General features: G+C 40.3%; 3 protein-coding genes and 2 long non-coding RNA genes across 10 annotated transcripts in view; 2 read left to right on the forward strand and 3 right to left on the reverse strand.

Annotated features, from left to right (window-relative positions):
* The first annotated feature begins 5,956 nt into the window (after positions 1-5,956).
* LOC146367034 (uncharacterized) lies at positions 5,957-44,143 on the forward strand. Its single transcript, XR_014797684.1, has 3 exons — positions 5,957-6,161; positions 11,762-11,851; positions 43,090-44,143. It is a non-coding gene; the product is annotated as an uncharacterized LOC146367034 (long non-coding RNA).
* A 5,789-nt stretch (positions 44,144-49,932) lies between these two features.
* Positions 49,933-56,541, reverse strand: LOC146367035 (uncharacterized). The gene is made up of 2 exons (XR_014797647.1): positions 56,260-56,541; positions 49,933-50,493 (listed from the first exon to the last, which is right to left on the reverse strand). It is a non-coding gene; the product is annotated as an uncharacterized LOC146367035 (long non-coding RNA).
* Positions 56,542-57,048: 507 nt separating this feature from the next.
* ptf1a (pancreas associated transcription factor 1a) lies at positions 57,049-58,482 on the reverse strand. The gene is made up of 2 exons (XM_084912943.1): positions 57,779-58,482; positions 57,049-57,553 (listed from the first exon to the last, which is right to left on the reverse strand). Exons 1-2 carry the CDS (start codon positions 58,395-58,397, stop codon positions 57,351-57,353), a joined length of 822 nt encoding a protein of 273 aa, XP_084769069.1. The 5' UTR covers positions 58,398-58,482; the 3' UTR covers positions 57,049-57,350.
* A 12,755-nt stretch (positions 58,483-71,237) lies between these two features.
* The window catches only part of LOC146367037 (disks large-associated protein 1-like), a 168,374-nt gene continuing 95,432 nt past the window's right edge, over positions 71,238-144,179 (reverse strand). For all 6 annotated transcript variants that reach the window (XM_084912109.1, XM_084912106.1, XM_084912107.1 and 3 more), the window contains 10 exons: positions 98,002-98,126; positions 95,352-95,477; positions 95,048-95,206; positions 94,637-94,719; positions 93,644-93,689; positions 92,015-92,296; positions 86,356-86,488; positions 84,342-84,433; positions 83,473-83,625; positions 71,238-79,147 (listed from right to left, as the gene is read on the reverse strand). In XM_084912109.1, coding sequence (XP_084768235.1) covers positions 78,923-79,147; positions 83,473-83,625; positions 84,342-84,433; positions 86,356-86,488; positions 92,015-92,296; positions 93,644-93,689; positions 94,637-94,719; positions 95,048-95,206; positions 95,352-95,477; positions 98,002-98,126 — 1,424 coding nt within the window. In that variant the 3' untranslated portion in view covers positions 71,238-78,922. The remainder of the gene's footprint in view (positions 79,148-83,472; positions 83,626-84,341; positions 84,434-86,355; positions 86,489-92,014; positions 92,297-93,643; positions 93,690-94,636; positions 94,720-95,047; positions 95,207-95,351; positions 95,478-98,001; positions 98,127-144,179) is intronic.
* Positions 106,639-108,505, forward strand: LOC146367038 (E3 SUMO-protein ligase ZBED1-like). The gene is made up of 3 exons (XM_084912113.1): positions 106,639-106,990; positions 107,395-108,023; positions 108,113-108,505. Exons 1-3 carry the CDS (start codon positions 106,639-106,641, stop codon positions 108,503-108,505), a joined length of 1,374 nt encoding a protein of 457 aa, XP_084768239.1.

Below are 144,179 nucleotides of genomic sequence, written 5' to 3' on the forward strand. Positions count from 1 at the left end.
CAGGCCCCTCTTCTGTGGAACCAGCTTCCAGTTTGGATTCAGCAGACAGACACACTCTTCGCTTTTTAGGCTTAAAACTTTTCCTTTCCATATAGCATATAGTTAGGGGTGGATCAGGTGACCCTGAATCCTCCTGTAGTTGCAATAGGTGTAGGCTGCTGGACGATTCCCATGATGCACTGAGTATTTCTTCTTCACTCACCTGTGTTTATAGACCTCTCTGCATTTAATCATTAGTTATTATCAATCTCTGGCTCTCTTCCACAATGTGTCTTTTGTGCTGTCTTCCTCTCCTCACCCATCTGCCATCTGCCGCAACCAACCGCCCCTCCCCGAGTCTGGTGGGGTTTCTTCCTGTTAAAGGGGAGTTTTTCCTTCCCACTGTTGCCAAAGCACTTGCTCATAGGGGGTCATGTGATTGTTGGGTTTTTCTCTGTATGTATTATTGTAGGGTCTACCTTACAATATAAAGCACCTTGAGGTGACTGTTGTTGTGATGTGGCGCTGTATAAATAAAATTGAATTGAATTGAATCTAGCGAAATTTATTTTAAAGCTGACATTAAATTTTCTGATACATTTTTCTTCCTCTGGCTCACCTACACCACAGTTGTGCATAGTTTAAAATCAAATGAGCAAAATTGTCCTTTATTCCACAGAAAATGATGGACAATTTTGCTCAAATTTAATACAGCAAAAGTATAAACTCAGTAAAAATAATCCTTGATAGTTGATGTGAAATTGTGTGTGTTTGTCTTATTACCAATTTATTTTGATGGTCTCATGTCTTGCGTGTTTGGCATTGAGTTTAATTTGCACATCTTGATAATCCCGATTTGTCCCATTGTGTGTTCCCCGGTGTCCCAGTCTCATCTCCACCTTCCCCTGTCTAGACCCCCGTTCTCCTCTATGTAAGTTAACCTTACCTTAGAAGACGGGGTGTGTGACAGATGAGACTAGCACAACTGCTGAATCAGACACACAGAGGTCACACAGTCCAGAAGGATCTCTAATAATCCGTCACAGCTTCATCGTCATCATCATCATCATTTTTATTTATTTATTTATTTTTTTAAATCCTGTCCTATCTGTCAGCTTTTGTGATCAGAATTATGGTCTGAAATCGCCAAAACCTGTAAGAAAAGCAAACATACAAAAATGCACAGACACATAAATCAACAATCTTCTTGTGGAGTGTGTGAGCGTGAGAAAGAGAAAGAGAGGGAATGTTGGGTGTGAATGTCTTTCTCTTTGAAAATGAAGGTGGAAGTCGAAATAACCCCCCAGGAGCCAAAAGCAGACAGAAATGGATCCAGGAGAACCGGGCCAAATGAGCAGGCTGCAGAGGAAGTTTCAGGTAAGTGAGGAGAGCTTTGCTGGAGTAATGTGAGACATAGCAAAATCTCATTAACAGTTAACATTGCGCACCACTGAAAACATTTCAGCCACTATTTTTATCTGCCAGTTTACTCCATGACAGCTTTTACGGTTACAACAATAGGAATTATACTTACATTCCAACCAACTTCAGTCTGGAGGACCAGAGCGGTGAAGTTCTGGCAACTCCCTCCAGCAGCAAAGGAACGCCATCCCCGAAGTAAACCCGCCCTGGACATGCACGGGAGCCAGCTTATATATAAAAGACATCTTAACCATATATGAAAATATTTCTCTTTAACATATCTCAGGCTTCAAATCTGTAGGTGTTGCCACCATCTGCTTGGTCCCAACCAAGCACCTTGAGGCAACTGTTGTTGTGATTGGGCGCTGTATTAATAAAATTGAATCTGCTTGGCCTTTTCCTTTGTTTTGTTCATTTTCTTTTCCTTCTCTACCATGTGGTAGTTTAGACATTTTTATTCTTTTTTTAAATTTCTTCTTTCTCTTGAGCTTCCTTTTTCCTGTTTCGATGCACATGATGCTGGAGGTGATCATCCACAAGTTGTCCAATCCCACAACTCTTTCTAGGGTTTCCTGCAAGTCCTGAAACATCTGGCCTCCCGCCCGTATCAACCTTCCAAAGCTTAGCTGCCCTCTTTAGATACTCTGGAATCAACTCAGCTGGTTGAAGCTCTACACACAAACACCTCCTTCTGTTTTTCTCTTCCCACCTTACATTTCCCACTGACAGACATATCTGTCTATCTGCCATACCCTGTTAGGTTTTTTTCTCCATGTTTTTGTTGTTGTTATTACTGTTTCCCAACGTTTTGGAGGCACAGCACACTCCACCAAACAAAAATGTCACAAAAAGGACATTGATAATTTCCTCCCGCACACCAGGTATAGAGGAATTGGCTCAGTTTGATCCCAGTATGCCTTTTTTGCTTTCTTCTGACCACTACTCATGCTAGGGTCTTCATCTGGGTTGGATTTTCTCCAGGGCAGGGCCAGACTGACTACTTACTTATCTATTGCTATTACGCACTGCGTCATCTCACAGCATGACTATTATGTAATTGCTTCTTTGTCTTCTTCTCTTTTGCTGGCAGTTGGCAACCCATTTAATTAGAGCAAGTAGTCGTCCCCTAGTGGAGGAGAATGTAATTGTTCTCCCTGGTGGAACCAGATAATCTTCCACGGTTGGGAAACACTGTTTTAGGTCACTCAGAGTGGCTCTTGGGTGGTTGCACTGCCTTATTCTCCTTTCACATCTTTTCTGTTCTCCTTCTGCACTCAGCGTTATGTGTGCTCTGCCTTCAGTGCTGCATTTTACCACATAAACATACATCCATCCCAAACACACATACACACACCAATATACAGCCATACAAGACACACACACAAAACTTTAGTGAACATTCAACACTTCACCAGTCAGTTTAAACATGAACATACTGAGGTTTGTCACATGGAATATATGTGTGGATGGTTCCAGGGAATAGAATCTTAAAATTACTAATCGATTTAATAACTTACAGGCAGATGTTGCTTTTCTGCAGTACACTCAAATGTCCAAAACATCTGTACACACAAGTGTCACGTTCTCAGCTGGTTACAACTCAAAACAAAGAGGCGTAGCCATATTAATTAACAGAAAAAGAGTCACACCAACAATTAGAACAAGAAGTAAAGTACAAGAGTTAAAAAAAATGAATGGGCACTGTATTTAGATAACAATGACCATGTGTTCTATAGGAAACAGGAAAGGCAAAATAAAATCTTACTCTTCACGTAAGAAAAAAAAGGAAAAAATGGTTTAGAAAATCTATTGGAAATAGAACAAAAAATGTAATCAAACTGCTTGTCATAAGACAACAAAAATAAAAATCACTCCATTTATAACACATCCTGATAAGACAGGTTTTAGATACTCAGCTAATAACATAGACTAATAAATATAATAGACTTTTGCTCTATCAACAAATTAGAAACCACAGTTGTCTCTTTAGATGCGAGCATTTGACCAAGTAAACTGAAAGTCTTCATAAGCAGTTCAACATTAATTTGTATTTGGTTCATTTATCAGACTGGATCAACACTAAACCAGCATGTGGTTTAGTGTTGTCTTGCAGTTTCATGTAGGAACTGCATTTTGTGTTTACTCATGTTATCTTTTTGTATTATTTAAATTTGTTTGATGATCTGAAACCTTTAAGTCAAACATACAAAAAAAAAATGAAATCAGGAAGATGTGAACACTTTTTCACAAACTGTAAAGTCTCAGTTTTCTCAGACAGCACCTTCTTCCTGTATTTCCTTTTGTTGCTCCTGCCTCAGACACAATTGGCTAATGAGCGGACTAAACAGTCTCACATGCTTTGTAGTGAAGCATTTTGGTTTGCTGGGAGTTTACTTGGATTTTTCTCTGTGTGAAAACAAACTGAACCATGGGAAAAATTTGGAAAAATCAATCGGAGAAGGACTCTGTAGAATAATAAATGGTATTGAAAGTAGTTGTACTTAATGTTATGTCTGTGAGATGGATATGAGCAATTTTTTCTGTAATGGTTAAAATTTTTTTTGTGAAGAAATTCAGGAAGTATTTACTAGTTAAATTTAAAGTAATGCTTCACTCAACAGTGCTATGAGCTGCTGTAAGTCTGGCTACAGTGCTGAAGAATCAGTGATAATAATAAAATGTTCTAGCTTTAAGAGGGCTTTTAAGAGAACAACAAATTATTTTTCCAGGCTAAATGATGATCTTCGAAATGAGCAAGATGCCATTTCCTCTCCAGCTTATGCATCGTCTACTTTAAGTCTGCATTTGAGGATTACACAGAATTTCTTTAGAGGAGCTACAGTCTCCAGAGTCATACACAGTGAAGATTATTAACAAGATAATTGATCTCAATAATCGAGTCGCGTTCAGGTAGCTGCTCTGCACTATGATGGCATATGGCATTGAAAAAGACAACAGTGGATGAACTATATTCTTAAATTTAGTTACAGCACTTTCAGAAAGACACGTACTGTAATGAAATCTATTCCCCACTGTTGTGTAATCCATTATTGTGATTTTAAATGGTGTTAGGAAATGAGAGGGGATTTCAGGGAATATTGTCAAACGTTCAGTTTCTATGCTATGTGTCAAAACAAGATCTCCAGCGATATTAAAGTGGTGGGTGGGTTTTTCACATTTTGATAGAAGCCAGTTGAGTCTGATAATAGATTAACATTGAAGCTGCCATTTTCATTATCTACATGGATGTCACAATTATCCAGAATAATTATTTTATCTGAGGTGGGCATTAAATCAGATAAAAAGTCTGAGAAATTTAGACAGAAAGAGTAAGGCCCAGATGGATGATAGATAAGAACAAACAAACTGTTTGAGTTTTCAGTTGACGAGGTTCAGAATTATTATCAAACAATTGTGTTTGCTTTTTAAATCATAATGTCAACATAAACTTCTCAAAAACCAGTTGATCTTCAAAAGATACCTCACCACTGGTTCAAAAATATAAACCAAAAGATAAATATACATACATACCACTCACTTTTTGTGGGCTCCTTGGTCATATGACCAAGGAGTGCTGCTCCACTCTTACCAGCAGAGGGAGCTCATCGATTGGCTATAATAGACTCACAGAATGAAGAACTGCTGTTACTAGGTAAACATTTGTAAAAGGATACAAAGTTCATGCTAGAGTGAGCTTTTTCAATATACTACTGTGCAGTATGCAGGGTTTTTTTTTATGAAAAAACGAACTCTTTAAATATAGAAGCTGTACAGTAATCAGTGGGCCAGGTAACAGAAAAAGAAACCTCCATCAAAAACAAAACAAAACAAAGAAAGTTGTTAGCTTTATTTTCATTACATATTTAGTTTTTGGTCGTTTTGCAATTTAAACAGTATTTGTTTTTGAGCGCTGGTTGGAGAATAAATATTAACAATATATAATGTATATCCTCATTATGAAACAAGGTACATTAAAGGTAAATTTGAATTTTGATTTTAAGTTTGAGACAACACAAATACATACTTTATTAATTAACATCTTCTTTGCATGTAATAGTTTATTACATATAGCAGTATAGGTCCAGCATTTTATGTTCACTCTAACTTTTAACTTGCCCTTCTTAGATCATAAAAACGTCATATTAGGAAGTTTTGTCGTTAGTAACATTTTAACTGTGTAATGGAAGTGTGTACAAATGTTTCTCTCTGTCTGTCTCCCTCTCACACACAGACACCTCCTCCCCTCCCAGACACACAGACACAGACACACACACACACACACACACACACACACACACAGAGACCTCCTCCCCTCCCGCAGCTCAGAGTTGTCTGTTGATATGTGTCATTGATCCTCCATTCATTCCTAGACCAGCCCAGCTGTCACTCACTTCCACGTCAGTGCATCTCCAACGGCTGCGCAGTGTCACAGCAAGTGATGATTTAAGCTCAGTTATGCACTTTGCACACTCACTGATACAAATGATCCAGGATAAAAACTACTGACCCTGAATCTGCTCCTGTTGGGACACTTGGTTGCAGAAAAGGAGGTAGACAGGACAACAAGGGTGAAAGAAGGTACGGGTGTGAGTGGAGGAAGGAGCAATGAAGTGGTGGTGAGGGTCGGGGCCAAAGGGGGAAAAAGATAGCAGTGTGGATTTGCAGGATTAAAAAGCGAGATAGAAAAAGAAACAAACACGGGGTGAGGTGGTTAATGATAAAGAAGGAAAGAACCAGAGGAAGAAGGGAGAAAGAAGAAGGTAAGAAATCAATGTAGAAAAGCTAACAGAATGTGTGAGAATCATCATCAGTCAGACGGTGCAGCTCTGTTCTCAGACACACAGATTTAGGTTCTGATTAATTAAAAAATGAAAAAAAAAATAGGAGCATATTGTTTAGCCCCCAGGGCAGACTCATACAGTAGAGAAGCTACGCCAGAGGACGCGGGGGTGGGGTCACATCTCCAGCCACCAACAGAGACATCCAATAGAGAGTCGAGGGGCTGGGATTATGTAGCTCAATCAGACTCTGGCAGATTATGTCTCAGCAAAACAGACTCCACTGTGGAGGGAGATTAATAACTATTTCCAAATAGTTTTGTTGGGTGAAAACAATCAGCTTTGTGATGAGGTACAGGCATTAAATGGCACACAGATGTAAAAGCGACGGTACTGGAAGATAAATCTGCCCTGTAAATCCCCTTAGATCCATTGGTTTCAATATGTTTTGGAGGTTAGATTGTAATTGGCTTGACTTTACTAATCCAAAAAATATTATCAGAAAGCTTTCAGCACCCAATTAGAATGGCTGAAAATATGTCTGTGGGGTATAATTAGAAGTCCTAACACTATCATGAGCCCTAATCCAAGCTGAACTGGCCAAATGATGAGATTATTCCTAATGCATAGATAAAAAAAAAACATTGTATGGCATTAATAAAATAATTGCTGAATTAATAACAATACTGTATTGTTGCCACTTTGACAGTATCAGCTGTGAAGTTCATTATATGAAGAAAAGAAAAGTGATTTAACAGATTTTTTTTAAATTTTGAAATGAATGAGCTATCAAGAAAATAATCCAAAAATAGCCGGGGAATTACCATTAACTAATTAATGACTAATAAAGCATGTAACTGTGAGAAAAATATGAATTTAAAATTTTGTATTAGGAAAATGTTTTTTGACTTAAAAAGCTTGTAAAAATCAAAATTAACATAAAAAAATACAATGTTCATTTAAAAGATAAAACTTGATGCACTGAGTAAAAAAGACACAAAAATGACAGGACAAAAATAGACTGTAATTTTATGTGGATTTGTTATGAAAGTGTTCCCTACTAAAATGGTGAAAAATGGTGTATATATATAAATAAATAAATATTATTTTTTGTATAGGTATATAACATTATACTTATTATATAACAAGTATTAGTAAACTGTTAAAAGGTACAATGACAGATGGTGTTTCATATGTTTATTACATTTCTTTTAAAATTATTGACCAAAGTTGGTAAAATTACAAAAATGTAAAAATAAATTTAAAAAAATGCACATTATATACTACATATCCACAAGTTATTTAATAACTCTGAAAAACAAATGTTAAATATCTCTATAATTATAGTATTTTCAATCAAATACAATCCTTATCATTCAAAATCGTTTAAATATAAATACTTTGTAAATGAAGCTTGTAACACTAAAAATATCAAAGTCCTTATTATTTTATTAGGTTTTATAATATGAAAAGATCAATAAGAAGTGAAAGAGTCAAATCAGGAACCATTCTTCAACCTCTAAAATTTTGCATGTTTCCTTTTTAAAAAAACAAAAAACAAAGTTTAACTCTGAAATCAACAAAGATGTGGAAAGGAAACAGACTTTACACAGAAAAGCCATTGTGGATTATGGGACACTTCCACGGGTTGGGGTTAGAGTTTTAGATCTTTTGGAAAAGACTTATCAACAAGTCAGCAAGAAGCTAAAAATGTGGGGAGAAATAGTTTGACTCAGGTAAAGAGAACACATAGATATCATGACCAAACCCATTTGAGCCTAAATAGTAACACATGAAAGCCAGGCCTGTTTGCTGTATTAATCACCAGGTGATGTCGCACAATAAGAGATGTGGTGTCGATAAGTTGCGGTCTTCATACTTCAGCATCTAGCCAGTGATAAAGAAGAAGAGCGAACATGAAGGGAGTAACATTTTGTGGCAGGTAATTTTAAATTCAGTGTTTTTATCAGCAGTGTTCCCTCTAAACTGCGCGCGTGCAGAAAATTTGCGTTGCACGCAAAAAAAAAAAAAACTCACCTGAATTGAAATTAAAATTAATACTTTAACAATTCTGTTTTGCAGTGTTAGTCAGTAAGTGACTGGCTGCTATGGGATTAGAACGATGCCACCACATCCCGTAGTCCAGCCAATGATGCGATTCACATTCGCATATACGCAGCTAATCAACGTGGTTGACAGGCTATGACAGCGTCCTTATGTGCCGACACCGGTGTTTTAGTGAGCAAAGAGGCTGATGTGGAGTGAATGTGGCCACAAGCCGAAACGCGTTGGTCAATTATCAAAGTTGTTCATCTTCCCACAAGTGTTGCTGGAGTTCCTGCTTTGTGAATTCTTTCATCCTCTCCATGCACCTTGGAAGCAGGTCAAGTTGTGCCAGAAATTTTTTTTTGCTGTGATGTGGAGTGAAGCCATGTTAATGACAACGTGTACAACCATTGGAGATGTGAGCAGGACAGACGGAACAATTGATGGAAAAAGTGTGGACTTTATACCAGTTTTTAAATTGTGTTGATCGGCCACGTAAAACCAGAGTTATGATAAAAATATCTGCACTGTTTGGTTTTCTTCCTGAATACTGTCGTTGTTTATATTTACTGCGGGAGAAACGGTAAAAACGGCGTTTTATAAGGAAAACGCGCGAAAGCCTGTGAACAAAAACCAAAAAAACCCCGGCCTTTCCTATTGGTCGAAAAATGTACAATGTCGACCATTAAGAAAATGATATGGCAACATGGTATTTATTGTTTAGGAAGGGGGGAAGTTTTAGGAGTGACGATGGTGTTTTGAGATGTGAGAGATTTGTGACGTTTAGCGCAAATCTTGTGTAGTTAGTGTGTAGTGTAGTCAATAGTCAGTGTTGGGGAGTAGAATACAAAATATGAGTAACTGTATTCCGTTACAGTTACTCACAGCGGTACTTTCCTGTTTCATATTATGGCGGGTCAGGACTGTTTGGGGTTTGTTTGACAGCTATGCTCTGTTGCTCCAGGCAGCAGCGTTACGGTTGCCATGGTTACAGGGTGACGCTCTCTCTCTGCCACTTTTTGTTGTTGTTGTTGTGCTAAGCTAACAGGCAGAATGCTACCGGTATAGCTCTAAAGAATGTAGCATCATAGGCAGTGTAGTCCGTGCTGCTGGGAGAATGGACCGCCATACACGTTATGTGTCTGTGAGCGAGGGAGGGAGAAAAAGGAGAGTGGAAAAGTAGGAGTTGTTATCGAGAGCGGGAGCTGGAAGCATGTAAATATAATAATAACCACTGCCAGAGATGGGCAGTAACGCGTTACTTGTAACGCGTTACTGTAATCTGATTACTTTTTTCAAGTAACGAGTAAAGTAAGGGATTACTATTGCAAAAACGGTAATTAGATTACCGTTACTTTCCCGTAGGAACGCTGCGTTACTGCGTTACTAAAACCGTGATTTTATTGCAAGAATGTCTCATGACAGTGACGTAAGCGAGTGCGACGTTGGTGACAACAGCTGTGTGCAGATCAACAATGGATCATATATCGAGTGCGGAGAGAGTATGAGCGTGCAGCGTTTAAAGCGAGGAAGTACTGACCTTACTTTGAGTTTGATTCCATAAAAAGTGACAAAAACATTAACGTCCGTTGTGCGTGGGAAGAAAACTTCTTTTTACAGCGAAAAAAAAAAACCCTAAACAAGCACCGAGTAGCTACGACGTAATGGGAAATTCACAGAGAAGCTGCCGTATCCTTCCACTGACCGCTGCGACACACCTGCACCAGAGCACACCTCCGCCTGCCCCACTCCTGCTTTACAGGTGAAAATAGAGCAACAGGACCACTGAGTCTTTGATTTTATTTATTTTCTGCTGTGTTTTACTTGCATCTATTTGAAAGAGTGAGTGTAAACACAAAAAAAAGTATTTTATTTTACGTGCTGGAATGTGCAGAAAATAGGTTTAAATGTTAAACTAATTTCTTCCAGTCAGAGAATGTTGCATATAATTAAATTTTTGCTTGATGCATAAAGTTAAAAGATTAAAACTAATAAAACAAGTTTTAAAAAGAGACTTTTCCATTTGATTACATTTTGTATGATGGATTATGCAGAAAAAGTAGAATTGGGCTGAAAGATCTATCGCTTTAATACCTATTCAGGTTGTAAATCGTGTTTTTAAAAGTAACTAAGTAACTAAGTAACTAAGTAATTAATTACTTTTGAAAATAAGTAATCAGTAAAGTAACGGGATTACTTTTTTGGGGAAGTAATCAGTAATTAGTTACTGATTACTTTTTTCAAGTAACTTGACCAACACTGACCACTGCAGCCAAGAAGAGAGCCTGACGAGCCCAGTTGTAAGTAAGCTATTAAGACTCGACTGTACACTGTGTTCGTGTTTTCCTCCGAAACAATAAGTTCCGTTGGAGCAGTCTTTCAACGCCTCTCTCTGTCTCTCGCAAGCAAAGTTGACCCACACAACAAAGTAAAGCTATTTTTCGGCTACGAGCCGACACGGAACCCACCGTATTAGCCAGAGGTCCCTTTACTACAGTTCGGAGCCGCGGACCTTCAGTAACAGTAATAAATCACACAGCAATAGTACATCCATGTAGTTGTAAAAAGCATGATAATGTATTAAGCAATCCAAAGTATTCAGAATACGTTACTCTCATTGAGTAACGTAACGGAATACGTTACAGAATACATTTTGGGGCATGTATTCTGTAATCTGTAATCTGCAGTGGAATACATTTTAAAAGTAACCTTCCCAACACTGTCAATAGTTTTGTTGTGTGTGTCAGAACAATGAGGCGACTGCTGAATGTTACAGGTGTTACAGCAGTGATACATCTGCTGCTGTCAGGCCTGCAGGTATCAGGCTGTTGTTCTCCTTTATCTCATAGTGGACAGAAATTATTTTTTGGAGTGGCACAAATAATTTGTGTGGCATCAGATTTGCAGAACAGCTGATTGTTCTGTAAATAGTTTGAAATGTTTATTTAAAAAACGCCTTGGCTGCATTTTTAGGTAAACAGCTGCAAAAAACTTTGTGATTTGCATAACTCGTTTACTTTTTTTGAAGAAGTAACTATATAATTAATTGCCCAACATTGGTCAGTATATCCTATATTTTGCAGACAGAGTTACAGACTCTCTCCCAGACCACAGACTCATAATACAAGTCAGAGCTTTATTTAAAAAAAAAAGAAGAAGAAAGTTGTGTTTTCAAAATTGGAGTTCAAGTTATTTTTACTTCCAATAGTGTTAACATACCACAGGTCATGATTTGAGGTCAAGATTCTTTTTAATTTTCATTGTAAGTGGGCTAAAGCAGTTAATTAAAAGTAGTCTAACATAAATGTAAATGCTGTAATTTGATTATTTTAATAAACCATGTAACTTGGATGGATTCGACGCTGGCGTGACCACAGTGCACACGTCTGCTGGGAGTTTGTGTGTTCGCTCAGACACATGAAAAATTAGAGGGAACACTGTTTATCAGCTCAGCAAACATCAGCAAACACACAAACTGTGTGCAGTTTGTTGCACAGTGTGTTGCTAGCTAAAGGTCAAGCTGCTGTATTTTACAGGGAGAGAAAAATGCAAGATAACTTCACTCAGAGATGGAGAAAGATAAGAAAGACAGGCCAGGAGAGGAAGAACAGAGTTTATATTTAAAGGTAAGGACTGTTCAGTGACAATTGATAAAAGCTTACATGTAAGCCCTTTTAAATCAAATTTTGGCTTTGAACATGTGACACTATGTTTTTTTCATATTGTGAAACATTCAGCAAAACAAACAGAGGCAGACTATGTTATTCTAGGTTGCATAAAAATACAGCAAGTTAGTGCAGGATAAACAGGTTAGCTTGCTGCACTGTGATGGATTTAAAGTAAAGAACAGTGTGTGGTGCACAGTGGCTGTGGCTTCATGGTTACATCAAGATGAGATAAGTTTGAAATGAAACTGATGAAACTTAGATTCATTCACTGAATTCCACCTTCATACCAACTTTATTCAGTCTAGTACAAAGACAGCATGAAAAATCTGCTGTCAGTGTAGAGGATGGAAATCAGCCAGGACAATTCATAAATCATCTGCTTATATCTTATTGAATTCAGTTGTGTAAACCCACAAAGAGCAGTAAACCTCAGTAGCACAGGTCAGCTGATCACAGACTGAATTAAGAAGATCTACTAGGCCACTCAATAGTAATTATCTTTAGTTGTTATTCTTTTTCCCTCGCTGAGCCACTACAACTGATTTTAGGGTTCCTCCACCTGCTGAGTCCCACTTAAACCCCTGACTTTACTCATTTTTGTGTTTAAAATGTAGGCAACAGAAAATAGAGCTATTTTTCCTTCTTTTTTCTCCGGTCATGTTCTAGTTAACTGGTTCAAGCTGAGTATAATTAGAATTAAATATTAGACTACAATAAAGTTTGTATTCCTATCTACTAATATTATTTTGTTATTACTTGAATATAGCACAATGTTCACTTCGTCTTACACAAAAATATCTGGTAGAAACATTCTTTAAGGACTTATTTTACTTTCTCACTTTGAGTACATTTTAGAGCAGGTACTTTTTATGTTTTACTTGAGTAAAGAAGTTGATTCAGTACTTTAAGGATCCACGTGAAAATTTGGTTAAAGTTAATGTAGTTGTAATTATAGAGTTTAGGTTATTCCCTCAGTGTTCCACTTGTGGGGCCCTTTAGTGTGGAAAAGTTCTTGCCTGTTGCAAATGATTGTTTCTCACTTACTGTTTTATTTTGGTAGTCTTTTGTTTCTTGTTTTATTGCATTTAGTGTTGCTTATGTTGTCTCATTGTCTTGAATAGTTTCAGCTGTCTCTGTTCCTCAGTTATGTCTATTCCTCCTTGTCTTTTTTTTTTTTTAGCTCATTTGTTAACCTCTAGTTGTGCACTAGAAAGATTTATAGACAGTCATTTCTGCTCTTACCAAAGCATAGACTGGGGAGGTGGCCAAGACAGAGATAGAGAGAACATGCAGACTACACACAGAAAAGTCCCAAATGACAAGGAAGTTCAACCCAGGACTTTTATAGTGTTAACTTATATAGAATTGTCCCCCCAAAGGAGCTTAGATAAGGTGGTGTCATGCCCCAGCTAAGGGTTAAGTTTCTTTTTAGTCAGTTGGAAGATGAGAAACGCGTGACCCAAAAATACAGACAAGGTGAAGGATGCTTTCAACACAACTTGGGCTTCAATGACAGCAGAGCCACAAGCTGGTGGCCCCCATGCCTCCTACAAAGGTGTATTGAATCTGTGAACAAGCTTTTCAGCATCTCTTAATCTCAGGCTTGTACATTTATCTTCAATTTGAGATCTTCATTTTGTATATGTATACCTAAATTTGTTCAAATTTAAAAAAATTATATACAACAAAAGAAAGACATTCTATACCGAAAGTCACAAAAATGGTGAATACACCACTGAAGTGTTAGTTGAAAATGCCAGTCAACACTTTTCCCACTTTACTGTTTGTTTTCTGCCAAAATACTGACATGTAGAAACGTAACTTTTATGTTCATGTTTTGGTGTGGTTACAGAAATATTATGGTCTGTTTTAAAGGGACTGTGGAAATTACTTACTCTATTTCTTTAATCGTCTGTCATCCGTATGTATATGTGTATATTTATTTTGTATTTTTGGTGTGTATGAATTGTAAATTGTTATCCAGTCTATACTGATTTGAACTAATATTTGTTTCAGTCAGGACTCTAGAAAAAAGTCGGAATCTCAAGAGCCCAATGTTCCTACTATATAAAAGTAAATTGAGGTTCGAATTTAAAACAAATGGAAAGTGGTTACACAGATTTAAGGAACACCATTTTAATGAAACAACAGCACTTCTAACATAGAAATCTACATATAGCCGTTGCTCTCAATTAACTCAAAAACCAGACAGAATAATATAACAAATGAGAAAATTCAGAAAACAAGTAATATGAACTTGTAGTTAACAAGGTTTGATAAAAATGTACTTACATTGACCTTTTCTATGTGGAAAACTTAAAAAATTAAATGATTAGTCTGGGCCCAGCTTAAAAAAATGTAATAATCATAATAATAGATTTGGGAATTAGATTTTTTGCTGTCCAGAAAAATTGGCATAAAAGTAAGTCTATCTTACTTTTATGCTTTTTTTCCAAAGGTCCATTGGATTGGATTACTCTGATTCAGATACAGACTTTTCAAGATTACCAAATCTGAGACAACAAAAGGCCAAATATTACAATATTAGCTATGTAAGGAATAACCTGTAGAAATGCATGGGGTCAGTTTAAGTTTTCATTTGAAAATATACATTCCTTTTTGTCATTTCCTTTTAAACTGTCATCAAAAAACTAGTTTTTGATTACTGACAGTTGTGTATATGTTTTGAATCATTATGTGACCCACCATGCTGCTGAGAGTGTTTATGAGTGTGTCTTGTCAGCAGGCTGGTGTGGCTGTGAGTTGTGGAATAGAGGTTCAGACTTGGAGCATGAGTGACACCCTGAATGTGCATTCCACTTGATTTGCTCAGAGATTCAATTCACTGATGGTTGTCCTTTCATCCTGTTAGCTTCAGATTCCAATAACTGGCTCTGTAAATGCATGGGCCCCATATCAGGGCTGGCCCCTGCTGGGAGGGCATATGGGTTGCTTTGTTGGCAGGAAGGGAGTGTGTGTGCAGGGTCCACCAATCACTGCCCTCGCCTGGGGAGTTAAACAAATTGATTGGCAGGCTAATGGCAGCCAGTTCCAGACACTGTGGTCCTCATTCATTCCTCATTCATTCAACACAGAGCTCAGAAAATGCTGCAGAGAACAGGGTGAAAGGCTAGGCTTGAGGCGGACTCAGAGAAATCATAATGGGGCATTAGTTTAGTCTTCAAACATACACACCAATAGTTGTTACAAAACACAGCACAGCCTCAAATCTCCAAACGTATTCGCAGTCTATACTGGATGTTGGAAAGTAGGAGTCGGCTGGGTTTCTGGAACCTGGAAGTATATTCTGGAAGTATAGTTTTGTATTTTCCTATTCTTTACTAGAGGAATTCACTGAGTCCCGTTTAATTTACCTGGCATATTCTTCCTCATAAATGAAAACCTTTACATTTAATATCAATTGCATTTATTACTGTGGGGCGTTTACTAATGCTTATTGCTAATCAGTGGTGTATAAACACATGAAGAAAAGACATCATGGGAAACCCCCAGCAGCCTTGACCTATTGCACCATAAGTAAATGAAGCATCTCTAACTATATGCTTGGTCAAAGACATTAAGCCAACAGTTGTTGTGATTTGGCGCTAAATGAATAAAACTGAATTGAACTGAAATAGGAAAGTTTGAAGTCTAATCTTAAAAGATGGTGTCTGTCTCCCATTCTACCTAACTTCACTGAAAGTGGTGACATCAATCCCAGAGCTCCGGTTCAGTGATATCTACATCACTCTGTATCGTGTCGGGAATCCCTCCCCTTACACTGCTGCCAGGATAAAAGCTTAAATATATAGATCTATATATCTATAGATCTATATATATAGATGCGCACAGATTACCACAGTGGTCCCAGTGTTAACTGGAGCATTTGGTGCAGTGACCCCCAAGCTACATCAGTGGTCCTAGTATATCCAGCAGTTGTTATCTGCTGAAACCAAGGTTAATGGCTCTGTGCCCACATGGATTAAGCAGGCTGGCAATTAGCCAGGGCCACTGAGCCAGCAAGATGCTAATACATAAGGCAACTACTATAACTGGCTAACCAAGCATAGCGGACAACACAACCACATAGACCCATATGCACCGAAGTCCAGATGCTAAGCACTAATTCCCGAGTGATTGTTTGATATCTTTTGTTGAGGCTGTTTATGATGCCCTGTCTTGTCTCTGACTGTGTGCAGTTACCATTTACACACATAGCTTCGTGAAGTGTGACTTCTGACACTGGCTGAACTGAATTTTGCTCCCCTGCCTGTATTTCCTTTTCTTTGAGTTTCACTGTGTCATTTTGCCAACCTGAATGAAAGAAAGTGTTATGAAGGCCTGTGTTGAGTCTGCTTTAATGAAAAGCTCCTGGACTCATTCCAGTAGGGGAAGAAAAGCTCTTTTTCAGTTTTCAAGAAAAGTGGAAACGTCTTCTACTCAAATACAATGTCTTTCAGATTGAATATAAGCAAGCCAAACATAAGCACATTTTCATCACTCCAGAGATTATTGGACAAATGTGACTGTAGCAAATTTAATAGGAAGAGGAACCAAATGCAGGACAGCAGTAGGAAGAATAAAAGTCCAAAATCCAAATCTTTGATCGGAATGACAGGCAGATTATACATGGAAATGAAACAGTGTAGCAAACAATCTACATGAGGATCAAGCAAAGGCAGTGCCACATATAAAAGTCCAGTGGTCATACACAAGGATATAAATATGAACAGCAAAAGAATAACAAGCAAGAGGAGTGTAATAGGTTAATGGCCTCTAGATCATGAGTCTAAAGTGGAAATAAAGAGAAATTCATAACCCTGTGTGTGTGTGTGCACATGCGTGTGTATTCTCAACTGCCAATACTGGCCTTCTACTAAGCACAGACCTGAGTGACAGCAGGCACCAGTATGAGGCACATTATCCACCTCATCAAACAGGCCCTCTGAATTATACTCATTCTAATGTACTGCCCTGAGCTTTTTATTATTCATATTAGGTGGAGCTGAAGGCAAAAAGTTGTTCTTTTCTTTCTCCCACAATGGAGCTCATATTTGCTACACAGCTGGAGAGTCATGCCTTTTGTGGGCTATATTAAAAGAATAGATGGGGTGCATTTGTGTATAGGTCTTTGTGTGTGCTTGAAGCAAATGCCAGTGTGCCACTTACAGCATCAGCGGTAAAATTTTTAACTTTTTGGAAGGACCAGAAGCATTTGCTGCAAAAAAAAAGTTCCAACATGCCCTTGGAGCTTAACAAAAGTGAAGGAGATGAACAAGTAAGTTGAAATTACTACTTACACAAAAGTAAAGTTAGACCCCTCAGAAAATAACAGCCCACACAGACTTTGCCAGCCGTATGTGTGAACAACAGCAAGAACATTAAATTAAAATTCAAAGCATTGTAATGGTTCCGGTCATTTAAGTGACTCTCAAAGCGCACGGTCAATGATCCCGGACAGGCTGGTCTGAGTTTTTAAGAAAGAGGAAACAGATTCACATGGATGTGCAGCCAAAAATATTCTACTGCGGCTGTGTGATGCTATCACATCAATATGGACCAAGGTCTCTGAGGAATGTTTCCAAAACTTTATTGAATCTGTTTCATGAAGAATTAAGGCAACAGGGGTCCAACCGAATGTGTGTGAGTGTTAAGACCTTCATAACAATAGTCCACATAAGAATCACTGTAAAGCCTGGACTTGAGTCGCTGTACTCATGTTGAATACAGGCTCAAATATATTCATACAAACCCACTAATATTTGGTAAAATCCCCCTTAGCAAGCTGCACCGCAACAGATGCTTTTGGAAGCCATCAACAAGCTTCTAGTAAATAGACTTTTTCTTAGATAGCACTTTCAGAATGCCTCATTCACCAAGAGAGTCGTATACACTGATGGTGGTACATTATTAAGGAGATGATTGACCTCTTTGGGAGTAGAGTTTAGGTTCCTGCTCTGTACTGTGTTGGCACATAGTATTGAAGAGATAAACAGTGAATGAATTATATCCTTAAATTTAGTTACAGCACTTTAGAACGATATCTGCTCTAATTAAATCCATCATTTTACATTTACATTTTTAATTCCTTCTTAGATCTTCACTGAGTTCCTTGTACTTTCTCATGTTGCTGAGTATTGGACAATTCAGTGATGCGCTCTCCTTTTTACGCTGGAAAAGAGAACCTGTCAGCTGCAGTGAGTCATGATCATTAACAAGTACTTAATAGGCCTCGACTTTGTCAAGTTTAAAACACTGTAGATGTCTTTGAGCTTGACTCACAGACATACATGTATACTCAAGTACATCTATGTTTTGATTGGCCCCATATTTATACATTTGACCCAGTGTAGATTACAGCAACTCCAAAATACATTTAAACTTGTGGATCCAATCCTTGTTCTTAAAAAGGATGAAAGATGTTTGTGAGTTTTCCAACCTGGAAAAAGAATCATGACATTATTGTCTATGATCAAAATTACATGTGCAAATTTCTGACCACAATTGTATATTCAATTCAATTCAACTTTATTTGTATAGCTTGAAATCAGAGCAGTTGCCTCAATGTGCTTTACATTGTAAGGTAGACCCTACAATAATACAAAGAAAGCAATCACATTCATAATAACAAATAATTAAATACAGAGAGGTGTAGAAGAAACACAGTGCATCATGAACCCCAGGAGCTTAGAATTAGGGTTGGATCAGGTTCAGCCCTAACTATATACTTAATCAAAAAGGAAAGTTTAAAGTCTAATTTTAAAATTAGTGTCTGTCTCCCAAATCCAAACTGGGAGCTGGTTCCAAGAACAGGGGCCTGAAAACTGAAGGCTCTGCTTCCCACGCTTCTTTTAAATACTCTAGGAACAACAAGTAGGCCTGCAGTCTGAGAGCAAAGAGCTCTATTGGGGTCATACAGTAGTATAAAGTCATTAAGATAAGATGGAGCCTGATTATTTAAGACCTTGTACGTGAGGATCAGGATTTTGATTTCAATTCAGGATTTAACAGGAAGCCAGTGAAGGGAAGCCAATATAGGAGAAATCTGCTCTCTCCTTCTAGTCCCTGTCAGGACTCTTGCTGCAGCATTTTGGATTAACTGAAGGCTTTTCAGCGAGTTTTTAGGACTTCCTGATAATAATGAAAGAAGTAATAATGAACTAGTTTCACTCTGAGACAGGATGTTTCTAATTTTAGAGATGTTGCACACATGGAAGAAAGCAGTCTTACATATTTGTTTAATATGTGCGTTGAAGGACATGTCCTGGTCAAAAATGACTCCAAGGTTCCTCACAGTGTTACTGGAGGCCAAGGTAATACCATCCAGAGTAAGAATCTGCTTAGATACCATATTTCTAAGATTTTCAGGGCCGAGTACAATAACCTCAGTTTGATCTTTATGTCTTTAAGACATTCCTGCAGTTTAACTAAAAACATGCATAATGTAAACAGAATTGGTCCTAGCACTGAGCCGTGTCAAATCCTAATTGAGAGAGCAGATCAAACCAGACTGTCTCTATACCATACAGCTGCCTGTAAATGCAGGACACAGTTCAGTTGCATTTCTATACCAAATCACAATAACAGTCACCTCAAGGTGGTTTATATTGTAAGGTAAAGATCCTACAATCACATGACCTATGAGCAAGGACATGATAGGATAGCAGGAAGACAAAATTCATTTTGAACAGCAGGCAGAACCAGGCTGAGGGAGGGACGGCCATCGGGGACAATGACAGCAATGTCACTGCTGAGACAAATGGAAGATTTCTAATAAGTTTCAAAACAGTAATATAGTAACATTTTAGCATAACGTTTCCAACGGTTGCAGTTCCAAGAAAATGACAATATGGATGAATATATGTGCACGTCACCTGTAATTTTCAAGTATTACATTTTCCATTATTAAATATCAGAAATGAATGATGATATAGGAGGGAAATAGTATACTACTTTATATTATGCAGTCATGGTATAATTTGAGTTACTCTGAACAATGGCAGTTAAAAGTCTATATTTCAATCACAACTTGACTTCTTTATTAAATGAACTCTCTAAATACTTATGTGCAGAGAGCAGAACATTATAGGAAGGACTACACCTTTATTAATCACAATTAAAAAAAGATTAAAAGTCCCAGGACTGTGTACTTTCTGCAGTGACAGATCAGAACATGAAATGGGTGCAAATGTCAGAGTGCTGGTTTTTTCAAGGGATTCCAATGCTATTTAATTATTTAACTGTTTTTTCTCAAGCTTCATGTAGTGACTGCCTGCTTGTATTTGTATGTTCATGTACAAATACATATTGAGGGAAGTAAAGTGCTTGGGGTAGACTTCAAACACCCAGCAGTATTTGGCAACACTTGTATATTTGAACACTGTCAGACAGCGAGTGGGAGCTCTCTGAGAGAAGACAAACAGTATACAGGTGGATTCACAGCTTTCAAGGGCTTCTTTATCTAGCACAAATGTTTGCTACCATTCACCATGCTTATGTAACTTGGATAGCCACCTCACTGTCGGTGATTGATGTGTTGTTCACTTCAGCGACAGGGATTAATTTAATTTCAGTTCAATTAAACTGTATTTATATAGTGCCATATCACCGCAACAGTGTGCTTTATATTGTGAGGTAAAGACCGCACAACAATACAATAATACATTATCCCCTTTAATGTTTTTTTTCCCAGACTGACCAAGGACGTGTTAGGATAAGACTGATGACAGTGTATGAATTCATGTCATTATTCATCCAAATGTTGGGGGATTTGTTAGCAAGTGTGATCAAGTTAAAACTGATGTTTCCACGTTTGTAAAATTATTTCTCAGAGTGAAGGGAATACAGCCCTGTTGCATGTTGTTAAGACACAATATATGGGAATCATAAGATGACTTAACAAGAAAAAGAGACACGCTGTAGGGACCATGGGGTCTGTAGGTTTTGCCTGATCAAGGAAAAGGAACCAAACCTAACGTGAAATTATAGAAAAGTAACAGAGAGAGAAGACAATGACACATATGGCTTTTTTGGCCTAACTTAAACAGTTTGGAGCATCAAGTTCCCCATGGGATCTAACCAAATCTATAGTTTAGCAGTAAGTTCTGGTGCATGACACTCTCGCTAAGGATGTACAGGCAAGATTATTATTATTATTATTATTATTATTATTATTATTATTATTATTATTATTATTATTATTATTTATTTATTTATTTATTTATTTTGGGGGGGGGGGGTTAATTTTGAAAAAAAAGTCACTTCTTTTTTATTGCTCATTGTTGCTGTGGGTAATGCAGCTAAAGTGTAATTACCTTCTAGAATAAAAACGTGGAATGTGCCAACATTGCTTTTCAGTCATTCAACCTTGAATAGCATTGAAGATATTTTGGCTGTAGTGCTTTAATCAAAAAATTAAATTTTCCGGAAATGTTTTCCAGTGATCTGATGGTGTTCTCTCTCAACTAGCAGCAGTGATTTGGGAAGTTAGCAGGTTCACTGTGAAATGCTGTGGTCAGTGTGTTAATTTCATGTAAAGCTTGCTAGCAGATTTGACTGGGCAAAACTTTGTTAGCATTTCATTATAGTTGTCATCAAAGGCATTAAATTCCCAGCCTCAGTGCGGACTCTGTTAGCCTAACTTAGAAGTGCTGGATGCAAATACACATTTGAACTTTGAACTGAGTGGTCTAAAAGTCAGAACCTGAAGAGCCGTCAGAAGTATGAACAGACTTCACAGTTCGAAAGTGGAACATCAAAAAACTAAGTCCCCCTCCCTCTCTCAGATTAACAGGAACAGACTAACATGATTGACAGGATGATATATAGTCTCCACACTGTGATAACCCTTATGGAAAAGATAGCTATAAATCTTATAAAGTTTTCTGTCTTAAAACTTGTATGAAAAGCATACAAGAGTGAAAAATTATATAAATGAAACTTGTATGTTTTGGATACTTCCTAAAACAATATATGGAAGTAATGAGAAAGTGGCCACTTTCATGAGTAAATCATATAAGCCTGATATGATTCACTATATGAAGTAGGCCACATCTGATGCAAGTCTATTATAAGTTTTTTCTATTTCTTTTCCATATGGGAAACTGCAGTCACAGCAGTGTACAATCGCTGTGGTAACTAGTGTCAGTTTAGCATACAATTACTGCAGTTTTAAGAGGTTACAATTTTGAATCATTAACATTTTATTGATATTGCAGGTTGTCCTCAGTTTTTGCTCCACTGTACCTTGGCTGACAAATAATGGGAAACAAAGACTTCAAGAGCATATGGCAACATTTTACAGTGGCCATACTTTAGATTGGATGGGGTAAACTTTCACCAATGTCTCATTCACTTATATTTGTACAACCTTTCACCAAAGACAATAGATGCCAATAGATCTGAGGTGGTGTGTTACTGTAAACCAACAGGTGAGTTATGGAGACATACTAAATGGCTTTATTGGATGTTATCAGCTTTTCCTAAGGCAATACAAATCCAGTTAATCATTAACACACTTGCAAACTAGGAATGGTTGAAACACATGGTGAGCGGTAGTTTTATGAGTCCCCAGCAAGCCAACATGAAATAATGATAATGAGTTAAAAGTAAGATGACATTCTGCCAGAACTGACATGCAGATTTATCTGTTGATTTTTATTTCATTTTCATTTTCTTTTAAGAATAAGAATGATGTTATAAGAATTATGACAAATTAGGTACATGTATATTTATTTACAACTATGTATGTATGTCTGCACAGATGCATGCCAGGTGTTAGGTCTGCCTTGTTTTGTTTTCCAGGTGGCGTCCTTCATAGAGCACTCTTTGGTATGTGGTTCTGATCCACTCTGAGGACGTGCACCAAGTCAATTGCCAATTGCTTTGACTAAATTCTCTGCAACTGCCATATTTGCATATTTATAACTAAATATGTGCTGCAGTCTAGAGTTTAAAGTTCAGACAACTAAATGGTAAAGGTCAGATTACATTTACATTAGATGAGAGAGTGACTTGTTGGGGACATGTTGAGTATGGTTAAACCCAGGAATGAGTTTCTGGCAAAAACACTGTGGCTTCATAGTAAGTGCAGATTTTTTAAGTTTGTGTTTTTGACAGTATTAATATCTTTATTGGTTTGTGTAAACCACAAGTTGTGTTTCTGTGTCTCCTTACTTTTCTGCCCTGCCAGTTAATTCATCCTGGACATTTTATTCTGATTTCTAAGGCCTCTGATTCTGTTACATGAAGAATATTGTCCGAAGTTTAATTAATTACAACTTGAAAATCGTCTTCTTTGAGGTATTAAGGTGTTAAATATGAACTAAATTTAAGGAACACTAGTAATTAGGTTTTAAATTGTTTCACATATTCCTGATCCATGTATAATTTTACCCATCCTGTGCACCAGAATTTGCCACTTAAAACTGGAGATAAATAACACAGGTCTGCAAAAAAGCTGCGTGGGATATTTTTGGTAAACGTTATGGTTTTTAGTGTGCTGAATCCAAAAATGATCTCCATTTCCCTCCATCACGTATAGTTTTTTTTTGTTTTTTGCAAAACACGAAGAGTTTTACATTAAAACAGTGATGAAAAAAAACAATATTTTATTACAACTATGCAAATTTTTTTCTGAAATTCCTTACCTTTCGCTGTGAACAAAATAAACCTGCTGGGACACGATCATCTGAGCTCCTTGCACCGCCAAACCCACCATACCCTCCCTCTACTACTGGCCCCCCTCAATTCCTCGCATTTTCTATTTTTATTTCTCTTGAGTCTCACTCTTAGAAATATTAAATTAATTTAAGAAATCATGATTGGATGTGTTTTTTGACTCAAGTTTAGAATACCAGGAAACCAAAAAAAGGGAAAAAATCCTATGCAGTTTTTTGGCTGCAGACCTGTGTTATCTGAACTTCAGGTGCGGGACCACGCCTCCAAACACGCCTCCTCCGGTGCTCATCTATATATGACCCTCCCAATTCTACAAGCTGTTCGTTCTCGTTTTTGTGCTCCACCCTCCCTGCCCTTTTTCAGTTCTTTCACTCCGTCACTTCTCATTAGTACATGGGGATCTGCCAGGCCCAGGAGCCGCCACCAGCCCCCTCCGAGGCCTTCCCCAAACCGCAGCTCAATTCACGTTTAAGCCATTCGCCTTTATCTACTAAAAACCGCTGGGCTTGAGAAAACCCAGTAATTACAGCTCATCTAGATGAGGATAAACAGAAGAGGATGGATGGATGGATAATGCAATTCAAAAAAAGTTTTTGTTTTTTTTAAATAATTCAGTTGCATCAATCACTTCACTTTTTTCCCATTTCTGTTGAGCAACAGTTGTTAATTGTTATGTTGGCATTAGTCATAGACATTTGGTAACTGAAATATCTTCAACACCATCTCAGTAAGTTCTGTAATTGCTCTCAAACCCCCCAATTGCAAAGCTGCAAAAGAATAAAAGAAACCCCCAAACAACTTATTGATTGATGTTTACTGATAACCAATAATTGTAAAAGTCTAAAATAGACCGATTTACAGACTGGTGAGGAGTAAGGCAACATGTGGCCATGTGTACATGTAAGGTGACTTGGGGAATTGATTTTAAAACATTACCACAGGCTGCGGCTTCCAAGTACCTTTGGGGTCATTTTTATCACTTACCTTGTAGGACACATGTACATTTATTTTATTTCTGCAGAGAAACAAGAAAAAGGCATGTTTTCCTATAGTCAATGTTGCTAATAGGCCCTCATAGAGGATAATATGATTGTTGGGATTTTCCTTGGATTTTCTATTATCACTTCTCCAGTATGAGAATTTGCATAATTATTTATTTATATGATAAATATAAATATTCCTGTAAGCTTTATGATCCTATTTTGATTGATGTGAAATAATCTGGTACCAGTGTGCTGATTTAATCTTTAATAAAGCAAAACTTTTCATGGTTTCTGCAGTACTCAAATTGCCTCCTGTTAAGTGTAAACAGGCATTAATTAGTTCCTATGAGATTTTCCCTATGAGAAATGTTCATCTAACTGTTGTTAATTCTATGAGTGACCGTGTTTGCTGAACTGCTGATTTATAGCACCTCCTCAGAGGCACCTTTAAGAAAACCTGAACAAAAGCAACCTATTTCAGGAATCTTTCAGGAATAAAGTAGCTTGATTGTGAAACATAAGTGAATATATAAGTGCGAGAACACTTTATAGTCTAAACCTCAGTTAATCTAAGTTGAATTTGGTAGTTGGTATTGAACCAGCACAATACTAAAGCTGGGTCCACATTGGAAGTGACACATGATTTGAGGCCTGATGCTGAGTAGCTTGTGGACATGCCAGGCTTTGGTTGCCGAGATACCTTCTAACATACAGTTAGGTCAATAAATATTTGAACAGAGATAACTTTTTTTCTCATTTTGGTTCTGTACATCATTTTAAATGAAACAGCTCACGTGCTTAAAAGTGCAGACTTCTGCTTTAATTCAGTGGGTTTAACACAAAGCTTGCATTAAATTGTCAGGAACTAAAGCATTTATCTCTTCTTTTCAAGGGCTCAAAAGTAATTGGACGAATTAAATAACTAAAAATAAAATTTCTAATACTGTGATGAAAACCCTTTGCTGACAATGACAGCCTGAAGTCATGAACTCATGGATTCCCCAGATTCCTCCTGACTCTCCCAGGCCTTTACTGCGGCAGCTTTCAGTTGCTGTTTGTTTGTGGCCTTTCTATCTTCAACACGTGAAATGCTCAGTTGGGTTAAGATCAGGTGACTGACTTGGTCATTCAAGAATATTCCACTTCTTTGCTTTAATAAACTCCTGGGTTGCTTTGGCTGTATGTTTTGGGTCATTGTCCATCTGTATTATGAAACTTCTCCCAATCAGTTTGACTGCATGTAGCTTGATTTGAGCAGACAGTTTGTTTCTGAACACGTCAGAATTCATGGGGCTGCTTCTGTTCTGTGTCACATCATCAGTAAACAGTGTCTCAGTGCCACTGGCAGCCATGCACATCCAAGCCATTACATTGCCTCCACTGTGTTTTACAGATGATGTGGTCTGTTTTGGATCATGAGCTGTTCCACACCTTCTCATACTTTTTTCTTGCCAGCCTTCTGGTAGAGGTTGATCTTGGTTTCATCTGTCCAAAGAATGTTTTTCCAGAACTGAGCTGGCTTTTATTGATGTGTGTGTGGGTTTGTTTGTTTTTTGATTTTTTTTTAGCAAAGTCCAATCTAGCTTTTCTATTCTTGAACCTTATGAGTGGCTCGTATCTTGCAGTTAACACTCTTTCTTGCAGTCTTCTCTTTACGGTAAAATGGTAAATGGACTGGTTCTTATATAGCGCTTTTCTACTCTGAGACTTTACACAAGCACTTGTTTCTATGCTTTCTATCTAACATTCAAACAAACTGTAGATTTTGCAACTCCTAACATCTTAACAATTTCTCGGATGTTTGTTTCTGTTTTTGCAGCTTGTTTCACCTGCACAGAGAGCTCCTTTGACTGCATGTTGTCTGGTCACAGCAAAATCCTCCAAATGCAAGCACCACATTTCAAATCCACTCCAGACCTTTTATCTGCTTTATCTCTTATGTGATAACAGAGGAACTGCCCACACCTGCCCATGAAACAGCCTTTGAGTCAACTGTCCAATTACTTTTGGTCCCTTTAAAAAGAGGGTGGCAAATGTTAAGGAGCTCAAACTCCCAAACTCTTCATCCAATTTAAATGTGGATACCCTCAAATAAAAGCTGAGAGTCTACACATTATGTCCACGTCCATTCTAGAACTATAATTGGAATATGTTTCAGCAAACAGGTTAAGAAACTAAACTTGTGTCAGTGTCCTAATATATAGATCTAACTGTATTAACGGGTCATATGTCAGTCGCTTCAATCACTTGCCTGGAAATTGATAACAGCTTATCTTGGGTCCTCCCCTCTTCATGTAACCAGCAATAATGTCACTTGTATTCTCTTGAAGTCACTAAATATGATCTCTAGTCACCATGAATCACTTCCAGTGGGTAAATGGACTGGTTCTTATATAACTCTGTCTGAGCACTCAAAGCGCTTTATACAACTAATTCATTCACCCAATCACTTCTTCTAAGCATCCATTCACACTCCGATGGATGCATCGGAGAGCAACATGGGATTAGTATCTTGCCCAAGGGTATTTGGCATGCAGACTGGAGCAGCCTGCGATCTAACCACCAACCTTCTGGTTAGTGGCTGACCTGCTCTGCCACCTGAGCTACAGCCACCATTAACAGGTAATTTACCAACCATGCAGGTTCCTGCTTAGCAGGATCAGCTGGCATCTCTAAAGCAAGAAAAAAATTGTTACTCAGGATTATAAAGGAATCCTGTTATTTCCACATTATTTTTTTGGACAATTAGAATTTTTCCTCAGCATGGAATTGTGAAAACACAATGACCTTTCTGTGTATGTATTCAAATTCTTAGATGAGTTGGATTACTGTAGCATGCCTAATATGACATGCGCTCTGCACCTACCTATAGGTATAGCTACTGATCATTTGTTAGATGTAATGTGTTAATGTGGTGTTCCCAAAGTAGAGCTGACAATAGCAGGTACACAGAGTGCTAGAGTTACCAGTATTAGGTCATTTATTAGGAATGAAATGCAATTTGTTAAAACTAATAATCATAAAGAAGAGCAACAAAAAATACATTGCTGAGATAACGATACAACAACAGGAAGAAAGGTTATAGAAATGTAACAGGTATAGAGTAGCTTGTAAAATAAAATGATCAAAGAAAGCCACTTCCTGTTTTTCTAGAGAATTTTAAGTCACTTGTTTGCCACCATAAAAAAGACCCCCCCCCTCCCCCCCCCCCCCCCCCCAGTATATTAGGTACACAGAACAAAAGAGGGTAGTGTTAAACACGTAGGCTACAAAATAAAAGCCTTGGCTTAACCCTTGACCTAATGAAAATTATTTTAATTAATTATTAATTATGAAAATGAAAACATCACACATTGCAAAGTTCTACCTTTCACTAGGTGCAGGAACCTGAGCAGGTGCAGTCTGTTCTGGTCTAATCTCAGAGCTGTATTTCCACAGAGTATTCTGTTTCACTTTTGTGTCCACTCTTAATGATGGGCCTCTCAGACCCTTTGCATGAACAGATACATCTTCAGGCTAGCCACTAAAACTTTTACAAGAATGAACCCTAACCTTGTTCAGTAATTGCTGCCCTGCCTTCTTTTCCTTGAGTTCAAATAGAAACCTCCTTTTTGAATCTCAAGTAGCTCTTTCCTAATGCACAGTCTTAAAGATCTCTGTAATGACCTTCTGAAGAACAATACAGGCTTGGGTGCTAAGAAGTGGTCAATCTGTGCAAGCCTCAAAACACAGCTTTGTGAGAACTGCACACAGCTGGATGTGAATACTGTTTTCTGGCCAATGCTAAAACAAGATCGGGTACAAGATTGGCATTATGTGTTGCATCTAGTGATGAAGGCAGATCATTTTAATGTGGATGTTAAAACAAAATAATTCAGAAATAAAATACAAGATTACAATGACTTATGTGAGCTTCAAGTAAAATATGATAAGCTGAGCTTTAAATGTACTGTTTTAATTGTACAATACTGAGAGACCATGAAACAGAAACAGTAACAAGTAAAAGCTTACGCATCTTTAAGAATGTTCATTTTAACAATGTAACTGCTTGTCATGTGCGTTTCAAAGGACAAACATTTCTGGTGTGGACCTGTCACAGGACTGCTGGAGTATCCTTGCTGTCAGTGGGTGAGAGGTAGGGGAAGACCCTGGATAGGCTGTCAGTGTGGTCACAACAAATAAAGTGACGCTTTATTTAGAAATATATGTCGTGTTAAAACACACACACAGTTAGCTGATCCAATTTTACTCTTACTTTGGTGCAAGAAAATGACTGAAAACCAAACACTAGGACCTCTTGTTGGTCTCTGAACAGTTATCAGCTGTGCTCACTTCATATTTTGCTACTTGCACATGCTAAGATGATATGGTGGAGGAAGCATATTTCCCCTGGTGTATAATTTAGGTACAATGATCAACAGACAAAGTAGATGGGTTGGGATGATTTTGTGTCGGAAGTTTTATGTCCCACACAAAAGGCCTATAATACTTCACTTCACTCAGAAACAAACAAAATTTGGCTCACAAGTGTTATGAGACCCCTCTTATTTTCTTTTCCCACTTTGTAAACCTATCCTAAACACATTTTGGTGATATTAACAATGGAAAAATTCTGCATTCATAAATAATTCTGAGAGTTTTTGCCCACTGTGTAGTTATTTTATGGTATGACATTTATGATAATATGGATGTTGAGAAGAATTATATTTAGGAGTTATGTTAGAATAGTATGCTGAATATATTCAGCTTAGCCTAGCCAAGTCTTAAAGTTCTCCCCTCACCCCCAATGGGTCAAAACAGATGGCCCCGCCCCTCCCTGAGCCTGGTTCTGCTGGAGGTTTCTTCCTGTTAAAAGAGAGTTTTTCCTTCCCACTGTTGCCAAAGTGCTGCTTGTGGGGGGTTTGCACTGTGTGCAAACAAGCATGTTGCCTACATTATTTCATCTGCAAAGACCAGCTGTCTCCTTGTAATTTTGATATGAACAGGGACAGAAATATGTCGATTTTATATAGTTTCTATTAGGAGTATTTCACCTGGACTTTCTTTTATCACTAAAGGGTGCCAAGTTCAGGATAAAGCAGAGAAATATGTTGAGTCAAGTATTATCGTGTTACCACTGGGGCCCATGACAGGAACGTCTATCAGTCCTTAAATGCTGGATCAACAACACCTTGCAGCTTCTGACCACAGCATGTCTGCTATCAGAAGGAGAGGAAACAGACAGGGATTACACACATGCAGCTCCTGCCATGATTGATTTTAGTTAATATGCAACTGCAGGCTCAGCACAGAGTTAACAATAAAGTGCATTCATCAGTGTTTCCAAAGTAACATTCATTTAAAATATCAGCAATGTAGATGTATGCCTGAATATCTTAGAGCCTCAGCACAACGTTTAAGCACCTGTGGTGGTGCATACACAGTTTTGTACACACATTATTCACTGTTACAATCAGTGCTGATATGCATAAAAAGTGTTTTTATAATTCAAAGGAAGCAACACAGAAGCTGCCATGTAAGAAGAAATGAGGAAATGTACATGACATGAGAAGGTATTTCACCTTTTGTTTGTTGAGATCGTTAACAGAAACATTAACAGGCAGGAACGGAGGCTGCAGCCTGATTGCTCATCAGTTTGTGACCTGTTGAAGTTCGGGGTCTGGCTGCTGGGCATGGGGTCAGCATTACTCAGCTTTCACTCTGGCTTCTTGGCTAGCTTAGCATTAGCATGCTGTCCGTTCAATGAGCCGCAGCGGCATTAGTCGCGTAATGCAGCTGTTATGTAAAAAGTAGCATTCACGCCAGTGTCCTCTCAGTCCAGAAGTGCTTGTCTCTTAGGAGACAAGAGATAGTTTGTAGTGTGTTTTTACCTTTTGCCAACCCTTAACAGATTTCGACTACCAGTATTTAACTTTGTTCTTCATGTATCCTGCCGTTGGATCCTCATTTTCAGTGTCTATGACATTAGGTAGGTATAATAACAGGTGTACAAACGCATACATGCTTAAATGCATGATAGTGTAATCATGTCTGTGTAGGTTCTCAGTCATCCGGGTCATGTTAGTCTAAAGAGCTTAGAAAGAAAAGTCACGAGTTATTATCAGCAGATGTTTTGGGTGAACCTTCAACTTCCATTTCAGAACCCTTCAGCAAATATAATTTCTGATCATAATAGACATTTGTAATATCTGCAAAAACTTGTAGTGTTTTCAAGAGGAAACATGTGAAGCCAACTGTGAACTTGACCTTGTGACTGAAACGTTTGTTTTTTTTCTCTACCCTAGAGACCATGTATATCCCCAGATGCCCTTTGCATTACCAGTTTCTTGTCTACTGCAGTCTGTCAACATGCTGCTCTCACACATATAACAAGACTACAGTTTCATTTTCTACAGAACACATTTGAAATGTTTGTGTGCATTATTATTTTTAAATAAATGGTGCTTTTAAAGGTGCTCTGATCTACAGTGTGGGCCATTTATATGGATACACCGTAATAACATGGGAATGGTTGGTGATATTAAAGTCCTGTTTGTGGCACATTAGTATATGTGAGGGGGCAAACTCCTCAAGATGGGTGGTGACCATGGTGGCCATTTAGAAGTCGGCCATCTTGGATACAACTTTTGTTTTTTTCAATAGGAAGAGGGCCATGTGACACATCAAACTTATTGGTAATGTCACAAGAAAAACAATGGTGTGCTTGGTTTCAACGTAACTTGAAACATAGTTGATGAATAACAGCTCCACTTTGACTTATTTTTTAACTCTTGTGGACAGTATGATCAAATTGTGAGTTTTTATAGTCCCACTCTGAATGAATTAAAGTGTCCACGGCAGGCTCCGAAACGAAAATGTTTAGACCTAATATCAGATTCTTCTCTAGGCCTTGACTCACTTGTAAAATCTTTGTCTCGTTCCTGTTTCTTTCATTTGAGGAACTTTTCTAAACTGACATATGGTCAACTTAGCTGAACTGGAAAAATGTTCCTATGCGTGTGTGTCATCACATTTAGATTATTGCAATGCTCTGTCAACCAGCTTGGACGAATCATCACTTTCTTGCCTCCAAGCTATACAAAATGCAGCAGCCAGACTACTAACATGGTCTAGCTAACGAGCTCACATTACTCCTATTTTATATTCTTTACATTGGCTCCCAATAGAATTTAGAATCTGTTTAAAAATTCTTGTTTTAACAAATGCCCAGGCCCCATATTATTTATCCCAGCTTCTTACAAAATACACTGCTGCTCATTGTCTCTGCTCACAGACTATTGTTGCAGTTTGAGACTACAACAACTGGTCAAGATCACTAGGATTTGAAGTAATCTGAGACTTTTAATAGATGTACTTATGGTATCAATTTCAAAGTCCTAGGTGACTTTCTTCTTGCCCGGTGATCAATCACTGGGCAAGGTCAGAATGATCACCTTGTCGTTCTTCACTCAAAATGCGCTCAATGCCAAGTTCACATTTATCATTTTACAGGCAGTATTATATGAAATTGTGATAGATTGTGAACCCACTAAGCAATGTCACTGATGTTTCTCACAAGAGTAATATGGAGCAGTAAATCTTTGATATTGGAGGTCCATGGGTAATTGTCACTTCCTTATAACAAACTTCATGCTTGAAATAATCAGATATAATTGAATCAGTTTTATTCATTTATTTATTTTTTAAATAAAATCTGAAGTAAGAATAACTGAAAATCAATTGAAATGAATGTACAAATTTAAATGTAAGATTTGAGAAGTCCAGTAACCTTTATAATTTAACTAAATATTTATGTTGAAACAACAAGTTATATTTTATAGTGCGCAGGTAAGCCCATAGTCTGAGAGCGGCGTGCTCATTAGAGTAACATTATGAGATCTTTAAGACAAGATGGGGCCTGAATATTCAAGACCTTGCATGTAAGGAGAAGGATTTTAAGTTGTTGAACACAAACACCTTCATGGTATTGTTGCATACTCTCACTAGTCAAGTTTCTCTGATTTTGGAGCACATCTGGTTTGTGTCAGGGGAAATGCCTTTAAAACAGTTTGACACAATTGTAACATCTAGATCAGGATCTGTTCTTTTAAATTATTACTTACATGAATTTTAACAGTCCATGGATCAGTGTGGATATACTACAGTAATTCTCTTTCTTTCTCTTTCTTTTATTAATGGCGATGCCTGAGTCACTGCTTTCCTCTTGAATTTCACTACAGTGCTGTAGATGCCTCACTATAGAGTCAGCAGCTAGTGTATAGTGGAGGCTCTGCCGCTGTAGCAGTTGGTGTGCCATTAGCATTTCTCTCCATGAACAGCCTCCACTTGAAGATCTTGTCCTAGTTCCATGACTAATCTACAGCTATTCATAGCACAGATGCTGTGTAGGCAAAGACATCCAGGATATTGTAGGAGACTGGTCAGTTACCATTGAAAGGTTGTTGAATCCTAAGTCGCATCAGTTGAAGTGTAAAGAAAGTGCTTAGGCACAGAAAAAAAGAACACTTGTATGAATGTGTGAGTGATTGTGTAAATAAGATTAGTAAAAAAAAATGCTGTGAGTGCTCAGATGAGTGCGAATGTCAGTGTGTTCTCAGTTTTTGTTTCATGCTTGAACGTCCTGTCCCCCACACCCACACCACCACTTTTGTCCAAGGGAGGGCAGGCAGTCCAATTTTTCTGCTTATGTTTGCTGCACACTTCTTCATTACAGAAAATAAATAACTTGCCTGTACAAGATCAGAAATGCCCCCTTATGGTGTTTCATGGGCTAAGCAGTGGGTTTGTAACTGAATGGGCAGATGATACTGTTCTATTGTCATTGACAAACACCTACACATGCACTGCCTCTTTAAGCACATCGGGGACAGAGAAGGTCTGTCACTTCATCTTTCCTTTACTTCAACTTCTCCTTTTTGGCCTCTCAAACTGAGACATTCACTCTGATAAGCTTCTCTCAGCCACACCAAATACTTAGCAACAGAAAAACGCCCACTAACACTCCTGACCGTGGCTAATGTGACACTCAAAGCTGCTATTCATTCACTCACTAAGAAACACATACACACACCCACGATCACACTTCCGTGGATGCACAAGTATATACAAATGGAGTCACACACAGTTAAGACCCCAGTGGCAGCCAAAGCCTTTTAAACACATGCTTTCAGTATAATTGAAAAGGGAAGAGGAAGATTATGGGAATCCATCCCATACCCTAACTCTTTACTGGGACATTACTCATTGATGAGTGGATGTTTGATCAGTCGATAGCATGTTGAGACAGCTCTGTGTATTCACTCCAATTCTATGAATAATAACCTTACTCTCACATAAAGCTTTCATGCAAGTCCCGAAAGCATGATGTGACTATGTATGCATTGATACGTCATGTTCATTGGGTCATTACTGCCAACTTCCCTTTATATCATTTTGGGTTTTTTTTAACATTGTTCTTGAAGTAACTCTTTTTTTCTTTTCATATTTTTGCTGTGTAAAAACCACAGGAAAAAAATCTTGTTACAGTCTTTGTACGGTGGCCATCCATAATATTCTCATTCTGCTAACAGTGCTACAGTTCATAAATGGTAAATGGACTGGTTCTTTTCTACTATAATCCCAGGGGGCCTGTCATCAAGTATTAACTAGGCCCAGCCCTGCTTAGTGTCTGAGATCAGACGAGATCATGCTCAGGGTGGTATCAAAACAAATCTAGAACTATAGTTATTCAAAGATTAGTAACACTGCATTATAGAAAGATAATTAAGAGCAGACAAAAATTGTACTGTGCAGTAAAAGCAGTTTGTTCTAGTATATAAAGCAAATAAAAGTACAACAAGCTCTGAGGAGCTCTGGTCCTGAGTCAGCATTCATTACCCCATCTAATAATGCACATAATTTAATAAACCCGAATCAACGTGCAGACATAAGTGTAGCCATTAGTTTTTGACTCTCTCACTGAACTAACACAGCCAGTCCCTCGACATGTTTGTGCTCTCTGTTCATATTGCCTTCATATTAAATAATTTTGGCTTTTTAAAGAACTTATTTTAACATTGCACTCAACAACAAACAATCCTCCCTAACAGAAAAGTACCTTGAAGGGCCAAATTACATTACATTTCTTCACGTCCGTATACGGACCTGAAGTAGGGGAAGAAATTGTTTGTATATATTTATCTGTTTCACAGTGAAATCACTGGATTATCTAGAATACTCCTCCTTTGTCCTTGAGTATTTGTCTTTTAACAGTCAAAAACTATTGATTTGTCATACAATCACATTCACTCTACCACAAGCGACTTCTCAGAGCACAGCTGTCTGTCAGCTACACACCTGTGAAGCACATATAAACACATAAACCATTACCAAAGGTGCCTATCTGCTAGATCCAGCTGCAAGAAGTTTCTCAGAGACTCCGTTCTCCACGATACCAGACTCATGAATCACAAGCAAACTGTAATATAATGGGTGCCTTCACTCTTCAGTATGCAAAATAATAATAACCCTCTGTGCCTGTGTGACAGTGCACCAGCTACGCTGGTGGATAGCTTCAGTCCTAATGGTCATTACAGCTCCATCGATGTGACTGCTGGCATATTGAAAGCTGAGTAAATCGGCTGTTCCGGGGTTGACCTCTGCTGCCCTGACCTTCATCTGCTCTTCTGACCACAAGCTTTAAATCAGCCACCACAACCCATTCACAATACTGGCTGAAGGTTCAGAAGAATAGGCAGCAAGCCCATTGGTAATACAGGCCCATGGGGCATCAGAAAGGACAGCACTAGCCAGGTCAACCTAGGCTCTTTGTAGAAGCTGTAGCTAAAAGCACAGCAAGCATTAAAACACAAATGCTGCTATTCTATGGGTGGAGGCTAAGAAAGGCAGAAAACACAATAGATTTAAAGAACATACAGGGTAACGCCTCCTTAATCAGGAAGTAGACTGAACATGTTGTGAATGACGTCTTTACATGGTCAGATGTGATGTATTCACTTAAGTTAAATACTCAGGGATCATTAGGCTTTATTCAAAATCATGTTTGCACTGTTTGACTTTTGAATGACTAAATACTTAAAGGTTATGATAAATAAATTTACACTTCAATGGAAGGCATGCCATTTGGAGGGTTTTTCCCCACAAAGGTTTTGAAAATTCTCTTATGAGGTACAGGCCAATATCAGTGTTGACAGAATCAGACATGGACAAAGCTGCGTCCTGCCTATTTGTCAATCCGCTGCACATTTCTACAAATTGACTTGTTGGATGTTTCCACTCCAGTGGGTTGTCTGAAAAAGTTTATATCTGCAGTGTGCTACAAGCTACATACATGCTGAAAGTGACATGGGATTGGACCTTCCTGTTGCCAGGATTAGGATCAACATCACCACATTTATTCTCTACAGTGAGGCTCACTGTATATTTCCATGTTGCTTCAGATTCTCTTCAAACAAACAAACAAACAAATCAGTCATTATAATCAGTGCAGTAGCTGCAGCAAAGTAAGCCAAAATAGTAGTGTTGGTATTCACTAAAACAAATAATTCATTAAAAATCTCATCCTTTAGTTTGTAATTGCCTTAAAAAGTAAAGCTTTTGTTTTTAGGCTGTTTATACAAAGCGGTCCCCTGGTCTCAGTCACTTATGGCTGCTTTTAGCGGTGCGTGCATCAAATGCTTCCATCTTGTTAGAAACTGCTGCCATCAGCTCAATAAGATCATTTGGAAGAATTTTAACACGATTTATTCGAGATAGAGAAATTTATTTATTTGGCAATTAGACCTCGATGCCCCATTGTGGCAGAACAGAATGGCATTATTGATAGGATTTAGGTTTGGCCCCTCCAGAAGTCTAGACAGTGGTGTGGGTGAAGATGAAGACCGAGGCTTAGATTGAGCTTGGACTCAGGTGTCTGTCTGTGGGAGTCTGAAAGGGAGAATGATAAAGAGCACAGATTTAAACAAGAGGGGTGTGTGGGGGGGTGATTGGACTAGACAGTATTGAGATTGACAGCGTGGACACCCAGACCCCCGGTGGTCGTATCCTAATGTAGCCGCCTCATATTGGATAAAGAATGGACTATGTGGAATGAAGCTGTCACATGCCACACTGAAGGATAGTGTTGGGTAAGCTTAATCATGACCAATAATTAATAAACGGGCAAACGGGTCGGTGGATGATGCAGTGAACATGGGACTGCATTGCATCCTGCAACACCTCGACCACCCGGGAACTTATACCAGGGTCCTGTTTGTGGACTTCAGCTTTTAACACCATCGTGCCTTAACTCCTCCAAACTCTCCCAGCTCAGCGTGTCACCAGCTACCTGTCAGTGGATCACCAGCTTCCTGACAGACAGGAAGCAGCAAGTGAGGCAGGGGGAGATCACCTCTGAAACTCGGTCCCTCAGTATTGGTGCCCCTCAAGGATGTGTCCTCTCACCACTATTGTTCTCCCTCTACACTAACGACTGCGCCTCCAAGAACTCGCCTGTTAAACTCCTGAAGTTTGCAGATGACACCACCGCCATTGGCCTCATTCAGGATGGTGATGAGTCTGCATACCGGCAGGAAGTTGAGCGGCTGGTACTCTGGTGCAGTCAGCACAATCTGGAGCTGAACATGCTTAAGACTGTAGAGATGACAGTGGACTTCAGGAGACATGCCTCAACACTGCTCCCCCTCCCCATATCAGACAGCCTGGTATTAACTGTGGAGATCTTCAAGTTCCTGGGTACCACCATCTCCCAGGACCTGAAGTGGGAGACCAACATCTCCTCCATCCTCAAAAAGACCCAGCAGAGGATGCACTTACTGAGACAACTGTGGAAGTACAGTCTTCCACAGGAGCTGCTGATCCAGTTCTAACCTGCAGTCATTGAGTCTGTCCTGTGCTCCTCCATCACAGTCTGGTGTGGCGCAGCCACCAAACAGGACAAGTGCAGACTGCGGCGGACTGTACGGGCAGCAGAAAAGATCATCAGCGCTCCCCTGCCCTCCATCCAGGACCTGTACCTCTCAAGAACCAGGGAGGTTCAGGGCAGGGAAAACCATCACAGACCCCTCACACCCTGGACACAGACTTTTTGACCTGCTGCCTGGCAGACAGTATAGAAGGCTGCAGACCAGGACCACCCGACATAGGAACAGTTTCTTTCCCCTCTCCAGCTCCCTCGTAAACGGTTGAACTATCACACTGCTTCACACTGCTAGACTGCAACTGCACCTTATGTACATTCTGTAGTATTTATTCACTTATGTCATCATGTATTTTATGTGTATAAGATTTAGATTATTTCAGTTGGTTTATATACCTATGTGTATAAACCAACATGTGTGCATGTGTACGTGTGTATATATATATATATATATATACACACACACACACACACACACACATATATATATATATATATATAGGGAGAGAGAGAGAGAGATAGACACGTGTGTGTGTGTGTGCATTGTGTTTGTTTACATATTGTTGTGATTTACGTTGCTGTGCTTGAGAGTCACCATCTACCCGAACCAAATTCCTTGTATGTGTTTGCGCATATACATGGCCAATAAACGCGATTCTGATTCTGATTCTGATTCTGATTCTGATTCTGATTCTGATTCTGATAGACACTCAATTCTCCAGCAGTGGCTGTACTGTACCACACGCATGTCCACACTTCTATGTAAACAGGTTTCTTCCACTTTCTTTTCACTGCAGGACATTTTGATATAAACAGATTAAGGTTTGCCAGGTGCAGGTTCCATTAAGCCCTACTCATCTCATCCAGCTTTTCACTCAGCCAATGAATATTCATACTACCGGCACCACACTGATTCACTTAAGCTTTCATTTGTCTTCTTGGCCACACAGAAAAATGCATTCACACTGACTGCATGCAGCCACACAAAACATGTATGCATTTCTTCTGCCCTGAGCTGGATTTCTCTGCAGTCATTCAGAAAGAGAAACACTGGAATCATGTTCTCTTTTTGTGGACACTTTCTACTCTGGTCCCAGTGTAAGGTTCTCCAACCACAACATTAAACAGTTCCTTATTTCCTGTATACTGGTGTGAAATATTCCAAAGTTGTTGTATTTTATTTTTAAAGGAATGTCCATACAGTTACTATGAGCTCAGACTTTAGACTGCTCTGGCCACAGACAGTTTTTAACACTAAGCATAGCACATTGGATGAGTCATTGCTGCTATGTTTGTTGTGCCATATTTGATATAGTTGCTGTTATTTTCTGAGTTGGAGGTTTGATTAGACTGTTGTAAAAAGGCCTCCTGGAGGTCATTCTGTTGCTCTGGCAGTGCTGATCCTGTTCCTCCTTTGCAAAATGGGGACTTTCTACGGCCTTGTCCGGCTCTCCTAGTATTACTGGTTTTCTCCTGGAATCTCTTCCATGTTCTCGAGACACATCAAACCTTGTGGCAATGGCAGGTATTGCTGTGGCATCCCTGGGGAGTTGACCTACCTGTGCAACCTCTGTATAGTCCAAGTATCACCTTATGCTACAATTAGTGACAGTGACCCTAGCCCAAGGGGGTCAAACACCAGTCCTCATGACCAGATCACTATCCCAGAATTTTAAACATTTTGCTATAATTTTTGAGCAGTGTTTATTTTCTGTTTGTTTTCTGTTTGTTTCTGCTTTTCTTGGGCTTGTGAACTGAGAAACAAGCAAAGTTCATCACTATATCCCCCTGATACTCACACTGACTTGTTAACTTAGTTAACTGCAATAATCTGCACACCTGATATTGACTTAGTGATAATTGGTGTGTGGGCTTAATGAGTTAGCTTACATGACTCAGGCAGATAAATGTTTAAGCCCACCCCCCACCGGTCAATATGGAAGTTAACACCTTAAACCTAGCTATCCGATGCACAGAAGCCAGCTGATTAACTGGAGCAGATTAGATTATTATCTGTTATCAAGACTCTTAAAAATGTCTACAAGAGGATCCTGTGTGAAGAGACAGCCCCAGAGGAAGCCTGGGGGAATCATTTTTCCTGTGCAGTGTTGTGGAGCGATTCATTACGACATACCATATATAGGTTTATCCCAAGGGCGTAGATTTGGCATGGACGGAAGGGACATGTCCCCACCAATATCCAGCGATTATTGAATTGTCCCCACCAATAATTTGATCTCTTCGAGTAAAGAAAAACCAACCCGAGTTAAATTACGTTCTCTACTGGAGTCCTACGTCATGTGACAAATATGGCCAATGTGATTGGCTGTGCCTTTCAGGGAGCTCTGTTTAGTTTTAGCAGCAGCAAGCCTGCGCTGCAAGGACTTGCAGGGAGGAGAGGAGGACAGCAGCAAAAATGAAGAACCTGGATATAAGAAGGTATTTTTCAAAGAAGCCTGTAAGTCACTTAAAGTCAAGTTCACTCATAAAATGTGTCCGTCATTACAGGCTATGCTAGGCTTTGGCCCACACCAGTCTAAAATGTTATGTAACCATGAATAACGTGTTTTGGAAACTAACTGCTCAACAGGCAGCACTATTAGTTCTCTCAGTCTCAGAGCAGCATTTCTAATTTTGATTGAAACTGTCAGAGAAAACGCCAGCCCAAAAAGTGTGTACTCAGCTTTAGAAGACAAGTTGATTTTTTAAATGTATTTATTGAACCAATACTCATTTGTGAAAAATGTTTTTGACTTATCTGTCCCACATTACGGATCCTGATCCAGTGATTGTAGGGTCTTAACTTACAATAAAAAGTACCTTGAGGCAACTGTTGTTGTCATTTGGTGCTATTTAAATAAAACTGAATAAATTGAACTGTTTTGGGGATATTCATGTTGAAGTATTTCTTAGATATCAATGTCTGAAAAAACGTGCTGGAAGTGGGTCAACAGGCTTTTCTTTTTCCTTCGGCTGCTCCCGTTAGGGGTTGCCACAGCACATCTTGTGCCTCCACCTCACACCAACCCTCAGCATGTCCTCCTTCACTTCATCCATTAATCTTCCCTAAGGTCTTCCTCTTCTCCTCCTGCCTGGCAGCACTCTAATGTTCTACATTCATCCGGTCCTCAAAGTGCACCTTCCATCTTCTCAGCAGATCTGCGGTGCATCTTTTCCAGCTCATTTTCTCTGCCTACTCATATACAAGTCAATAAAAATCAGTTTCTCCTTGCTTAGTGTCCAGCCTTACCTACAACTCATTATAAGCCTTTTTGTTTGGTCACTCATTTTCACACCTAGCCTTTCAGTACTCCTGACTCCTTTATTCAGCGATCCCACTTTTTCTTGTCATCACTGGAATATTCTCTACTTCCTCGTTCCACCACCACCCTTGTCATCCTTCCTCTGTCTAGAGTAGGGGTGTCAAACTTATTTTACATTATGGGCCACATACAGCCCACTGTGATCTTAAGTAGGCCGGACCACTGAAACTCCTCTTTCTGTCAGTGTAAAGAAGTTACATTTTAACTGTTTTTATACCTGATTTCTGTAGCAGAAACTGAAAAACAGAAACTTTTCTCTCATTTCATTGTTTATGGCTTAGTTACTTAGTGTTTTATGAACGGCCATAAGGGAGGTTTTTATCAGTAGGAAAAGCTGTAAAACTTGTGAAAATACAGTTAAAAGTCCAAAGTTTCTGTTGGTGCTTATTTGTGGTGAGCAGCAGATCAAACAAGTTAACAATTATAAATGGCTTCAAACACACATTCAGGCCTGTGAGACTCATTTAGACACTGAGCCATGGCTCTGTGACACATGCAGACATTTCTGCATCACTGTCATTATGTTTATTTTATGTAATATTCAATACTGATGTACAATTTAGCCTTTTTCAAGAAAATAATTCTTTATTCAGTGTTTTCATGAAAGCGTTTTTTTAAGTATTTACTACTGCTAGGGAGAATAAACACGAGGTTTATAACCTGAACAAGTTTGAAACCTTTTGTCCTTGATGTTGGAAAATGGCTGAAAATAAAAATGGGTATCACTTTTGCCAGCTCCTAATTTTATAAATTCTGCACTCAGCTTTGCAGTCTCTAATATCGTTGAAATGAAGCCAGATGCAGATGAATTTAAACCAGTTTCATTATCCCATCTTACTGATATGATATGAAACCAATTACGTGCCCCTTGGATGTGTTACCTACGCCATTTCTCAGAGATGTGCTGAAGACAGTCGGCCCTAACATCCTCGCTATTCTTAATGGCAGTATCTCAAATGGAACTGTTGCTCATTCGTTTAAACAAGCTGTTGTTCAGCCGCTTCTAAAAAAATCTGGTTTGGACCCGTCAGTTCTTGGCAATTTTAGACCAATCTCTAAGCTGCCATTTTTGTCCAAGGTTCTGGAGAAAGTTGTCCTCCACCAATTATCCTCATTCTTAGACACACATAATATTCTGGATAAATATCAGTCTGGTTTCAGAGCCTTCCACAGCACAGAGTCTGCTACAAGCAAATAAATTCTGTTGTTCGTGGCAGTTTTTTCCAACTCAGGAGCGTTTCTAAACTCCAAAATATCCTGCCATCTAAAGACCTGGAAACTGTTATCCATGCTTTCATATCACCACGTCTTGACTACTGTAACTCTCTCTATTTAGGCATCTGTCACTCAAGCCTGTCCCGCCTGCAACTTGTTCAAAATGCAGCTGCAAGACTCTTGACGGGTACCAGAAAGAGAGAGAGAGTATTACTCCGATTGGCTACCAGTTAAATATAGAATTGATTTTGAGGTTTTATTTGTTTTTAAAGCTCTCCATAGTTTGGCTCTAGATTACATTTCAGATCTCCTTAGCCTGCACTTACCCACTTGAACTCTGCACTCCTCCAGTCAGATGCTTTTAGTTCCACGCTCCCAGTTCAAATCTAAAGGTGACAGGGCTTTCTCCATTGCCGCCCCGAGACTCTGGAACAGTCTTCCCCTTTTTATAAAATCCTCTTCATCCTTGGAACTCCTCAAATCGAATCTGAAGACCTTCCTATTTTCCAAGGCTTTCGGAGCTCTCTGACACCTCTTTTATTCTGTTTTAGCTATTCTGGTCTCATTGGATGATGTTTGCATGGGTATACACGTAATTTGTGTTCACGTATGTGTGCTTGTGTGTGAATGTGTACACTTTTGTATATGTATGTGCATATTTGCATGTATTTTTTTACAAACATATGGATGTCTTACAATGGTTTCTATAATGTTTTCATCTTATCTATTTTAATTCTTTTTATTATATTATCCCTCTGTTCAGCACTTTGGCTGACACTTGATGTCTTTTAAATGTGCTGTATAAATAAAGATGACTTGACTTGACTCCCTGAACTCTGTGCAACAATCTTCCTGCTTTAGTTTCCATCCTTGCCTCTACCTTCACTTGCTTCCTCTTTCTGTGTTTTTAGCGTAAGTGTGAAAATGTTTTGCACTAACCCTTGATTCTAGGCACAAGCACAGACATTGAAAAAACAAACTGCCACTAGCTCAGCATATAGCAAGTCATCTATCACTGTATTTGTTCTGCCTGTGAACAAAGCTGTGTGACTCTGCATGTTTGCTCTACTTTGTACCCAGGGCTGCAGTCAAGTCGAAGTCAAGAGGAGCATGCTAGAGGGCAATCGCCATTGAGAAAGCAACTGGCCTCCAGCTTTTAATGGCCTAAAAGATGTGACCCATTGGGCTTGCTGCCCACAACTTTACCCACCCCCTCCACATACACACCACCTCCACCACCAGTTTTAGGTCACCTCTCATTACCCCAGTCCATATACGCAGGGAGTCACACGCTCACCCACAATGACCCAACCATGTGGTCCTAGGCCACCTCCAGCCAGGTCTCAATCTTTCCTTCCCCCTCCCTTCTCAGCTCATAGATCACTGCTGACACATCAGTAATTGAGCTGGAATAGATAAGAGCCAGCAGACAAGACCCCAAGGTCCTGACACTGCTGAAAAGCCAAGAACAAACATTCAAACATTGTATGTATGTTTCCAGAAAAAGGTCCACTTTGCTCTGCTGCCGCTTGTCTTCCTGTTCTTCTATCATTCAGTCTGTTTAATCCCTGACAGGACTTTGGTCTGAGCCTAGGGCTGATATCACTGTAGTACAAGTACAGGCATGTGTAAAAGACATATAGGCCTGGATGTTTCCTACTTCTAAATTCAGGTAAAGCTGATGTTGTTGTAATCTAAACTCTTAGAAAATGGTATCTAATAACATGTTTACTTTAGTTGGCATCACCTTGGCCTCCAGCAAGACTTTGAGCAACGTTGCTGTCTCAGAGTGATGATCAAAAACTAGTTCAAACATTTATTGCATTATTATCAGGTTGCTCCAAACACTCCCTAAAAATCTAGCAGCTGACCCAGGAGCATGAGTGACAAGTCCTTAGTTACTCTGCAATAAGCCTAAACTGCTCGGGGGGGGTTCCATTTTTCATTCCAAGAGCATTTATACACTGCATACTGTATTTAATTAATCAGTCAATCAGTTATTAAACTCTGTCTTTTTACCATTGTGTTTTCTGTCCTGTCTCTCTTCTCTCTTCTTTTCCCCTCATTCCCAACCAATCACAGCAGATGGCCCCGCCCCTCCCTGAGCCTGGTTCTGCAGGAGGTTTCTTCCTGTTAAAAGGGAGTTTTTCCTTCCCACTGTCGCCATAGGTGCTTTTTTTTATTGTTAGGGTTCCTCTCTATTATTGTAACGTCTTTAACTTACAATAATAAAACACCTTGAGGCAACAGGTGTTGTGAATAGGCGCTATATAAATCAAATTAAATTAAATGTAATCATATCTACAGTGGTGGTACTCCAGTGAAACAGCTAAGACACAGCACTTCACTGCTGTATGATTACAACTTTATTTTGAGGCTTTTTTTAAACTTATGACAATCTTGTTTAAGCCAAAATTGATTTCTATTTTTGCATGTAGTCATCAGTTTGGACAGAGGGGCACAGCAGAAAAAGTGCCTTTTATGCCAAATTGTTAAATGAAAGACTCAGACTGCTTAAGAAATGCATCTTTGAACAAGTTGTTTGAGAACAAGTTGTTCAAACCACTCACTAAATTGTGTTTAAAAGTTTTGATTTATATGTGGCAAACAATTAAGATGTAAAATTAATAAAAATGGGACCAAGTGCTGAAAATGGTAAAGTTAACATAGTAACACTTAAAAGAGGTAAAGGTCATTCATTTTCAAATCTGCACAGGCCTTCTTCCTCTCGACCACCTTGTTATGATTGCTGTGAAACTTTAGTTTGATATATCAAAGACTTTTCAAATATATCGTTTTCTGAAAACTGATCTGTCCACTCACTTTCAGGACCCACACATTAAAATCTGTAGCAATGTTTGAATATGAATGTCTCAAAAACTAAACTACTAAAATTAAAAGCTTGAGCCTTTGTTAACATCACAATTATTCAGGATCTGTAACTTGGGACATATACATTAATAAAAAAGCTAGTACTGGGGAGGAAATGTATAAAAAGAATTTGAAAACTGTCACCTAAAGTCGGATATTTGAGCACACACTAATAAAAACTTAACATTGCTAAAGATAACTTGTGACAACTTCTCAATGGTTTCTAGTTGAATTTCACAATACTATAAAAGACTATAAAAATCAAATTCTTAGTCACAAAAAATAATTTGTGACAAAGTTCATGCTCGATTGAGCAAAGAATAAGAAGCTCTCATATATTCCATTTGCGCATTTTCTCAAAAATTAGACACATCCTGTCTCAGAGTAGTGCTGAAAAACTAACATGGATTTATTACTAATAAATGTATTACTAGGCTGGACTATTGCGCAATTCATTGCTATCAGCTTGTCCCAAAAACTCCCTGAAAAGCCTTTAGCTTATCTCTTTGAGCCTGGTTCTGCAGTTTCTTCCTGTTAAAAAGTCGTTTTTCATTCCCAGTGTTGCCAAATGCTTGCGCAAAAGGGCTCATTTGATTGTAAGGGTTTTCTCTCCACCTTACAATATCAAGCACCTTGTGATGACTGCTGTTGTGGTTTGGTGCTATATAAATGAAATTGAATTGAAAAATGTTTTTGTCTAGTTCAAGCTCAAGTAACTCAAACTAAAGTGGAAACACCAAAAATCAGCAATTTCTTTTTTTGACTAGTGATTCGACTACAGAGGCAGGTTGAGCGCACTTCGAACCTGAGATGTTTTTTTTTTCATGTATGACATTTTATTAAAGGAAAACTTTGTAACATATTAATACATCTTGAACAAAGTATCCTAGATTTTACCATAGTTGTAACCAATATATGTTATCACTGCCATATGAATGTGTTTTCCCATCAGGAGTTTCATTTTAAAAGCAAGTAAGTCTTAAAGAGAATCAGGATTTAAATAAAAAGAGAGAACACGTTGTTAGCAGGACATACAAGCGTGATAAATTTCCATTCGTCTTTTGTCAGTGAATACGTCTGGGCCCATATGCTGGACTACAAAGCTATGTGAAAGCAGCGTTTAAAAAGCCAGGCCTACCGCATTAAAGCCCATAACAATCTCTGTTCATGGTAAGTTATCACTCTCAATTAATCACCACCCACAATAGGATTTCTGATGTGTTCAAGCCCCCTGAAAGCTGCAGGTCAAGCTGAGGGCAGACTGGCTCTCAGTTCCCCTTTCTCCATCTCCTTTCACTTTATCACATCTCTGAAGCGCCTATACATTTTTTTTATTCTTCAAGCTCTCTGAAAGAATGACAGATTCAAGCATCACACAATCCAAAACAAACACAGAGGGATAGATGTAGGTGTGTAGATCTGGGAGCAAGAGCCTGTGTAGTCTGACTCACTGACTGACTGACTGACGAACTGGCCGGCTCACTAAGAGCCTTTCTGCCTGATTAAAACCCCTCCCTGGTCATTCTGCTGGGGCTGTGTTAGCCCATGAATGGTATTGCATTGTTAAATCTCTCCCTGTTCCTGCACTGCTGAAAGGGTTTAACCAATGGTTTAGATTCAGTTACACGGTGTTGGTTCAAAGTGTCCTCCTCCCACTGCTTTGGACTATATGGTTTCCTAGGCTGACCTGTTTAGACGCCTCCGTGGAAATGTCATGTTGCCCCTCCCATGGGTTGAACCCAACATTCGCTTTGATAGGTAACAAAAAAATCACTTGTGATGGGGTTGAACCAATGTTTTTTTTTTTTTTTTAAGTAAAACGAATTGTGGTTAAGTGGAACAGCATGGTCTTGGAGTTGTAAGATGAGCACTGATGGGGCATTCACTAAAAAGTTTTGTATTAAGAATAACACTGCACAATAAATCTACAGGACACTCACTAGAAGCTACCCTGTGCTGCAAAAACAAGGCCATTTTCTATATATTAACATTGTTTTCTTAGAACAGCAAAAGACTATTTGACCTACATTTCAAAAATCACAAATGTGGTGGAGTTAAAAATGGATCTATAGAGATTAACTTTGCAATACAAACAGCAAAATAGATGATGTGACATTTAAGAAGTAAAATGGAGAAACACAAGAATGCAAATTATGTGAAGAAGAGATATTTTATGTTGCACAAGTTGGGAAGTTAGACCAGTTCTTTCAGTCAGACATCAAAGAACTGGCTGTTTGCTGTTTGCTACGAGTACAGCAGAAGGCACTTTTACTCATTCATTGCAATAGATGTTTTCAGCTCAACTGGAGTGGAAAAACAATGTTAATCAACCCGGAAGTCAATGAAAGCTCAATGAATAGTTTAAGGACACAGTGGGAGCCTTGGGACTGCTGAACAGCACAGTGCTTGTTACTCTAGATGATGGTGAAATCAATTTGCTTTGCTTTGCTTGGTAAAGCTGAGAGAAGATGATGGTGATGTGGTGATGATGAGTTGCCTTTTGCTTAAGAATGTTGTCCATTAGCAGGCCATCATTTTTTTTGGCACACCAAAGAATTTTGGAAAGGATGAACTCTGATTTTTGGAAACCCCTAAAGTGAATATTTGTTTTTTTCTGTTACGTATCATATCATGAACAAAGTGCAGCGAGGATAATGAGAAAGAGTTCTCCCTAGTTTGAAAAGTTTCCAGCATGAGGTTTAAGATAAGGAGTGACATCAAAAGGAAAATTCCCTGTTCGCTCACAGCCCTGCACTAGCTGACTGATTGAACGAAACAAGCCTAGTAAAACACACATTTCTCATTTCTAAATAAGTAGTGAAGGTCCCCAGAACTGCAAATACAACTCTACATGGTACATTGTTTCATGGTAACTAAGACCATTGCATATATGCTCGGGTGTGGTGCCCTGTGGGTCATAGCATGCCACATTCTTCAAGAGAGATAACAGTCCAGTGTGAACAAAGCAAATATGTACCTGAAATCTTTATGAATTGCAATAATTTAATAGAAAAAAAGAATTAAAAAGTGTTAACGGAAAAGTGTTTTAAATGTGCGAGACGTTCCTGAAATGTAAATCATAGTCATTTGTGTGATTGAATGACTATTGTTTGAACATCCTTCCAAAACATTGTGTCACAGTGAGCAAAATATTGCTAAAGGGAAAATTGTGTTAATGTCTGTAATGTTTCTTGGCCATCAGTTTGATGTCTGTGACACTGGGCTGGATACTGCCTGAACTATCTAGCAAAGATCAGCTTGTTGACAATAATTTAGGCTATAAGAAAACAAAAACACAAGTTAAATGTCACAATCCTTAACATTTTCTTAGGGATTGTCCTCACTGTACTTGAGCTTTATTGTTGTTTAAAGTCTATCAAGTGCAACTAAACTGGTTCAGCTCAGAGGCAGACAACAACAGGCAGTGATGGGCACACTGTGCAGTTACACTCTTCTCTACATTCAAACCAGATTAGAATAGAAAAGCTGATCCAGCAAAGCCAAGAGTATTGTGTTTGATACATGGGTTTGTGGGACCTCTACTTAGTATCATTTTTCCTGAAAAGCCTGACGTATACAGTCAGGTGTAGCAGAATTTATGCAAATCAATGCTCATATATGCAAACTGATATTTCATTTATTTATTTATTTTCTATCGGTCAGAAGGTTCAGTAAACATCCCAGTTTCAAAAAAACATTTCATGGTTCAGGCTTCACTTGGTTAAAAGTAAATACTTCTATAATTGGATATAAGCTCAATGGGACTGTATTAGAAAGCCTGGAGACCCTCTGCTAAGTGACAGCGCAACTGTCACGACACACAAATAACTATAAAAACCACCACTTTTGTTATTGCGCCTTAAAGTACGTAGAAATTTCAAGCAGGAACTCACTGTGCAGAAAATATTTCATCAAAACAGAAATCCAAACCTAGACCTGGGCACAAAACGTCTTTCAGGCCAGTTCACATTTTCCATCAGTCACCTCCTGCGCTAGAATAGGACAAGCCTATAATCAATTAGTAGTTTTCTCTTCATGTGTCTGTCAATTAGCCCGGCCAGAGATCAGTGATATGACTGCTTTATTAGCCAAGTCTGCTGTCCTCATCCTTTCCTTACTTACGACTAGTAACCTAATAACAACACTTTAACATGACATTGATTGGACAGATGCAGAAAAAAACAACCTTGTCAACATAATTTAAAAAATATGCCCCCTCGTTTTACTGCTACCTGTGGATTCTAATGTCAAGAAAAGCCCTCCAAAAGCCTTAAATGGAGTGTCATTAGAGTTTAGTTCAGCAGTAAAGGAAAATGCTAATCAGCACCAAACAAAGTAGAAATGATCTTTAGTCACAGAGTCTTAGAAGTTAACATTTGTAAGACTTCAGTGCACTCAACGTCTTTGGGTATTTTTCAGAGCAAGTCAGTTGCCAAAAGCAATGTGAACATGTTACCCGGGGCAACCACTGTGGTTGGTTTGTGTTATTTAAGCTATTTGGTTTACTGTGTTTGTCAGCACTTTGAGTGTTGGTTGCAGCATTTTCTGTGCGTTTATGAGTCATATAATCACTTGAAATTTTAACACAACAAATAACCATTATAAAATGATAAAATTATATTTTTATTAATATTAAATTATAATAATGATAAATTAAAGTTAATTGGCTCGAGGTCTTGCATCTGTGAAAATCAGACTGAAACTTGCAGTAGTAAAAAAAAATGAACATTTACACTTACACAGCTCAGTGTTAATGGAAGAAGTAATGCGTCCTTGTTAGACAATAACTGGATGTGTTTTCTAGATTTTTCTTACACAATTTTTGTGGAAAAGCCCCTGCGCTTGCATTTCCCTCTGTTTCTGCAAGATCATTTTCATAGTGAAATGAAGATGAAAATGACTGAGAAAGTTCTGTGAAGTTAACATGCTGTGACTTTTACAACTGTTTAAATACTTCAATTGAATTTTTTAAAAAGAAGCTAAAATGCCTGAATTTGTTAAAGCTGTGATGTCCTGCAATAAGCACATTGTAAAATAAATAAATAAATAAAAACAAGGTGTAAGCAGATTTACATTGAAAACATTTCTTCTGGTAGCTCCATGAAGGAAATTCGTGGCAACTCCAACACTATTACTATTCTGATATCAGAATCTGAGTCATGTATTAATCCCAGGGGAACTGTGTAAAAACTAACACTGCACAATAACAAGTAAAAGACAAAGAACAGTAAATAGCAGTAGTAATAATATCCACGTGTATCGTTCAGGCGGCTCTCACACACCAAGTAGTCTCCATGGATACTGACTTTAGGTATATTTTACAGCCTGCTGGAGCAGCTCAGGAGGGTTTCCTACTTCATGGCTGGCTCTCTTTTCAAAGCCATACTCTTTTGGTCTGCAAGAACAACACATATAATGTTGGCGCTGGGGCTTTCTGTAAAAGTAATTGGTTTCATTGGAAAGTGGATAAATAGCTGTGGCTGGTTGTGGAGGGCGTCCTGCCGAGTTTGACCGCTCCTGGGTTAATCGCAGTCCTCTGAGGCTGGAAGCTGTCCCAGTCGGCACTGGCCACCAGCCACTGGAAGATCTGACTTACATCATAGCTGGGTTCAGCTGCAGGCAAACGAAAAAGAAAATGTCTGATGACTACATTTAAACCCATTGATGATGACAAAGTATTTTATTCCCTCACATAGGGTTCGGGAAACATATTCTTGGTGCACTTTTACTTTAATATTTCTACTTTTTAACTTGCACAGCACAGAAGTTCAATTTTCTTTATAACTGGAGAAACTTCTTTCACATTACTCTTTGCAGTTTGAGTCAGTGATTCTTGGAATTGATTACGAGACAATAAAACACAGGATTACAGTCGGTGAATACATATATATATATATTTCCATAGGTTTTGTGCAGCCTCTGATTACATCAACGTACACTTTGAGATATGAGTCTGGTTTCTGTACTCCGTGAACGGCACAGCGCAGCACAGCACAACACTGGGGGATTTTGGGGTTGTTGTTGTTGTTGTTTGTTTGTTTTTTTTTACAAAAACAAACAAACTGTAACCTAGCTGTTTTGATATAATTTTCTCTTTTTCCCTGATAACTCTGCAAATCATTTAGAGACTAAAAAACTTCACACCTCACACTCTCAGTTATGGGTATTTACAGTGTTGGTGCTTTTATTTCACCTCTTCAGCTTATCCAAGTATTCAAAAATCGCCGGTACTACACTTTCACCCCCACTGCTTCCCCTTTTCATACAGAAAGAAATGCGGAAAGAATATCTGAATGTGTCCGTCGACGCCAGAGCAATGCCACTTGACAAGCTGTGGATGAAACTGATTTTTTTTTTATCACCACTACCAATACTTTACCTCCAGTCTTTCCAATCCGACCAAAAATAAGCTGCCATTTCAGCACCATAAACTCATTATTTTCTGCATGCAGGCTTTTGTTTTTGATTGATTTGACGTTCGCATAATGCTGACTTTCTCCATCCCATCGGCTGACTGAAACGGCCTTTTTGTGCCACTTGACTTTCTCTCTCACACACAGCTGCATTTGTCTTGCAAATCCATCCCCGCTGCGTCGCGTTCAGGCGAGGAAAAGAGAGCAGTCGGACATCAGTGAAGTTCAAGCCAGCGAACAAGCGGAGAGGCTGTTCCATAGCAGCAGCTTTTGTCGATATCAAAACGGAGAGCTGGTGAAAAATGATGCATGCTTTTGCACCTCTGAATCCTGGCAACTGACAGAGTAAGGGATGGGGTGGAGGGTCCGGGGTATAAAAACTAAAAGAAAAAAAACCTTCCCTGGAGGCTGAAAGTGCTGGAAGCGAACAAAGAATCTCGGACTAAACGGGTTGAGTGTCCTCTAGCGCGCGACGGGGATCAGCAGCTCAGAATGTAGGAGATGGATGGAGACGCACACGTATAAACGGCCATGACTGAAATTAGCATATTTGTAATTTATCACTTTTTGTTGAGTTATTCGGGGATTTTTTAAGAAAAAAAATGATAATTTACGATCATTTGTCAGCTCATGTAGGCTGAGCAATTACAGCTTTTCCTCTGGACATCACACAGCCTCCAGCATCCCAACTGAATTCGGAAGACTTTTAGATTTCTCCGAAAATGCAAGAAGTTGGTGCCTTCTTGTTCGTTTATAAGTTTCGATTCATCGTCGCCATGACATTTTCTTCCAAGTCAGTCCAGTCTGCTTCATTTCCATATCTTTTCAAAGGAGCTTCCTTGTGAATAGACTGTAATATTTCATGATGGGGCACGCAAAAGCTGTGCACAATGCCGCTCATATCCACTTTGCTTTCAGGAGCAACAAAGATCATAGCAAGACGTCTTTATGGCTAATTCAGTCAAAGGCGCATCTCCCGTTCTCCGGCGCGGAGGTCAGGCCGCCGTGTTCCGTCCACCAGGGGGGTTTTCAGAGGCCAGAGACGGCCAGCTGGCTCCATCACGCGCGCGCGCGCACACACACACACATATTTATTTATTTATTTATTTATTTTTTGACTGGACGACAAATGCCCATAAAACCAAACAAGATCGAGTTTTAGTGACAGCTGACATTTTGAGTGATATTTCCCCCCGGCAGGAGGTGAAATAGTGATAAGTAAATTAATGAACAAATGTCTCGTTTTCAACAAATGCGTGTATTATATTGAGATACCCACAGCTCCCATCAAAATGCGCTTTTACGCTGGTTTTGAAAAAAAAAAAAAACATTAACACGTGCTTTGCTTCAGATTAGACACGTGAGTTTGCAGAACATAAAAATTCAAGCAAAAGGTCACTTTAAAAACTCTTTTCCTAAAATTTGTACATTGTGTCTCTTCGGTTGGTACGTTGTGTGATGCATCGTCTTACGAAAGACACCTGAAATCACACCGAGGTCAATATCAGCTGCCTCCACCAGGCGGATCGCTACAGTTTATTATTCAGATGCTTCTCGTAAATATTTTCATGGACTCACATGAGCATTGTCCTTTCGGCTGTTCGATTTAGCTGAGCAGTAAACGCACCATTGCGCAGTAAAACCAAACAGCAAAGGTACCCTTTTACGCACGAACCCGACGAAACCAACTGCAGGGTTAATACCTAAAGTGTGAGTTAAACGGGACGTTCGCAAGGAGGTTTTTGGATTCGGGTTTATTTAGTTACAGCTTCTAACTGAAATTGGCGGCTCATTGTACAGCGCCATCTAATGCACTACTCTGACAAATACAGTTTATCACAGGCGGCTGCTAAAGTGCCATTTCTGTGTGACTCGTCTTATTTGACTCTAGCGCCATAAGACAGTTAAAATTACTCCACTCGTTTCAGCTCCAGTCTCTGCATGTATTGTTAGTAATATTCATGCGCCAAAATAACACTTCGACCCCTTTAAATTCTCCACTCTGCGGTCAAAAATGGAAAATAATTTTCCTTAAATGTACACCAGGCGCCGCCACAAAGAAATACAGTCCAGAGGTAATAATTTATCCACTCGGTCTTCTGTATTTGCCACCCTGCTTTCTCAATTGGGAAAGCTGTTCGTGCGCCCCGGAGCCACTTGTTGCCAGCGCATAAAGTTAGAGCTTTTGAGAAGTTAAATATCCAGGAAGGAACACAAGTTAGTATCTCAAGGGCTTTACGGGGACAAAAGACCAGCGCCTTAGCACCATATGCTTAATGGCTACAGCCGTCTAGCCTTTATTAAAGGCAAAAAGTGGTCCTTTAAAAGTTGGAAAGGCTCCTTTATTTGAGTTAGATGGAGCACTTGCGCACAAAACCAGAAGCGCGCATTGCCATTGACTCGGCCCCTTTCTCTTTCTTTCAGGACTCTGAAGCGGCCACCGTCATCGCCCGTTTCACTCCAACATAAGCTTTTCATCACCAGGCTTTGTTCTCGGTGAAAGTAATGCTGCGAATCAAAGACATGACAATATTTTCCATCAGCTTGGAGACCCTGGACAAGAGCCCTCGAGCTCTGGCAAAAATCAGGGCCGGTTATTCATCCTGTCATTCCGCACCTGTGGTCCTGCATTCAAAGTATACAAACCTGTCCCTATTAACATTAATTATTCACAAACAACACAAAGGCTGAAATAGAGCAGGTTGAAGTCTGTTTATGGCTCCTAGATGTTTTATTCCTCTGAAGATGTGCCCAAAGCTTTTTTCTTCCCCTCTCTTGCAACCAAGTGTCCGTCTCTCTTTCAGTCTTGAGTAGCCCTACAGTTTGGATTTTACAATCGCAGCATCTGCTTAATCTCGGGGGATGAAAATATGACACAAAACATAGCTAATCGAGGATTTGTTACATCCCGGTAATGAGTGATCGAAGCGAGAAACAATGGTGCGGGACTATGACAGCCGCATGATTCAGGCCCACTTGGGACAGTTTACTCTCTTGTGGGGAAAGCACCAGGTGATGGTAAGAAAATCGTCGGACGAGTAGAGAACGCAGCTCTTTTCTCTCCCTAGAAAAAATAGAAGACATAAATTTAATTGGCTTATCAAGGCGCGGCGACCAGGCCTCGCTGTTAATTGACTGCGGGTGCACAAAACAAACGCAGGGATGTGTTTGGCTCGTCGGGCCCGCGCTGCGCTTTTAGCCCAGTGTCACGTCATTGAACTTGTGCTTTATTATTGCAAAACGTCATGCTTTACAGTGGCCATATTGTATCGTGGACAAAGGGCGATGGAACATTAAAGACGTGGAAAACGGTGCCAACGCCGTCTCGAACAGTGCAAGGGCCTCTCTTTTTGCTTGTTTTAAAGCAGCTGCTGTTCAGGGACTAGCAAGGAGGAAATCAAAAGAGACAAAGTTTCAGCTACCAGGTGCATCCTCGGAGAAAACGGCGCAGACAAGTCTCTGCCAGCGTGACAAAGAAAGCCTCATAAAAGATGCCATTTAGACCGAAAGGTCACGTCTGAAAAGAAGAAGCACCGGAGAACGATCTCAGCTACCTTCCCTCATCTCCGCATTCAGAGCCGAGCCAGCACACATCCACTGAGCACCTTTGACTTACCTTGCGCGCTGATCGGCCACCTTGGCGAATCTATACCAGTGGAAAAGCTCCACAGCCGGCACTCTGATGCCATGCTGAAAGCACAAAAGCTCATAATCCGGTGTATTAGAATGAGTCCTGGGGCTTCATTCCCCGAGCGAGATAATCTGCAGATCAAGCCGATCTGTGGTTCTTCTTTGGCGCTCACGTGCGGGTTCAAACCGGATGTGAAAAAATACAGCGTATTGGACCCTTTACTCTGTGTCGGTCGGTGCCGGTAAATTAAAGCTCCGCACTGGTGTCTTTTTAAAACGGCGCCATAAACTGGCAGCAGACTTCTTTATTAATTGTTAATTCACTTTCATCCTTCGGTGCCATGAAATAAATATTCAAAGCCACCCGTGCGTAACAGTGCAAGTGTCCGATGCGTGAAGCCATTACATGATCTTAGCAGACGCAAAGCCAGGAGGATAACGGCTCACTCATAAATGTCCTGGCGAAAACTGCTAACAGTGCTCTGTGTAGCATTGTGCCATCTATTACAGCAGAGACTGTGTTCATTAGAATTACCGAAGCCCTGCAAACCTTCAACAATCCACTTACAGATGCAAAGAAAACGAGCTATCAAATCATAACTAAAAGTATGAGTGAGCGTACAATAGAAATATGGATGTGTTGTTTATGGCGACCTATCTCAGCAGTGATGAACACGTTCAAAAGTTTTAGTGAACCGTCTTTGCAGCTTTATGGCTTTTCGTCTCAGAAAATCAGATTTTTGTGACTGATTTAAATGTTGGAACTCTGGAAAGCATCTGGTTATTTTCTGAATTCTGTGCTATTCTTAGAAATCAGTTTGTCAGACAGCTCGCTTCTACCTCGGACGACTCGCACTCGTTTGTACTGCAGCAGGATGTAAGAGCGCGCCGCGTGCCTGCGCTCAGTCTGCAGATCCTTTCTCAAGCAAATCGCTATCTGTGGCTCAGAAAGTTCAGGCCTGCGCAGAACTAAAGGAAATCAAACTTTCCGCGCCAAGCCTGTAGTCGGAATGACAAGATAGCCGGGAGGATTTAAGCCTGGCCGCGACCGCACCAAACGACGCTGAGACGCGCTTTGCGTTGCGACACTAAAAAGCGCGAGTGCGACACTACAACGTCTGAACGGACCTGCAGCTCTTGCCAAGGAGGTGAAGTTGCATTAACTCTCTAACATTTGACTTTCTAATGGCTGCAGCAGGATTATATGCTGCTGTCGGAGGCACAGAGGAAGTGGAAAATCGGTTAAACAGAGGCTGAGAGAAACAACGTAACTGTCATTAAAAGAGGAAAAACGAAGGAAAGACGAGTTGTGCAGCTGAAGAAGAAACAAGCATACCTGCTCTGCTGCAGGTGCAGCTGGTCCTCCTCAGCCTGTGTGCGGCAGCTTTTAGCCACTCATGCTTCATATATACGCCAGCGTGTCGGCAGAGGGGGCGGCCGCAGAGAAGGCCGTGGGGACACATGTTCCTGGGATACCGCTACCACGGGAAAATCTGTCCCGACAGCACCTGGCAGCACAGAGAGTATTCACTACTTTCCCACCATACTGTTGCACGCCCGCGTGCGCTTTAAACACCTTCAGCTGTCTGTGGGTGTACAGTGCGCCTCATTAGCATTCATTTGCATATTTATGTCACAGCATTAGAGCGCTTTCTTCTTTCATTCACTCAATCACACTTTCAGGTCAAAGTGCGTCAGCTTCCAGCGGCCACTGCGCAATTCCACGGCAAGGAGGATGCTCCCCTCACCCATTCATCTACTAACACGCATGTGTGTATTTTACAGATGTGTTATTGTTATCTGAGAGTTCCGAATTCACGGTGATTTTTAAAATCTGACGATAAAAAGTTTGGGCAAACAAGCAATAAAACTGCGACTGGTTGGATTGTTAACTAGTTCAAGAACGGACACATTTGTGCTGCTGCGCTGTGATAATCCAAAGGCACAGCTCACACTTATGCGCAGCAAACCTGAGACGTTTTCAGTAAGACTGGCGCTACACACATTTAAACATGTGTGTAGTTTCATCTTCTGTGAACACAAATGTTTAACGTACACAGCAATAATAATAATAATAATAATAATAATAATAATAACAACAATAGTCTTCTTATCAGTTGGTTCTTTTATTTGAAGAGAGCATATAAATATAAATCATTGTGGACCGATATAAAAATACATTTTGTCTTACAGTACATTTAAATTAAAACATATATTATCACCTGTGAAACAAAATAAATACATGATTGCCAGCTGCTTGAATTACAAAAATAAAATTATCAACATGATAAAACTATGTACAGCACTGAGGCCAGTATGTAAAACTGTAAAATCAGCTCACATGCTGCTCCTTTTCACATTAACAGACAATAGCGTCATACACTTTACAGTCGTCACATTTCCATGGCGCAAGGCTTGTGCTGCTGTTCAGGCCACCAGGTTGAAGGGAGGCTCGTTTTCGATGTCTGTGAGGCCCGGTTTACTGTGCAGTTTTCGGGGGTCCTCCGGTGTCCAGACTTTTGCGGTACGGATGATGTTCTGCTCCCGGAGCTGCTTTTCATCCGACCAAGACAGCGAGTGACCGGCCAGCGGAGGCAGGCCGTAGTCGGGGTCGCTTGGCGAGGGGGACCCTGGAGGGGGAAAAGCAAAAATTAATACAATTTTCATACGTGTTTATTTTAATTTCCGCACCACTTTTTTGGCTTTGTTTTATTTTGCTTTTTTCGCACCATGACACCATAAATCTGACTCTGACGATTGTCTGATTCAAATTAGATGCGCCCACGAGTCTCTTATTACGCATAAAGACAGGCTTGGTTCCATTACGACCACGGTAAAAACAAAGGCGCACTCACTTGTTCCTCTGTGGCAGATGATTACTTTCTTGGGCTGCGCGTGCATGTCGCTGCTGGAGTTTCTAATAGGAAGGTCAGACTGCACGAGCTCAGCCAGGAAGTTGATGTAGCCGATGGCCAGCCGCAGAGTGTCCACTTTAGAGAGTCTCTTCTCGTAGGGCAGAGTGGGGATGTGGGAGCGTAGGCCCTCGAACGCGTCATTGATGGACTGCATCCTCCGCCGCTCCCTGACGTTGGCCGCCTGCCTCAGCTGCTGCATCTCCATCTCAGACCTCATCCGCCTCCTGCGCTTCAGCAACGGCCCGCCGTGATGGCCCATCCGAGGAGACAGCTCCGGCGTGCTGTCTGCGCAGCCGTAGGAGAAGACGGAGGATGAAGAGGAGAAGGACAGGTTGCCGATGTCGTAGTCTCCATCGTGAGGCGGTGCTCTGCCGCTGCCGTCTTTGCTGTAATAGTCTTGAAAATTACCCGAGAGGAAGTCCACTTCGTCATCCAGAAAGTCATCCGTCTCCAAGTGTCCATCTCGAGAAGACTGGTCGGTGAAAAACTCGTCATCGTCGAAATAAGGAGGGGAGGAGAAAGAGTCGAGTCCAGAGAAAGGGTCCAGCACCCCATCCATGTTTGTTTTCTTCCTGCTGTTACTGCGGAAACAATCACACCCGTCTTTCCTTTGACACTGTGCTCGCGCTCTGCACTAGCTGAACTTTTAGCTGAAGAACAGGCACGCGAGGGTTCTTTATAGCGACATCCATAGTCGCGTGCCGTTTGCCAGGCGGGCCAACCAATCACAGCTCGGTCCGTGAGGCGCACCTCGAGATAGTCCCCAAACCACGCCCCTTGTCCCCGCTGTCCGAGCTTGTTCTGACGTCTTAACTGAGCTCCACCAGCTGGACCGCGCTCAACAGCCCCACGCTGTCACCTGTGCACAACAAAGAACGTTTATACAGTGTAATGAAATCTTATTTTGGGCACATGTTCCATGAACACTCCATTTGCTACAACATGTTTCATAAAATGCGACATCTTAAACCCGTCACAATTGAGCAGTTACAGAGAGAGGTTTCTTTATTCCTTCATTTGTTTGTTCGTTGTCTAATTAAAGAAACACAATTAGCAAAATAAAAAATAAAATAAAATAAATAAAAACAAGTATTAGAAGATGATGAGCAACAGTCGGTACAATCTGTGCAACAGGCGCGCGCTGTGGTAACGCCACGAATGACGTATTCAAAAAGATATCTAAATTATTATTATTATTATTATTATTATTATTATTATTATTATCCATCAATCAGTTTTTTTCCACTAACCCTATCAGGGTCGTGGGGAGGGTGGGGGGTTACCCCGCCTTTCGCCCTATGATAGCTGGGCGAAAGGCGGGGTAACCCCTGTACAGGTGGCCAGTCTATTGCAAGGCTAACACAGAGAAACAAACAACCTATTATTGTTGTTGTTGTTGTTGTTGTTGTTGTTACAGTCACAATTTCTTTTTCTTAACAGTCAGTTTCAATTGAATGAATTTCACTTAAATTTCAATTAAAACAGACAGGCAGGCAGTGTATCACAGGCAGCACGCGACAGCGATGATAATCATAATAATATCCTTTTTCCGTCACACTCCATTCATGGCCCCAGCTCAAAGTCACTTTTAGTCTTCCTTTTTGGACGGAACTACAGGGAGACGGTCACACACGCTTGGCTTGTACTTGGTGAGCTTTTCCACAAATGGAACTCTGGCAGGTTTCAGTCGTTTTTCTATTCCCGCTCTAACAATGAGGGGAAACCGTGCGCGCGCGAGTGCGGCTGTGTCATTTATCCAACAGTAAGTGGGCAGCGCTGCCGCAGTAAATAAGTGCACCAGCAGAGCGGTCGATGCGCCACTTGTGCCAGCCAGTGCGGGTTTGACTGGGAGGACTGGTTGACAAATAAAAGCACAGTGGTGGGCCCCGGAGCGCGCGCCTCATTGACACACGCGACAAATGAGCGCACCCCGGTGTACCGAAGAAGACTGCCCGCCGGTCTGTAAATGCGCGTCTATTCACGCCATTCACTGCAAACACTCACTTTGTTCTGCGGACAGAAGGGACCTTCTGCAGGCAGGCTACGTGCGCGCGCACTGCGTGTGTGGACATCGGCGGAGAGATGGAAAGCCGCGGCCGTGGGAAGAAGGCCACTTGCGTCCTCATCGCCTTCAATGCAACACGTCGCGTTGTAAATGAGACTGTGTTGCTGTCTGCGTGATGAAGCTGTGGGCCCGACACTTCCGCACGCGCATCCTCTAAAGTCGTCTGCAGGACGCGCGCGCTCGAAAGCCGCACAGCTCCTTTACGCGAAGTCTGTTTGTGAAAATGTGTGAACAAACGAAGACCTGCAACCAGTCATTCCGGCTGTTCTCTAAGCACAACTTTCATCTTTCTTCATTTAGCTGGATCCTGTCTGGAAATCCACGTGACGAGCGTGGATTGACTGCAGTTAGATATGAAATCGAAACGAAATTTCTACTTTGTGCTTTAAGGATGTTGACGTTTGCGAGCTTCGGCTTCTGGAATTTGCTTGTGTCTCGCTAGCAAAGAAAAAACAGTCCTCCCTCTCGGACACCCCATGATTACCACTTTGTCAGTAAGACAACAGTGCCTGTGTGTTTGCACTGACATACTACAAAAGCGTGTGTGTTTGTGTGTGTGTGTGTGTGTGTGTCACCCCTCCCATTGCTGAAAACCAAATGATGAACCGTGCAGGTTTTTAACGCGCCGTGACCGCGCGCTCCACGCAACGTCATTGATAAACGCAGAGTGGCTCTGAACGGGCCGACCTGCGCGAGCGCAGCAAGTGTTCAAGTTCCCATGCGGTCCCTCGGTCTGCAGCATGCAGCAGACTGGACGGTGCATTAAAAACCGGCCACACCGATCACGATGTGCACGCGAGGAGTAGTGGGTGTACAAAAAAAAAAAAAAAAAAATTAAAACGCGCACCTGCTCGTGACGTAAACCTAACAGAATCTAAAATAGAAACCAAATTAAATAAACGACTCGCCTGCTTTTCTAGCGTTTACAACTGATTAATATGAGCCAAACTTCTTTATTATTATTTAAACGTCCTTTAAGTCAGCTTAAATAAAAAAAAGCATTAAAAACAGATTTCTAGCCTTAAAAATATGAAAAATGAATAAACGGTTAAGTCTCTATTTATTCATCATTATTATTGTTATATTTGTGGGGGGGAGGGGGGTTGTTGTTTTCTAATTTTATTTTCTAACACTTTTAAGTTTCCAAGAAAGATACAATTTAGGACATGACAGGAAATCATTCTTTATTAAGAGGAATCACTTTCAGCTGGATCCATTTATACATCACATGATTTCATCCATTTTGTGAGTATCAGCTGTCAGGAAATAATTTCAATCATTGTTACATTAAAAAAATGACAATCTTAAAATAATTTTGTTTTAAGTAATAAAAAAAATTGTAATTATAATTTTAATAATTTTTCAAGTTAAATTATATCAGGACTAATCAAACTCATCCTCTGAGTCTCTTGTCAGACGGTACATGTGTTGCCCTAGTCTTGGTGCCGCAGTGCCAATGAGCAGCGTTTTGAAGGTGAAAAAGAAATCCAGAAAGTGAGCTGTGGCAGATGAATGTGTGGAGCTAATCCTGCCGCACAATGATTCAGTGCTTAATCCTTGTAATCTCTTCCTACAGGGGATTATCCATCTGGATGACTAAAACAAATTAATGGGATTTACTGAGCAGTAATTTAACAACTTGATCCGTATCTTCAACCATCAGTAACCTTTGCTTTAGTACCCACTTGAAGGCAACTGCTTTCATCTCTCCCTGGCTTAGTGGATTTGGAAATCTATTTTGGTTGGAGTTATTACCTCATCAAAATCATTTGTTGCAAATATTAAACTCAATTAGCTTTCAGAGTATATTAATCTTAATGTAACACTTAGATGTTTTTGAAACATCATTCATGGGACATGGGCGATGTCCTCTGCAACATGTTAGAGGATTTTAGTATTTTTAAAGCAGTTAAGCATTTATACAAGCTGATACTGACAGTAAATTGTTTGGCTAAATATCTGTTTAACAGAAGATTAAAGTTTGAGTAAAATATTAACCCATGACTTGGCATTTGATCAAGAAATGCAGAGACCACAATGTGTGTGTTCTAATGCACAGAAAGTTTAAGTGAACATTGTCAGTGCACCACTTTTCAAATACAACTATACACCAATTTATAACATTTGTTTTGTATTATTGAAGGTTTTTCTACTGCAAGAATTTGGACTTCTAACCTTTTAAAGCAACGAGAAATGGACTGCTTCTTATAAACACATCTCATCCACACAAGCACCTGTAATATACATCTAAGTGCTTTTTTATTTATTACTGAATGTGAGATCATCAAACAAATTTTAGCATTCGTCAAAGATAAGCCAAGTATGCACTTTATAAATGATTTTGTTTTTTAAGAGGTAAAAAATAGTTATCCAAACATCTAATTGTGTGTGGAAAAAGTCATTGCCATAAAGACAAAAGTGTGACAAATATGTGAAAAGAAAGAAAAAATATTGTAAGGAAGAGGGCAAATACTTTTTCAGCACTGAGCACTGTAAGTGACGTGGGTCTAGAAGAACCTTTGCTTCATTTGTCTTTGAAAAATAAATTCAATTTCAGTTGAGATGTACTTATTTGTTCATGCAGTCCTTCTCACACAGGTGAAATCAGCAAGAAACCTGTAGCTATTAGAAAGTATGAGAAGTAATTGAATCCAGAGACGAACTTACTTAAATGATAGGACAGTCAGTCAAAGGTGGGATAGGCTATACCCCCCCCCCCCCCGCCCCCAACTCTGACAAGAAGAAGTGAGAATGGCTGGAATAGAAAAATCAGATTTCATCGTGCTCAGTGAGATACTGTATTAATTGGCATTTATGGCAAAATCAGTTTTAAGTCATTTGACCAAACAACATCTTTCAGAGAGGACAGTGAAAAAGAAATGCTATGTGAAGCAGCACCATTCTTACACATCTGCAAACCAAACACATGTTACGGTCTATGATGCATCCTTATTACCGCCATTCTGTGTCTCTCCTTCCATCCCACAGGCTCAAGCATACATATATGTACACAGTGATAAAAGCAGGTCACAGGGTATCAGCATGTGAGCTGCTGCATAAGCACCAAGGAGGCCTGAGAGTCTCGCCACATGTAATCAGAATGGAAGTAGTGCATGGACAGACAACTCTAAAATAACAATAACCTAACAATCAGATGATCGCCAGTGAGCAGCACTTGGCAAGAGTGGGAAGGAAAATCTCCTTTTTAACAGGAAGAAACCTCCAATACAACCATTCCCAGGGAGAGACAGCCATCTGCTGCAACTGGTTGGGGGTGAGGGGAATAAGCAGACAAAGAGACAAAGGAGAGGAGAAAGGACAAAACATAAACGATGGGAGAAATTGAATGACATTAGTGGGGTATTAACACATGGGAAAGTATTTTTCCAGGCTAAATGGGGACCTGATGAGGTATTGCAGAGCCGTTTCATCTCCAGTTTATGAGCTTTAAGGCATATGTATATGAGTTACACCAAGAAGTCAAGCATCTCTGGTTTGATGTTTTCTATTTGGATGTCACAGTATTAACAAGACTTCAATGCGTCTGAAGTCACGGATAAAGTGCCAGTAAAAGTTTTCCCAGCTCCAGCCATTACACCACTGCCTTTATCTTGGCAGGATCTGCTCACAACTGACCTTTATCCATGATCTATCAGAGGAAAGAGACTGAACATAGAACTCATTTCTTGCCTCTTACATAATTCAAGACTTGGGGGAAGTGGACCTCATGCTCTAAAACAGACTTAAAGAAGAAGATATCATCAAGGTACCCAAACACAAAATGATTAATTAAATCCCTGAGAATGCTGTGGGCCTGAAACACAGCGGGGGCATTAGAAAGACCAAATGACATGCCCACATACTCGAAATGACCAAGATGACCGAGGTGCTGAAGGCAGTCCTCCATTCGCCCCCTTCCATATACCTACCAAATGGTAAACATTACGCACGATAAACATTCCTGCAACCAAAGGGGACGTGGATTATCCCTGCTGCTAGTGAATTCATAAAGTACTTCTCCATCAAGGCCCTTGCAGGCATCAACAGGCTGTACAGATGGCTCGTGGGTAATAGAGCCCCAGGCAGAAAGTCAATGCCACAGTCATAAAAACTGTATGGCTGAAGAGAGAGGACTAAATCCTTGAATACTTCAGCAAGGTCAGGAACAGAGGTTAGATTAGGCAGCTCAGCAGGGGAGGACTGAGTTATAGCCAATTCTTTTGGCCACAAACTCCAACCAGATATCCTGCCCTTCAACAAGTCTATGTTGGGATTGTGTGTATTCAACCAAAGGAACCCAAGGACCAGGGGAATGCTGGGTGCATCGGACAAAAACAGACTATTTTTTCCTGGGAGCCTGGTGCCATTCAAGGTGGAAACTTGCAGGGATTCTGAGAGGGGGATTAGAGAAATGCTGAGCTCTTTAACCAATGATCGATCATGTTTTGTTCTGCTCCGGAGTCAATAGGTTCTTGACAAGAGTGAGTGTGAGCGCTTACAATGAGTTTAGCTGAACACATAAGTTGTGCTAGGAAGATATTACTTATCTTGCCTACCAATATTCCTCCAGTTACTGGCGGGCAAAAGATCACGCCTGCCAGGTACAGGAGTAAACAAAGTGTCTTTACCACAGGATAGACACTCATCAGAGACCATCCGCCTCCTCCTCGCAGTAGGTGAGCGGTGAGCCCGACCAAGCTGCATTGGTTGTTCTTCGCAATCCTAAGGCTCATTTCTTCTGGGACTGGAAGAGGTGGACAGACAGCGATAGCACTTAAAGAAGGAAGAGTAGGCAGATTACGATACTTTATGTGACTGATTTTAACATAAATTCTATTTCAGCTAGTTGCTGAAAAGTGGAGCTCTGGAGAGAAATGTGACAGGCTGTACCAAAGGCAGAAATCTAAAGGTGACCTCCATATTTGGAACAATTTGCCTGAGTGGATACCAGTCAGTGTTTTGAATTACATCTCCAGCTCTGTTTGATTCAATCATAACTCAAATGTATCTTTATTGTTTCGGCTTTAATTTTTGGCTTTATGTTTGACTTTATCCTTTTAATAGTCTTGCTTGTAAAACCTAATAAAAGTTATTATGATTATGATTGGGATTATTATTATGTGAGTATTATTAGATCCCTTTTCTTAAACCTAACCAAGTTGCTTTTTAACTGTGATTAAAGGTGCCATTTCCACTGCTGCAAATACCTTCCTAGCTTTTGTAATGAAAGTTCAAGTCTGTGTTTAAGTATACACTGTCTCGCTTCCAGACAATATCAAGCGCATGGCAACTTTATTATAATCCAAAAAAGTCCTTCAGGGTGGGGTCGCGGGGGGTGGGGGGTGGGGTGGGGTATTCATCTACTGTAGCTCTAATTGATTTGGGCATTAATCTGATGTTAGAGGCAGACTAATATGTCAGGAGACTGGAGAGAGAGTACAACTCTGCCTGGAGGCTGTTGATGACGACAAGAAGGATTGGAGAAGATTAAAAAAGATTTCTGAGTGTTATTCAGAAACAACTGGGCTGAATGGTTTGTCTGTTTGTCTGTCAAAGCAGCCTTCCAGGCTCAGTCCTACTTCTAAATGCACATGTGAAGACATTAAAGATATATTAATGACATTTTTTATTTATTTATTTATTTATTGAGAAAATTGCAGGATTCCAGGGTAATTTCCCAGGAACACCACATGTTTAAAAACTGTACCATTAAATGCACACATTGCATTTAATGTAAATACCATACAGAAGGCAAAAGCACACCTTAATCCTTTTTCTTTAAATCAATGCTTTAAATGCAGAGAAATGCAAACAATGCATATCTGATTAACTTGATATAACTAATTGTTACAATACATGGATGTCATATTCTTTAAAATCTAAAGAAATAGATACATTTCGATATCTGCAACATTTAGTGCAGCCTGCACTTTGTACAAATACAGAGCTCAACATATGCGTTTGTATTCTATCACTTCTGTAACCCATGTACTCTCAATGGACACGAGATGTAGTGTTTGCTGTGTTGTGCTAATCCCTCTGGAGGACAGTCAGGGTAACGCTGCAGCAGAGCAGAGTTATTTAACACTCAGTGGACTACTGCCATCATGTGGTTACTGGGGAAAACGCAATTCCAGTATGCAGGCTGATGGCTGCATTTTCTCTCCCTTGTCTCACCGAATATGTAGTGATGCCCAACAGTGTGACAGTGTGTAGCAATAACATCTCCTATGTTCATGTAAATCTGCAACCAGAAAGTCAGATTATTTTGAAACATCCATGAATGCAGGAAGTAGTTTAAAATTAAAAAATGATCAGGATTGTATGGTATGACGTTTTTTTCCAATTGAAACCTGCAGCCAGTGTTCATTTGTTAGAAATATGGCTCTGCTTAGAATCTCAGGGCACCTGGGTGTACATGCCACATGGAGGACTGACCAGCACTGTGACAGCGGTACAGTGAAGCGCATAGCAACAGGAACTAAGTCAAGTCGGATTATTTTTTGGAACATAGAAGAACTTTCTCAATTTAGACATTAATATCAAAACACAAACAGGTAAATCAAAAATGAGCATGCCAGGAAAAAATGGACAGATGAAGCTGAATATGCATCACAGATGAATATTAATCCAACACATGACATCTCTGGTTTCAAATGACTCCTGAACAATAAAGGGTTGAACAACCAAAACTGGTTCACAGGTATATCCTTAACGTTCTTATATATATCAGGCATTAGGACATGTTGCCTAGCAACGTCCTACTAACACCTAAAATGAGCTATTTGTACTTTGCACTTACAAAACCTTATAGTTTGTTTTATCATTTTCACTGATGGTGTACAAACCCTGCTTCCAGGTCCAAGCTCTTACTGCATTCATTAATGTGTTGTAATGTGTGATCTGTGGTACCAAATTGGGTTGTTGTTACATTTACAAAAGTGTAACTTGTTATTTGAACAAAACACTTTCATGTTTCTATGGTGAACATAATGAACTCATGTAGGATCTGCATGAAATTCAACAACTTCATTTGTTCTTGTTAAGATGACATGATACAATCTAGTAACAGTGGTTAGTTGCATGGACAAAACTGACAAGATCACATGAGATTTCAAACCACAGGAAAATCACTGGAGTTCTAAGAGGCAGACAACCACACACACACACCGCGTGTCTGCTACTGCTATTAATTGTGGTTTAACATGTCAAGGACAACACGTAAAGAAAATTCTGCATCAAGCCTTGAAATCATAGCTTTCCTAATTTTGTTCAGGCAGGATCGACAACTCGGTGGCGCGGTGGTTTGCACTGTTACCTCACACTCAGAAGAGTCTGGGTTCAAATCCGCAATGCAGCTAGTTTACAGTAGGTTCTCTCTGGAATTGTGGTTTCCTTCCACAGTTAAAAGTCAAACAGTTGTTAGAGTTACGTTAATCTGTGATTCAAAACTGCCCATAAGTGTGAATGCAAGTTAAATGGTTGCTTGTCTCTCTGTGATAGACCTGCAACCTGTCCAGGGTGTACCCTGTCTCTCACCCCATCACATCTGGCACAGGCCCCCCGATTAAGATAAGAGGATGGCTGGAGCAGAAGTTTTTGTAAATCCATTAACCTTTTATGCTGACCAGACTCTAGACTTTGTTGAACGTTATGCAATATGAAGATAACATGTAATGTTTAAGTGACCAAGTAGTATTGGGGTAAAAGTTACTGAATAGTGTTGGAATAAACTGAAAAGAAATTGTGAAGGACTAAAATATTCCAAGAGCTCAAATTACTTCATTAGTCATGTTTTATCAACACAAAATGCACAGGTTTATTAAATAGTTTAAGTTGCTGCCAAAGCAAAACATCTGTGTGCGACTAATGTCCACTATTGAATTAAATCCAACATGTTTTTTTTAGTGCAGGAAATTGGGAATGACAATCTATTGAACCTACTCTGAGCTAATGTTGACTTTGTTCTGATCTTTGTGAGGCAAAAGATTGAGCACAACCTAATCTGAAGATGCACTTATCCCTGTGTCCCTTGCTGACAATAATAGTCCAACAGGAAAGCAGCATCCCTTGGAAATCCAGTCCCCCAGGAAAACAATGGAAAACCAAATCCTCTTGAATCTATAAGGTAACACGACAAAAACCAGGAGAAAAAAAACAACAAAATTACAAAGAAAATATTTGCAAATTCACAGTTTGGGCAGTGGTTGATCTTCTGAACTGCTCATCTCACAGAAGACATCCCCCCCCCCTCCTTTTCTGTCTTCCGAGATAACATCTGGCCTCATAACTTCTGTGATATCAAATCAATGTTGTTTACATTTAGTCGCCTGATGTCCAGCCACACCTTATCATCCTCTCTCTATCTACTCGACTTTTCCACAAACATGATTTAAAATGAAGTTTAAACTTAACTACTTCACTTCATTACATTTTCTTGTTTTTTATGTTGTACTTTGTTATGACCTAATCATTCCATCACATTTGAACATTCAACCACATATGAAGGTACTTCACTTTGTGCATCATTCAGTTTATGCATTGTCACCTTTAGATTTATCAATAGGTCAAGTGTCACATGAACAAAGGCCAGACTCTCAGTGAGACAATCGTTAATATATTTTCTTATTCCTTATATTGATTAAACTCCACCTGATTATATTTAAGAAATTAAGCATGACCAATTATCAGCAAAATCACATGTTAATTATAATTCTGTGTCTAACAAGTACAAAACACAGTTTCTCTCTTTCAGAATCATGTACAATGATGGGTTGGTGATACATTTCTTATCTTTCCACCTCTCTTGGCAAATGCTTTGGATCTTGTTTCATTTATTATAACAAAGCCTTAAAAGTAAACAGTGGTCATTGTCAGTCTCTCTGGCTTTTTATTGACACATCTGCAGTGCATCTTTAAGTTCAGTTTTTCAAACCTTACAATATAACTACAGGTCATTGGCTCATGGTTTACCAGACACCAAATACACGAATGGTTCAGGAAAAACTCACTATCGGGCTAGCAACGACTTCAGTGGGTAGATGAAGCTGAGGATCAGGAATTTTTCATACAAGCCATGCAGTAGCATATTAATGACTAACTTAGCGGGTTCTCTTCATTGGCTCCCTGTTAAATCCAGAATCCTATTTTCCACCCCCATCAAAATCACTCGAATCAGCAGAGTTCAAACATCATAACAAAGAGTGTCGATGAGGTGATGAAAACTCAGCTCCCAGTTTCAGTTCAGGAGACAGACATCCGTTAGGCTGAAAATGTTCCTTTTTGACAGAGCGTATAGTTAGGGCTGGATTGGATGACCTTGAATTGTCCCTTAGTTATGCTGCAAAAGGTGTAGACTGCTGATGATGCATTCAGTGTCTCTTCTTCACTCACCCTTTTTATTCATTATCAAAGTCAAAGTCAGCTTTATTGTCAAAGACCATATGTGCAGTCATACACAGGAACTGGAAACTGCAATGCTCCCATTGCCCTCAGTGTACACTAAGACATTATAAAGATAAAAATAAAAAAATAAAATAAAAGTCTTATGTACAACACAACAGGAGCCATACCACACAGTGATGCAGCTGGTGAGGATACTCTCAACGGTGCCTCTGTAGAAGGTGCTCTTGCTCTCCTTAGTTTGTGGAGGAAGTAGAGTCATTGTTGGGCTTTACTGACCAGTCATGCTGTGTTCTTTGATCAGGAGAGATCTTCTGAGATGTGCACACACAGGAAGTTGGTGCGGCTTGCCCTCTCCACAGCAGCACCATTGATGGTTAGTGGAGCATACATGGTGTGAGCTCTCCTGAAGTCTATGATGATCTCCTTAGTCTTCTCCACATACAGGTTGTTGTTGCTGCACCACTCCGCCTGACTTCGCTCCTGTAGTAGGTCTCATCGTTGTTGCTGATGTGACCTACCACAATTGTGTTGTCTGCAAATTTGATGAAGAGGTTGGAGCTGTGTGATGGTGTGCAGTCGTGGGTTAGCAGGGTGAAGAGAGGTGACCTCAACACACATCCTTGGGGAGCCCCTGTATTCAGTGTTCTTGTGCTGGAGGTGTTGCTGCTGACCTGTACTGCCTGCTGTCTTCCTGTCAGGAAATCCAGCAGCCAGCGAGGTGCTGATCCCCAGCAGATCCAGTTTATGTCTGAGTTGCTGGGGAATGATCATGTTGAATGCTGAGCTGAAGTCTATGAACAGCATTCTAAGGTATGAGCCTCTAGTGTCCAGATGAGGCTGAGTGAAGGGCAGTTGAAATTGCATCATTGGTCGAGCGGTGTGACCGCTATGCAAACTGAAATGGATCCAGGTTGGGGGCAAGAGATGTTTTGATTTGATGCATGGCTAACCGTTCAAAGCCCTTCATAATGATGGAGGTGAGTGTGACCGGACGTTAGTCAATAAAGCAGGGGGGAGATGACTTCTTCGGTACAGGAATGATGGTGGAAGCTTTGAGGCATGTGGGGACAACAGTCTGGCTCAGTGATGTCCGTGAAGACATCTGTGAGTTCTGCAGCACAGTCCCTCGGTGCTCATCCAGGGATGTTATCAGGACCTGGGGCTTTGTATGTATTGATCCTGGCAAGGGATCTCCACACACTGTCTGGGGATAGTGTCACCACCCGGTCATTATGGGGAGTCTTCAAAGCGAGTGAAGAATTTGTTTAGCTCATCCGGTAAAGAGGTGGAACTGACAGCGGTCTGCAGTGTGGGCTTGTAGTCTGTGATGGTTCGTATTCCTTGACACAGCCTCTGAGTATCTCTGCTGTCACTAAAGCTTTGCAAAATCCTCCTGGAGTACTGACAAGAAAAACACACTATACCACACTGCATACAATCATTATTTATTATTAATCTCTGGATCTCTTCTACAGAATGTCTTTTTCTTGTCTTCTTCCCTTCACCCCATCCAGTTATGGCAGATGGCCCCGCCCTTACCTGAGCCTGGTTCTGCCGGAGGCATCTTCCTGTTAAAAGCGAGTTTTTCCTTCCCACCATTGCCAATGTGCTTGCTCAAAAGGGGTCATGTGACTGTTGGTACTTTGTCTATTGTGTGGGGTCTTTTCCTTAGAATATAAAGTGCCTTGAGGCAACTGTATGAATAAAATTCAATTGAACTGAACAAAATAAAGTTGTATTCACTGTGTGTGTGTAAATTATGTCTTATGTCTTCGCTAATAAAGCAGGCTGGATCACCTGTGGAGATACTTATAAAGCTCACTGGGCTTGATTTTCCAGTCCTCTGATGTCTACGAAAGATATCAACACAACCATGGGGATCAATTAAACAATCTGATGATGATTTGTTGTAAATAGAGATCAGTCATGGAAGAGTCAATAGTTATTTTATTATGGGCTGATCAATAGTTATGGACATATAATCATCTCTCTACAATACAACATAAGATCATAAGAGCATGACAGACCACTTCAACAGAATTTCATATTTTAGAAAATCAATAAATAAGATCATAAATAAACCAAATACATGTTTTCAACTTAGATATAGATTCGTAAGTACTAATATTGTGTCTGCATGCGTTATGAAACACCCTTATCATTTTCTGTACAAACACCAGAAATCGGTTGCAGGGATAAGTAGAGAGTTAATTTACAGAATGACCCTATGAGGCTACCAGACCATACAGAGGGAAGGCCCAACATAGAAAACAAGAGACTCAGGAAGCACTTTATAGAGACCTTGCATCCAATGTATCTTCGACATGGTTTTATATATATACAAATGATACACATCCAAATTTTGAATGCACACACACACACACACACACACACACACACACACACGTGCGCACATACACACAGACTGTGATTAACAGATCAACATGTCTGGGAGACCCTGATTTTAAAGATGACCTGTTCTTTCCCATTCCTTCCTGAGGAAAAACGCAGAGAATCAGGGAGCTCAAATCCACCACTGGTTGGAGTTGCAGAGATGTTCAGCATCAGTATATCTAAAGTTGAATGAATGTCCAGAACTGCTAATATTAAAAAACTAAAAAGATACATAAAACAGAAATTGCAAAATCTTTATTTCTTTTCCCATTTAATTCTATACTATATTCTGCTACTTGGCCACACTGTATAGAGAAAAAATTCAATGACGATCAACTCTTTAAACTCTTTTAAAAATAAAGGTATTTTCAATTTCTTTAGTAAAATTCAACTAAATATTTACAAAATAGGAGTCATCAGTCCTATTTGATTCTACTCTGACTTTTCAGGTCACTCAGTCCTGCTTCTACCACCTGAGGAATATCACTTTCTTTACATTTATGATTCATGCGTTTATTTCATTCTTTTAACAAACCAGAATTATTATATCTGAGGGTTTTTCCTAATTAACGTTTATTTCATTCTAACTTGCATCACTTTAGTTTCCAGTTTGTCTTAATTGCTTGAATATATTTGGGTTTATTGTTTCTATTTGTCTGGGTCTTAATTTTAGTCTTCCTAATTATTATTGTATGCCAGGCACATATCAGAAACACGATTTTGGAAAATCAAAATAGGTATTACAATAAAAACACAGAGAATTTTTAAAGTGGTGACTCACTCTTATAGAGTCTTAGCAAACACATCCATCAAAGTCTCATCAGGCAAGCTGTGATATCATTTGACCAAACTAACAAATATTAATCCTTCTTCTGTATTATTTATTCCATTTTAGTTCATTCATTTTTTTGCAGATCTATTTTCAGTTTTTAGTGTAGTTAAATATAAAACCCTTTAACAGATATCAACCACAAATCAATGAATAGATTCTAAACTGTTCAGAATGTCTGGGTCCACAATGCATTTTGGAACTGCTGTTCATACAAACCAGAGTGCAGCAAGCACTCCTCACCAGCAACCAGGGAACTGCTCCCACTTCACGCTTAAAGACAAAGCGTTTGCTGCGCTCCTCAGTTGTAGAATGACCTGCCTGAGCAACTCCAGCACGCTTTCTTTCCTGTTAGAGAATCATTAAAATCATTGGATCTTCTTGTGAATTTTAATATATAGCTTTGACCTGCTAATTTGCACTGCTCTCGAGTGGTTGTCATTATTGAAATGAACTTGTACTGCCAGTGAGTTAGTGCAATGTTAGCAAATCAGTCACAGAACATTCTCCTCTTGTTTGTCATGTCTGTTTGTCACAGATACAAAAAAAACAGAGAAATATTTTCTTTACATTTTTTCTGGCAGCCCTGATCTTCCACAGCTCTTTAACATTTTTCTTTTTATGCTTCATCACTTTTAATAATCTTAGTTTAGCTTTTATTTAGCAGTCATTTCTGCACGTCCAACCAACACTTTAATTTGAGAAACGTGCAAATTTTAATACAGGACATTAAAAATGTATGTCTCCCTGCTTCCTGCTCACATTTGTGTCATGTTGTCCGCACTCAACATGTCTCCCCAAACTCACAGACAGTAAGCTTGCTACTGGAATACAAAAGAAATGATTCTGTAAATGCAAAAACCAAAAATCCAAAGCATATTCAATCTGCAGTGGTATGGCCCTTTCCTCTTGATAAGAAAGGTGTTTTACGCTGAATATGGCTCACTGTCATTATCATTAAAACACAGAGGTAATCAAATCCTGTACAAAATTACGTTCCTTCACCACACACGCTAACACACACACCTCATCATTACAAAAGAAGAAAATAATACAGAATACTTTCATTAACAACACTTCATCATTATTATCTTAGAATCATCTGCAGAATTCTCTGAATCCTACTGATGATTTCCAGATTGTTGAAGAAATGAATGGCAGTTTGTTAATAGATACATGTTGGTATACATAGCAGTTGTAGTAGTATAAATGTCATTATCACAGTTTAACAACATGAAGTGGCTCAGAGAGAATCAGCTTGGCCCTAAACATTTTCCTTTGTCACTGATGGAGCAGCTTCTTAGCCAAGAAGTCAAATCTAAGACCCAGATGAATTTGGAATGTCTTCTCATTTTAGTACCCAGGTCAAAATGTCTCATTATGTGTAAGCAGTAACAGGCAGCAACTTCACGTCAGTACTGAGTTATTTCTGTTGAAGGAGAAGTCTGCAAAAATGTGATCAGTCCAAACATACTGAACTTAATAAGCTTCAATCTGTTTTTTCTGGGTACTCCAAGACTTTGGCACTGCACACTGACATATTTTAATTCCAAAGACACAAAATCAGAATCAAAGCAACGTGGGTGTGATTTTCAAACTTTTACCCATTAGTATCAGACAGTGTCTCTTTGTTAACACCACCAAACGATGTGTTTTTAACGAGCCCAAACTACGATAAACCTGATGACATCATCAGGGTTATGATGCATTTCACCAAACTTTAAGAAAAGTATTCATAAGGTGCAATTATACACAAAGTCTATGTAATCAGGCAAACTGAAATGCATTTGGCCCAAAATTGAGTTGCAAAAACCCATTAGATGGAATTCAACCGCTGACTGTGAATTCTCTCCTGAAGCCTCCAGACGTAGAAGACAAATTTATTGAGCGCAGCTGGAACCATCTGTTTCAAATATCTGATGTAAAGATAGCAAATTTAAAAAAAGGGCATAGAGGGCTTCATGATAAGGTGTGAAAATATGTTTCTTTCTCTTGATTCCAACTATTGTCTGTACTTTTCCTCATCCTGTTGGCTAACAAGGGCTAATATTTGAGTTCCTAATGCAGCTGAATTCACAAGTACTTTCACTTTGCATATGGTGCGAATGCCCCATTGAACTCAACTTGGGGCACCAGAAGGTGAGCAAACAGCTTTTCATGAATGAAGTAGCTGCTAGCTGCTTCTGAGAGTTTCATGACAGAATCAAATGGCTTACCACCTCTCTTCAACCCTCAAATTACAAACTTCTATTTTAGTTTTGCAACTACAATCCAACAAGAATATTTTACATTGTAGATTATTAACCAACCGAATCATAATTTCTGCTTCTGTCATGAATTTGTTGTCTTTTGTAGTCAGAATCACATGCAATAAAGTTTACTTTATGGCCTGGTAACACAAGCTAGAGCGTTAACATCCCACACAAGATCACTGGCTGTCAAATTTTTCTATTAGTCATACACTTGAACTTTGTTTTCACTCACTGTTTGACCAGGCACTAAACCTACTTAGCTACTTGGCTATTTTAGGAAAAGATAATAGTTGTGGTTGAATTACAATATGTATCACTGGATGACTACTGAAAACTAAATTTTGAGCCCCTTCTGTCCAAAAACATATGATACATTTTTAAACAGCTCAAGTAAGCTTATATCAATGTCATTATTAGTTTTAACCCAAATAAATTTCAGTATTTTACCTCAGTCTTTAGCCAGTGAATGTAAACAAATGTAAAGGGTGATCAGCTGAACACTTTTAGTGCATAACTACTGCGGCTTAACTTCAGCTTCAAATCATGGCAAGGTCATCTGTTACAGTTGAGGTTAGAAGTTTGCATAAACTCATCATGGGCATAAATGTAACGGAGCTTTTCATGATCACATTTCTTTCTTTCTTTCTTTTTCTACTGTTCTTTCTTTTCCGGAATTATTTTAGAAAACTAAAAAAAGAATTGAGTGCACAAGTTTGAATTTATTTTGATTTTTTTGTTTTCTCTAATCCAGACAGGGTCATGGTACTGATTGGAAGGTTGGTGGTTCAATCCCTGGCTACTCCAGTCTCATGTCTAAGTATCCTTGTGCAGGATGCTGTCTGCTGCTGTCTAATGTGTCTATGAATGTAACATAGAAATCACTTGTATGTAGACGTAGATGATGTGGCAAGTTGTATAAAGTGCTTTAAGTGTTCAAGTAGAGTAGAAAAGTGCTATATAAGAACCCGTCCACTTACATATCAACTTCTCATTAGTGATCATGTCTGACAGTGGTAGTTGTTCTTTGAAGCATAAAAATGATTTTCCAGCACCTACTGGATTGATGAATAGTTAGAGCAATGGTAAAGTCTAAGGAACTCAGTGAAGATCTAAGGAGAATTATAAATTTATACAAGTTGGAAAATCTGTTAAAACTATTTCTAAACCACTACAGTTTCCAAATCATCAGTTCAAACAACTGTACATGAGTACAAGTTATTCAGATGTGTTACCACCTTCACCCTCAAATGAGAGGAAATTACTCAGGATGTCCAGGAACAACCCAGGAACCACTCAGGCTCAAGCCTGGCATGAGCTGTAAACTGCTGGAACACCAGCGTCACTGTCCATGGTAAAGTGCGTTTTAAATAGCTGGGGATCAAAGGCTGCTGACCAAGAAAAAAGTCTACGCTCCAAAATTGAAACCTTCAAGCTTGACTGAAATTTGCAGTTGCCCAAATGGAAAACCTTCTGGTGAACGTGGCCAGGGAGACATTAACTGAGCAATCTGGCCACAATAACAAGAGCTATGCTTGGAGGAGTAAAGGTGATGCTTGCAGCGTTAATAACACTGTACCAGCTGTTAAGCACGGTGGTGGCAGCATCATGCGCTGGGGCTTTTTTGCTGCCAGTGGTACATTGCACAAAGTGGATGGAATAATGGAGGACAACCTCCAAACCCTTCAACTTCAACTCGAACCAACAGCTAGATGGGTGAAAAAAGACAATGATCCCAAACACAAATCAAAACTTTTTGGAATAGATAAAGCAGGAAAACATTAAGATTCTGGAATGGTCTTCCCAAATCCCTGGACTCGAACCCTACTGTAAATGTGTGGACTAACTGACTAACTCATTTAAATGAACTTTTCCAATTCTGCCAAGAGCAGTACTCAAACATCCAGCCAAAATTATATCAGAAGCTTGTTTACGAGTACCAAAAGCGTCTGGTCGAGGTGCAGCTTGCTAAGGGGACATTTAACCAAATAACACGTAGGAGTACGCGTTTGAGGTTGCATGTATGATTTTGACCCTGTGTGGATGAAAGAAAATCTAAAATAAACTCAAACTTGTTTTTTAAGTCCATTAAAGATGTGTGTGGTACGGGTCACCCTGGAAAAAGAACAGTTAAAAGAAATGAGTAAAAGCCCCAAATTACTATGATATTCATGCCCATGATGAGTGTCAGTAAACGTCTGACCACAACTGTATGTACTGTATCTCTCTCAGCACCATCAATGCACTCTACCCAACACTGTTTCAGTACCTGGTAAAAGACAAATCACCTTGAAAGCCAACAAGGAGAAACAAACTAAAGTCAAACCAAAGAAAGGGAGGATTTGCAAACCTGTGCACAGGTGGTGATACAAACACTTTTATGACACACCGCTGCCTTTCTGACAGCATGAGCACTTAATAATTCATGTGAAGGCTTTCTGCTTACACAAGAAGCATTAAAATAAAATTCTGTTTATTTCTAAGTTTATTTTTTTGTCATTTTGGTCAGCACAGCATTGAACTGCAGAGACAGAGCAACCATGTCAGACAGGCTTGAAACAACTCAAATATGGAAAAGTTCCAGTTAAGTTGTCTGAAGGCTTGTGTTAGCAGTGTCTCTGACTAGTATTGGAGCTGTTAAACTGCTACTTTGTCCACAGAAGGATGTCCAAACTATAAAATTGTATTGAAATTTGCAAAATAACAGAGATCTTCTTAAACCATTTCAGTCATTTTTAAGAGGGTTCATCTAGAGGAAGGAAATACTAGTTGATAATTACGTGGAGATGGAGAGGAAGATGAACAATCGTGATCATGGCATTCTCCAGAGGGGGGGAGTGATACGCTGTTTTATACTACACCAGTCTGCAGTGTTCATTCAGCCACAAGACCAAAGAAATTGCCTGTGAGCACTCATGTGTTCATTATGTATGAGTGGCATGTGAAGTATTTTCATGTCACACAAGATTATTATTACTTCTGTGTGTTTATGTAAGATTGTCCATCACTTCTGTGCAGTACACATTTGTACAAGTTAAAAAGGCATTTAAAAGACACCTGTATGATCTGACCAAATCTGTTCAGCTGATAACCCTAAACAATTAAAAGAATGAACGTTTGGATTTCATAGCGTCACCATTTAGCGGTGCAGATTTCAGGCATCTGACCCCATGCCTTCCCGTCTCCTGTGTGGGATCTACAGAGGCTACAAAAACATAAGTAAAAAACATAAAAGGTGCTAGAATGAGTTTTTCTGTTCCTGGTTACTATTGCAATGCAACATGGCAACAAACTGACATAACCACAGTTACTTCACCCACTGGATTTTGCGCTACCCTTATGAAACCAATCACCACCTTTGTTACTTTGGAGTCAGGAGTGATCGTATTTGAGCAAGTGTCTGTGTGAGGCCTAATATGAACTACATGATTCAGCAAGTGCTTACAAAAGTGATAAAATTAGCTAATATACCATGATTACTTTTGGAGAAATTTATTTAAGGGATTTAATGAGAGGAGTTGACACATTTTGAACACGAGTCTAGTGGAGCTAAAGATTAGGTTGGCTGATTTCATTTTTGTGACCTGGAAAGCACAGCCACTCATTTATAGACAGTCCATGAACGTGCTATACCCCGTGGAAGAAGACCTGCTTCCTCTGTAGATATGTAAACTTGTTAAGTCAAACTCGTGTTATGGTTCAACACCTGATTATGAGATAAATCACACCTGTGAAACTCCAGTCAGGAGAGTGCTCCCTACTATACACTCACTCTGTGAAAACTGATGAATATAAACTGAAATTTTAAAACCAATTTTGGGGTGTCTGCCGTGTAGCTGCTGTAAAGAATGTTTAAACATGACCGAGTTTGGACCATGTGGACCATGAGTTTGGATCCAGAGGAAGCATGGTTACATTTACAGGTAACTAAATCAGTCAGGAGACAGGTGAGCATTGGGAAAGGGCACATGTTCCATCAATGTTCCAGCTCTATTTATCCTCAGAGTGCATTGTGCATAATGAAATAATATATCCAGATGCGTCTAAACCCTTTTGCCTTTGTGTGGACAACCATACATTTGTTGTGTTCTGTGTGAATGGTGTGTACTGCGTGTCAACCCTGTGTGGCTCTGGCAGTGTCCTCATAGCCTTGTCTGAGCCTCAGGGATGTAGATCTCGATGCTGTCAGCGCTCTCTGTAGCTGAGTTTTGTCGTACAGATGCCGCTCTCTTGGCGGCCATCAGGCGCTTCCTGGCCTCCTGCCGCTGTTTCTCTGAGCTTTCCAGTGAGCGGTCTCTGGCCAGAGGGGGGTGATGATGGGGGCCCTTGGGTGGCTTTTTTGGCACTGGAGGTGGGAGCCGCCTCTCCTGGGAGGGGGATGGTAGGAGGGAAGGGCAGAACATTTCAGGAAAAAGACATACTTATTGGTGCGTGTGTGTGTGTGTGTGTATGTGCGTGCTAATGTATGCCTAGGAATGAGAATGAGTTAAGATGAGTTCCATTCTGTAGAATTCTGTATCTATGTAGTGAGTCACCCACTGATTATCAGAATCTTTCCATTTTCTCTTTCAAATAAGGTTTTTTGGTTGCTGTGTAACAATCTATATGCTTGAAGACAGCTGAAGTCATACCTCTGACAGAGACAGATGTATTTGTCTGAACAAACAAGGCTTTGGCATGATTGTAAGATAGATATGTTCAAGTGAGAAAGGGTCCTTTTGTCTGTGTGCATGCATCTTTCCTATCTATCATGTGGCAAGGACTGTTCCTGCACATATGACATTTTCTTTATTTCTTTGCAGGACTGATATAGCTCCAATTTATTAAATATTTAGATTCCATTCTATGACACCATAAATGTCCTGAAATAATTATTTTATAGTTCTGTGCTTCAGTCTTTTCTCTTCATTTTTACACTTCCTGCTGATCCCAGCTATTAAAATGCGAGTACCGTCTCGTTTTAATTGCTAAAAATATGAACTGAAGGGGGGCCTGAAAACAAAACTTTCGACAATTTTGCTAAAATTATTGCTGCTCTTTAAGCTAGCTAAATTACAAAAATCATATAATTGAAATGATACAATTAATGATGGCAAAGGCAAAAAACGTTCCCTTTTTGAACGTGGTCGGGTTGTTGAACTGCATAAGCAGGGTCTCTCGCAGCGCGCCATCGCTGGTGAGGTGGGATGCAGTAAGACAGTCATTTGGACTTTCTTAAATGATCCTGAGGGCTATGGAACAAAAAAGTCAAGTGGAAGACCCCAAAAAATGTCTCAGCACTGAGCCAGACGATATAATTGGCTGTCCATCAAGGCATTGGACGATCCTCGACCCAAATTAAGGCCGTTACCGGTGCCGACTGCAGCCCTGTAACCATCAGACTGCATTTGAGACTGAAGGGCTTCAAAAACAAAACAAGGCCTCGTCTCCCTGAACGCCGCACAACTGACCCTTTGCACCAAACATGGGACATTGAAAGGTGGAAGAAAGTTTTATTCTCTGATGAGAAAAAACATAACCTTGATGGTCCTGATGGTTTCCAACATTACTGGGACGACAAGCAGATCCCACCTGAGATATTTTCTACGCGCCACAGTGGACGGGGGTGCCATAATAGTCTGGGGTGCTTTTCCTTCAGTGGAACAATGGAGTTCAGGGGTGCAGGGGCGTCAAACGGCCACTGGCTATGTCCAGATGTTGCAGAGCATCCCTCATGACTGAGGGCCCTCGTCTGTGTGGTAACAACTGGGTTTTTCAAAAGGACAGTGCTACAGTGCACAATCCCCGCCAGACAAGGGACTTCTTCCAGGAGAATAATATCACCCTGCATGTTCCCCTGATCTAAATCCAATTGAGAACAGTAGATGCCCTTCGTGCGGCCGTCTTCACGACTTGGAGAAAAGTTCCCACTCACTTCATGGAAAAGCTTGCATCAAGCATGCCGCAACAAATTTCCAAGTGCTCAACAATAACGGTGGAGCTACTCATTACAGAGTTCATGTTTGGAACTTTGATTTCTGTTTTGGGGGGGCTTACAGGTTTTTTGGAGGTGTGGGCCTAACCTTTTGATCAGCTGTAAAACAGCCTGTTTCAGTTTTAGTGTTGTTTTCAATAAATTGCTCAAAAAATGTTTTGCTCACTCCCATTTCTTCTTGTTGCATGTTGAAGCTCTACTTGGACCCTTGTTAAGATCCAACCATGCAAAATATGATTTTTGGCCATTTCTTAAGTGGTCTTAAACTTTTGATCGGGACTGTACCAACTAAATGGAAAGATATGCAAATAAAAATCTGCTATTGATTTAAGTAACAGAAGAACGAGAAGACTTGCTGTGTACATTTGAAATAAAATATTAGAATTATACTTCAATCACAAAGGGTTAGCCTGAGCTTAATTTCCCCTATTTTGTAACTTCTTTTGCAAATCCTTATAAATGCACCTACTGTGAACTGGTGTGTAGCAGTTTGATGTCCTGTAAAATGTTTTAGCCACACAACAAACAAAGCAAAAAGCCACAGACAGGAAGGTGGCTGTAAGTGAAAGAAGGAAGCAAGAGCAGAGAGCAGCATGGATAGATGGATGGAAAGACAGACATGATGAATCCTAGGAGGCCCAGAGGGGTCAAGGCCTTGTGCTGTTGGCATTGCTCTTATGTTGACTGATGTTTGCAAGCACCTTCACTGTCAATACACACACAAAAAACACACAAGAAAGAAAAAGACAACAATGAGAGCAAATTAAAAAGCCAGTTAATATTCACAATGATGCCACAGTAGATACTGCTGAACATCTGCAACATTTACAGATCCACTCACACGTATGCACAGGCAACAGTATCTGTATAACCACAGAAACCTCAGCTGTCATTCACATTAATGATAAAAGTGTTTTGCTTGTTCTTTTTTTTCAAGTGGGGAGGGGGGTAAAATTGTCAGATGCTTTTGTTTTTTGAGATTTTAAGCCAAACCATGATTTTTTTTCCTGACATTTTCTCACTTTTTGTAAACAAGGAAAATCAATTCCACACCTACACTCTTTGGTGAAAGTACAGTAATTATGCTGTTATTATTATTTAGATAATCTCTACACAGAAAAACCCTTACACAACCTGTGAACCTTAAGGGATGTTCCAAAGTAGGTCACCATCCAAAGTAATGAATAGACAGTCCTATTTCCCCTACTGCTGCCTTCACTGCACACAGTGATGGATGAGTCTGACACTCAAAGACTGTATTCATTTTTTTCTGCTAACAGTGAAACATTAGTGTAGGCTCACCTTACATCTGAGTTAAAGGTGTAATTTGCCGGAAACATTCCTCATCATATGTGGGTCCCATTCTACCACATCCTATATGTGCTCTATTAGATTGAGATCTGGTGACTGAGAAGGCCATTTGAGAGTACATTCAAATCACCTTTCGTCCACATTCCGATGCTCAGCAGGACATCTTGACCATGTCTACATGTCTACATGAACTGAGTTGCTCCTATGTGATTATCTGGTTAGATATTTGCAAGGAGTTGAACAAGTATACCTAATAAATTGGTTGGTAAACATATATGATATAAATGGACTGGTTTCTTTTCTGACTCACGATCAAACATATTAATATGTCATACAATTAACATCAGTGGATGCACGTCTGAGAGGGGCTTAAGAACACACATGAATAAGGACCTTAAAATGAACAGTTTGTGTAATAGTAACTATTAAAAAAGGCAACGTGCTTTCAGTTTGCAATCTTGTAAACCCTGGACAGATTAAATCAAGTATAAGAAACAGATCCTGATTGTCACACTGAATATTTTTTCATTTTTATCTGACTGTGTTTGCTCATGTTCAGTATTTAAGCCTTTGCAGGCACATTTATGTCACTAAGCAGTCTGACATCATCACACTCAGAGCCACTGAAAGTGCTGATGTAGAGACCCCTGTGAGTTCAACAGTTAGATGCTTAAAACAAACAGATCCAGCAACATTTAACTTTTTGGATCTTCAATCATGACTTTTTTACAGAACACGACAATAACAAGGACTGTACTATCATAGAGCCAGATGGTTTTTTCTGATTACAGTCCTGGGGGAGACAGTTGTTTTAGTGTTGCTTACTTTTCTCTGATGTCAAAGCAGTGAACCAAGTTTTTATATTATTTTTATTTTTTTAAATCATTAAGTCGGACATGAAGTCTGACAGAGTCGCATGAGGTTTGCTTTAGGCTACAACAGAGGCATGTCACTAGAAGGTTACCTGTAGCTTTCAGTCATTTGAGAGTTATGGAAAACTGCTTGCTCTAAGATTCTGTGCTGTCATGACTTAAACCTTTATTTTCAATATTTACACTTAGTTTAAGGTTAATTATTTTAATTAAATGCAGGTATCATGTCAAGTCGAGTGTATTGTGTATATATCAACTGAACTTGTGTAAAACTGACTTAAATAGTATTTAAATATATAAATAAATATAATAAATGCATTATTATTATTATTATTATTAGTCAAAATCATGATGTGTAGCCACACATATTAGTTTTAGGAATGTTTTGAGCAGGAATCTTTGACCTCTAATGTGTCAGCAGTGAATGCTTAAAAAGGTTTGAAGGAACCGACAGAGATCTTTTGGCAAGTAATGCAGTGAAAGAGCTGGATCAGCAATCATGTAGCCAATGGATGATGGAAGTTTGTGAGTGTACCTTTCTGTCTGGGGGATCCAAGGGCCGCCAGTTGTTGGCTCTGAGCTGGTGGAGCTCATCAAATTTGAGGCTTATGTTCTCGATTGACAACTGAAGCATATCCCAAAAACCAGCCAGATCTGAGGCTACTGGACGAGGGTGGGCTTTGGGGTTCTATGACAGTAGATAAGCAGGAAGAATAGAAAAAATAAACAAGAAAATGAATAAAAAGTTGTTATACACACTCTCATGTTAAACTTTGTATATATAGTATCTGAAAAAACTTGTCTGTGAATTCTGTCTGTGTATTGTATTTATTCCCATTCTTTTCTATTTTTACTCTATTTCTATTCAAGTACAACACTGCCGTACTTATTCTTAGTTTATCTTATTTCTGTATGGTTGTATATATGTATATTTGAATTTTTTCATTTTTATTTTATTATTTTTACAGACATTTGATACAGGAGGACAATATTTCGTCCCACCTCATACTTGAGCGTATATTGTTGGGCTGACAATAAAACACTACATGACTTGACTTGAAATAGTAAAAGATACTGGTATGCAGTTATAGAAATATATGATGACATTTTGTATGATAAGCTTGGCATTAATTACCATTTGCCATTACTAATATTTTATTACATTCAGTTGATCAGTCAATCAAATATTCACTGTATAATCAAAGTAAAGGTTTTTTCTTCAGGAAATGAAACAATTTAAAAGGTTAAACATTAGAAAACACAAGCAAAATATTGGAAAAATTGAAATTAAAAAGCTCATTAAAAGGAAAAGGAAGAAATGAAATATTTTTTAAAAAAAATATTTAGTTAGGCTTAAGTCTTCTACACAGAAACACAAAACGCTTTCCACTGCTTCAGACTCACCAGGTTCTCCTCACACAGCTCCCTGAACTGCTCAAACTTCTGGGACATCAGAAGCTGAGCACTTCCCATAGCACTTCTCATCTTCTCGAGGACTATAAGCACAGACACAGAGCTTAGAAAGAGACTCTTCTACATATTGATCTGTTCTTAACATGCACATACTCAGCAACATCACTGATTGGCAACTAACAAATTTATTTAAGCCTCAGGAGCTTTTCTGAGAGCTTGGCAACATTTGAACCTACTCTGATTGTGGGTGTAACCCTGTCCCATTAAATGCCATTGCTCTTGATGCTCTTGATGCTCAATTTTATGACTGTTTGAATTTGTTTTACATACCAGAGCTGACTACCTGGTCACACACAATCCTGAGGACTATATTATTATTTACAGTAGTGTAAAATTAGAATATCTTGGAACCATTCTTATTTTTCTGATTTTAACGCAGAAAAGTAAACTGTCACATAAACTACATTCATTACACACAAAGTACAATATAGTCATTGCATCAATGGCTAACAATAACTATAATAATTATAATATATATACAATATATTTACACTACCGGTCAAAAGTTTTGGAATACTTTTCCAATTTTTTTCTTGTAAATTATGCAGTTTAATGTCTAATTGCACTCTGAAATGAAAGCATATCACAAATAAGCAATTGGAGTTAAAAAATAATCATGGAATCAATTTATAGATCAAAGTGTATTCTAAACTTTTGACTCATCAAAGTAGACACCTTTAGTAGATATAACAGCTGTACACATCCGTGGCGTTCTTTCTACAACAGAAATCAAATATTCTTCAGAAAGTTCTTCCCATATCTGCTGAAGAAGTTCCCATAAATGTGGACCTTGTAGGTTGCTTTGCTTTCACACTTCTGTTCATCCCAAATCAGCTCGATGGGGTTTAAGTCCGGAGACTGTGCCGGACACTCCATGTTTTCAAGCTTACCATCTTGTTCTTTTTTCCTGAGGTAGCTCTGGCATAGCTTGGACTTATGTTTTGGTCCTTATCTTGTTGTAGGATGAACCCCTGACCAACTAGGTGCGTACCAGAGGATCCTGCATGGGCCTGCAGAATGCTGTGGTAGCTGTTTTGGTTCAGGGAGCCGCTCACTCTGTACAAGCTGCTGACCCTGGATCCAGCAAACAGCCCCAGACCATCACACTTCCCCCTCCATGTTTGACAGTTGATGCCACACACTGTGGAACCATCCTTTCACCTCCTTGTTGGCGTACAAAAATCCTGCGTGGTGAACCGAAGATTTCAAACTTTGCTTCATGGCATAATGGCGGTGTTTCATGGCCCAGGCACGTCTCTTTGTCTTATTCTGATGTCTTAGCGATGGCTTTCTAGCTGCAACTCGTCCTGTTAAACCTGCAGCTCGGATCCTTCTCTTCACAGTTGAAACTGAGACTTGCTTATTACGAACACTATTAAGCTGTTATTAAGCAACCTCAGTCCACCTCTTGTGAATCTCTCTCAAGTAATTGACACTTTTCTTGGCAATCTTCCCAAGGCTGCAGCTGTCTCTATTACTTGTGCACCATTTGCTAGCAGACTTTTCCCTTCCATTAGTATGCTTCCATACAGCACTTTGTTAACAGCCAATCTTTTCAGCAGTGACCTTCTGCAGCTTTAGGACCCAATATACTCGCTACATTGGTCATGTTACCATTTATCGAGCACTGAGGGCAAAAGAACTTTTCCAGAAAGCCTAATCTTATCAAACTGTTGCACACTCTGTGCGCTATATAAATAAGATTTAATTGAACTGATATATCATCACAATGGAGGTAATATACTGTATTTGTAGTATTTCATTAGCAGTTTACTCAAACACAACTTATTGAATGAGATTCTAGGAAACAATCAAATTTATATGTTGCCTCCTAAACCTCTGGAAGAGGATTCAAGCATTAGGAAAACACACACACGAAGGATGGGGTCTGAGAGAGATTTTTTGACATGAAGAACAACAACAGCACACACACACAAAGACGTACTGTCTTCAGGCAGGTCATTCTCCCGCTGGTCGAGTTCCATCTGTCGACACCAGCCTTCCATGCGGTCGGTTTCAGCCTGCAGCAGCTTCAGAAACCACCGTCCATCTCTCTGGCAAACTGATCTCTGCACCACCTGCCATTTAAATAATGAAACTATCACTACAGAAAACTGTATACTGTACTTTCTACAGGGTTGATAAGTTAATTGTAATTCACGTCACAATAATTTAGCCTTGGCCATGAGGAAACTCCTGAGACCCAAGCTGCCCCCATCTGTATGTGCACGATAGAGAAAGTGCTGTTTTAATGTGTTATGTTAAATAAATATATAACATATAAAATCAGAGAAAGTGCATCTACATACATACACAAATAAATACGCAAACAATAATAATTTCCCACTTGCCCAGTTTGGGGGTCACTCCCTCAAGTGCTAAGATTACCACGGGGACTCCAGTTGCCTTGACCCGCCACATCTTCTCTAGCTTTTCTCTCTGCCCTTGGTATTTGGTAGCGAGCTTCTCAGGATCCTTCTTCCTAATGCTATCACTTAGTATAGATACAACTATCACTATGGCCATCTTCCTCTGCTTGTCCACTATCACTATGTCAGATGGCTAACCCATCACCAGTTTGTCCATCCGTATCTAGAAGTCCCACAGGATCCTAGCTCGGTTATTCTCAACCACCCTGGGGGACGTCTCCCATTTTTGCCTCAGGACTTCCAGGCCATACTCGACACAGATGTTTCTGTATAATATGGTGGTTATGGTGTTACATGTATGCCTTGCCTGCTAGAATCTTGCCGTTATGTGCTGGATTGTGTCAGGGTCTTTGCACAGCAAGCACCTAGGGTCTTGCCTGGTGTGGCAGACCCCAGCCTCTACGCTTATAGGTTGTTGCTGTTTTACCAGGGTGTCTGCTGTCTTTTAGTCCAGCTTTGTCCAGGAATTAGTAGGATATTTTATATCAACCACTTCTACCTGCTGGTGGTACATGCCATGCAGGGACCAGTCCTTCCATGATGATGTTTCTTGCGTTGATCTGGTGGTTGAGCTTTCCTAGTGGCCTCTTGTGGGATTCCTGGGTACTTGTAGCTGTCCTCAATGACTGCACTGTTGCCTTCTGGTAGTGTAATCCCCTCTGTTCTGACTACTTTCCCTCTTTTTGTTATACCCGACTCTACTTCTCCAAGCCGAATGATTGTGTGAATGTCCAGTGTTGTTTCTGTTGATCCTAATGGTGTGTACCTGTAAATCAGTGTGTCATTTGCTATTGTTTTGCCAGCTGGTTGCTTGTGGATATTCCAGGCTCCGGTTGCCTTGATGGCCCTGTAATAGAGAGGCCGGTACTGGAAAGCAGGATTTTAGCTTATCAAAGTACCTTCAAACTTAACCCTGGGTTTTCTGCGAAGGTGGGTCACTTCTCACTCGGGGTAAATTGCCATGGTAACTTATGCTGTGTTTAGAGATTAGAGATCAACAGGTATGAAATAGCTGCCTACTGACCAATCAGTACTTCATAATAAAGAATACATTCACCATTTGTGGAAGCTCTTCTGTGGGGAGAGTAGGACAGTTTAAAAGTTTTTCAGTATGCTTTGTGTTTCCCAGATAAACATCAATAATAAATATAGATTCTTAGCTGTAACCTTTGCCACAACAACAGTCACCCTGAGGCGTTGTGATTTGGTGTGGTTTAAATAAAACTGAATTGAATTGAATACTTGATTGTAATCTGCTGTTGAATCTCTTTTACACTGCTGGAAACACAGAACAAAGACCACAGATTCCTGTTTAATCAAATTAACTTTACTGTGCCTCCTTGATTAGGCTGTGGGAAAAGCTCCATCCATCCATTCTCTTCTGCGCAGGGTGAGATGTGGGGTACACCCTGGACAGCTTGCCAGACTGTCACATAGCCAAGTGACAGTAAGCTTTAATGTTTAAATGGATTCGATTGATGGATTCTTATCTTAATAAAGGTTATCTTAATTCAATTCAATTTTATTTATAAAGTGCCAAATCACAACAACAGTCGCCTCAAGGCGCTTTATATTGTAAGGTAGACCCTACAATAATACATACACAGAAAAACCCAACAATCATATGACCCCCTATGATCAAGCACTTTGGCGACAGTGGGGAGGAAACACTTTATTTTAACAACAAGAAACATCCAGCAGAACCCGGCACAGGGAAATACTGAAGTTTAATAAAAGTTTAATAAAAATATAAATTTTGTGTGTTAAATCAACAGATTAAACATGAATAAATTATTCATTCTATTCAATCTAAAAGACTCAAATTAGGCTTAAAACTTTCCTTTTTGATAAAGCATAGAGTTATGGTGCAATAGGTGTAGTCTGCTCAGGGTTTCCCATGATGCACTGAGTATTTCTTCTTTGCTCAACTTTTTTCACTCACTATGTGTTTGCACACAATTCTGTGTTTAATCATTAGTTATTATTAATCTCTTGCTCTCTTCCACAGCATGTCTTTGTCCTGTCTTCCTCCCCTGATGCCATAGAGAAAGAAAAAGATTTATCAAAGGATCTGTGGGAGAAGATAACTTGAACTTTATAAAACAGGAAAAAGACGTAAAAACGTATCCAGACAATTGTAGTGTTCAAACTCTAATTAAGAAGTAGAATTATGGTGAAACCAAGCCACGGACAGGTACACCAACAAAAGCTTTAGCCAAAACTGCCAGAAAATTGTTCAGGATGCCAAGAAAAACCCACAAATAACCACAGCGGACTCGCTGAAAAAAAAAAAAAGAGGGGCACTTGAAGAACAATGGGCTACATGGTCCCCAGAAGAAAACCACAACTGCACTAATGCCCCAAAGCAGCCTATTTACAATATGCTAAATAACTCGGAAGCAAGCCTCATTACCGAGATGGATTACTTACATTGGGGATTTGGGGATGTATGAGCTACACAGGCACAGGGAACCTGTCCAAAATTGATTTCAAGATTAATCCAGCATGTTATCAGAAAATGCTGGAGGAAAAGTTGCACTCCTCAGCCCGCAAGCTGTCAATGGGATGCACATGTACAACAAGACAATAATCCAAAACACAAGACCAAATCCACCTTTAATTTCTTACAGGATAAAAAGTAAATATTCTAGAGTCGCCATCCCAGTCTCCTGATTACAATGTCATTGAGCCACTTTTGGGATATCTCAAACATGCAGGTCATGTAAGCCAGCCCAAGGATTTCCAGGACCTGGAGGCATTTTGCCAAGAAGAGTGGACAGCTTTACCATCTACGAAAAAAAAATGCATCATCCACAACAACCACAAAATATTTCAAGCAGTCATTGACGTTAAAGGAGGCAATACACACTATTGAGAAACAGGGTATGTAAACTTTTGATCAGGGTCATTGGGGTAGTTGGGTAGTTTTTTTGACAATGGTGTCACCCAACCTCTAACCATTAGTGAAAGAAAAGCTTTTGTATTAGCATCCGTATTCTCTAGAGCAGGGGTCGGCAACCCTGGGCACGCGTGCCAGCTAAGGGTTAACTGATGGCACGACGATAGCTGGACTGGCCATCGGGCATACCGGTGGCCAGTCCATTGTTCAGTTGTTTGGTGGTGACTATGGCGGAGCTTCCACAGAGGCCAGCAGGTGGATGACAGAAAGGGGAGGCAGGAGGAGCAGAGACCCGAGGCGGCCGCCGGTCCGAGTGTCAGGTGAACTGAACTTCAGGTAAGAAGTTATGACCTGCAGTCTATCTGGGTCAGATATAAACCAAGTTTAGGTGGAGTTTATTTTCATTGTGCTGACTTTTTACAGTCAGTTACAATAACTCGTACTGCTACTAGCTAGCATGACGGAGTTTCTATACAGCTGGGTGGGTGCTATGATGTTACTGATGGTGAACTTTATTTTATTCATAAGGTTAGTTAGTAGAGTTGCCAAATGTTCCGTAAAAAATGGAATTGTCTCGTGTTGAGAGAAAATATTACGCGTTTCGTATTGAGGTGAAAAGGAACAGTTTGTCCCGGACTTCAGCTACAATGAAGAAAGACACAAAGCTGGAGTTATTCTGTCGTAACGCTGCACAGCTGCCTCTTCTCCTCTCATTCTCTCCCCTCTCTCTCCTGTTGCTACTTTAATCATGAAACTGATCAATGATCAGCTGATCGGCTTTTCTCTCTTGTTTGTTTATCGCCCACTTTGTGCCAGAAAGAGGAAACCAGCGGATGTCGCGCTAAACAACAGCAGCACGTTTAAGCTTGATCAGCTGTTGTTAGAATTTATTTAATATTAATTTCTAGTATCAGCTGATGTTTGCTGGAGCCACAGCTGTAAAAGCTGCTGGTCATGATGTCGGTTTGGATATGTGGTGAGAAACATGAAGATGAAACCAGGAGATGTCCTTACTGGATCATCAGAGCTGAACAGGTGATGGAGAAACAGGTTTACCTTTTAGGTGACATGAATGAGTTGAAGGGAAGTTATGAACTGTTTCTGAGAGACAAATAACACCAGGATCCTTTTCTATGTAGCTGACAGCTGATAGCTGTGCAGGGGCGGGTCTAGCAACGTTTTGCCAGGGGGGCAGGTAGGGCATTAACAGGGAAAGGGGGGCACAAGGAAATACTTTTCTTTCTTATTCTCATTTAAAATGTCTCGCTTTTATTAATTAATGATCTGAATCTTACAACCAAAGTTTTTATTAGATATAAAATGTATAGAAATCATACATAGACCAACAAGACAGTACATCACTGTCACAACAGCGTTCGTTTTCATTCAAAGGGTTCATGGCTTTTCCTATAATACCTGGTGGGCCGGTCTCTAGTCAAAATGCCCGGGCCGATGTTTTGTCCCAGTCCAGCCCTCGGCACAACAGGTGTATTAGGTGTATGGACCAATGTTTTCTTTTCTAATCAAATCAAAAAGCTTTAATGAGCAGCTGGGTTTGTCTTGCATTAACTGGCTGGACACAGAGGACATCGAAATGCAGCTGATTGAACTGAAAAGCTCGACTCTGTGGGGGTCAAAGTTTGCAGAACTACGAAAGCAGCTGGAATCCACAGCTGTGCATGTTCATGGAGCTGCATTTTCATCACTACCTGACAAGTTTAACTGTCTTCAGAACATTGCAGAGGCCTTATTGACAGTGTTTGGCTCTAATATCTGTGTGAGCAGACTTTCTCTCACATGAGTGTCTTCAGGTAGCCTCTGAATGCTGGACACTCGGAGACCTGTGTCTCTGAGTGGGAGACCAGAGATCACATTAATATGTGTGTCTCTGTATTAACAAACATGCCATATTGGCCCAGTTTATTTTTCTTATTATTGTTGTGAGGAGACCATAAACATAAAAAAACATAAAAAGTATTTTTTTTGTTTCAAAGTAGCTGATAACTATTCGCTGATAGCTGCCAACATCTGTGAACAAATATAATTCTATAAAGTTTTTCTATATAGTTTGTAACTGTTAATATAGAGCGTTATTACATTTATTGCTAATGCAGTCATATGGCACATTGACTTCTGAGGGAATTTTAGATGCACTCATCATCAGAAAGGTTGCCGACCCCTGATCTAGAAAATAGGCAAAACTTATGAGCACAACTGTAAATATAATGTAAAACTAAAGTTAACCAAATAGTATCACCGAATATTCTCCCACATACCTCCAGTATAGCAGAACTGTTGAAACTGACATCAAGTTGGTCATCTGTTACACTGTCTATCCAAGGGTCTGGAGGGGGAAGGATGGATGGGTCAAAGCCCACATCCTCATAGTCATCAGAGGCACAGGCATGGTAGTGGTTCCCTGAGCCCTGGATGCTGACGGTGGAAGTGGTGGCATCGCGGGAATATTGCCGAGGGATGGCACGAGATGACAGTATTTCCATGTCAGTGTCCGGGGAGTTTATAGGTGTGTCTAGTAGGTCTGGCATGTCCAGATCTGCCTGGATGGAATAATGAGTACAGAAATCAGTGGATTTGTGAGCAGTGCAGGTCTGTTATACCTGTTTGCATTTGTTGCTAAATGATCTTCACCCTCATTTAGAGATGAAGTGAAGGGGCCATAAAAAAAAAATCAACTGATAGTTCAAACCTGACTTCCTCAGAAACAGATGATGTTTTTTTACAAGTGTAATATGTTTAATGAGTATAACGGAGTGGGCCCAAATTTGGTTATTTTTATTTGTTTTTTGGCTTTTTTTACTTTACTTTTGAGGAAATATTCAAATGAAAAGATGATTTATACTCGATTAAAACTGCAACCAAATACATTTTAAACCCACTGCAATCTCAAGCCAAAATTGATCTTTTTAAAGCTCAACATTTGTTCTTAAGTAGCTTTGAGCATCAGTAATCAATGTAGCATCATGTGCTATGTCATAGTTTCAATACCAAAACTGCACTAACCGAATGTCTGTCATGTCAACTAACAGCAAAAAGCACTGGTGCCCTCAATAATTAATTATTTTATGACATTTCATCTTGAAAAAAGCAAAACTGCATTTTGGATAAACTTTTAAAGAACGATATCACCATGTGAGTTCGGTGCCTATATTCTTGTTTTAGATTTTGTTGCCAGGCTCACCTTCAAGCTGTGATTGATTGATTGTTTGAAGGTCGAGCGCCTTCAAATATTGCACAAATACAAGAAAGCAGTCCTACATATGTGTTTATTATATGCACTGAAGGAAATGTACTGGTCAAAAATTACTCCGAAATTCCTCACAGTGTTTCTGGAGGGCAAGGTAACGGCATCCTGCAAGTATCCAGAAAGTAAGAAACGAAAGAAAGGGTTTTGTTTGGGTATTCCTCGACTACAAGGACTTCAGTAAAAGACTGTTATCCTTTGAATACTAATAGATATAAAAAGGCTCTCAGAGTGGGTAATCCAGCACAAAAAATGTAGCATTCATAAAGCTCCATAATTGGCTGCAAGTGAATACTATGCGAATTAAACTGTAAATATATATATTTTCTGATTATAACAGAAATAGTAACAGACAAACAAAAGACATATTTGCCTTTTTTAAATGTAAATATCTCATAAGCTAAGAGGCATCATTGATCTCAAGCAAACTGCCAACTCTTGGACCATGTTCTGGTTCAGAATAGTATTTCTCATGTTTTTAAAAATATGGATGTTTTGTTAAAATATAGCCAGTGCATTTCTTTTACCTTGCAGCTCTGGTGCAGGTTTTTCTTTAGCACTGCTTTAAACTCAAAGCGACCAGTGTGTCTCAAGGAAGCTGCAAGCATTATTTTGTATGGGTGCAGTCGGTACCAAAACTTACCTGCACAGCTGCTGTCACACTATTGGAGCGCTGGAACCGACGATACCTGAGCCATCAGAGGGGGAAAAAAGAATAAATACTAGAATAAAATTTCTGCCCTCTGCTTTCAGAGAACATATGTCTTCACATACACATCTTTAAAATGTTGTAAGTTTACATTTGCACTAGTCTATTCTTTTTCCATCTAACAATTGCTACTTTTTTGTTTGGAGATTTGAGGTTCCCTGTGACTCTAGGATGTCAATTGTGAGAAGAGGTGTAAAATGAATGCTACCAGAGGTTATAAAAGATTTTCTAAATGCATTAGTGCCATCTGAACTTAACTGTTCAGTGCTCCAATAAAAGAAATAAAAAAGTTGCAAGTAGCGCAAAATAAGGATGAAGTAGCTGCTTGTAAATTAGATGCATCATAATCTGGGCTGGCTTACAGTTAGACACTGTCTGTTTTTGCTAAATCAACAGTCTTTCTCCACCATCATGACAGAAAAAGTTATGCTTTTCCAAACTGTTTAGATACAGCTGAATGTTTGTATCTTGGTCATATCCAACTGGGAGACCCTGAAGCAGATAACACATGCTACCTCGTAAATGGTCTTAAGGGGTATCACACAAGCACATTAAATGGCTACAAATACACAACCCATGTCCACTAGTAGATGGGATGTTAGGATGCTGAAAACCTGGGTTATGAAGGATTCTTCCAGACTCAAAAGACAGAGGATGAATGAATGAAATAACTTGTGTAAGTACTGCTTCCCTTGCTTGCACTCTCAGAGGAAAAGCACACAGAAAAAAACATGCAGGAGAAAACAAAAGAGAACATTTAAAACAGTCAGCTGTTTGAAATGTGCTACCAAAGCTTCAAAGAAATGTATAAATGACAAAAGAAGTAGAAAAGACGGCTATTGTGTTATTGTGTTTAGATACATTAGGCTAAATCCAACAAAAGGAAAAAAAACTATGATATAGAGTGAAGAAAAAAAAAAGTCTCACCCTCTGTCATCTTCCACTTGCACACCTACAGAGGTGAACTTGGAGGGGTCCTCTGGATCCGGAACATCCTCTGGTCCGTCAACCTAGAGGAGGCAAAAAGAGCAAAACTAAAAATAATCACAACAATAAGCTAAGGCCCTTCATAAAAATGAATATGCATTTCTTTATGTAAAGGAGACCCAAGACAGATTACAGATTAATAGCAGATCTAGAATTTTTAGAAAAATAGTAATAGTCATCATAACAAAGAGGTGAAACAGACCCCTACTTTGTGTGAAGCTTGTTAAATATTCTCTATTCAGCAGGGTAACATGTGGTTCTTAGCAGAAATGAAAACACAGATAAACAAGCTCCACATAATTTATAAGTAACTGAAGCTCAATATTTCGTTGACCGTGATCTCACGTATACCTGGATGCCTATGGAGAGACATTTTCCCTTCCTGAACGCATCTTTCCTATAATCATCCCGGTGGTCTTCAACTACTTGCCCCCTGCTCAGGATTGAGGGGATGGTGGTGCTGACTGTCATGGTGCTATTGTTGACATGCTGACTGGCTGGTCCGTGGACCTATGCAAGAATATTGAGAACACTGTAAATACAATATTCAGTAAGACAATAAAAATACAGTGTATTCTAGCTGAAATTGGAAAATATTTGTGGGTGTTTATTACAACGATGCTTACTGTAAAAACTAAAGCACTAAAGCACTGACCTGAGCATTAGCAGCCTCTATGGCAGCTGTCAAGGCCTTCATGCTGTCAATGCTTTCTGTGGAGTTACTGAGCCCTGATTGGATGGTCATGTCACCTCTAGGTCCCTCTTCTTCCATGTAGGCATCCTGGTTAGTTTTAGAATACACAGTCATTTTAACACAAGTTATATCACACACCTTCATCCATCCATGAATAAAACCATGAATCAGCTGATGAACATTACCTGATGCTGCTGAAGTGAAGCAGAGTAAAGTTACAGAGGTCTTATTAGAGATACAGCTAAGCGTTTTGCAATTTGGTAGAATTTGTAAAAGTTTAAATTTCTTCGGTATTGAACAGCAGAAATTAGGCATTCTTGTTGGAGGTCATTTTGGGGGGAAAAAACAGCAGCCAACAGCACCATACGCAACAGTAGACTGGTGCTTAATAAGCAGGCGAATAATGCAGAAAATAGAGATTTGAGATGGTCAACTGTTCTTGAAGTACAAGAAGCTGGTGGTGGAAGCGAAACGGCAAAAGTTTTTAAAAGCGCAGTTTTTATATTCTTTTGTGCTGGTCCAGTGAATTTTGGTCAGAGAGTGACAAAACCTGCAAAATCTGTGAGATGTCGCCCTTTAGCACCCGACGTGCCCGCGTACACGCCGTTGGGTGAACGGGGTGACCGTGCTCTGTGTTTACATCTTTTTAGTGGAATCCGTTACCTGCTCGCATTTGCTGTTTTAGCTGTTTGGTAGTTGTTGAAATAGTTTTGTAAGCTTTAGCCTGAGATTCTGGCGTTTCTGGGAAAATACATTTATATTTAAAAAATTATTCAGGATTTAATGAATTGAAATCGCTTTATTCAAACTAAAATTGATTTGAACCAGGAAAATCCATTTTTTAAACCCACCCCCAATCCTGGTGCCACATGCACTTATGGACATCCTTATGTTCGAACATGGTCTTCGTTATGGACAAACTGCACAGAAGACCAGTAATAAAACACCACCAAGATTCAGATTAGTTCTCTCAATCACACCACTCCACATCTCGCTGTTGTTGCCCATGTGAGCGTTGAAGTCTCCCAGTAGCACAAGGGAGTCACCATCAGAGGGGATACTCCCAAGAGCATCCCAATGTACCCACAAAGGCCAAGTCCAGTCTGGAACAGAGTCCAGCCCCTGTCCAGGAAACTAGTTTCAGAGCCCAAGCCATGTGTTAAGCTGAGCCTGACTATATCTAGCTGGTATTGCTCAACCTCATGCACTAGCACATGCTCCTTTCCCACCAGTGAGGTGACATTCCATGTACCAATAGCCAGCCTTGATTGTTGGGGATTGGACTGCCAGGGCCTCCTTCATTACATGAAGTTCATCGATCATCAAATTGTTTATCTGGTATTGGGGCAGGTTCTTAGTATTTTTGCCTCTGTGCATTGCCACAGTGAATTTTAAACAAGACCCTTAGCTTTAACTCAGGGGATTTACCAAAAGTATTGTATTAACAGATTAGAAACTACATTCCCCTATTTTCAGATACCTGAAAATAATTGGACAAGCGTGTTCAAGTGAGACCTACTCCCTCATTAGTTTATAACCAATTCAGAAGATAAGAGATCTGGAAATGATTGCACTCAATAGCAATCATTTATGTGCAGGAACTCTCAACATGAGGTTCATGCACATAAAGGAGGCCATCACTAGGCTGAAAAAACAAAATAAACCTATCAGAGAGATACCACAAAGTTTAGGAATGTCTAAATCAGGGGTGTCAGATGGTCTGCTGGAACAAGTAATGCACTGTCCAACTCTGTAACCAGGATGACCAGATTAACCAGAAAACATCTAAAAGTGCAGTTCTGTAAAAAATAAAATCTTTAGACAGATGAAACTCATGAACAACTCATTGATTCAGTTCTATTTCTACTGGGTCAATTCACAGCAACAGTCACCTCAAGTCACAAGCTAAAGAAGATAACATCATCTGTCAACCAGGCAATGTTATGACATGAAGATGTATGTCTGCCAGTGGAACTGGATAAATAGTTTACATTGATGAATTATGTGACTGCTGAGCAGGATGAATTCCAAAGTGTACATGGGTACAGTCAGATTTAGACTAATGGTACAAAACGGATTGGATGATTTTTCACAGTGGAAATTAATAATGACCCTCAAAGCAAAGAAATAGAATATTCTTCAGTGACAAATCAGTCATCTGATCTCAACCAAAGAGGACAAAACTGAAGGCAGACGAGACCCACAACAAGCAACAACTGAAGGTCACTGCAGAAAGGTCTGGCAGAGCATCTCAAGGAAAAAAATACAGCATATGATGATATCCATGGGATCTAGACTTCAGGGAGTCAATGACCTGAAAGGACTTTCATCCAAATATTAAAATTAATTCCTAGATTTTAAATTGTGTTGAAAATGATGGCCTGCGTATAAAAACAGTTAATGCAGGTTTTTTCTTTTTTTTTTTACTGAATTCCAAATTATGGACGAAACTGCACAAGACCTAGTGTGAATGCAAGCACTATTACTTAGGAAACAATAAAAGTACGTATGCTTCCTTTATATTGCTATGAATGACACCTCCATGGTACACATAAGGATGTAACCACACAAAGAGCAGATTAACATGATGGACTAATTCTTTGTGCAGTACCTGTGCAGACTCTGTGCTGCTCTGGGCTGTAATGGAGATGTATGGCTTGGAGGCTGTGGAGCAGGTTGAAGTTCTGGGTGGCACTGGAGGAGGAGTTTTCTTGTAAGTGGTGATGCAAGATGAAACTAAAGGAACAAGAAAGAAGAAGAGAAAACGGAAAGATGAGGAGACAGGATATGTTAAAAATTAGTTTGATATACAAACACTGCACCAGAATGACAAGATTTGAGGTAACTATGCCTACAACCAAAAGTTGTATTTTTACATTTGTACCCAGATACAATACCCACAGAAGACCTATAACTGATCACATTTTTGATACCAGAAAACCTACATCATCTTTAAGGACATAATTTTTAAATTTCTTTTATTTATTTAATTCTAAAAATGGATGTGGATATATCAGAACTATGACACAATATTAAGCCACATTTTCACAAAAGTGAAAGCTATTTTTTATGATGTTGAAAGGTGCAAGCTCAATAATGCAACGAAAAACTATAATCCTATATACTCGGAAGTAAAAATTAAAAGAAAAATGAAAGAACAAAGCCGGTGTAAAGTAAGGGTACCATTTATGTGTAGCCAACTGAAAGGTGTAGATGAATATAAAACCTAAGGACATGTTGTGGACTTGTGGACAGGCACTGTTTTTAACATTATGAACATGTGCCCTTATAACTGTGTGAAACAGATTTGTTTAAGTGATGTATAAATAAGCCTCTGCTTTATTACACGTTCCACACAATGGATTTAATGTCACAGGTTCAATGCTGGGTGACAAAACAACACAACTAAGTTTTCATGAAAACTTTTTGTGAGAGTTTCACAAGGGTACTGATCTAGAGCTATCAGTTTAGTTTTTAATAAACTATAAATAGTGTGCAGGGAGATATGCATTGTGAATAGGCCTCCAAAATATGTAATTGACCAATAATTATATAATCACAAGGGATAATTAAATGACCAGTCATCTTAAATTAGGTTATGTAAGAACAACGTTTCCTTAAAAACATGCAGTGGTAGATATTTATGCTTGACACACACTAGGGGAGCAGTTAGGGTCGGGGCACAACAGTCTAATCCCCAGCTACTGAAACTAGGTTTTAGAACATAGAACACCATTTCATACTGTGTTATACCTATTCTAGTTATAACTGGGAAAATATTGCCTTAGTATATTTTAGCCAGAATTATCAGACTCTTCCATCACAGTAGATGGTAAATGGACTGGTTCTTATATAGGAATTTTCTACTCTATTTGAGCAATCGAAGGGCTTTACACAACTTGCCTCTTTTTTTCTATGCAAGTGCTTTCTATCTAACATTTCCATGGATTCATACTCCAATGGATGCATCAGTGAGCAACTTGGAGTTAGTATCGTGCCCAAGGCTATTTGGCATGCAAACTGGATTGTCTGTAGAAGACGATCAAACCAACTTCCGGTTAGTAGGTGACTTGCTCTACCACCTGAGCTACAGCCTCCCCAATAAGATCTCACACTTGTAAGTTGGTGGAATAGGTCTTGGAAATAAAAATATAATGATAAAATACAATCAGCTGTAAGTTTAACCAATAGAACAAATAAGAAAATATCATGTATAAAATGATTCTTACTCTTACTGATAGTCTGACCATGGAGGCTAGGTATGTTTGTCTGTATGTGTGTGGGTGTGTGTTGTAGTGGCAGATTTCCGCACTCTATGTATTGATCACATGTTTGAACAATATCACTTTAGTAATAGTAAAATCACTTTGTCTCAAAGTTATAGATATGTAGGATGTTATCACAAGTGGGCCTTGTGCTGATTACACCTTCACAGTGGGGCCATTGTATGTAGGTTAGAGACATCCAGGTGCCACATGTAAGGGAGGTGACGGGTGGTCGTAAATTTCCCTTTTGGAGGAAGGGTTTGAGGATGAGCTGAACTGGGAGGTATAGAGCTACGTGATGTGCTGTGGAATTTCCTTTGTCTAAGTTTGGTCAGGTCGTATATAAGAGTTCAGGGCGGTGCCCATCTTTAGAGACCTTTTGGTGTGTTACCTGAGTGTTTTCTCATGTTCATGTGAAAATAAGGTAATGATACATGCAACTGAAGTAAGATTGCATAAACTGAATAAAACATTAAAAGAAGGATATACACATGTGAAAGTTCAAATGTGATGGAATTACCGAAAAGTCATGCTAAGAATAACATGGAAAAGAAGAAGATGTTATACAGTCATTTTAAAGTTTGTTTTAAATTGTGTATGTAGAAAAGTCAGAAAGAGAGAGGATGATAAGTTGTGATATCTTCTGATGTCATCTCAGAAAATGTTACGTCCAGAGAGGGAGGAGAAAGGATGACCTGGTACAAAAGTGTTGTGCAGAAGAAATAAGCTGCTCTCCCCTCTGTTTTCTGTCAGATGAGCAGTTCACATATTTGAATCTAAGACGTTTATAATTGGAAATTCAAGCAGACACGCCAGAGGGATCAATCGCTACCCAAACTGTACACTTGCAAATAGTTTTTCTATTTTTTGACTTTTTCTCAGTTCATTTTTGCAATGTTAGATTATAGATTCAAGAGTACTTGGATTTCCACTCAGCACTCCTTAGGCTAGACTGTCCATGCTCACCAAGCCTACCTTGGATATCAAGAGACAGATAACTGAAGCTCAGAGGTCACCCAAATTAACAAGGTTGATGTCAGGTGTTGGGGAACCAGGACACACTGGGACTAGTGCTGGGCCATATACCATTCACGGTAATACCGGTATAATGTTGGGCAACGATAAGAAAATGAAATATAATATGGGTAAAACGTGCATGTGCAGTGCCTTTGTTTTCATACGCACATGGCGGAAAAAGCATGGCGGAGAATGAGAAGGGCGAAAGCGGATCGTTGAATGAAACAGATGGACCAGAATTGGTTTGTAAAAATGCTGCAACTTCAGTGGTGTGGAACTGGTTTGGCTTTCGTCCGTCAGATACACAACAAAGCACTATTTTTGGTAGAGCATGCTAGCAGGCCGTCGTTATTACCGTGTTGTTTGGAAAATACGGCACACTTAAAATCAATCCTTTGATTTTTCTGAAAATCGTCAGTGCCCCTTATAATCCCGTGTGCCTTATGTATGAACTCTGGTTGTGTTTACTGACCTTGAAATGATTTTACAGGGAGTGCAGAATTATTAGGCAAGTTGTATTTTTGAGGAATAATTTTATTATTGAACAACAACCATGTTCTCAATGAACCCAAAAAACTCATTAATATCAAAGCTGAATGTTTTTGGAAGTAGTTTTTAGTTTGTTTTTAGTTTTAGCTATTTTAGGGGGATATCTGTGTGTGCAGGTGACTATTACTGTGCATAATTATTAGGCAACTTAACAAAAAACAAATATATACCCATTTCAATTATTTATTTTTACCAGTGACACCAATATAACATCTCCACATTCACAAATCTACATTTCTGACATTCAAAAACAAAACAAAAACAAATCAGCGACCAATATAGCCACCTTTCTTTGCAAGGACACTCAAAAGCCTGCCATCCATGGATTCTGTCAGTGTTTTGATCTGTTCACCATCAACATTGCGTGCAGCAGCAACCACAGCCTCCCAGACACTGTTCAGAGAGGTGTACTGTTTTCCCTCCTTGTAAATCTCATATTTGATGATGGACCACAGGTTCTCAATGGGGTTCAGATCAGGTGAACAAGGAGGCCATGTCATTAGTTTTTCTTCTTTTATACCCTTTCTTGCCAGCCACGCTGTGGAGTACTTGGACGCGTGTGATGGAGCATTGTCCTGCATGAAAATCACGTTTTTCTTGAAGGATGCAGACTTCTTCCTGTACCACTGCTTGAAGAAGGTGTCTTCCAGAAACTGGCAGTAGGACTGGGAGTTGAGCTTGACTCCATCCTCAACCCGAAAAGGCCCCACAAGCTCATCTTTGATGATACCAGCCCAAACCAGTACTCCACCTCCACCTTGCTGGCGTCTGAGTCGGACTGGAGCTCTCTGCCCTTTACCAATCCAGCCACGGGCCCATCCATCTGGCCCATCAAGACTCACTCTCATTTCATCAGTCCATAAAACCTTAGAAAAATCAGTCTTGAGATATTTCTTGGCCCAGTCTTGACGTTTCAGCTTGTGTGTCTTGTTCAGTGGTGGTCGTCTTTCAGCCTTTCTTACCTTGGCCATGTCTCTGAGTATTGCACACCTTGTGCTTTTGGGCACTCCAGTGATGTTGCAGCTCTGAAATATGGCCAAACTGGTGGCAAGTGGCATCTTGGCAACTGCACGCTTGACTTTTCTCAGGTCATGGGCAGTTATTTTGCGCCTTGGTTTTTCCACACGCTTCTTGCGACCCTGTTGACTATTTTGAATGAAACGCTTGATTGTTCGATGATCACGCTTCAGAAGCTTTGCAATTTTGAGACTGCTGCATCCCTCTGCAAGATATCTCACTATTTTTGACTTTTCTGAGCCTGTCAAGTCCTTCTTTTGACCCATTTTGCCAAAGGAAAGGATGTTGCCTAATAATTATGCACACCTGATATAGGGTGTTGATGTCATTAGACCACACCCCTTCTCATTACAGAGATGCACATCACCTAATATGCTTAATTGGTAGTAGGCTTTCGAGCTTATACAGCTTGGAGTAAGACAACATGCATGAAGGGGATGATGTGGACAAAATACTCATTTGCCTAATAATTCTGCACTCCCTGTATGTACACGGCGCTCGAAAATCTGTCAAATGTTTTAATACGACTTTGCTAAGCTACGAAGCCGCACCGCTTGATGGATTGTCGGAGCATTACGGCTATCGTAGGCAGGAGCCTCGCGGAGTGATACGTACTGTGCTTCAACATAGTATTACCGTATTGTGTGTGTATAACCTCTTTTTAAGTTTTGTGGATATTATACATGGTTATGCTGAGGATATGTCGACCAGTTTCCACTGGAAATGCCTTTTGGTTAAACTGTCAGCAAGGAATTTGCACTGTTAAATTTTTAATTTTAATTTTAACTTTAATGCACGTAAAAAACAGCTGCTTGTTTAAGTGAAAATACATTGATGTTTTTTGTTTTTTTTGCACTAATAAAGTTGTGGAGTTGTAAAATATTTTGTCTGGTATCAATTATATAATCAGTTATATCTTTATCACAAATTTTCAAATGTATATCGTGACAAATATCTTTGGTCATATCGCCCTGCTCTAACTGGGACCACTGGAACAAGAAGGCATAGGTGGGCAAGAGATAAAATCGGGGCACTGTCGGAATGTCACTACACAAGAAACACCAGCGGAAAGGGTTACATGAAGAGGACAGGGGACCTGTGGAATCTTTGATACACAGTATCATGTCTGACGACGAAACAACTACTAGCTCAGTGTTCCAAAATTCAGAAGAAGGGACTGCTATGGTAAATGGCCTGCATTTGTATAGCGCTTTTCTAGTCCATAGGACCCCAAAGCGCTTTACACTACATTCAGTCATTCACCCATTCACACACAGGCGATAGCAAGCTACATTGTAGCCACAGCCACCCTGGGGCGCACTGACAGAGGCGAGGCTGCCGGACACAGGCGCCACCGGGCCCTCTGACCACCACCAGTAGGCAAACACGGGGTTAGTATCTTGCCCAAGGATATTTGGCATGCAGCCAGGAGGCAGCCTGGGATCGAACCACCGACCTTCTGATTAGTGGCTGACCTGCTCTGCCACCTGAGCTACAGCCACCCCCTATCACAGCTGGAGATCGACAAGGTACAAAACAAATACTATGGCAAGGGGGAGGTAGGATGGGGGGGTGGGGGATATCATCACCCCCCAAGATTGGGTACCAAAGCGACAAGTACGATGGAAGAAGGAGAATTGAGTGTGAGAGAAACTGACCTGAAAGAGAGGATGATTGCAAAGATGGCAATATGGAGCAGGTTACCAAGACTACGTGAAGTACCCTCTGAAGGTCTAGTAGAACGTGTGAATGCAGCACTATGGACAATCCCTACTGTGACCATCACCAAAACCAATCAGCTGATCTATACCACGGCAGCAGTGATCAGTGAGATGCTTGGCTACAAGATGAACCGCCACAAGGAGCAGTACCCTCCATGGAGAAGGAGACTAGAGACCAAGATTAACTAAGATCAGGGTAGCATGTGGGGAAGTTAGCCAACTATCAGAGATGCACTAAGGTGCGATGAAGAAGTACAGCAAGCTGCCCAAACATGAGGCCTTGGAAAGTGCCAAGCAATGATTCACAGTCTTGGCCAGCTGCTTGAAGAGGTACACCAGAGAGTTAGAAGCCATGGAATAAACCAGCTGTACTCCACGGAACCATCCAAGGTGTATTCTCAGTGCCAGGGGAACAATATGACAACAACACCACCGAGGCTGGAGATGGAGCAATACTGGAACAGCATATGGGAGAAGCCACTGAGCATTACTCATAATGCTTAGAGGCTAGTGGATCCAAGAGTACACCACAGCAACCTCCCTAAACAGAAATTATCACAGTGGCACACATCCAAGAAAGGGTCTCCAGTTTGAAGAGTTGGACAGCACCAGGCCCTGGTTCACACCTGCTGGCAAAAGAAGCTGACTGCACTCCATGAGCATCTGACAGCACAAAAGAACCAGGTCCAATCCAACAACTCCCCAATAACCTGCCTCAGGACTGCATGGAAGCTCCTGTCAGGCATCATAGCGGCAAAGATGAACAAACACATGGATCAATACATGAGCAGCGCACAGAAAGGAATTGGCAAGAATACTAGAGGCGCAAAACACCAGCTACTGGTAGGCCGATCAGTCAGCCAAGTCTGCAAGACTAGGCTGACCAACCACTGCCACTGCCTGGATTGACTACAGGAAGGCCTATGACTCAATGCCCCACACCTGGATCCTGGAATGCCTAGAACTGTACAAGATCAACAGGACCCTAAGAGCCTTCATCAGGAATACAATGGGGATGTGGCATACAACACTTGAAACCAACGTCAAGTCCATAGCACAAGTCACCATTAAGTGCGGGATCGACCAAGGAGATGCTCTGTCTCCACTGCTGTTCTGCATAAGCCTGAACCCTCTCAGTGACATCATTGATAAGACTGACTATGGATACTGACTACGGAATGGAGCAGTTTTCAGCCACCTCCTGTACATGGATGACATCAAGCTGTATGCCAAGAGTGATTGAGACAGTGATTCATTGATCCACACCACCAGCATATCCCTGACATCGGAATATCATTCGGACTGGAGAATTATTTTGAGCAAAAGGTTTAATTTGAGTGAAAAAAATGAATTGAGGTGTGCAAGAAATGTATTTCAGTGTTTGCTATTATCCATATACACACACAATAACATGTTGCTCAGTTGTTGGCATTTGCTCTTTCTCAGATCATAGGCTTCTGTTCTGCTTGTGATCCATGTGTTCTGTGCCGTTTGTTCTGTTCTTGGTTTAGTTGATAGGTTTGTTTATTTCTTTTGTATTTCCATTCGGTTCCTTCTAATTTGTCTTCTCACTGTGTCTTGACGTCTGTTTGTGTCAAGCATGTGTGTCTTAATCTCGATTTCAATGCTAGTTATTTCCTGTCTTACATCTCTTGTCCTGTGTGCTTTGGGTTTAGTTCCATTTTCCCCAGTTTCATTATCTGTGTTAGTTTCAGCTGTGTTCCCGCCTGTTGCCTATTCCCTGATTATCCTGTGTGTGTATAAATTTTCTTCATTTTCTATTGCTTTTTGTTGTGTTCTCCCTCTTGCTGTGTGCCCTTTGGGTTTTTTGATGACCAGATGAAGCCTCGTAAAACCTTGAAATTTTCTATGACTCCCACCCTGTCACTCATCAAAACCTTTTGTCATTTCAACTATTTGTAACAGCTGCTTTGTTGCGTTGCAATAGTGTCAAGTAGGGCTGAACGATATATCGCATTTGCGATAATATCGCGACATGATCAAGTGCAATTTTCTAACCGCAAAGGCTGCGATTATACTCTGTTTACGTGACATGCGCGAGTAAAACATGTGATATGATCAAACGAGATTGTCTAACCACAGAGGCTGCACTCTGGTCACGTGACACGGGGAGCAAAGTTTTGAAACAGTCTACCGAGAGTGAACTAGCAAGCAAAGCTGTAGCCTACACAATGGCCTCAGGTTCAACAGAACCAGAGCCTGCGGGGATGCTAGTACCAAAGAGGAACTGCTCATCAGCCGTGTGGGAATATTTTGGGTTTAAAAGAGATGATGTCGCACAGAGTCAGGTACTGTGTAAAACCTGTCTTGGTAGAGTTTCTACATCTCGGGGAAACACTACGAATTTGTACCAGCACCTTAAGACTCAGCACAAAACAGAGTATGATAGATGTATGTAGTAGTGTGCAGAATAAACCTAGTAACGTTACTCGGCAAGGATCACTGACCGAACTGTTTGAAGGTGTTACGCCATATGAACGCACTTCAAAACGGCACGTGGAAATCACCAAAGCAGTAACCCACTGCATCGCGAAAGACATGATGCCCGTCAATACGGTGACCAAGCCTGGGTTCAATAATTTGGTAACTACACTGGATAAGAGGTACAGAATGCCCTCCCGCACATATTTCAGTCAGACTGCAATACCCGAGCTACATATGCAATGTAGGCGGAGGGTTGCAGCGGAGTTAAAGGCTGTTGAGTTTTTTGCGGCGACAACAGACATGTGGTCAAGCCGTACAGCAGAGCCCTATCAAAGTCTGACGGTGCATTACATTACCGAAGACCTCCACCTCGAAGCTCGCAGCCTACAAACGGCCTACTTCCCCGAAGACCACACAGGGGAAAACATTGCTGCTGGCCTGAGAGAGGGGCTTGCGTGTTGGGATCTCCCTGAAGACAACCTTGTCTGCATAACGACGGACAACGCGTCAAATATGGTGAAAGCAGCACAGCTGAACGAATGGACCAGGCTCCAGTGTTTCGGACACAGATTACATCTTGCTATTGGTAAGTTACTGCCGTGAGAGAGAGAGAGAGAGAGAGAGAGAGTGTGTGCGTGCGTGTGCATGCATGTATGCGCGAGCCTGTGTATCACTCTCTCCCACAAACACACCACACTATTATTTATCTTGGTCTTTACTGCTGTTAATTCTAGATATGTTATGTCAACCCCACACTGATGTACCCACCTCTTCTTATGTATTTTCTTTTTTGTTTTTGTCTTATGGTCTTATGTTCTTGTATGTCATGATGTATGTAACAATAGCTTTGGCAACACTGTTCCCATAGTCATGCTAATAAAGCAACTTTGAATTTGAGAGAGAGAGAGAAATGGTGAAACCTTGCATCATAACTGCAATTGTATGTCTAACACTAATTTTACTTTTTACTTTATTTTTTTTTCCCTCCAGAAAATGCAATCAAAGATGGTAGAGTATCAAGAGCAATTGGGCTGTGCAAGAAGTTGGTGGGGCACTTCTCGCACAGTTGGAAGAAAAAGGCAGCACTCACTGAGGCACAGAAGGAGCTTAAGCTTCCTGAGCACTCTCTCATTACTGAGTGCCCTACAAGATGGGGGTCCAAAGAGAAAATGATTGCCAGAGTGCTGGAACAGATGAAAGCCATATCGCAGGTATTGACAGGTGACCGACATGCACGCTCCCTCATCCCAACCTGGCAGGATGCTGAAGTGTTGGAGTCCATTCATAAGGCACTGCATCCTCTCTCCGAATTTACTGATGCTCTTTCTGGAGAAGAGTATGTGAGCATCTCCTACCTCAAGCCAGTTCTCTATCTTCTGGCAACATCAGTCTTGGCTGAAGATGCTGAGGACACTGATCTGACTAGATCAATTAAAACCAAGGTCCTGGCATACCTCAACGACAAGTATAGTGACCTCAACACCCAGGAGCTTTTGGATGTTGCGTCGTTCATGGACCCTAGGTTCAAAACGCAATACATCAGCGCAGACAACCTTCCTGCCATTAAGGCCCGACTGAAGACAGAAATGGTGGAATCGGCTAGACGTACACATAATCAGGTAAATCCTTGAAAATTATATTTCCACAAACACATAATATTTATATATAAGCTAACTGCAAAACTAATGTCTCTCTTCCCATCTGGCAGGAGAAGAGGTCTCGCACTGAAACTGCTCAAAATTCTCCAAGTGCACAGGCCTCTGGGGGAAAGGCAAAGAAGACTCTTGGTAGTCTTTTTAAAACCAGTGCGACCTCTTCAGCTTTGCCTCTGCCTCTTGAAGATGTCGTGGAGGCAGAGTTGAATAGTTACCTGTTGACCCCTGTCATTGACGGAGAGGATGATCCCTTAGCCTGGTGGAAGGTGCACAACATTCACTTTCCACGACTGTGCAAGATGGCCCGCAAATATCTGTGTGTGCCAGCCACAAGTGCCCCCTCAGAGCGTCTGTTCAGCACTGGAGGGAATATAATGACCTGCACTCGCTCATCCTTAAAGCCAGCAAAAGTAGATATGCTGGTCTTCCTAGCAAAAAACCTGTGAGCTAGGATGATTATGGCTAGCTGAGCCATACTCATTGTGCACTTTAGTTTGTGCTGTGTTGCTGTTACTTACTGCAGATAATCAAGATGTTCAGCCAGTTTTAATTTAAAGGCGTGTTTGTGTGTGTGTTTATACAATTGCTATTATGTTTGCACTTTATGTGTAATGTTACTGACTGCAGAGATCAGTAAGATGTGTGTATTTTTTATTTATTAGTTTTATTTATTTAATATTATTTTTTAATTTAATGACTGTCTAGTAGTTCACAGATGTCGAAAAACTGAGTGTGGTAAAGCCACTGATTTTTTTATGTATATTTCTGCAATCTGCACATTGTACTGACTTTCATTTTAATGTTTACACCAGGGTTCCCTCTCAGCACTTTATGCTCAGATGTTTGTAAGCTAAAAATAAACTATTGTGTATGTTCAAATATACTGTTGTGATTGAAGAAGTTAAATAAAAATGTCAGTCATCAATTCATGCATCACCTCATGTCATCATAACAGAGGTCTGTCTTCCAGGAAAGAACAGTTTAAAATGAATGTAATATAGTATTGGCCATACTATATGATGTATTGCTTGTCTTTGTTTAATAATACAGAAGACAAAGACCTTAAAAAATAATCGCATATCGCATCGCAATCGCAATATTGGGGCAAAAAATCGCAATTAGATTATTTTCCATAATCGTTCAGCCCTAGTGTCAAGCATGGAAACAATCACTGCCAAGAATAGAGTTAAAAACGCCTTCATTTCATTTTGTGTGGTTCATTCATTGATTTAATCTGTTTTCGATTTAATTTAATTTGGAATAGTTTCAAAATGTCAGAAATTTGCCTTGGTTAAATTGGCAACTCTATTGACATATTTTTTTCAGATAGTCTCAGATGCTTCATACTGTTAGTCCACAGCATGCTAATCAGGTTTATGTCAGAATAAATTTTAACAGCACTAATATACTGGTCTCAGCTGGAGTGCTGTGAGCATGAGCAACAACCTTAAAATAGCAACTTTAATAACAGTGGTCAGGATTATAGCAATACGACTGTCCTCAGTCTGTGTTCTCTTTGAAATTATTGGAAAAGCTTAAAGTATGACCAAGTTAAGTTGTTGCCTTTCTCTGGTTAGTTTTTCATGTGGATCAGTCATTAACTGAAGGGAAACTCTTGAGATTATGCCTTGTAGTTTATAGGTAGTATAAGGAATATAGTCCTTTTATACATCCTTGTATGTTACTGACAAAATAACCTTAACATTTCCCGTTGGAGACTGGTAGATTGGATGGAAAATGCAGCCAATTTAAAGGAACAAGTTTAACTGTGAAGACATTTTATTTATAATTTAAAAAAATTGAAAATCCTCCAAAATGACAAATCTTCAACTACATGTTCACATGGTAAAAGTTCTCATGGTCACTGAATTGAAATGAAACCCTTATCACTATCTTCTGCACTTCACTACAGTCGACAATAACTGCTCTTAGAAATCTGTGGTCGATCTTGAAAAATACATCTTTTATGTCAGTAAGAATTTAACCTGGATAAATAATGCACATAGAAATTGTGCAAAAATAATATTTAACAATAATATTTGATCCTTGGATCAAAAGGAGGGAATTCTGCAACACTGAGTCAAAGAACTGGCCAATGAAGGACATAATACACATAGATGATGACCTGTGGGTCTGGATATATTGGTCTTGGGCTCAGAAAACAACACTAGCCTACTATTTGTGTACTTAATTCTCTGCCTTAAGACTTACAACTTTGCTGCAAGCATTCAGGAAAAAAAATGAGAAAATTTGAACTTTTGACCTCAATTTAGGGGATCCAGTTGGCTCTGTTAGCCACTTAAGCCCCACGCCCCGGTACCAGGGGCAAAAAGGAGGAGATCACGTTTAATCGGTTATAACGTGGGGTGAGAAATTTAAGTCCCACGTGTGGTATCCACAGAGACCTCTGAATCTCAGCCAAAATCTCATATAAACCATTTCTACAACCACCAAACACAACGAAAACAAGCCATGATTAAACGAGCAGTTGCGTAAATGCGCACAAGTCCGCTAAACAAACAAAACCAAACAAGAAATTCTTCAAACTTCATGTAACCGGCTAAAGAAAGGCTAGTTATCCTCCAGAGCTATTACTGACTCCAAACACCAAGTTTCACCATGCTCTGACCAAAGTTCAGTGAATGAGCCACAACCACAAAAACACATAGCTGCGCAAATGCGCTAAGACAGAAATTGGCTTACGTACCGATTTCCTGCGTTATTTTCGCCGGTAGCCGGTAGCCACATGATTATCAGCAGTTACAACGCCTAACTAGCCGCATAAAAAAAGCCTCTTGGAGCAATACTCTAAACACAACAGGAAAGCCACAATTTCGGTGACTTGTAAACATAAGTACAAACCAATGTTCCAAGCCTGAAGCCAAAAAGACCCTGGAACTTTTTTACTGTAAAAGATGGACTGGTCCACAGCTGTTTGGTCCAGTATAATTCGTACCTATCTTCCTTTTATCCATGTTACTTAGGTGTAAAAACAAAAAAGAACAAAAAACAAACAAACAAAATACTAATAGATAGCGCAGTGGTAAGACTACAAGCCTTTTAGGTGGGTCATGGGTTCAACTCCCAGCTAGCATCTGCATCCAGTAAGGGTCCCTAGGCCAGATCTTCCATGCTCACCAAGCCTACCTTGGACATGAGTGAGAGACAGAAAAATGAAACCATACTCGCTTGGACATTGCCCAGATTAACAAGGTCCACGTCACGTGTTGAGGAACCAGGACATACTGATTCAAGATTCAAGATTCTTTATTTGTCACATGCATGGTTATACAGGTATAACACGCAGTGAAATGTGACCTGATACGCTCCTTGACTGTGTAAAGAAAAAAAGAGAGAGACAGACAGAACTTTATATACAGTGAATGAGTATATATAAGGAGGACATTATGTACTGCAAGTGGGTAAGTTATGTACATTATATAAATAGAAATAAAACAAAATAAAACAATCTGGAAATTTACAGCTTGTGTACATTGCGTGAGGAGGGTGTTAAAGTGTCTTGTGCTATAGCGAGGCCAGAAGGATTCAGGATGATATGAGAATGTGGTAATGAGTCCTGTCTCAGTCACTTAAGGATGATGGGGGGGGGGGGGGCTGATTGAACACACGAATGGCCTGAGGATAAAAACTCCTCTTGAGCCTCTCTGTTCTTGTTCGGATGGTGTCGAACCTTGTGCCTGATTTCAGAAGCTGGAACAGTTCGTTGCTGGGATGGGACGGGTTCTTCAAAATCTGTATCCTTGACACAGCTATTTCCATACCAGGATGTGATGTTCTGTGTGAGGATGCTCTCCACAGCGCCTGTATAGAAAGTCCTGAGGATCACTGGAGAGACTCTGAACTTCCTCAGTTGTCGTAGGTGGTACAGGCGCTGCCTAGCCTTTTTTGTCTGGACCTGAATGTGGGCAGACCATGTCAGGTCTGAGGAGATGTGGACACTGAGATACTTGAAGGACTGCACACTCTCCACTGGAGCTCCATTAATGATAATGGGCTTGTAGTCTCTGTGCTGACTACTTCTGAAGTCCACCACCAGCTCCTTGGTCTTGCCGACGTTCAGCTGGAGGTGGTTGTCCTGGCACCACGATGCCGGATTCTTCACTTCATCCATGTAGGCCACCTCATCGTTGTTGGAGATGGCGCCCAACACCAATGTGTCGTCAGCAAACTTCACAATGGTGTTGGAGCCTTGGGTGGCCACACAGTCTGAAGTGTAGAGGGAGTAGAGCAGTGGCGAGAGGACACACCCCGTGGCGCTCCCGTGCTGATGGTGATGCTGTTGGAGATGCACCTACCCACCCTCACCACCTGAGTTCTGCCAGTGAGAAAGTCCAACACCCATGCACACAGACGGCTGTTGAGTCCTAGATCCCTCAGCTTTGTGAACAGTCTACCAGGCACTATTGTGTTGAATGCTGAGCTGTAATCAACAAACAGCATTCTCACATAGTTACCCTGTTTCTTGTCCACGTGGCTGAGGGTGGTGTGCAGGACGTGGGCGATGGCATCCTCCGTGGATCTGTTGGGTCAGTAGGCGAACTGGAAGGGATCTGTGGTGTCTGGGATGGAAGAGGAGATGGAAGAGGAGATGGTTTTCTTCAACAGCCTCTCGAACACCTTCATAACCACCGAGGTCAGTGCAACTGGCCGGTAGTCATTCAGGCATGAGGGCTTGTTGTTCTTGGGGACAGGGATGATAGTAGATCTCTTGAAGCATGTGGGGACCACAGGGACTCGTTGAAAATCGAAGTGAACACACCTGCTAGCTGGTTAGCACAGCACCGCAGCAGACGGTGATGCCGTCTGGCCCAGCCGCTTTCCTTGTGCTCACTCTCCTGAGCGCTGCTCGAACGTCGTGCTCTGCAATGCTGATCGCCGGTCCCTCTCTGATGAAGTCACCGACCTCAGTTGTCAGGCAGTCATTAGAATTAGCCGCCTGGCTAACCTCGAAACGGGCTGAGAAGTGGGCTACTAGAACAAGAAGGCATACGTGGGCAAGAGATGAATATAGGGTGCTGCTGGAATGCTACTACGCAAGTAACCCCCGTGGAAGGGGTTACATGACTAGGATAACGGACCAATGGAATCTTCGATACCCAGCATCCAGATTGAAATAGTAGCTCAGTGTTCTAACATTCAGAAAAAAGAACTGCTCTCACTAGAGATTGACGAGGTACAGCACATATGCTATGGTGAGCCAGGACTGCAGGTCAGGGGGGAGTCGTCACCATCGTCCCCACCCAAGATTGGGTACCAAGCCCCAAGAATGATCGTTGAGTGCGAGAGGAACTGACCTGAAAGATAGGATCATGGCAAAGCTTGTAAAGGCCAAAGAGAAGTGATAGACAAAGCGACTTTTCCAGATTACTTACAACCTCCTCTTTCTGCATAAAAACAGTGTTGGAAAAAACATAGATACCATACCCCCATAAGCATCAGTTAAGCAGTATTACACTGCAAAAATGGCATAAAAAAGGTAATTAACAATGGAAGAAAGACAGACCATCATACAGTCCAGATCAAAAGTTTAAGACCACTAGAAAAATGGCAAAAAAAATCATATTTTGCATGGTTGGATCTTAAAAAGGTTCCACGTAGAGCTTCAACATGCAACAAGAAGAAATGGGAGTGAGACAAAACATTTTTTGAGCATGCAATTTATTGAAAACAATGAAAACTGAAACAGGCTGTTTTGACAAAATGTTTTGTCTCACTCCTATTTCTTCTTGTTGCATGTTAAAGCTCGACTTGGAACTTCGAGCTGCAGGTTTGACAAAACAAGTTCCAGCAAGAAAGCCATTGGTAAGATGTCAGAATAAGACAAAGAGGCTTGGCTGGGCCATGAAACACTGCTATTGGACTACTGAAGACTGGAAGAAGGTATTATGGACTGATGAATCAAAGTTTAAAATCTTTGGTTCATCATGCAGGATCTTTGTACACCGTCGAGTAGGCGAAAAGAAGGTTTCACACTGTATGGCATCATCTGTCAAACATGGAGAAAGAAGTGTTATGGTGTGGGGCTGTTTTACTGGATCCAGGGTTGGTGACTTGTACAGAGTGAGAGGCACCCTGAACCAAAACAGCTACCACAGCATTCTGCAACACCATACAGTATCCTCTGGTGTGCACCAGTTGGTCAGGGGTTCAACTTACACCAAGATAATGACCCAAAACATAAGTCCAAGCTATGCCAGAACAACCTCAGGAAAAAAGAACAAGATGGTAAGCTTGAAAACATAGAATGGCCAGCACAGTCTCTAGTAGGGCTGGGTTTAAAAAATCGATTTCCGGATTTTAGTCGCCAAACAGCTAAAACAGTAAATGAGGGCAGATAAACGGATTCCACATAAAGAAGTACACACAAAGCACGGATCCCCCCGTTTACCTGACGGCATGTACATGGACACACCATTGGGTGCTGAAAGCCAACACCTCACGGATTCTGAAGCTGCAGGTTTCATTGAAGATTGAGCCCCTCCCAAATGACCAAGCTCCTGAATCTCTTTCTAAGGTTGAATCCAGATACAAGAAGCAGAAGAAATTAGTTTCTGCTACTTGTATGTGTAGTCTTATTTGTTTGATCACTACAAACATGGAACATGTAAATTTACAGAAAGAAAAGCCTCCCTCCTCTTCCCTGACTTTGTTGGGTCAGCTTTTCACAGCAGTGAGCCTGTCTCCGCTCTTCCACTTGTGTTCGGATATAGCGTGTTTCAGCACAGTTTTCGGGTTGCTTTTAGATGGGGTCAGGGCACTTCATCAGATGGTTTTCAATGTATCAGCAGAATGCTAAACGTTCACTGATGTTTGTTTTTAGAAGCATACTCTCATTCTTTCTATTCATACACTCGTTCTTTTTATTTATTAAGCTAGTACCGTCATACACTCATTCATTTTATTTCTTTTTATTTATTAAGTTACTGTGTTGTACGTAGTGCCAACGTAGGACAGTTTTCCAATTTCGTTGCACTATTGTACTAGGTGTGACTGTGCAATAACAATAAAGAGTTATCTCTCTTATTTCTTATCTTTAGCCTCTTGCTGTTAGAAGCCAGTTCTTTTGGTTGATCCATGACTTCGGATAATCTGGATTTCTTTCTTCTACATGTTTAGGAATACAACAAACAATGTTGCATATAAAAAAGAAAATGTAGATTAGGGCTAGTAGGGGATAAAATACGTGGCTATTTATTTCTCCTCTGCACTTCAAAATATACATAGGGAATGTTGTATTGACAGATCTGGTGTTTTGCGAGGTATTAAAATCTACTTTAGTATACAATGCGATCAATACAATGCAATGCAATCAAATTAAAGGATACCCCAAACAAAATCATATCTCTGGTACTGGAAATGGGTTATAAAAGCTCTTTTATAGCTAAGAGCAAAACAAAGCAAAAACATTTGTAACAAAATTTTCTTTTACTAGTACAAAACATCAATTTAGCCATCCTCTTCATTAACCACTTCTAATATAATCTTAGAAATATGTTATTTAACCAGATGTTTACTTTGGATAGTGTTACTTTGCCCTCCAGTAACACTGTGAGGAATCTTAATTTTTGACCAGGATATGTTGTAAGTGTCACAGAGATGGCTTATGTATAAAGAAGTTTAATAGATGGTTCCAGCAGTTAAAATGTTCTTGCTTGTACATTTCTGTGGACAATATTGTAAAGGTGCGTCTTCTTGTACAAGAGACATGTTTATCTTGTCACAAAGAACAAGTTTTTGTTACACCGCTATTATCGCGAGGTTTTGGGCGTGATAATATAGGCTGTGAGCCCACGTTTAATAATCATGCTAAGGAGTTCAGCGAGCTATCTGCAAAAGCCTGGTTAGTCTACCAGCTGTTCAAGGTAGTTGATATAATTGTATTGTAATATTGTGAAAATTTGTAATGTATGGTGTTGTAATTATCCTGTGCATTCTAATTGAAAACATTTTTATGTTTTCAATTAGAATGCACAGGACTGTAAAGTTATTGTTCCAGGACCTCCAAAGTGGCAGGCGGCCACGAGGTAATTTTTTTTTGTTGTTAAAACACAAGTGTTACTTTTGATAGACTGAAGCACTTAAAGCCTTTGTGTTTTATGTTTGTAGTTTTCACGGCGTTCAATAAATGCAGCGAAGCGCCCGTCTTGAAGAAGCCGTGCCTGTGTTGTCATTGCGGAGTTACATATGTCCTTCAATGTGCATATTAAACAAATATGTAGGACCACTTTCTTCCATTTGCACAATATCTCTAAAATATGAAACATCCTGTCTCAGAGTGATGCTGAAAAACTAGTTCATGCATTTATTTCTTCTAGGCTGGACTGGGCTTGAAATTCATTGTTATCAAGAAGTCTTAAAACCTCCCGTTCCCATGTTTCATTCCATGTCTCCCCTTTCTGTGTTGTGCGTTCATGTATGTTCTCCCCAGCCCGTCATGTCTTTCTCTCTCTCACCCATGGGTTGAGTGTAATAGTCTGTCATGTCACACGTGTGTCTCGCCCCTCTGTGTCTTGTATCCACGTTTGTATCTCTCTGTGTCCCTCTCTCTCGCTCACTCATCCCCTTTGTGTCTTAGTCATGTCACTGTGTTTCGTCTTACCTCTCTTCTCCTGTTCCTCTCCTTCTGTCTCCTCTTTTGCCTCCCTGTTTGTTTATCACTCTTGTTCTGTCAAACCCACGTGTCTTAGGTCTATGTCTCAGGGTTTCCTGTTTTACTTTTGACAGTATTTTGTCCTGTGTTCAGTGTGTTCAGTTTTGCTTCCTCCTGGGTCATTATGTTTATTCACCCCAGCTCTGTTCTCCGTGTGTTCCCTCTTTCCTTGTCACCCTTGTGTGTATTTATGGTGTGAGCTGTCATTTGTTCTTCGTCAGCTTGTCTGTTAACATCTGTTAACGTGGCTCTGCTTCCATGGTTCTTCTACATATTCCACGTTTCAGATGTTATACGTTTAGTTTTCCCACTTCAGGTTTTTCAAGAAAGCGCAGTTGCAGTATTGGTAGTGATGGCCAAATGAAGCTTTCTGAAGCATTGAAGCTTGTATTGAAAAATGGTTCATTACATAAAGCTTTCAACACAGTACTTTTTGGGGACATCTGATGGCCAAAAATATGGAGAGCAGCTTAAATCTACAACTTACAATGACCTGCTTCATTATAATTGCCCACTTTATAGAGCTGAATTTACAACTCATGTCTGATATCATGTCACAGTTCTGTCTGATATCAGGCTGATATGGTGCTTTTAACATGTATTATGTGTGTGTGTGTGTTGTGCAAATCCTGCCAATGATTCACTTCCTTATAAACTTTCTTATACATTTACTTCCTTATAAACCATTAAATCAGGTACTGAAGCAGTGACGTGCCGAATGAAAATTCGGACGTCACTGGTCACGTGACTCTGTTCAGACAAACCAAGCCTCGACACAGTGTTTCTGAAGCAGTGTGTTGTGTTTTTTTACACATGTGCCTGGAACATCAGCTTCAAATGGGCCATCACTAGCTATTGGGCACATGGTCCAGAGCATGGAGGGTAAGCTAACACGTAGCAAGAGGCACCTTGCAAACTGACTCGACAGTGGACGTCTAGGCATGGTTTAAGTTGTATGCGTCACTTACTGTGAGTACACATTAATTCCTGCCTGGAAAGGACAGTCTTGAACCTTTTGTCATTTAGGGAATCAGCTTGTGTAGAAGTGGAGTGTTTATTAATCTGTTCACTATGTGGCTAGTTCATGCTGCTAAGGCTAGCTGTTATGTTACACACTCCTAAGCTGTAAGCTAAAATGAGTTTGGTCTTCTGCGATGTATTGGGTGTATTTACAAAATATATAAGGCACCTTTTGGTTTGGTGAGTAGTCTAGGAAAGTTGTGCACAAAAATGATAAAATAAAATAATAAAAAAATGATACGAAGACCCCATTTAACGAAAAATTCAAGTTACGAAGGCACTTAACGGCAATATTTCTGCCCTGCATAATGCCTGCGTAACAAAAATGCCCGTACATTAATTAACGTAAATGTAAGTTTTAGTTTTAATGTTTAGAATTAAATTACTTAAAATATGTACATGTACACGTACGTATGTATACTTTCTTCAGCCTCCACCACCTCCGCCACCTCCTCCTCCACCAAGAACTTCGTCTTCAGCCAGCATCGCCTCAGTCGACTTACGAAAATTTTGACTTACGAAAATTTTGACTTACGAAAGACCCTTTGGAACGAATTAATTTCGTAACTTGGGGCTCCACTGTACAGGAATTTTCATTTATATTTCTGGTTATACTGGAAGAGAGTTAATGAAGCATAATTCATGACTTGAATGTTTATTATAATCAGCACTCTGTATATGTTTTGTTTACAGCCCACACACACACCCACTCCCACACCTACAAGTTCTTGTATGACACAACTGTAAGCCTGTGGTTGCATTACTTTGCTGTTGTGTTAAAAAATTACAGTAAAGAAGGAATAACCTTATTTGAGGTTCCTGTGGTTCTGACGTACACCCTAAGGTGAACACCACTGCTATTCAACCTGTGCAGCGTGTGACTCTTGTATGTTCACGTCAAACAGAATTTCTCAGAAATGTTTAACTTCTGAGCTGGACAGTGTTGGACAGTTTTTTGTTTTTGAACAGGATGTTTATTGTGACTGTGTTTCTGAGTGTGATTATAATTCCATGAATTTTTGTTTTTACGACTTTCTAAGTTTATTTTTGAGTCTGATAATGAAACCAGTGAGGTTATTGCATCTCAGGACTAGATAATTTTCAAGGTGATTGTTATGAGCTTGTTAAGCATGAGACTGAGTAACAAGTCTATAAAAACAGAGATGGAGTTCTTAGTCCCCTTAGAGACAAGAGACAAGGGGACCTTATCCCCCACAATGAGGTAGCTAATCGCTACCTTATCATCCCAAGGATCGTCCCAAGGATCGTCCCAAGGATCGTCCCAAGGATTGTCCCAAGGATTGTCCCAAGGATTGTCCCAAGGATTGTCCCAAGGATCCCAGGTTCTTATTGTTATGTTATCTTGGGCCTTTTTGCCCCCTGGTAGGGTCTCCCATGGCAAATTGATCCCGGGTGAGGGACCAGACAAAGAGCGATTCAGAAGACCCCTATGAGAAGACCATCGAGGGAAACGTTTACCCTGCCCGGGAAAGGGTTACCAGAGCCCACTCTGGAGCCAGCCCGGGGAGGGTGCCCGAGGGTGAGCATCTGGTGGGGGGGCCTTAGTCCATGGGGCCCGGCCAGGCACAGCCCGAAAAAGGGACATGGGCTCATCTTTCTGCAGGCCCACCACCCACAGGAGGCAACGTAGGGGTCAGGTGCATTGTGGTCCTGGCGGACCGATCCCCAGCCACAGAGACTGGCAACTGGGACATGGAATGTCACCTCTCTGCTGAGGAAGGAGCCTGAGGCAGCACACCTCTGGGTTGGGGAATGGATCCTGACTGTCGTCTGCGCTTATGCGCCGAGTGGCAGTTCAGAGTACCCAGCCTTCTTCGAGTCCCTGGGTGGGGTACTGGAGGGTGCTCCGCCTGGGGACTCTGTTGTCCTACTGGGAGACTTCAGTGCTCATGTGGGCAACAACAGCGAGACCTGGAGGGGCGTGATTGGGAGGAACGGCATCCGGGATCTGAACCTGAGCTGTGTTTTGTTATTGGACTTCTATGCAAACCACAGTTTGACCATAACGAACACCATGTTTGAATATAAGCGCATGTGGCACTAGGACACTCTAGGCCACAGGTCGATGATTGATTTTGTAATCATATCACCAGACCTGAGACCATATGTTTTGGACACTCGGGTAAAGAGAGGGGCTGAGCTGTCAATTGATCATGACCTGGTGGTGAGTTGGATCAGGTGGTGGGGGAGGATGCTGGACACACCTGGCGCACCTAAAAGTACAGTGAGGGTGTGCAGGGAACGCCTAGCAGGGGCCCTGGTCCGCGAGATCTTCATCGCACACCTGCGGCAGAGCTTCAACAGCATTTCGAGGGAGGCTCGGGACATTGAGTCTGAATGGACCATGTTCAGCATCTCCATTGCCGCAAGATGGTTGGCGCCTGTCATGGGGGCACCCCCCGAACCAAATGGTGGACACCAGAAGTGAGCTGAAGAAGGAGTCCTATCAGGCTTGGTTAGCCTGTGGGACTTTGGAGGCAGCTGCTAGGTACCGACAGGTGCGGCCAGTGGCTAAAGCAAAAACTTGGGTGGTGGAGATGTTTGGAGAGGCCATGGAAAAAGAATTTCGGACCGCCTCGAAGAGATTCTGGCAAACCGTCAGGCGACTCAGGAGGGGAAAGTGCGCTACCTGCATAGTGTATAGTGGAGGTGGTGCACTGCTGACTTCGACTGAGAAAATTGTTGGGCAGTGGAAGGAATACTTTGAGGACCTCCTTAATTCCACTGGCAAGTCATCCGTGGAGGAAGCAGAGTCTGGGAATGAAGAAGATGACCCGCTGGGGGCGAGGTCACTGAGGGAGTTAAACAACTCCTTGATGGCAGACCCCTACGGTGGATGAGGTCCGCCCTGAGTTCCTGAAGGCTCTGAATGTTGTAGGGCTGTCCTGGTTGACACACCTCTACAATGTTGCGTGGAGATCAAGGGAGGTACCTCTTGGTGATTCCCATCTTTAAGAAAGGGGACCGGAGGGTGTGTTCCAACTATAGGGGAATCACACTCCTGAGCCTCCCTGGGAAAGTCTATGCCAGGATCCTGGAAAGGAGAGTCCGTCCGTTGGCCTCAGGTACAGGAGGAACAATGCGGTTTTCGTCCTGGTCATGGAACACTGGACCAGCTCTTTATCATCTCAGGGATACTTGAGGGTGCATGGGAGTTTGCCCAACCAGTCTACATGTGTTTGTGGACTTGGCATTTGACTGTGTCCCTTGGAGTGTCCTGTGGGGGATGCTCCAGGAGTATGGGGTGTTTGGCCCATTGCTATGGGCCATTCACTTGTTATACAACCGTTGCAAAAGCTTGATCCGCAGAGCCGGCAATAAGTCGGACTTGTTCCTGGTGGGTGATGGGCTCTGCCAGGGCTGCCCTTTGTCCCCGATTCTGTTCGTAATTTTTATGGACAGAATTTGTAGGCATAGCCAAGTGGCGAAAGGCTTTCACTTGGGCGGCCTTAGAATCTTTTCTCTGCTTTTCACAGATGATGTGGTTCTGTTGGCTTCATCGGGTGATGGCCTCAAGCTCGCACTGGAACAGTTTTGCAACCGATTGTGAAGCGGAGGGAATGAAGCCATGGTTCTCGGAATAGGGGGGATTACCCACTCGGGGTCAGGGACGAGTTCCTGCTCCAAGTGGAAGGTTGATCTACGTCCCTACCCTCACCTATGGTCACAAGCTGTGGCTAGTGTTATGGCCCTGGGCCTTGGAGGGAGTGAGACTGCCTTTTTTTTTTTCATGCAAATCCAAGTGTGCTATGACTCGTGGGTGATTGGTTTCTGGGTGACCCATGCCAGCCCTCTTTTATGCAGAATGAAGTGTGCCAGACCACGCGGACGATTGGCTGCCTGGAGATCCCATGACACTCCAAGAGAAAATGACTGGCTGTTTGTGTGCACCTGTGGGTATAAAAGGCTGAAGATCCTTCACACTACGGGGACTGCTGCTCAGAAGTGAAGATGCAGTGTCCTCCTCGTCTGCCTCGCGTTTCAACTTTGTTTGCCAAATCTGTTCGCTGTGTTGCACTTTGTCTGTTAAACCTGGTATCAATGTTCCCTCTAAGCTGATACCAATTGTGCACTGCTGGCACGGTCTCTGCGCACAGAAAATCTGCGTTGCGCACAAAACAAAATCTCACCCGAATTGAAATTAAAATTAATACTTTAACAATTTTGTTTTGCAGTGTTAGTCAGTAAGTGACTGGCTGCTCCTGTATGGGATTAGAACGATGCCACCTTATCCCATAGTCCAGCCAATGATGCAATTCACACTCGTATAAATGCAGCTAATCAACGTCGTTGAGAGGCTATGACAGCGTCCTTATGTGCCGACACCAGTGTTTTAGCGAGCAAAGCGGCGTGGCTGATGTGGAGTGAAGCCACGTTAATGACAACGTGTACAACCATTGGAGATGTGAGCAGGACAGACGGAACAATTGACGGAAAAAGTGTGGACTTTATACCAGTTTTTAAATTGTGTTGATAGGCCACGTAAAACCAGAGTTATGATAAAAATGTTTGTTTTTTTCCTGAATACTATCGTTGTTTATGTTTACTGCGGGAAGAAGCGGTAAAAACGGCGTTTTATGAGGAAAACGCTCGAAAGCCTGTGAGCAAAAATAAAACCAAAAAACCCCCAGCCTTTCCCATTGGTCGAAAAATGTACAATGTTGACCAATCAGAAAATGATGTGGCAACATGGCATTTAGTTGTTTAGGAAGGGGGGAAGTTTTAGGAGTGACGGCGGAGTTTTGAGATGTGGGAGATTTGCGACGTTTAGCGCAAATCTTGTGTAGTTAGTGTGTAGTGTAGTCAATAGTTTTGTTGTGTGTGTCAGAACAATGAGGAGACTGCTGAATGTTACAGGTGTTACAGGAGTGATACATCTCCTGTTGTCAGGCCTGCAGGTATCAGGCTGTTGTTCTCCTTTATCTCATAGTGGACAGAATTATTATTTTTTGGAGTGACACAAATAATTTGTGTGGCATCAAATTTGATGCAGAACAGCTGACTGTTCTGTAAATAGTTTGAAATGTTTATTTAAAAAACGCCTTGGCTGCATTTTTAGGTAAACAGCTGCAAAAAACTTTGTTGTTTGCATAACTCAGTTACTTTTTTGAAGAAGTGACTATATAATTAATTGCCCAACATTGGTCATTATATACTGTATTTTGCAGACAGAGAGTTACAGACTCTCTCCCAGACCACAGACTCATAATACAAGTCAGAGCTTTATAAAAAAAAAAGTTGTCTTTTCAAAATTGGAGTTCAAGTTATTTTTACTTCCAATAGTGTTAACATACTACACAGGTCATGATTTGAGGTCAAGATTCTTTTTAATTTTCATTGTATGTGGGCTAAAGCAGTTAATTAAAAGTAGTCTAACATAAATGTAAATGCTGTAATTTGATTATTTTAATAAACCATGTAACTTGGATGGATTCGATGCTGGCGTGACCACAGTGCACACATCTGCTGGGAGTTTGTGTGTTCGCTCAGACACATGAAAAATTAGAGGGAACATTGCCTGGTATACAGCTGAACTTAGTTTCATTAGAATTTTGTGATGCTGGCTTGCCTTAGTTAACCCTTAGCTTTTATTTTGTGTGCCGCCAGCTTGCCCCAGTTAACCCTTAGCTTTTACTCTTGACTGTTTTTTTCTTTATCTATCTCTAATGGTCGGCTATGTACCACAGGCCTTCAAGCTGGCTGTGGTTAAACCTTTACTCAAAAAGCCATCTCTAGACCCAGCAGTCTTAGCTAATTATAGGCCAATCTCCAACCTTCCTTTCATATCAAAAATCCTTGAAAGAGTAGTTGTCAAACAGCTAACAGATCATCTGCAGAGGAATGGTTTATTTGAAGAGTTTCAGTCAGGTTTCAGAGCTCATCACAGCACAGAAACAGCTTTAGTGAAGGTTACAAATGATCTTCTTATGGCCTCTGACAGTGGACTCATCTCTGTGCTTGTCCTGCTAGACCTCAGTGCAGCGTTCGATACTGTCGACCATAATATCCTATTAGAGCGATTAGAACATGCTGTAGGTATTACAGGTACTGCACTGCAGTGGTTTGTATCATATCTATCTAATAGACTCCAATTTGTGCATGTAAATGGAGAGTCCTCTTCACACACTGAGGTTAATTATGGAGTTCCACAGGGTTCAGTGCTAGGACCAATTCTGTTTACATTATACATGCTTCCCTTAGGCAGCATCATTAGAAGACATAGCATACATTTTCACTGCTATGCAGATGACACCCAGCTCTATCTGTCCATGAAGCCAGATAACACACACCAATTAGTTAAACTGCAGGAATGTCTTAAAGACATAAAGACCTGGATGGCCGCTAACTTTCTGCTTCTTAATTCAGATAAAACTGAGGTTATTGTACTCGGCCCTGAAAATCTTAGAAATATGGTATCTAACCAGATTCATACTCTGGATGGCATTACCTTGGCCTCCAGTAACGCTGTGAGGAACCTTGGAGTCATTTTTGACCAGGACATGTCCTTCAACGCACATATTAAACAAATATGTAAGACTGCTTTCTTCCATTTGCGCAACATCTCTAAAATTAGAAATATCCTGTCTCAGAGTGACGCTGAAAAACTAGTTCATGCATTTATTACTTCCAGGCTGGACTACTGTAATTCATTATTATCAGGATGTCCAAAAAACTCACTGAAAAGCCTTCAGCTAATCCAAAATGCTGCAGCAAGAGTACTGACAGGGACTAGAAGGAGAGAGCATATTTCTCCTGTTTTGGCTTCCCTTCATTGGCTTCCTGTTAAGTCCAGAATTGAATTCAAAATCCTGCTCCTCACATACAAGGTCTTAAATAATCAGGCCCCATCTTATCTTAATGACCTTGTAGTACCATATCACCCTATTAGAGCACTTCGCTCTCGCTCTGCAGGCCTACTTGTTGTTCCTAGAGTATTTAAAAGTAGAATGGGAGGCAGAGCCTTCAGTTTTCAGGCCCCTCTTCTGTGGAACCAGCTTCCAGTTTGGATTCGGGAGACAGAAACTATCTCTACTTTTAAGATTAGGCTTAAAACTTTCCTTTTTGCTAAAGCATATAGTTAGGGCTGGACCAGGTGACCCTGAATCCTCCCTTAGTTATGCTGCAATAGACGTAGGCTGCCGGGGGATTCCCAAGATGCATTGAGTTTTTCCTTTCCAGTCACCTTTCTCACTCACTATGTATTAATAGACCTCTCTGCATTGAATCATATCTGTTATTAACCTCTGTCTCTCTTCCACAGCATGTCTTTTATCCTGTCTTCCTTCTCTCACCCCAACCGGTCGCAGCAGATGGCCGCCCCTCCCTGAGCCTGGTTCTGCCGGAGGTTTCTTCCTGTTAAAAGGGAGTTTTTCCTTCCCACTGTCGCCAAAGTGCTTGCTCATAGGGGGTCATATGATTGTTGGGTTTTTCTCTGTATCTATGAAGCGCCTTGAGGCGACTTTTGTTGTGATTTGGCGCTATATAAATAAAATTGAATTGAATTGAATTGAATTTATGTATTAACAGTGGTCTGTTAAACAGCCCTGTTGGTTTTCCGTTTAAAGTTTGTAATAAAACCTGTTATTTTACTCAGTTTTCGTGTGGGGGCTTGTGTATGTTACTCCCCTCACACTAGTGACCAAAAGAATCCGATTGCAGATACAAGCAGCAGAAATGGGCTTCCTCTTAATGGTGGCTGGGTCTTCCTTAGAGATAGGGTGAGAAGTTCAGCCATCTGGGAGCGGCTCTGAGTAGAGCCAATTCTCCTTCACATCGAAAGGAGACAGCTGAGATTTTTCCTTCCCACTGTTGCCAAAGTGCTTGCTCATAGCAGGTCTATTATTGTACGATCTACTGTACAATATAAAGCGCCTAGAGGTGACTGTTGTTGTGATTTGGCGCTATATAAATAAAATTGAATTGAAATTGAATTGAATTGAGGTGGTTCGGGCATCTGACAAATATGCCTCCTGGGCACCTCCTGGGTGAGGTGTTCTGGGCATGTCCCACCAGGAGGAGGCCCCGGGGCAGACCCAGGACACGCTGGAGAGGTTATATCTCTCGGCTGGCCTGGAAACGCCTTGGTGTTCCCCTGGACAAGCTGGAGGAGGTGGCTGGGGAGAGGGAGGTTTGGGCTTCTCTGCTTGGGCTGCTGCCCCCGCGACCCAGCCCTGGATAAGTGGAAGAAGATGGATGGATGAAATTTTTGTGTTTGCAACTGTCTAAGTTTATTTTTGAGTCTGATAATGAAACCAGTGAGGTTATTGCATCTCGGGACTAGATAATGTCCAAGGTGATTGTTATGAGCCTGTGAAGCATAGACTGAGTCACAAGTCTATAAAAACAAAGTGTCCAGCTGAACTGAACACTTCTGAGACTGTTTTTTTGGAGTGCAGCCAGCTTTTCTCTAAGATTAGAGTCTCTTCTGTTGTGGAACATCATCTAGTGACTAAGCATTTTGCTCCTTGTGCAGAGACTGTTGTTTCTCAGCCCAGGTCCATTTGCATATCTTCAGCTGGTCTAACCAAATCTGTAGCTACTCCCTGTTGCCCTGTTCCCAGGGTGGCTGTGATCCAGCCTTTCCCTGCACCCATTCCAGTTACCCAGGTGAGGGTGGCTAGGACCCAGCCGGTCCCGGCTCCTATTCCTGCTCCTCCCAGTGCAGCTGGGTTCCTGCCTACCCCTGCAACCGTACCAGTGCCTCGAGTGAGGGTGGCTGGGACTCAACTGGTCTGGGATCGAGAACAGGGACTCGCACTTGTACCTGTTCCTCAGGTGGGGACAACGGGCACCCAGTCGTCACCTGTGCCAGTCCCAGCTTCCAGGATAAGGGCAGCCATGACCCAGCTTTTCCTTGCACCCTTACCAACTCCTCGGGTGGGAGTGGCTGGTGTCCATGTACTTGTGTCATCTTAGTCTAATATGTAAATGTTTCAGATCATCAAACAAATTTAAGTGTGAGAAAACAAGGAAGGGGGCAAACACTTTTTCACACCACTGTATCTTTACAAACTCAACCTTCCATCCTTCATAAAGGTGTTTGCATTGTTTTAAAAGAACTTGTCATCCAATTATCACACTTGAATGCAAATGCACTTTTTTTTTTTTTTTTTTTAAACTTTTTAGGACTGTTCCTTGAAGTGAACAGTTTGATGTTAAGAATGCAAATGCCTGAAGTTCCTAATCTTTGCACATTGCTGTCTATGAATTACTTTGTCAGCTATAAATGTGTTGAAGAGCAAAAGCAGTCAGCTCCATAGTTAGTTCATGGACATCCATGTTCATTTCCAAAACTTGATTCTGTTCATCTGGACGTAGCGTTTTCAGTGGGAGAAACGTTTCGTCACTCATCCAAGTGACTTCTTCAGTCTCAACTGACTGCAGGTTTCCCCACTCTTATAATGACTGAAACCAGCCCACTGAAGGAACAATGGGCTGGGAGGTCTGTTCCTTCATCATAATTATGCAAATTCTCATGACCATTGATCAACAACCACTGATCAAAGCTCACTGATCAATGGCAATGAGTACCATTCACAGAGAGTTGGGGAATGGCTGCAATCACATCATTGTAATATGGCGAAAGATGGACCCTTAGGCCCCCTCCTCAATTCAGAGATGGTCTTTCCCTCTTCACGTAAAAGGCCTCCTTGACGCCGCACTCAAACCAGCATTCCTTCCTGTCCAGGATGTGTACATCCTCATCCTTGAAAGAGTGTCCACTGGCCTGTAGGTGTAAATAGACTGCGGAGTCCTGTGCTGATGAGGTAGGTCTTCTGTGTTGTGCCATCCGCTTCGCCAGAGGTTGTTTGGTTTCCCCGATGTATAAATCCTGGCAATCCTCCTGCACTTAACAGCGTACACTATGTTACTCTGTTTGTGTTGGGGGACCCGATCCTTGGGGTGGACCAATTTTTTGGCGCAGCGCGTTTTGGGTTTTAAAGCCACAGAGACGCGGTGTTTAGAAAAAATGCGTCTCACTGTTCCGATACTCCTGACACGTACGGGATCACTACAGGTTTTCGCTTATGCAGCGGTTGTCCTTCTCTCCTGGATCGGCTGGAGCTTTCTTTTGGTGCCTTCACAGCTTTGACAAAAGTCAAAGCAGTAGTTCTTCTGCTTGCCTGGCCGCTGTGTCTGTGGGGATGGTGTTTACTCTGTGTTGTAGTGTCTTGATGACACCCAGTTTATGCTCCAGTGGATTATGAGAGTCAAACCTTAAATACTGATCCATATGCGTAGGTTTACAGTACACATCAGCTTTTAGATGTCCCCCATTACTGATGGAAATCTCACAGTCTAAGAAGGCTAACCTGCCACTTTTCATATCCTCCCTGGTGAATTTGATGTGTTGGTCCACCGAGTTAATGCGATCAGTGAAATGTGGTACATCCTGAGATTTGATTTTCACCCAGATGTCATCCATATATCTGAACCAATGACTTGGTGGTGTTTGAGGGTAGGAGAGCAAAGCCCTCTTTTCCACTTCTTCCATGTACAAATTGGCCACGATGGGTGAAACTGAGGAGCCCATGGCACACCCATGTTTCTGCCTGTAGAACTGACCCTTGTATGTGAAATAGGTGGAATGAAGACACAGTTCCAAAAGCAAACAAACTTGGTAGATGCTGAGAGTGGTCCTGTTGCTGAGGTTGGGATCATCCTGTAATCTCTTACGAACTACCTCCAACGCTTCTGTGACTGGGATGCAAGTGAAGAGAGATGTAACATCGTACGAGACCATGGTTTCATTTGCCTCCATAATGACATCTCTCACCTTCTCCACAAAGACCAAAGTGTTCTGGATGTGGTGTTCAGAGCTGCCTACCAGCGGATTGAGGATCGAAGCCAGAAACATGGAGATGTTATAGGTGACCGAGTTGATCTTCGGTAAACCATACATACTTGGTGTAGATTCACCTGGGTATAGCCTGTGGTATGAGGTCCGGTCAATAGCATTGTGTAAAATGCACTTCACACACACACAGTTCGATATAGGGAGATGTCACGTATATTTCTGACTTTGCTTTTTGTGACAGTTCACAGTCTGGTCAGCTCCGGTCTTGGCTGTTCCAAGCTTCCCTCCTCTCGTCTCCCGTCTCACTAAAAAAGGGGGAAAGACTGTCATCAGACCAAACGCCACCAGCTGTGTTCTCACCTGCCTCCCCAGCACCACCCGTTGAGCTCACTGCACCATTCCTCCCCTGCAGCTGACCCACGGACCACACTTCCGCCACACATTGTCTTGTTCTAACTGCTTCAGACAGTCCATCACCCTCTTCCTGTAGCCACTTCCTGGGTCTCGTTTCAGGGCTCACTGAGTAGTGACAAAATTTTGTCATTATACTCTTTCTGGTTTAGCAAAACTGTGCACCTACCCTTGTCTGCCAGAAGGATGATAGTGTTGTTGTCATTACTAAGTGATGTGAGTGCCTTCCTCTCCCCCATGGTGATTTTGGATGCTGCGGGCTTTGCATTGCTGAGACAGGCCGAAACTTTCGTCAGTAGTTGCTCGGCTTCGACTTCTGCAATATTGTTGTTTCGAATTGCTGTTTCTGTGGCTGTGATCAGTGCCACTAGGGGGATTTGTCTCGGCGTGACAGCATAATTCAACCCTTTAGCAAGGATGTTTTTCTCAGTTTGGGTGAGCTGTCTGTCAGACAAATTCTTCACCCACTTGTCCACGTCCTCGGTGTCGCATCCTTCTCTCTTCTGGCCGCTGAGGACACTCTCTGTATTTTTGCTGTGGTTTCCGATGTAAAAAGAAGTAAGTCAAACTTCCTTTGTTACCTGATCTTAGACTTCTTGTGCTGTGCTAGACAAGCCTAATTTGGAGATTTACTTACCTGGATGATTGAGCATGCATCAAGACATCCGTGTACATTGTTTTCTGGTCTGTCAGTCATGGTCTATAAAAAGACCCATTACTACCAGAAAAATATTCTCAGATTGTTTGCTAGTTAAAATATGTGGGACAGTTCATTTCAAATATAATTCGTACACCCCTTTGAGCTGATGTTAATGACACATGTCATAATTACTGCGAATACTGTCTTTGGGCTTTTAAAACTGGTTAGTACAAATTTGACTGTTTAGTTTTGTTATAACACACTGCAGACTGCAGACCAGCATAGCTGCATTAATTTCAAACAATTATTTTACAGTCTGTCCCATATCCTTTATGGTATCAGTGGGTCCTTTTTTCAGATGAAAGAGGCATTAATGATGGCAGTCACACTGGCCAGTTGAGCTAATAGTATTGGGACAAGTTGAAGAGAAATGTGAGCATCAGAGAGACCAGCTACTGTAGCTGTTACAGATGCCAACTGTGCAAGGGATTCTTCAAAACTTGGTATGTAATGAGAAATTTGTAATTCCATTCTGGATTTAAGAGGAAGCCTATGAAGAGAACCCAGTATAGAAGAAATATGCTTTCTTTCTAGTCCCTGGCTATACTCTTGCTCCACCATTTTAGATCAACTAAAGGCTTTTGTCACTTTTTTCACAGAAGACCATGTAGGTTTGGATTTTAATAATAAACACCATTATTGAGAAACTGCATTTCATGTTTACTTGTGTTATCTTTGTCTAATATTTAAATTTGCTTGATCTGAAACATTTAAGTGTGACATACAAAACATACAAAAAATAGGAAATCAGCAAGGGGGCAAACTCTTTTTCATACCGCTCGGCCTACTAAATCTACACAGGGATGGGGATTTTTTCCGTTCGTCAGTATAAACAATGACAAACTGGAAGGACTAAGGCAATATGGAATAAAGTCAAAAAAATGCAATAAAGCTCAAATATCATACTGAGAGAAGACACTCCAAAATCGCTAATCACTCAGTTTTTCTTTCTGAAAAAAATATTATATCATTGATGTCATGTGTAACCTCAGTAGCTCAAAGGAGAACACAGAGAAGGCTAATGGGAAAGTTTGGCTATGGGAGGAAGTACAAAGAGAGGCGGTGATTAGCTGGGCTTACACAGCATATCAGCCTCCTCTGCTTAACTCAACCTGACCTCATTTAATTTTTTTCAATCAGGCCTCTCAGTCTTCTGTTCTCATTCATTCAACCACAATGATACTTACAACTTCTTCTTTGTCTTATTTCACTCTCTTATTTACTACAAACATTATCGTGCTTCAGCTGTCATATTGCTCTCTTGCTTAAAGGACAGCATCAGGAAACTACAGCACAAAACCTTTAAAATGTAGACTAGTGACAACTCTAATCATCTGAACTGTCAGCACTGAAGTGATATCATCCAATTTTAAAAGGCTATTTGCTTAACATTAGGTTTCAGGAATTTTTTAAAAAAACACCTGACCTGGTCATTGTATCCCGACATTTTCGCTTTGCTTGAGCTTTCTGCCTAATTCTCTAAGCCATGCTGACTAGTAATATATTAGTGATATAACACGTCATACATGTGCTGCAGTCCTAAACTTGTCTAGACATTATTCGGTAGAGGCTCTTCCATTTAAGCAGTCTCTAAAATTTGAAATGTACTGTCTCAGTGACGCTAAAAAACTAGTTCAAGCATTTATTACTTCCAGGCTGGACTACTATAATTCATTATTATCAGGATGTCCTAAAAACTCCCTGAAAAGCCTTCAGTTAATCCAAAATGCTGCAGCAAGAGTCCTGACAGGGACTAGAAAGAGAGAGCAGATTTCTCCTGTATTGGCTTCCCTTCATTGGCTTCCTGATAAATCCAGAATTCAAAATCAAAAAGATTATGTAGTTTAGTTAGTCGTAGTTTTTCCTTCTAAGTGAAGTATACTCCTGGTTAAGATTATCAATGAACACAGAGCACGAGATGAACAGGTCCAGAAAAATAAAATCATTAAGGAACTAAACTGTCTAATTAGTTATCTTGGTGTTTTTTTATCTTGTGGTTACAGATGTATGTGTTAGGTTCTATTGTGTTTTTTGTTTTTTACTCATTCTAAATAATGTTTTTATTAATCCATGTATGTATTTATTATTTTGTGGTGGTGTGGAAGAGTGCAATGGGTCTGTGTGGTCTAAACCCCTCTCTCCAAAGCAAATTTCTCCCAAGGGAGACAAACAGAGAGACTATGACTTTTGGGTCCTCCTCTTTTTTCCACACGATCTGCCATTGCATATCATGACACTACCTTACAATATAAAATGCCTTGAGGCGACTGTTGTTGTGATCTGGCGGTGTATAAATAAAATTGAATGGAAAAGAGCCCATGTAAGAATGCATGCGTGAGAATTCAATATTACAACAAAAAAGCCCCTAGAGTTTATGAGTTCAAACGCTAGAGTAACCATGTGGAAGTGATGCTGATCATCCACTGTACTGAATTTAGAGAAATGCATTAAAATGTACTTTAGGGAAAAACATTTACATACACACTTTTGCATGTCTGTGTTTGTGTCCGTGCATCCTCTCTGTTAACTATGGGAAATCCCAGAGCAGATTCAAATGTAGGTTAACTCCAGTTAAACATAAAAATAAAACACACATGAACACAGCCTTTTACAGTGTTATCCTTATGGGATTTCTGGTTCATTGTTTCATTGCTACAGTTCATAAAAACTGCAGTTGTGCACATAACTATATCTCAAAGCATTTTCGTGTGTGTGTGTGTGTGTGTGTGTGTGTGTGTGTGTGTGTGTGTGTGTGTGTGTGTTAGACTGCACTACGGTTTATTAGACTGTGGGTTCTTGTTTTCAGTGGACCGCCTCTGAAAACAGACCAGGACAGTGACTAAACCAGAGCACATGATGGAAACAGCTCCTTAACTGAGCAATTTTAACAATTTATTCCATGACACAATTTGGAGTTTTTAATTTTCTCATTTTCATGATAAAGCATTTATCTTTTTATTTGTTAAATTATACACAACGTTGTTTAATAACAGTGGTAATAAAAAGTTCTTTTCCCTGACTGATCCCTGTTAAACCAATAGCCTACATTGTTTCTAGAGGAACTGTGTGTGTGTGTGTGTCTTAGTTTATTAACTATACCCCCTCTACACAAGCTTTTGGACTGATTAATGTGGAAGCGCCTCTGAAACTTAATTTAGCATGGAATTGTCATGTTCAGAATAACATGGCTGTGGTAAATGGAAGTTCATCCTACAACTCCACAGAAAGTTATGTGAAAATGGAGGTCAGATAACTGTCATGTCTGCAGAGAAGACAGAGGAGCTGATTCATTTTGCTCAAAATTTTATCATACATCTGAACAGTATTCCCATATGAAAGCAGTGTGGCTATTTCTCATAATGTACCAGCCAAGCAATTAGCACGTAAGCAAAAAGAAACACGCGATGATTAAAGGATGGAGAAAAAAGAAAAGTGAGAAGGTCTAAAATAACAGGGTGTAAGTCCATGAAATGTTATTTTACTTTCATATATCCTACCATATTCATGTGTGCCCAATCAGATGCACATTTGTGGTATTTAGTGCACACTAAATTCTGAACAACTGAACAACTCATCCCTGGCAATTGTTGTTGTTGCAGTCTCTCACGCTCATTTTGAACCATGTTTTATGACAAATGCTCATACACCTGGGGAACCAACCTGGCCTTCACCCTGTCTGCTCCAGCATAATACCCACTCTGATAATAAGGTCAATAACAAAATAAAATAAATAAACAAAACAAAGATTAACAAGAGGAACCTACAGAGTCCCATAATGCTCCTCTTGACAAAGTGAATGTGCTTGGCACAACAGAGCATTCAGATCATGATTCTGCTTGATGAAACTGCCAGGCAGGACAGGTTTAAACAAAAGAAAAACATGATCGGCCGAGTAGAGGTAGCTCATCTAAAGCCCATACTCCACAAAATGTATCTCCCCTTCATAAGGCTTTTCAACTGATGAGTGTTTATTTTATGGAACCAAACACAATATGAAGCAAAAACCTAAGTAATCAACCAAAAGTTGACGCTTGGAGTTTATTTCCAGGATAGTCATAACAAGTGTAGACAATGATTGTTAGGTGCACTGCATCTGTAGAAATGTACAGTGGAACCCCGGCTTACGAAGACCCCACTTAATGGCAATATTTCTGCCCGTGGTACGGCCAAATGTCCGTGTAACGAAATCCGCTGGCTGAGCCCAGAATGCCCACAATGCCTTCCGAATCATGTGATAACTCCGTGGCTTTCGTACTTGCGTTTCGCTGTTCCACGTGAAAGACGTATTGTTGTTGCAGTGCGCTATTTTGTGTGCTTTTCGTTTGCAATTAGCCTATCGTTCATTCATAATGGGGCCGAAAAAACTTCATGCAAGTGATTCGAGTGAAAAGAAAAAGCGTAAAGTGCTCTCGATGGAAACAAAGAGAGAAATTATTGATAAATATGAGCGAGGTCCTCCTCCACCAAGAACTTCGTCTTCAGCCAGCATCGCCTCACTCAAAGGGCGATGGAAAAAGGTGCCTCGACTTATGAACATTTTGACTTACGAAAGACCCTCTGGAATGAATTTATCTTGTAAATCGGGGTTCCACTGTATTTCTAATCTTCCTAAAATTCTCATTTGTGACTTGTGACAAAGCGTGAATAACTTCTGGGGGGAAAATTAAAAAGAAACATTATATATCCTTCATGAAATCATCTCTGTCGATGAATAGTGATGTCTTTCTGTTTCTGGGGATTTTATGCTATGGCATTCTTTGTCCAGGGGGACCTTTTAAATGTCAATGAGAAATTATGGTTCTCGTGGACCCTTTCTGTCCCTCAGTGTCAGGTTGGTTAAACTTACTGACAACCTTGGTCAGAATATTGAAAGGCTATGTTCATCACAGCACTCTTCAGGTGTGGTTTTGCAATAATATGCCTCTTTTTACAAAAGGTGTGACAAATCTGAAAAGTGAGAAAACAGGTGCTAACCCATGACCAAAGATTTGAAGTGATCCTGAAAATTCCTGTTTGGTTATGATAACATGAAAGATATAGCATTGTCTAACATCTTTATAGTTTTATGACAGAGCCTCTAGTGGTCACAAATGTAGCTTCACTATAGCTTTATTGTAGGAAAAATGTGGTCTTGTTCTGATCCATTTTGACTTTAATATGAATATTTTATAGATATCATAATTGGGCTTCTTAAAGCTTTGTGTGATATTTCACCGTAAGTTCCTTCAGATTTAACTGTACGTGGGAGAAGGGCACAAGTGTCACCTACCAGCTGAGACGGTTAAAGCCACCTCCCATGGTTCTAGACTGGACTGGAAGGCAAGATCACTAGTGATGTGCGATACCACTGATTTCCTTTCCGATCCGATACCAAATAAAATTCAGGGTGGTATCGACTAGGGCTGGGTATCGTCACTGATTTCTAGAATCGATTCGATCCACGATTCGATTCGATTCAATTAGATTTGAATCTGGCTCAGTCTGCCTCAGACAGTCAGAAATATTATAATTCAGATCAGTACATTTACATATTTTTGTATCTATAAAAAGGAAGCTGACACTCGCAAGACTTTATCAAAGGTGTGAGCATCACAGCAGAGGCCTTTGTGTCAAAGTAGCTGAAGATAAAACACAGAAAAACATGAAGGTGATTTTCCTGTTCTGGGATTTTATAAAAATATTCTGCAGTACATCAAAAACGAAAGAAAACCATTAATCAACTTATGAACATTGCCTCTGAAGTTACAGCGGTTTTATTAGAGACACGGCGTTTTGCATTTTGTATAATTTTAAAAAGTTTAAATTTGTTCAGAAGCCTATTGAACGGCAGAAATTAGGTTTTCTTTTCAGAAGTAAGTAAAAGGAAAAAAAAAAACAGCGGCCGACAGCGCTGTAAACAACGGTAGACTTGTGCGTAACAAGCAAGCGAATAATGCAGAAAACAGATTTCGGGGATAGACGGGAAACTGTTCTTGAAGAGAGAGAGAGAGAGAGAGAGAGAGAGAGCTGTGCATGAAGTGTGATTTTATCCTGGTGGAAGCAAAACAGCAAAAGTCAGAGTGAATTCATGACGATGTTTATGTGAAGCTTAGTTTGGATCTTCTTTTGCTGCTGGTTCGGTCAGTATTGTTTGGAGAGAGATCAAACTAACAGCTTCAGAATCAGTGCAAAAAGGACGTAAACACAAAGCGCGGACCCGCCGAAACATCAGAATCAGCGAGCTGTCGGCTTTCAGCCCCGACCGTGTCCGTGCCGTCGGGTGAGAAAGGCGACATCTCACTGATTCTGATCCGCGGGTCGTGCTTTGTGTTTACGTCTTTGTGCAAAAGCCGTGTTCCTGCTCTCATTTACTGTTTTAAATGTTTGGTGGTTGTCACCTGAGATTCTGGAATTTTGGGCAAAATACATTTATATAAAAAAATCGATTCAGGATTTTAATGAATCGATATCACGTTATCCAGGCCAGAATCGATTTTAATCGATGAATCGATTATTAAAACCCACCCCTAGTATCGACGATACTGATCCGATACCGATACTTTGTACAAAACGTATTTTATTTATTGTATCGTTTCTTGTATCTCAAATTATAGCTTCATAACGATTACAGGACATTAGACTACTTGTTCTTATCGCTTGGCAATGCAGAATTATCGTATAGAAATAAAAAAACTGAAGTTGTGCGCTACTTGAACACGTTTCCTGCCTGCAGCACTTAAGGACTCCGCGAGAGACGTCTGTCTCGCCCTAGCAGCACCTGTCCGTCTCCTCCTCTTCAGTTCACCTCAACAAATGCTCGTCATATTCTGTGATATGATTTACTCTGAGGTATTTGACGAGGTTAGTGGTGTTGCCACAACACCTCACTGTCTTGCCACATGTATCGCAAACCATGTCTCGGCTGTTTGTGGAGGTAAAATACGTCCGCACATGACTCGATTTACGATCAGTCATTGTTGTGAGTGCGCAGGCCAAGGGGCTTGTTAGGTAATAAATATATGATCTTAAATGCTTATATGCTGATTATATTGGTTTATATGAGAGAGGCCCAGACTTCAGTGTAAAACTAGGCTGCAGGCTGACAGGAAATTACATGCTTTTGCAGAGCGTGCTTTTGCAGCTAGAAAGTGAAACCAACTAGGCTGTTTGATCGAAACTTAAAGTGTGACGTAGAGAGCAAGTGTATAAATACCTAGGCTTCCGTTTGTGCTTCAGACCTGGGGTTGTGTGTTTTGTGTTCAGGTCTCCATATCCCGGATATGTAAAATAAAGATCATTTTTTAAAGTAAAAAGACCACTTTTGAGCCGTGTCTTTCTTGGCCCTAAAGAATCCAAAAGAACTGAATTTAATACTTGGTGCCCGTGACCCGGATTCTTGTGCGGCTGAGGGGACTAATTTGGACCTTAAGGTACGATCTGATATGAGGTGGACAACAGACCGGTCTAAAAGAGTATAGGTAAGCGCAAGCCTGTTGAAAATCGTGCACATTGGATGAATTCTAAATTAGTTGTCCACTGAATTGATGATTGTTACCATTAAAGTGGCTCAGTAGTGGAAATTAAACTAAATTATAAAATCTGTTAAGTAGATTTCAGGTGACATGTCCATGATAATTTTGGGTAATTAGAAATAAATACAGGTAAAGTTTGGGGATATTTGATGAAAGCTCATTGTTGTTAATACTGGGGTGGATTTTTAATTGTTGTGACGTATGTTTGAAGTTGGTGTGTTATGTGTGCGTTACGTCAGCCAAGAAAAGTGATTAGATTAGGACATTTGGTCAGGGAATTTTATTCCCACATTGATTATAGGGTGGGACCCGAGCATCAGATAATAAACTGGCGGTTAGAGTCCACAGTGATGCTTCCAGAATTATTTAAAGTACTTAGGACGGCAAGTTGGACTTCCTAGGGGTGCAAAGTGTTATGACTCCATCTTGCGGCGGACGCGCTGCAATTTCCTGCAGGTGACAGGTTTAATTCGGGTGATACCCGCGACAGGTAGGGACAGTCGTTATTAATCAGTGGTCAAGCACCACTTTTCTTGCACCGTTTGACCGACAGGGGCGGGGCCCCCCGGGCGTGACCATTTTAAACGTGGCTCACATGTAAGCTTAAGTAAAGCTTCAGGCGCCAGCAGGACGCTGGGTGTTCATGAGGTGGAGCTTCTTGTCGAGCCGCGGGAAGTGCTTATAGATTAAGATAGGACTTAGTAATCGGGCCGCTGTCCCAGACAGATAACGGCTACAATTGACCAGCAAGGTGGGCGAACCTGGGCTTAGATGCTTTTAAATTAGTCGAAATGGTAGGATGACTAGTTCTAGAGGAAGATGAAGTCAAGTTGTGATATGGTAATGGAAATAATCTATCTTGGCAGGCAGTGGCAGTCTTTTGTTATATATAAATGTGTGAATGTATAAATGGAGTGTAAAATTGTTATTTGGATGAATGATTAAAGGTGCACATTGTGTTGAGAGAAAAAGGGCATGGTGTGTGTGTGTGAGACGATTTATTTTATTTTATTTTATTTTTTAAGGAAGTTCAGGGAGGAGTGTAACATGCTGATGAAAGTATTGCGTGGATGATGCTACAAAACTGAGCTGAAAGAATGGTGATATGTGTGGAAAAATGTTAATTGTCCTGATGTCTGAAAGAGCTCTGCTGAGCACGCTGAAGACTGTGATATGAATGCTTCTAAAACCAAAGAGTTTAGTATATTTAAGTGTGTGTGCGTGTAATAAGGGTGCATTGTTTTTAGATCAAGACTTAGCAGAATTACAGAGGGTGTGTAGACTGTAAATACAAAAAAAGAGTTCGATTAGTCTGTAGAAACAGGAAAGAGAGAAACAGAAAAATATGAGTCTGCGTGGCTGTGTGTGTGACAGGAAGCTGTGTGTGTGACAGGAAGCTGTGTGTGTGACAGGAAGCTGTGTGTGTGACAGGAAGCTGTGTGTGTGACAGGAACTTTGCATGCCCATAAAAGGAAACTGGCTGGTGTGTGAAGTGTGCACCCAGAGAGAGAGAGAGACGAGTTAAAATCTAGGCAGACGAAGCTAATGGATGTCTTAAGAAAATAAATGAAAAGGATATTAATTGAAGGTTTTAGTGTGTCAATACAGGTGGACTCTTCTCAACCTGAAAACATGAGTACATGAGCAAAATGATAGATTAACAGAATTGGGAGGAAAACAGGCCAGGCTTTGGCTTAACATTTGACAGCTTCATCTCTCATTGTCTCATTATCCTGAGAAGAACATCGTGTACTTGAAGAGTTAACAGCAGGCAAAAAGACAGTGCAACTGAACTATAACACTGAAGACTCCAGCAGCATGTAAGAAAACATTTGATGGAACATGCACTCTGAACTCTAAGCTGGGAAGTTGAACAGTGGGATAAACAACTGTGTGAAAGCACTGGACACTGATTTTCAGATTTGCCATGCTGGGAGTAATCGTCAAAGGAAAGACTGAAAAGATCAAGAGAGAAGAAACAGCTGATTTGGGCCTGTGTTGATCTGCGAGGCCCCACAGGAAACTGTGAGAACAGTGAGAGGTGAACCTGGACATTATATAGTGAATGCATGTGGGAAAATTGGATTGAAGGCTGAACTTATGAAGGTTTAGAAATGTTCACCATATCACAACAATGAGGTTAAAAAGGTAAAAAACACACATATACAAATGGTTACATGTGAAATTATTTTTGGGGAGAAGCAGAATTGAGACAGTTTGAATCCACAGCTCAGTGCAAAGAGGCAGAGTTAAACCTGATGATAAAATACATATGCAATGAAGAAGCAGCTTACACTCCATTAACATGACCACATAACATGAACGCAAGGAAGAACACGCTTACATGTATCAAGGTGAATACATGAAATAAATTGGTATTTCTGGCCGGAGAGAGAGAAGTGGGTCGTTTAAGCACTCATGATAATAATGAAAATGTCTCAGTTTGTCATTTTTAGGTGTAAAGCAGACCTGGATCAATTTTCCACATGCAGCGGTCGGAAGAAAGTTATAGGTTAACATCACTGGAAACGTTCAGGCCGAGTTTCTGGTTGAACTGGCTGAAGACAAGGAATGCTGTTATTTAAGGTGGGAAATCAAAATTTGGGTTAGCAAACTTGGGGAAGAGAAAACTGACTGCTTAAGTGGGAAAATTGTGAAGGAGTCTGAAACACTGCAAAAAGAAACATATACAAAATCACACACAAACAGAAAATGCATTAACCTTACAACTACGAGAGAGCTCATGAAGATTAGACAGCATGTTGAGCGTGTGAGTCTGTTTATCAGTGTTAAAATAGTGTGAACACACTTAAACCCTGAAGTTGAGGAATAACTCAGGAAAGTTTCATGACAAGAGACAAGTTGGTGAAAATGAAAAAGTGATTAAAAGCTTAAAGTAGTTTTAAAACAGTGAATTGGAAGTGCTCTTGTGTCGATTGAGCAAAACAAGTGATTACTCCAGGAAGGAAATAAAATCATTTAATAATGTGGTAAGATTTAAATATGCATTTCTCTTGTCACGGTAACTTCTTGAGATATGACTCAGTATGCAAATTAGCTGAAATGAGTGGTGAGAAAGAAGCTTCCTGTGTGGCTGTGTGACTGAGGCTTTGAATGAAGGAAACAGAGCAGAGACTGAGGAGGATTACTTGGTGAACGATATAATGGTAAAGTAACAGGATAATTAATTAAGGTGATCAGGTCTGTTCAGAAGTGCAGATTTGGACAAGAGATTTATAATTTAGTGATGACACATTGTTATAACGGGTTTATGTCTCATGCTAAATCTAAGTATGTTAAAGTGCTTAAAGGGTACTGTGTGATTACTGTGTGCAAACTGTGGCTTTTAACAAGATTTTGTGTGTATTTAGCAGGTGAAATTATGTCAGTTGACCTCAGACTCTCAGGACGCTGAAGAACCTGAGGCCAACCACTGAGATATGATGTGGGGAAGAATGAACAGAGGGAGTGATTTTAAGTCTGATCTCAGACTATGTTCTAATCCCCACAACATATCGATAGATTAATAAGCACAATTTTTGTGTTTAAGATCTTTGAGGTTGTTGTTTGAATGATGGGTGGATTCTGTCAGTGAGGTTTGGGTTGTTTTCTTATTTTAATAGAGGGAGTTTTATTAAACATGGACATGTCTAGAATTGGGCCCTTTAAAATTGTAACAGTGCACTTAGAGAAAACCTGTCAGGTGATTATGTGTCGTGTTTTGACGAGCTAATAATCAGCTCTCTTTTTTCTCATTTTTTGTAAGCAGGCCTGCAAGATTGAATTAACAGCGCTGAAAAAAATTTCGGGAGAGCAAATATAAGGTGAGCTTTTCCAGATTACAACTGGCTGAGGAGAAGCCACCTGTGGGAACCTGGAGTTCTCGTCTAAAAGGATTGCCGCGTGTCAATCCAGACCAAAAATGATAGACAAGTGTTTTTATTTTGAGTGAATGTGTGTGAATGAGTGAATGAGGGTTAGCATGAATAAAGGGGGATAAACAATTGACTCTGTTGGGGAGAGAAAGGGGATGCTTTGCAGACTTAATGTTTTGGCTGCTGATTTTGGGTTGCTGATGTTTGCTTTGAGAAAATTCTGTTTTATTGACTGGGTTTAGATTATGGTACAAGATTATATTGTTGGGAAAATGCCAAATGCTAAAGGGGAGAAACTTTTTGATAGAACTCATGCCATTAACAAAACAGGCCACTGTAGAAGTCAGCTAAAGTTTATAGAGGAAAATAACTAACACAAAAGTAATATTTATGAGTCACATAGGAGATTGCTAGACTTTTCATATAAAATGCAGTTATAGAATAACAAACACTTGTCAAAGTGACCAAGGTTTTTCCTTTAAAACAGGAGCAAAGGAAGGAAAACACATATATTTTGGTTAAGTCTGATAAAGTATAATAAGAATCTACCGTTACATTAAGAGGAGCAAAATGAATCAAAATATGCTGAATCAAGAACAGGTTATAACGTTTTAGTAGCTAGCTTTAGCGTATTTGACACATGAGATGTGTCAAGAAGGGGGATTTTGGGTTTAATTTGAAATAAGGGGCTTTATGATCATGGTAGGACCCGGTGGGAGTTTGATTTAGCTGTGATAAAACTTACGCATAAGTAATTGCTTTTATGCTTAAACTTAATTGATTAAAATGTTTGTTTTCTCTTTGATCTTTTAGTAGAATAAGCGGTTATAATGATTTTCTTCTAATCTATTGTGAAAGGTGTCAGGGTGTAAAAGGTAAAAGATGCTTGACATTCTGCTTGGAAACTTTCGCACTGGCAGAAGCAACAGTTTTGTGTACAGGATGTTGATGATCAGATAAGAGAGAAGAGGGCGAGCAACAGGAAGCACCTGGAGGGACGTGAAAGTGGCGCTTTAAGTGTGTTGAAGGTGTTAAAATGTTGTTTACTGAAATGAGTAACATTGAAGAGTATATATAAATGATTTTTTTATACACACATTGCAACTGTGCTGATAGGAGTGAAGGTCAAAACTGAAGGTCAAAAACGTCGTTCAGCGTGACCGACTGAACTGATATATTGTAGGGAGGACCTTGAGTGCCGATGGATAGATGCTAACACGCTTATACACATAATTAGGTTAATCATTTTGATTAGAAAACATGATAGGTTGAACCAAGATTGAATAATTAAGAGAACAATTGATGAACAAAATAAGTTACGGAGGTGTTTTGTTTCCTTTGCAGGAGATTTCGGGACCACAGCGACCACGGGGGTGGTGAGACTGAAGGGAGGCGAGAATCCAGGAACCAACCAGAGAAAGGGGGACCACAAAAGAAGCACAGAGCACGACAGTTCAAGAAAATTTGTTGTTTAGGAGATTAAAGGCTTGTTAAGGTTAAATGTGGCCATAAAAGTAATAAAGAGTAATGATAGGGACTCTAAGAATAGTTTGAAGGATTTCTATTTTATGTAAATTGCCCAAGAAATAGTGTTAAGACCGGATTTATGTTACCTGTAGAGGAGGTGGGAAAACTCTATAGAGGCTGTTTCCAAAGAGTGATAAATGTAAGTAGGTCCTTTTACCAGGAAAAGCTAATTATATCTGTTGTTAGTAAACAGTAGTTGAGGGAGTCAGTTCATTAGTTTAACTAATAGAATTAGTTAAAGAGGGGGTCTGTTAGGTAATAAATATATGATCTTAAATGCTTATATGCTGATTATATTGGTTTATATAAGAGAGGCCCAGACTTCAGTGTAAAACTAGGCTGCAGGCTGACAGGAAATTACATGCTTTTGCAGAGCGTGCTTTTGCAGCTAGAAAGTGAAACCAACTAGGCTGTTTGATCGAAACTTAAAGTGTGACGTAGAGAGCAAGTGTATAAATACCTAGGCTTCCGTTTGTGCTTCAGACCTGGGGTTGTGTGTTTTGTGTTCAGGTCTCCATATCCCGGATATGTAAAATAAAGATCATTTTTTAAAGTTAAAATACCACTTTTGAGCCGTGTCTTTCTTGGCCCTAAAGACTCCAAAAGAACCGAATTTAATAGGCTGCAACACATTTATACAGCTGGCTTATAAATTTGAATTAAAGAATTCTTGATGAGAATCTGTAACTTTTCAGGAATCTGGCTTTTAAACTGGACTCAAACACGTTAAAACACGTGTTTTTCACTTTTCCTTAGAAAACAAATCAAAAACAGTTACTCAAAACCACCATTATCTTCTACTAAGGGTTGCAAATCACAAAGGTTTACTTGAAATTGATTCAAATGTCTTTAACCATTTCCACGTTTAACTTATTACATGTATCATTCTGTACACCCCTAAGAAGCTTCTGTACCCCTTCACAACTACCAAGATGATCATAATAAGCTTTTTCAAGAAAAGTTGCTCTAACTATGTAAACAAATCATTATCAAACCATCAGTTTATTCAAGAAAAAGCATGCTTGTTAAAATTTTACTTTACTTTTTAATTTTACTGAACAGCACACCGGTAGAAAAACCTAATTTAAAAACACTTGTTTATAAAAAAAAAAAAGTCTAAAAAAAAACAATGAGAAAACAATGAAAACCTCAGCATACTAAGAAGGTTTTTATTAAAAAAAAACGTTTTAAATGTTTATTAACCTAAACTAAAACAAACTTCCAGTAAAGGTTTGTGTAAAAATTGTAAAACATTAACCACATTTGTTCACTTCTATAATGTTAGGCTCGAAATCAAATAGGGCTTGTACTATGTCTTTGGCCTCTCTCAACCTAAATATATGAACTTTGGCTGCTCATCTCAGTTGACATGGATCTGGGAAAAATCCCTGCAATCCCAGAATTTCTAGGAAAGCTGTTATAAAATGTACTTACCAGAATCTTTTACATAAATGACCATAATAGTGGACAAAAACGTTATTTTTCCAAAGAAAAAAAATAAGAATGGCATTTTTGTTTGGGATGGCCTGGTAAATGGCCTGTATTTGTAAAGCGCTTTACACAACCAGTCATCCACCCATTCACAC

This window comes from Perissodus microlepis, chromosome 18, assembly GCF_051167445.1.
Source record: "Perissodus microlepis isolate ML-2025 ecotype Zambia chromosome 18, ASM5116744v1, whole genome shotgun sequence".
In the NCBI taxonomy this organism is placed as follows: Eukaryota; Metazoa; Chordata; class Actinopteri; order Cichliformes; family Cichlidae; genus Perissodus; species Perissodus microlepis.

What these genes read in the sequence shown, in the direction of transcription:
- ptf1a (XM_084912943.1), bottom strand. Translation starts at nt 58,397, where the DNA reads ATGGATGGGGTGCTGGACCCTTTCTCTGGACTCGACTCTTTCTCCTCC. An exon ending in CATCTGCCACAGAGGAACAA is followed by an intron (nt 57,554 to 57,778) that starts GTGAGTGCGCCT and finishes TTCCCCCTCCAG; the next exon opens with GGTCCCCCTCGCCAAGCGAC.
- LOC146367038 (XM_084912113.1), top strand. Translation starts at nt 106,639, where the DNA reads ATGCAATGTAGGCGGAGGGTTGCAGCGGAGTTAAAGGCTGTTGAGTTT. An exon ending in CAGATTACATCTTGCTATTG is followed by an intron (nt 106,991 to 107,394) that starts GTAAGTTACTGC and finishes TTTTCCCTCCAG; the next exon opens with AAAATGCAATCAAAGATGGT. An exon ending in CTAGACGTACACATAATCAG is followed by an intron (nt 108,024 to 108,112) that starts GTAAATCCTTGA and finishes CCCATCTGGCAG; the next exon opens with GAGAAGAGGTCTCGCACTGA.